This window comes from Melozone crissalis, unplaced genomic scaffold (assembly GCF_028551555.1).
Source record: "Melozone crissalis strain CALT ecotype California unplaced genomic scaffold, PUWL_Pcris_2 ptg000016l_1, whole genome shotgun sequence".
Classification (NCBI taxonomy): domain Eukaryota; kingdom Metazoa; phylum Chordata; class Aves; order Passeriformes; family Passerellidae; genus Melozone; species Melozone crissalis.
In genome coordinates, this window is record NW_026535794.1 from 24,418,368 (window position 1) to 24,527,500 (window position 109,133).

A 109,133-nucleotide genomic window follows, 5' to 3' on the forward strand; every position below is an offset into this window, starting at 1 on the left:
GAGTGACACAAGCTTCTTTTGCCCACGCAAAACTCCATCCATCACCCGTGATCAGGCCAGACACGGTCTGTGCATAACGCCCGAAAGAACCCGAGACAGCCCGGAAATTCTCGCCTATTTGTACGCTGTAGCTTGTCTCTACACACAGAATCGCGTTTTATCTCCTGAGCTAAGCACGTCCGAATGTACCCACCCGAGCCCCAATACACAAACACCACAGCTCCTGGACCCTGGACCCGCCCTGCCGCCCGCGCTGCTGGGACTTGTAGTCGTGGCGGCCGCTCGGGAACTACCGCTCCCAGGGAGCCGCGGGCGGGCGCGGTCAGGTGGCGCCCAACATGGCTGCGCCGTGCCCCGGCGCCTTGCACGGCCGCTGAGCGCAGTCGGGGCGGCGGCGGTGGGGCCATCATGCAGAAGATCAAGTCGCTGATGACCCGCCAGGTGAGCGGCTCTTCTCGGGGGGCGGCGGGGTACCGGGCTCTCCTCGGGGCCGCCGTGCCTGCCCGGGCACTCCGGAGAGCCGCCGGTGCGCGGGCATCGCCCTCTGCCCTGCCGGGGAGGGCTCGGGGCGTGCGGGCTCCTGCTGCTCGCGCATCCGCCTTGTTTCTCTGCTCCGAGAAATGGAAGCGTGCTCAGGTGCCACGGCGTGGCTCTTGTCACAACAGAGACATCGTTGTTGAAGATGACAGGGCGGGCCCGTGTCAGTTTGCTTTTTTGACATATAATTCTGAGCGCTGGGCTGTGGTTCTGTAACATGGCTTTGTCTGGCAGCAAATGCTTTTGGTCCAAAGGAAGGCGAGGCTGAGAAGGTGCCAGGGACAGATTTGGGTGGGCACACAGGGAGTGTGTGCCAGAGCACTCGGTGTGTGTCTGTCACCTCACTGCTGTCTGCTACTTGTACCGGTTGTCTCCAGGATTATGTAGATCTAAGCCTACTTTTGGACCAATATTTCTAAGATTGAGAAGTGTATCAGCAGAACATTCCAGTTATTCGCATATATAAGATACCCTTGAAAAGAAGCCTCTTCATTTGTGTCTAATTGGAGAACTTAAAAAAAAAATCACTTGTGTTGCCCACATCAGATATTCTAGATAGTTACAGAAAATCATGGGAAAGTCAGAAGCTTTTTTTCCCCTAGAACTATGCCCTCGGAGTTGTGATCCTTATGCAGGAGGCAGGGCTCAAAAATGAATACTTGTGTGAAAGTGGAATTGCCAGAATAGTGTTCTGTTCTGCTTCAGTAGAGGGTTACATGATTCGTTTTCAGCTTGACAGGAGGAGTGCTGGGAAGCCTGCCCAGTGTGGAGATGATGTTTTCTGCAAATGATAACAACTTAGGCAATTTTCAGTCATTTGAAAGGATTAGGTTCCGTTTACCATTTGATAAGTGAAACATTTAATTTCTTCTGGAGGTAAGTCACTAGAACTGCATATTTTTGAGAGGACTTGGGGAAGATTTTGTGTGAAGTATGAGAAATGCAGCAGTTGCTTTGCTTATTTCTTGCTTTGAATTTCTGATGCGTAGAGGTGAGTCATCTTTGATGGTGGCAACTGCAGAGGGAGGATGTTTTGAAGTGATGTGTGACAAAATCTGAGAACCAAAACCAAAATGGAGAGGTTCTGCATCTAGGGAGGATGAAACAATTGTAAAATGTAGTAGTTAGCACTGAAATTGTGTACAATGCTTTGTCAGTTTCAAAGAATAAATACAAACTTTCTCACCATAAACTGATATAGTAGGTCCTTTTAGAAATATGGGTACCCAGGACCAGAAAGGGGCTTGGAAAAAATACTGTTAACATTGATCACAGGAGAAGGAAGAAAGCCCACCTGAAACTTTTGACTCACAGGAACACACTGAAGTCTCAAGGGAAGCTGGAGTCAGAACCATATCTGAAACTTGAATGTGTAGATTCATTTCTGCCTCTGCCTAGGGAGCTGGCAGAAAATATACTAAGCAGCCTGTTCTGTGGTATTGCTGCTTGAAATGGTGAGATGCTGTTTCAGGTTGTCAGGAGAAGTGGGTGCCCCATCCCTGGAAGTGTTCAAGGCCAGGTTGGATGGGGCCCTGAGCAACCTGATGTAGTGGAAGGTGTCCCTTGGAACTGCATGATCTTTAGTTTCCTTCTAACCCAAACCTTTCTATGAAAATTGTAAATATGTTTGATATTCAACAAACACACGTGCTATTTATGTGGCTATACGTGTTTTAAGGAGTAATAATTCTATAAAGCAGCTAGTGTGGATTATGCAACCTTTTCAGTTCAGTTACACATAGGGAAAGCCAGTTCTAGTTGTGGAATATGTTAAGTATAAAAAATATGCCATCAAGCAGAAATAATCTTGCAATAGAGTAGCTGGCACCTAACTTGAATTCAGCTATTTGATTCCATTAAATCATAAAGTTAGTGATACAAAGTATGCTATGTTTTTTGGACACGTGCTCATTCTAAAATTTAAGATAACATCTGGACATTGACAGGAGGATGTGAGTTTGCTAAAGAAAATGTTAGTGAGCTGTTCTGAAAAGGTACATATTGCAGCATAAAACTGGAAATGCTTAGATGTTTGTGGAACATAATTTATATACCGATGGTCTTGCTGAAATGTTTCTCGAATGAGGTCTTAGCCTTCCTGCTACATGTCAGAATATTTATTAACAGACCTGTAGAGACCTATTCAACATCAGGTAAGACTTGATTGCAAGATATATAAAGGAATCAAACTTAACTGATTATTAAAATTCTTTTAAAGGGTCTAAGAAGTCCTCAGGAGAGTGTTAATGACCTCAGTCCTATTGAAAACTTACGGATTCCTACTAAGGTATGATACAACATCCCTCTCCTCCCACTCTCTATTAGTTTTTCATTTTATAGTTAAATGACACTTAGTTGTGTCTTCGTTTTTTCCTTAACACCAGGTTCACTGTTGTTCTTTTTTCAGTTTTATTTCTTGCTGAATGTCTTTTTAGAGTGTTTTTATGAAAGAATTAAGAGCTGTGAGACAAATCAGTTCACCAACTCCAAATGAATTTGCATGAAAATTTTTTTCTTGAAACTTTTCAGTTGTCTCTGGATGCTGATCTTAATATTATTTAGGTTTCTTACTGGAGCGAATTAAAAAAAAAAAGCAGAAAAAAGAAAAATGCCTTTTTGAGTTTTACTTTGGAAAGTAGATGCTGTGTGGATGGCCTGTATAGTACTAGTTTCTTCATGATTTTGGTGCTCTAAGTATATTTTGTAATTTCATAGTTTTAATCTTCAGCATGTATAATTAGCTTCATGTTCTACTTCAAAAGTTAGATCTTTATAATAGCAGTAGTTTTTGGTATTTTTTTAGGTCTCACTGTTTAAATGAAGCCACCTCACTGTCATCTCACAAGTCATGATGAGTAATCTGTGTGTGAGGGTACAATTGTCACAATAATTGGCTGTTCCTTATTCCCTGTTGATCTGAGGGGAGGATTCACAAGACTTCTGTGGTTGTTGTCTATTATTTTCTGTTAATTTGGTCTTTGCCTTTAACCAATAAGATACTTAAATTACTCACTTGAATTTAGATGATCTATTTTACAATAGTTAAAAAATCAAACTGAAAGACCCCTTGTGTTTCTCTGTGTAAGTAGTCTGTAATATATTGCCTGTGCTGAGGCAGATCAGAAAATTAGTGTTGCTGTATATTTCAAAAATCAGGTAAGAGTCTCTGAATTGGTACATTATACTTTGTGAAACAGTGGCCAATATATTGATATCAAAGAGCAAAAGTATTCAGTTGCAGCAATGTTGAAAAACCTGTCACATCTCCATTGCTTCAATTTCACAATTGCAGATTCCTGCCATTCCCTGAGCACCATTTTTTTGCCAAGTTGGCTCTCCAGGTAAAAGCAGATGTAGGGTATCTTGGCTGGATTTCCATTCTGTAATGGTTTGATGTTATTTGTCTGACAAGTCTACACTGTGTAGCAATGACTGTTTTTATTTAACTCTTGAATCATTAAAGTCTCAAGCTGTTTTGATGACAGAATGGTTATGGTGCTGCACTTTCATCATCACACTTCCACATTCAAGTTGGTATCTCCAGACTGATTTAGGGCAAATGTTACTGAAAACTTCAAAAGCTGCATTAAAGCTATACAGATATATACAGAAGGAAAGGCTGCAGGGTCAGCATTAATTAGGGCCAGTTTGAATTACTGGTAAAATGACAAGCCATTGGTTAGACAACCCTAGGTACAAACCCTTGGTTTTTGAGATGAGGAACTATCGCGCTAGTTTGGAGGTCAAATGGGAAACAGGGAGGACAGGAAGAAGAATCTGCTGACATTTCATCCCCTGAGAGCAAAACCAGCAAAATTCTTTTGGGTCTTGATATCTGAAAGTTGTTGATTTGCTGACTGTTTGCTGACTGTGGCCAGCATGATGAAGTGATGACTGGACTAAGTTTTTATTTTCAGGCAATGAAATTGTTAGGCATTTGGACATTTTCGTGAGTACCTGAGTGTATTCACTCACTTTAACTGGTACTCCAATAAGTTCTGCAACTATTTTGAAAAAGTTCAGTTTTTTATCATATGAAGGCAAATCACCAGCAAACTTGCTTAACTTGTTAATACAGTCTTATGCAGCCAACTCACTCACATAGGGAAGTATCTCAGTAGGAAGTAAGTGTATAATAGTTTGAGTCTTATAAAGTCTCATAAAGTAGAGAAGCCAAATCTGAACTGCAAGGCTGGATATGACAGTTTGCCCAGAGAAGCTGTGGATGCCCCATCCCTGGCAGCGTTCAAGGACAGCTTGGATGGAGCTCTGAGCAGCCTGGTCTAGTGAAAGGTGTCCATGACAGGAGAGCTGGAGCTAGATAATCTTCAAGATCCCTTCCATCATTCTCTGATGATTCTATGATATCTAGAAGAGAAAATTGTTTGTAGAAGGACATAGCATCTATTTTGACTGGAATACCTTACTTCATTGGCATACCTTGATTACCCAGGGAAACTAATTCTTTTTGAACCATTCTGTTGTTGTTGTTTCCCAAGCTGATAACAGTTTTGTTAGCAGATTCTGTCACAAAAGGTTGAGGTAGATATTTTGCATGCTTGAATTCAAGTGTGTTGGATTAATGGTGAATTGACTTTGAATTAGGTTATGTTTATTTTGATGATAATCAGCTCATATGCAATATATAATGGTAAGTAACAGTGAGACTATTTAAAAAATGTTTTTCCTATAGATAAAGGAATGTGGGTTTTTATTTCCCAAGCAGTAGCTGAGTGCTTTTCCGGAGTGCATTAAGTAGCAGTGTGGCTAATATGTGTTCTATGGATAGAACATATCCAACTTTGTTGTTCTCTCCATTAAGAGAGTTGTTTTCAAAGTATAATGTTTGTTTTGGTAGAGTGTGAGCTTTTTAGTAGGTACTCTCTACACATATTGAATAAGGGAAGATCAAAAGGAGGTTCTGAGCATTTTCTATGAAAGATAGGGAATACCACAAACTTCTCTGTGGTACTGCCTTCCGTGGCTGGGGGAGGGAGGGGCAGGGAGGAAGAGCAAAGTAAGTTTATTGATATAGTTATGCATTGTATTTTATGATATTATAGACATTAATTGTTATATAAAACATACAGGGAAATGTTACATTGATATATATATATATATATAACTCTCTCTCTCTCTATATATATATAGTTATATATGTATATTGTTATATTGAATATATACTGTTATACTATAATATAATATATATACATTAGGTTAGATTCTAGATAAAGGTTCTTCACTCAAGGGTGGTTGAGCACTGGAACAGCTCTCCAGAGAAGTGGTCACAGCACCAAGCCTGTCAGAGTTCAAGAAGCATTTGGACAGTGCTCTCAGGCACATGATGTGACTTTTGGGGATGGTCCTGTGCACGGCCAGGAGCTGGACTTGATGATCCTTGTGGGTCCCTTCAAACTCAGTGGATTCTGTGATTATAAGACAGATATAATCTCTAAATATATCTTTGTATATAGATAGAATTCAAAGATTGTGTTTGCATGTGTGTATACAGATACATATATAGATGCTTTATTACTTTTATTTCACAGTGGTGCATTGTTGCAGCATAGCTGCTGATTGAACCTGTTGAGCACAGCCCTTATCCTTGGATTTTGGATTGGATTTTAGCAGAGGTGTTATTCATGCTCAGAATGGAGGGATATAAATCAGCAGCATATTCATTGGTGTGTTTTTGGTTCATAACAGAAAGGGAGGCTGTGTCCAAATCAGTATAGGGCAGACTTGACCCCTGGTAAACTCCAGATAAGAGTGCATAGGCTGTTGCTGAGCTTCAGCTTTTAACTAGATTAGAAACTGTTTAGAATTTTTTTTCTCTAGGTAATATCAGTTAACTTTTTTCAATGTCTTCACTTCCTAGTCTTTTAGGTGATAGTGACTGGAGTGCAGAGAGTGTTTGCTTCTACTCCTTACAAGTAATGCTTCATTCAACAGGGAAATATTGGTTTTGCTGCTACAGGCAACACAGCATACAAGGAGAGTGTGATGCACTGGGAAATAGCTGGGTAGACATCTAAAACTTGCTGAACTGCATTTCAGATGAGTTTGCAATGAGATGACTCTTCTGAAATACATTTCAAGGAATTGCCACAGGCTTCTAGACTGTAAACTCCTATTTCCGTAGAACAGGAACACAAAACGATGCGAGATGTATGTGGATGTAAGCACTGTGTTTTATTTTTTATCAATGGCTTCTTCGAGCACACAAAGCTGTCAGACTTCTTTTTCCTTCTTTCTTTTCCTTCCCAGCTGCTGTCTTTCACTGATCTGTTTAGGTGACATAATGAGAGAGGCCTGCTGCTGAAGGTTGCACTAGTGGTAACCTGACAGGATAAATTGTTTTTCTGTGAAAGTATGATCCCAAAGTACTGGGGAAAAAAGATGCAGTTGGCACCACAAGTCACACGATTTTTAGGTAGGAGGTGAGGCCTCTTGCTGAATAAAACTTTGGAAAAATGAGTAGCCTGTGAAACAGTATCTTACCAGGCTGTGTTGGCCCATTATTGATTGAAGACTTCCTACTGCTGAATGCATATGTTAGCCTGGACAGGTGGATTGAAGTGCATATTGTGGTGTCCACTCTGCCAATATGCTGCTTTTCCTGACCTCCTGTGTATCTATTAATTCTGTTTAGCAATGGCAAAGTTCTCTGCAAGGGTATTATCATGAGATTCCTGCTGTCACAATTTTTGACAGGCTTTTCTGTTCAGAATAGCAATCGGAATTGCTGAATTAACATAAAACGTAAGATGTTAAATTTAAGATGTTAACTGCTGACTTTTTTTCTTTTTAAGGAAGATACTTATAGGGCAACAGCTAGACGAGTTTTAGGGTGGAAAAATACTTTGAGGGATTTAATAGAGCTTCTCTCTTTTCTTCTACTAAGTGCGTGAGTACCAAAACCACAGAGCTAAACTGGCCCTTTGCCAAGACCCCTGAAACTATGGGCTTATTTCTACATAGTAAAAGGGCTTATTTCTACATAGTAAAATTGTTTTTGTGTATGTAATTGAAAGGATGAGGAAAATAGAATATCAGCAAATAAACTTTAGCTAGGGAGAGTTTACTCCTTTAGTGGTGAGTGAATAAATTTGCCTTCACTATGATGGTTATTTCAAACTACTGGAGTGTGATGTGCTGAAAGCTGCAGGTTATCATGGCAGAAAGTCTGGTGTCAGATAATGTAATTTATGGGGGAGCTAAAATTTATCCTGGAAAGTTATAACTAGACTGCTTTTCTAGAAAAAAATGAGCAAGAAAAAACTTGTAATTTAATAAATATTTTCCTGAGTAGTGTTTTGGCAAGAAACACTCAGATGAGTGTTTCTGAGACAGAATAAAATGGTTTCTTAGCAATTTTCCTAGGCACTCCAACATCAAATCCAGAATATGTGTCCATAAGAGCTTTCTTAATATATCTTTAGCAAATGTGAATCACCACTGACCTATGGTATTGAAATACTTTTTCACCAACATGACAAGGTATCGCTAGCCAGAATTTCAAATGATCCTAAGCATTTCTTCTTTGATTAGTTTTTCATCTTTTTTTTTCTTTTAGGAAACAGCCACACAGGAACTTGTAGGCAAAGATTAGATGATAAATTCAGTTATTCTATTTGCAGTGGTTCAGTGTGTGAAAAACACCAATCACTTGTTTTTAAAAGTTTAATAGTAATAAAATGGTTGTAAAAATACTAATACAATTAGAGTAATAATAATTTGGACAATTCAAATTAGGACAATATGAGACAATAGAAACAAAGAATTACAGACATCCGGGTACCTTTGTCTGGGCAGCATAAGCCCGAAAAAGGACACGTTAACAAAGGATTAACCCTTAAAACTAATAGCCTGTTGAATATTCATAATCTCATACATGATGCATAAATTCCATTCAAAAAAGGATTCGGTCTGGTCATCGTCAGCTTCTTCCTCCTAATCCTAAGGCGCCTTCGATCCTTAGCCAGGCAGGAGGAAGTCAATTTCTTCTGATAAGAGAACAATAAATTCCTTTTCTCTGAGAGATTTAGGTGTCCTGTGGCTGCTATCTGGTGCGAGTACCTCATTCCTTTCTTAAAAAAATATCCCACTTACGTAGTTCTTATTTTAACTACAAAAGTTACATTTTAACTACAAGACTACATTTATCATATTATTAAAATATTAATACGGCACTACTAATTAATACAACAAAATACATAGAGTAAATATCTGGGTAGAGCCATATAATATGTACTTTTCACAAGTGGACCCCGTTGCCTGTCTTGGATAATTTTTAATTTTAGTTTCATATAACTAAAACTCAATGTACTGTAAGATGCGAAACTGATTTACAGTGAGGTGTACATTATGGAGCTACCATTACAGCTATATAACGATATTATTTCCTTGTTTCTCTCCGTGTGTCGGTGCAGTCCATGTCCTTTGTTGGCTGGCTGTGGTTTGCTGCGTGCACCTGCTTTGGTGGCAGTGACTGCATCAAGCGTTTCAGGGGGAGATCGGAGGCGCCTGGGCGGGAGAAGGTGGCTGCTGGAGAGCTTTTCTCCGGTTCCCCGCTGCCTCCTCGGTGTTTTTTCTCCCGTTCCCCGCGGCCCCATCACGGCTCGGAGCCTCCCGGCTGCGGTCTGGCCCGCGGCCCGACGGGGGCGCCCGAGCACCGCGGGCGGCAGCAGCTGGGGCCTCCCTCGGCCTCGCACGCGGCCGCTCGGGGAAGCCAGATACGCTTGGAACCCGGTTATCTCTGTCATTACATTTTATTTCCCCACTTTCGCCTTCCTTTCGCCTTCCTTTCGCCTTCCTTTCCCCTTCCTTTCCCCTTCTTTTCCCCTTCACTTCATTTTTCTTTCATTTTTCTTTCATTTTCCCTTCTCTTCCCTTCCTTTCCCACTCTTTTTTTTCTTGTGAGAAGTATTTCAGAGGAGCAGCTGTTCTCTGATGCTCTTCCAAACCGGCCACTTGTGAGCCCTTGGCCGCCTCTTGGTGCGTAGAGAAGCAGCGCCTTGCTGTGTGCTGTAAGGGTCACTTTGCCTCAGAACGTCTGCACATTGACCTTATCTCAGCTGACGTGCAAAATAAGCAAATGAATGGCTGTTCAGTCATTTAATCTAAAATTAGATGCCACACTGGTGAAATAAACCTTTGAACTCTTTGTGATGAAAGTACCAGCACCTTGCCCCACAGGAACAGCTCAGCATTGCTGGGAGGCTCAGGGCCATTATGGGACTCTTCAGTCTGTTACATTGCTTCACCAGAGTTTAGTTTCATTATCAAGCAATTTTATCCATATTATCTTTACTTTTGATGGAAGAATATTCTAGCACTTCTCCCTTTTGAGTCTCTGATAAAGGATTTTTCATTCTTTTTGTGTGAACGACATCCAGGAGAGGGCCAGTGTTAGTTGCCATGTCCAGTGCAGCAGAGGAAGAGGAGGGTCAGGCTGAGTCCTTGCTTTGTTTCATCCACTGGAAGCATCTGGGTTGTTGGGGAGGCCTTCCAGAGGAGATCGTGACAGCAAGGAGGGGGATGCTTATCTCTGCAATATTGGCTTTCAGAAGGCTGACAGCACATCTCTGCTTAGACCACTGTGCTAAAATCTCAGAGCTGTTAATCTTGTGCAAAGAAGGCAGATCTGTTCTGGTTTTACCTGTAGAAATCAAGTGTTTAATGGCGTATCTTTTATTTCAGTGAATGTGTGGGCTGAACTGAAAAGTTATGCATTTGCAATGACACTGTCTACCTGTCATTTACAAAGAGGGTTCTTCTGTTTTAAATAATTCAGGTTTTATTTGTTTTGGTTTTGTGCAATTTTTTTTTTCTCCTTCTGGAGAAATAGTTTGCCAGTTTATTTTTAGTTTATTATGAGAATTTCTAAAGGTGAGGAGGAAAAAACTGGACTCAACATGCAGTTGGTGCCATAAATCAATGAAGAAGCGTTTAAGTGGCTGCAACGTTGAAGCCTACACTCTTTTTTGAGAAGTTTTAAATGTCTTACTCTCCCTAATGGGAAATGCAAGCCACAGTGTACTGTACTTTCTGTATTTTGCCATTGCTTCTTGTGTTAATGTTAGAAGTTGCTTTTGGAAGATGTTAGTTTTGTTAAAAAGTCGTTCTTCCTAGGATGTGTTATTACATGATGGAAATTCTGTTTTGTTTCGTGCAGGAGGAGCTCAGAGAACTACATGAAGAACCACCTGATCCTCAGGCACAACAGGAAATAATTAACAGCATTGAAGAAGTTTATTTTTCCAATGACTCCTTTGATATTGTGAAGTATGAGTTAGAGGTAAGCTGTCATCTTGAAAGAAAAAATGGTAACATAACAAAAAATGAAGACCAAAAGTATGCTTATTTCAATGAGCTTTTTTTGTTTCTTAGATCTTGTATGAATACAACACTGAACTCCCCTAAGTTATCTTGCAGTTGTGTGCAGCTTCTAGCGTAGAGTATTGGTGCATGTATATATAAATATAAAGTCTCTTCTTTTAATGTAGTAGAATATGCTTACAGGCATTTTGTAATTTAAACTGAAGTGAAAAAGTCAAGATAGCTGAGGAAACAAATCTGTTCTATATTTTGTGTATTTTTTTACCAAACTGAGAGAGACATTTTCTGTGATTGGGTGGTTGTGTGTATACATATATGACGTAATGTGAAGTAACTTTGAGGTAATTATAATACTACATGAGGCAATTATGATCATATGTTGCATATTTTAACACTAATTGATTTCAGTGTCCATCATTTGAAACAATGGATTAATTCTGCAAATTAGATTACAGAAGCCACAAGAATATTTCTTTAATGAAACTGATTGCCTAGCTAATGTTGTGTGTGAGTTAAAAACCTTTAATTTCTTACTGATTTTAATTTATTATTTAAATGCAGAGGCTTCCTCCAGTACTTAGTCTTCAAGAACTGGAAGAGTACAGAGACAAACTAAAACAACAGCAAGCTGCTGTAAGTAAAGTTTTTTCCTCTGTACCATTACACAATTTGTTGTCTTGTCTGTAAGTCTAGCAAGAAGTGTAACTGAAAAAAATTGATTTCTTAACACATTAGATACTAAGTATTTCTTTTAACATCATGTTGTGTGCCTTTATAGTGGAAAATCATCACTAAATCATATAATCATATGAAATCATGGAAGTAAATCTTAGTGTTAAGTATTGTAACAAAGAGCAAATGTGCTAACTATTTCTTTAGAAACGTGACTTTTTGAATGTTTATCTTGTAATGTTCAACACAGTGCTGAATAGTGGAGTAGTATCTCTTTGAGGGATTTCTAGCAATGTAAGACTTAAAATGTTTTAAAAACTCTCTCCTTGAAGATGCTATTTTGTCTTACTTTTCATTTGCCAATATATTAATTGTTCACAAAAGTATTTAGTGAACACTGATAGAGAGTTATTATGTAATAAACCAAATGAAATTTAATGAGTAGTAAGTATGAGGCAAAATTGGAGTTGCAGCATTTGAAAGGTGCTTGTTATGTTGCAGACTTTAAAATTTTCTATTAATGTATTAGTTGTTGTTCCATTACCCTTTTGAGGTGTATAACATGGTGGCATTTGGAGAATATCTGCAAGTAAAATAGAGGTAGTAATCCTAATTCATGTCTTCAAATAAATGAAATATATAGGAGAATCTTGCTTTGTTAACAATACATAAAGCAAAGGCAGAAGCCTTAAGCTGCTTTCCCCATAATACACCTATGAAGTTTTGTGAAAGATTAGTGAGGACTTGAGGAAATGAATATTCCATATTTCTCACCAAGATTTATAAGGAAAGAAGTTGGAAGTGAGTGAGAAGTAGTAATTTTTTTGGTGTGTTTGTTTGTGTGGTGGTGGTGTTTTTTTTTAATTTTAAGAGGACATCTGATGGCGACATTGTTTTGCAAGGAAGTGCTCTCAAGACTGAGACAACTTCAGTGAGATATGCTGCTAATCCTGATACGTGTTATCAATGTCTTGGCCATTTCTTGCTTGCAGGATGGGAACTGGCTGCAGATGAGGGAGTAATTTCAGGGCGTGGCTGCTGCCAAAACATTTGAACCAGAAAGTACATGCAGCTAATGAATAATAGGGGAGAGAACTGAGCACAAGGCTTCCAGTAAATATGGCCAGATGTGGCTTTTAGAATATAAACAGGTAAAAAATCTCAAGGCCAAAACCTTTGACAAGAAACATGTGCCCAGTTCTTTCCTCACCAACTTCCCCCAGTCAGGATTGGTCCTTGCTTGTTTTTTTCTTTATTTCGTCAAAATGTTTTTCTGATATAGGAAGGAATTTCCTCCTTAAGCATGTGCCAAAGTGCTAAAATGTCTTATATATTGTGTTTCATGTCCTTATGTCATATTTTCAGGTAGAGTGTGAGAGACTGTTGCAGGTTTGCTTCTTGTGTCTCAGTTGTTATCCATTTATCTTGTGATAGGTCATTTAGACCTACCTGCCATAAAACACGTTGGTGGGTTTCATGGAAGACAAAACTGTAGAATGTTGTATGTTGTTAGTTCAGTCCTAAAAATATTTTAATGGTGAACAGATTATTAGATAGAGGATTCAAGAAGCCTGTTGACATATTACACAATGGCTCTGCTTTTGCAAAAAACTAAATACTGCCTTTTTCACTTCAATGTCTGTACCTAGAGCTGGCAGAGAAATTTTTAATAATAGTTTGGAGATAATACCAAATTCTGAATTTCTCTAATGCAAAGCACTTATATGAGTGTGAATTACAGGCACTAGAGGTCTGATTTTCACTGACTTACTGATTTTGCGCAGCTGATCTTGGTCATCCTGTTGTTTTTAGGGTCACTATAGACTTCTGGAGTTTTCTCAATAGTTTTCCATTCCACTGAAAGGATCCCAACTTGCTCAAACATTTTCTAATGTGTGTATCATAATAACTTTAATTTGTAATTGTCTTGTTACAGGCAGTTTGAATTAGAAGGGCGTTTTAGTTGTATGTCTGCTAGACTTCATTTTAATTAGCAGTCTAATATCCTTAGCTATGTTGTTTTTTCTTCAGGAGATGAAATATTTTTTTACTGATTAAGAAAGAGAAAATTGTTTGTCCCTTCAGCAAATGTTGTTGGCAGGCATTGATAACCATGGTCACATTCAGTGCTAGCAGCTGCAGTTCAGGATTCCAAGACTTAGCACAGCACAATTGTATGGAAGATGCCAAAAGGGGTGTGACAGTTTGGAAATAAATGAAGTAACTGGGGATAGTATTGCTCATCTGAAAAAGTATCTGAGAGTTTGGAACCTCAGAAAGAAAATTAGTACCACTAAGTACTGGAAAAGAAAAAAAAGTGCCTGTGGCAGGTGCCTGTCAATGTTGAGATCGTTATTAGCCAAGGGTAACTGAGGACTTGCAAAACAAAAGGTGTAAAAACTGAAAAGAAATGTATCTTTTATTCCTGTGTGCTGCTTAACAGTACTAGGGCATTGAATAACTAGCAGGTATATCCATGTTCTAAAGTTTTTTTACAAGTACAGGACTAGTATGAAGAATATGTTGGAAAAAGAAGGTGAAAATTTCACAGTGCATAGACTGTGGAGTGAACAAAATTTCTTAAGAGCCCCAGGGTCATGTAGGCTTGTGTAGCATTCAGCTTGATATTATCCTGTCCTGACCCCACTTCGCTCTGGAGTGGTTCTTCTGCTGTCCTGCAGAGGAAGGAGTTATTAGTTATGGAACAGCTAAAAGCTTAGGAACAACTGAACAGTTTTAAAATTGCTCTGTGGTTCTGGCCTGCTTTTGATATGGAAGGAGGAAAGCATAGCTGTGTATATGCCCTTGTCCATTGCCCCCTGATGACATTGGAATACTTCAAAGACCATTTATGTGCAAGTGCTGTTCCAGAGGATGGGAATTGAGCTCGTGGAGCCAATATAAGATTGCTGCAGGAGTGTTGATTGAAGAGCTCAAATCTGTGCTATGTTTAGGCAAACATAGCAGTCAAGCAGTCAAGTTTACAAAAATCTTTATTTCTCTTTACCAGTAGTGCATTGTGTACTGACTGTCATCACCAGCTTTATTTTATTTCCATTTCTGGGAGCATTATTCTCCCAAAAGAATATAGAGCAATACCAATATTTTCTTTGTCATGTATGAAACCATTTCTTTAAATATTTTTAGTCCCTGATGAAAACCAAAACTAAAGACACTATTCTAAAGCTGGCATTTATAAGACTGTTGCTGTTGGATTTCTTTTGAAGTGTTTGTGGACAAGAGATTGATTAAGGTAGCAATGCCTGGTTTTTAAATTCAATGCAGACAGCAGTTCTCAGGAGCGTTCTACTTAGAATTATACTCAGATCAATTGAGAAAATTTTAAAATATACATATTCTGTGTTCTAAAGGAAGGGGATAATATGTAGAGGATGCATATTCATTTTGACATAGTTTTACTTTAATGCAGTATCAGTCTCAACGGTAGGTGTCCTTATGTTAAATGTGTTGTGGTTTAACTCTAGATGGCAATGAAGTATCACACAGCCTCTCACTGACGTCTCCAGGGGGGAGAATGGGAGGAGTAAAAGTGAAAAAGCTCAGGGGTTGAGATAAAGGTAGATAATGCAGAAGAAATAGCTAAAAAATAGGTAAAGCAAAAGCAAGTGAAGCAAAACAGGGAATTCATTTATTGCTTTTCATGGGCAGGCAGCTATTCAGCCTTCTCCAGGAAAGCAGGGCTCTATCATGTGTGGCATTTATTTGTGAAGACAAATGCCATCACTCTGAGCAGCCTTCCCTTCTTTCTTTTCCCCAAACTGTATATGCTGATCATGACACTGTACATTTAGGATATCCCATGGGTCAGTTGGGGTCAGCTGCCTCAGCTTTGTCCCCTCTCAAAGGTTTGTGCACCCCCAGCCCGCTTGCTGGTGAGGTGGTTCGAGGAGTAGAAAAGGCCTTGATTCTCTGCAGGCACTGCTCAACTGAAACACCTCTGGGTTACCAAAACTGGTTTCAGCCCAAGTCCAGAACAGCCCCATGCCAGGTACTTTGGAGAAAATTGAGTACCTCAGCCCAAGCCAGCACACTGTGCTATATCATTGACTTAAATTTGAACTCTAGCAATAGCATGAGCAAAATGTAAACACTTGCAGTGCCCCAAATTATTTCTGTTTGCTTTTCTAGCTTGTTCCTTAACAAGCAGAGTTAAGTGAGTAGTCTAAAAATGCCCACTAGTTGCTAGATGGACTTGTGAATATTTCTCTTATCTTGGTTCTAAGGAAAGCTGATCATAATTTTTACAATTTTTTATATGTTGTTGTGGAGTATTTATGAATAAATTTGAAAAATGCGGAACTTAATGGTAGAGAATCATAAGCTTGTCGAATTTTAGTATGGGCATGGTCTACTTAATTGATTTTGCTATGTGTCACATGGAGTGTTCTTCTTTTTCAGGTATCTAAGAAAGTTGCAGATTTAATCCTTGAAAAACAGCCTGCATATGTTGAGGTAAGACAACTAACAGTTTTCAAGAATAAACTGCTCAATTTTGTGCTGCTATAATGCTGCAGTTGTGTTGTTACAGTGATTTGTAGTAGGGGTGCTAGTGCCTGGTTGGTAACCAGCTATTTTTGTATGCTAAAGCTCTGTCTCTGTAGTGAAAGCCAACGGTGTATTGAGTTGAAAGTCCTTAAGATGATAAAGGTTTTGTAATATGATCATTTTACAAGACCTTCTGAAGAATTCAGAATTCAGGAATTCACAGGCTTGGTAATACCTGTCATGAACTTGGAGCAGGGCTGCTTTATTGCCCTTGTTTAGGAGTGGTGTCACATCTTATTCCATAAGAGAAAGCAGTAGTGATCTTTGTTAAGATCACTTATCTGCCACTAATCTCAGGCAGTTTTGAGAATCACAGAGTCACAATATGTTGTGTTGGAAGGGACCCACTAGGATCATCAAGTTCAACTCCTGTCCCTGCAGAGAACCATCCCCAAAAGTCTCACCATGTGCCTGGGAGTAATGTCCAAACAATTCTGCAAAGTGAAAATGGTGATTTTTATTAAGTTAGCCTGAGAATGATCCTGTGGTGAATACTTCTGTTTGTGTACAGCACCTTACATCACCATTGCTGTACTGGTGATTATGGCAATTCTTTGGGCAAGAAGCTGGAGAGAATATGGAAAAGCAAAGATGGCTTCCTGGCTGTTAACCTGTGGTAGATGTCATGGAGCTGCAATCATTTTCCTCTTATCCAGAGGACACAACATCCTTTTTGTTCTCTTGTTCTTATGGCCAGTGCATCCAGCCTCAGTGAAGTTGCCATCTGTGTTCTGCCATCATTGCCTGGGGAAAGGAGTGCTGCTGTTTTAAGAACAATGTGGGGGGGAGAAATGACCATTGCTTGCGTCATCTCCTGCAATAGCAGGTGGAAGAAAAAGGCTGTGACAGTCAAGTTGTTTCAGTTTTAGTTGAAGGGGTGATGAGGTGGGAGGCTATTGCAGAAGGAAGCTGGTAAGTGCTACTGGTTGAGTCTTCACAAGATAGTGTAGAAGGGGGAGAAAGGGTGATTGTGTGGTATAAATGTATTCTGATATTATTTCACTGTTACGTGGGTTTGAAATTGATAGTTTTGAGTGAGTACTGCTTTTCCTGAATCCAACAGCTTCACTTTGAAAACCTCTCACTGCATAATGGAACTGCAGCAAATGTTCTTGAATTTTGCTGTGTAATGCTAATGTTCCTTTTGCAGACATCTTAGTGAAGTGAACTTGTTTAATACCTAGAAGTGCTTTCAGATATTCCAAAAGGACAGTTAAAAATCTATTGTGCCAGTAAAAATCTTTAAAAAACTTTCCTTAAATGCTTTTCTGCCTGATTAAGTCGATAATCCTTCAGTGTTACTTATGGTCACAGAGTTATTCTTGTCAGTAGACTTATTGGAGATTTCTGGTGGGCATTATGGGTCTCACTTTCCCACTGATACATGAAATGAACGTCCTGCTGTGCTGTGTGAACTTGTAATGGCAGCTCCAGTTCAGTGCTAAACTACAGTAACAATTCATTACAAGAACCACAAATGCAGTTGAACACATGTCCTGGACACATTTTCACTGTGCTAGGTGTAGTTTAAGGGTATCATGGTCTGAAGCCCATGTCTAGTGTGAAGTTCTGGTCTGACAGGCACTCCTGTGGCCACAAGACACATGGCATAGACACAGGGTAAGGAATTTACAGTTTTCTGCTCTTGGAAGAAAGACATGCTTCAGGAGCAACCAGTGGGTAAAAGACTGTTTCTGAGAAGAGAAAAATTGTATTCAGCCCTCATTGGTGGGCAGAAGACTCCCTCTTTGGCAATATTTAGGCTGCTCTCTCTCCCCATTCCTCTCCATCCAGTTGTGTTCAAAGGAAAGATTTTACAGAGTCTTTGCAAGAAGCAGGACTGGAGTGGAGTAGCTCCTTATTGTATGTGTTTCCTCTTGAACAAGGGAACAATGGCTTTTTGAATAGCTCTGGTATTTGCACAGTATGTTTTTAGAGAGAAGTAGAGGTAGGTATTGAGGAAAGTAATCTTCGAGTTTGGTTTCTTAAGATATTTTGCATATCAGCAACTAGGCTGTCATTTATAAAAAAGCAACACTGGTAACATAAAGGAGGAGGCTGTGGTGGAAGATGCAGCTTAGTAGTTTGGAGCTGATCTAAAATTGAACTGAACTTTGAACTAATTTTTGCTTGTCATATTATTAGAGTTAGATGAGTTTTCAAAGTGAAAATCTCCCTTTTCATGGAAAGCACTTGATACATTTTGAAATGATGAGCAGAATTAAAAAATAAGAAAAACCTCCCCCACCAAAAAAAAAAAACAACCCCAAAAGAACAAAAAACCCTCAAACAAACAAACAAAACTTTTTCTGTAGCCTGAGGAAAGAATGCACTTTTCTGCAGAGCTGTTTTTTTCACAAAAGCAATCCTAATCATTATATTAAAACATTTATTTTTTTCAAGGAGTTGAGATTTCTAGGCACTTCACTCAGTCAAAATCAAGCTAAATTCAGGTCACCTCTGCTGAAGAGTTTTCAGCTGAAAGTCAACAGGATACAATTAACATTCATTATGATGTGACATCTATTAAATTGGTAGAACACAAGTGCTTCTAAGCAAGAAAATGCTGTGTGAAACATAATTTGTATTTTTTGTTTTGCTGCTCTCTGGCATATTAGTGCAAATTAAGCCCTGTGCTTCTATCCCTGAAGCTTTGATCATTCTGTTGTATGCATTAATGATATAGAAATTCTGAGGCTAAATGTGCAATATATAAATGTAGAGGGTCTCACTGCCATGAAAACAGATTTCAACTATTTTATCTTCAAAAGAGAATTGTATTGCAAAATATAGTTTATGTTAATGTTGCATTGCAGTACTTCGTGTATATAAAATGATGAAACAAATAATATATGATGTAACTCCACAAAGTCATTATAACATCTCAAAAGGAATGTATTAATCAGTAGTCTTCACTGGCGTGTAACTTGTATATTTGTTTAATTTGTATATTTCTTTAACCTGTTGTCTCTCTGTAGGAGCTTGAACGTGTTACATCATTGCAGAGTGGCCTTCAGCTGGCAGCAGTTATTTGCACAAATGGAAGAAGGTATTTGCTTAAGGAACTGCAGAGATTGAAAGTGGGGAATGTTTACAGGAAATCTGTAAACCCAGGAAGTTTGCTTGCTGATGATATTTCCTGTTCATGTGCTCAATGCTATTAGCAGTAATAGTTAGAGATAGTGAAACAGTTGCAAACTCTTGCAGCTCTCACTTTTGCAATTAGTAATTCTCTTTGAAACAGAAAGCTTTGGAGATATACCTCTGATCCACAGACAAGTGCAGAAGGGAGGATGTACCTTCTTAGCTGTCTCTTGGTACAATCTCATTTTCTGAGTTCCCCTAACAATGCTGATAATCCTATTTTCTACCATGTATTTTGTTGAACTTGTTAGAATTGATTAGAAGTAAGTTTTATTTTGTTAATTGTTGAAGATTATGTTAATTTTTACCTTGCAGACACCTGAATATAGCAAAGGAAGGGTTCACACAAACTAGTTTGGGGCTCCTTGCAAATCAGAGGAAACGACAGCTGCTTATTGGACTGCTAAAATCTCTGAGAACAATAAAAACACTGGTATGTACAGTTGTTTTTGTTCAGTGACAAATATGTTTCTTAATTTCTGCGTAGTAATGACTGGATTTTTTTGGTTTTTTTTTTTAGCAAAGAACTGATGTGCGTTTGAGTGAGATGTTGGAGGTGGGTCCCTACCATACTGGTAAAATTTGAAGCTGTTCTAAGCCTACATTTGTCAGTCATCCTAATTTTTGTCTTGCAAACAGGGTGTGTGCATGGGATGAAATTATATTTTTGTTCTTCTTTTAAATTGAGAAAAGCTTCATATCAAATTAGATAGCCCTGCTGCCAGGGGAGAGTATTTTCTATCAAAAACTCATTCCTGCCTTTACATCTGGGCACTGAAGCTTGAGTTAGTTCAGTAAAAATGTTGTGGGGTCTTCACTTAGCCCTGCTCTCAACTTATACCTATTTTCTTTATCCTGATATTTGGGGAAAAACAAAAAACAATGTGAGATTTAGCTGATTGTTGATAATCTGGGTCTGGGTAAAGAATTTCTATTGATATATTACTACACAAATTTATGGATGGGCTCCCTGCTTAGTATTTAATTTGTAAATGTAGTAGGCTTTTGTCCTTATTAATTGCATTGGCTTTTTAATTCAATTGTAGAAAAGATTGCAGCATGAAAATTCATGTTGCATGACACTGAAAATTCAGATGCTGTTATGTATACTGGCTAAAAATGCAGTAGATACTGCACAGAGCAAAATAGGATCTTGTCTTAAAGTGATGAATTGTATGAAAGAAAGCCTCAGGATTTTATTGACAGCTATAGTACTTGTAGTGTAACAATTTCAACTTGCAATTTTGCCAAATATTTACAGCTAATACTGGATGGAATGTCATGATGGCAGTCTCCAGTTATTAAATTTGGAAATTGAGTCTTAATAGTTTCAGCTTTCAAGATTCTATGAATTTAATTCTATCTTGAGTAAGTCATCTTGTATCAGCAAACTTTCTTGCTCTTTACCAAGCAAAACTGCACTCGTTTTCAGGTGGCATAAATGCTTTCTGCTCAGTAAGCCCTGTACAATGATTAGCTTTTAATTTCTGTGCTGTGTTTTGCTACCCAGGAAATTAACTCTTCACTGCCCACTGGCAGGAATTGTCCTGAGGAGGTGTAGTTGTTGCATCCACACACAGACCCTAATGTCTGATTACCATAATTGGTCAGTGATTTTTAAGGGCTGGAACTGCTGTTTTGGCATTGTGCAGTTGTAGAGCTGTGCTCAGTGTCTGCTCCCAATAAGTTATCCCAGCTACTGGCCCATTTATTTTCTGTACTCCTAGAAGTTAGTAAGTTGGAATATGCATGAGAGCTATTAGTAGCCACTCAGAGAAGAGAATTTTGAAAGGGTTCCCAATTAAAAAAAGACCTGGAATGAATTTATGGTAGCTTACAGGGCTGAGCTGCATCTGGAATGTATTAGTAATATATCTTATGCAAGCAGGCTTTCTGATTTGAGCTCTGTTAGACTTACTGGAACAAGTACGAGGTTTCCAGTGGAGAGAGATATAAAGAGCTAATAATGCTCTTTAGACCAGTGTGCTGTTCTGTTTTCGTCTAATGGATTATGTATTTGGGGTTTTTTGTGTTTTTTAGTTGAATTGGATCTGCATTAGAATATTGCTGTTAAAACCAATTTCATTTCAGAACCTCCTCTATGATAATAGCTGAATATAAATTACCCTTGCGTTTTTGCTCTTCAGTCAATGACTGAAATTCCAGTAACAGCTTTGCATTTGAGCTCTCTAAAGCATGTAATATAACAGATGTAATTATGACATAAACCAGAAGCTCTTAGCTATTCAAGAGAGTTTCTCTTCTTCCAAGAATCCTTCTGGTCTCCTGTCTAATAGAATACCGAAACAGTAGGTGTATCCAAGGCAATGCCCATGTCTTGTTGGTAGGATCCTTGGGTTTTACATTTTTGTGTGTATGTTTTTGTTTTGTCCTGTCATCCTCATAATACTTCCTGATTGAGCTGTCTACTTATTGGATATTCTTCTTAAATATTAGGACAAGGCATCCATAGTGTGTTCTTTGTTTCCTGAGGCCTTCTGTGAGTCAGTTGTGTTGAAGCTAATTTCTCATGAGCTGGATGTGTCAATTTAAATAGTGTTTATTTGGGCATAATGTTGGGAGTGTCTTCCTTGTCTCCTTTATATTTCATAAACTATGGGAATAGCCTGCCTGTGCCTGAATTAAACTCTTTCCATGCTCATGAATAGATTACTGGGAAGCTGCTAGTTGTTCTGTAATAAAAAACTTTTTGATGTATTTTTTATGTATGGATAAGGAAACAATACAGGAAGTTGTTTGCATGAGGTAATGTAATACCTAGTGCTTTCACATGTTGCTAATTCTAAATTACCTGCACATTAAGTGCCACAGTAGACCCTCACTCTTTAACTTTACTGTAGAGACAGGAGAGGCAAAATATTTATTCCTAATGTTTATACATAAGCATGCAAGAAAAATGGGTATTGCACTGTTACTTCAGATGAGCTTTCAATTGTATTTTTTCCTAAGGAGGAGGATTATCCAGGAGCTATTCAACTATGCTTGGAATGCCAGAAAGCTGCCAGCACTTTCAAACACTACAGTTGTATAAGGTAGGGTGACATTGTGCAGATGTCTGCTTTTGTATGATTTTATTTGTGATCGTTGATTCTCATTCTCTAAAGAAAGTTAAATTGAAGAGCAATTTTCAGCTGAGAAAAGTAAAATTGAGGCAGTTGTAAAAGCTTAAATATCCTTTGTATTTTTCCACCTCTCTCTACCATGACTAACCAATCTTCAGTAATAAGAGCACATAATGAACGTTTAGACTATATAATTGTTTTGTAACTTAAAGTGAATTATAACTGTGCTACAACCTCCCGCCTAGAGATACCTGAGCTGAGTTTTTAATGAGAAGTTTCTATTCTGGAATTAATTTGCCTGTAGCAAGATGGCTTCTGCAGGATAACTAATGAAATTAGCAAGTGCAGAGTTTCATGCTGACATGAAGAAATTGCTTTCAGAACCTAAACTAATACAAATATCTGCAGTTTCTAACTTAGAAAGACTCAATGTTTCCATTGCTTTAAAAAAAAAAAAGAAATAGCAGGAAATACTCATAAATTCCAGCAGGAGATGTAGTAACATCAGATTATTATGGAGGTCCATAATAAAGACCTCCATAAGAGAAAGAATAAAGAAACACTGGCTACTCTCTTGAGTGTTTAATGGCAGTTGTTTTTGATGCCTTTTTTTTCTATTTAAACTTTTTTTTGCAGGGTGTTGTACCAAATTTATCCAATGGAAACAAAAAAGGAGGGTGATGGGTGTATCATTTAAATTTAGAGAACTAAGCAGAGATGCTAGAATCTGTCTTTTGATAATTAATGTAGGCCCCTAAGGAGAAGATTCACAGCACAGAGGGAAGTTGTCTAAAATGAGATATGGTGATTATTTAATGAAAACTGTGATTTCTATGCAAGGAAGAGTATCCTGCCTATTTCTTTGTTGCTTTGACCCTTCCAAACAAAAACATAGTAGTCTTTTTGTTCTTTTTTTTATTGCTGCTGAGATTTTTAAGAGATTTTTAAAGATATTTAAAGATATTTTAAAGATATCTTTAAATATAAAGATTTTTAAAGATATTTTCTGAGATTTTTAAAGCTGGTTGTTGCAAAGGTGCAGTGGTGTCTTTCTTTGTCCTAAATAGTTTCTCTTATGGTAGCTGTTTTTGTTATTTTTTTTATACCAAATTTTACATTTTTTTCTGAAGAAGCTTAAATTCTCTTTTTCTGATAGCGTTTCTGTAAGGGGTTCCTGAGTAACAAATAAAAATTACTCTAGTTTGGAAAGATTTGACAGCCTGACCCTTCTGGGTATGTTCTGGTGTAGATCACAGTGCCAAACCAAAACACTTAAATCCAGTTTCTTGGGGGTTGGGAATGTCTTTGAATTTTTGGTTAAATCCTAGCAGGATGGAGTCTTGTCTAGACCCTCTTAACTGTTATATAACTGTTGCATTATAAGCCTAGAATAATCTGCCTTTCAACATAGCAGTGGTGTGATGGTGCTAGTCTGACACAGCAACAGCAGCTTAATGGTTATGATGAATTGCTATGTTGTGACTCAGCAATAGGGTTTTTGGAAGTAAGAAATGGTCTGAAATGTTTATATAATCAGTAATTTTATTCTAAACATTTTTTTCCTTCATCAATAGTGAGTTAAATTCAAAACTGCAAGACACCTTGGAACAAATAGAGGTAAGAATTATTATACTGATGTTCAGTATATGCTAATATTTGACCTCTAAGTGTGTGATACTATTTAATCTCTAAGCACTAGAGCTTTCTAGTTAAATGTTGTTGGCAATTATAGAATGTGTGCATTTCTTTCAAATACTCTCTTTGGATGCTGTAGCCACTGCTTTTCATGTAGACTTTAGTGCTGTAATCAATCTAAATGCTCTACAATATGTTGTGGCCCAGTCCACTAGTTGTGCTCACTGTAAGTGGTAGAGCAGTCAAATGAAAGAAGTACATAACATTTGAAGTATTGAACTTCTAAACAGTTGTGAAAAGTAAATTAATAGCAAGCCAGTAGGTTTGGATAAGCTGTACAAGAGATCAGTTTCACAGGAAATTTTAGAGGTTAGCAAACTGGAAACTGCTGGATAGGACTGTGCTAAGCTGCTGGAAATAAGATTTGAATAGCTGTGAAGGATGAGACTAAGGTTGGTTTAAGTTGGTAGATAGTATCACAAAAGCAAAGGAATATAAAATGTTAAGTGTCTTCCCAGAAACTGGTGGAAGAAAAAGGGAATGCTTTGAACTCCACTACTAGGTAATTTTGAGCTGGAACTTGGCAAGCTTTTTGTAGGAAGTCTAGCAATGTAGGTATGTATAATGTGTATGTGATGCATACACATGTAATGTTTAGCAGGAACCTGAATCAGCTATTTGAGCAGCTGTCTACACCCGTTGTCACATGCTCTTCAGAAAGTCAGACTAGCACCTGTTTTATCATACCTTGTTATTTAATTCACCGTAAAATTAAAATTTTGTCAATTTCCTTCAGTTGTGTCTTTGTACTTCAGCTTTTATGCAAAGCTTTTTTTTGTTCCTTTAGTCTTTCTCTGACAGTGCTTTATTCAGAGCATGTCTGGTTCACAAAAGCTGGTGGAATGACTGTTTTCTTACCACTCCAACACAGGCTGTGTGAGAGTGAGCACTCTTTTTTCCCTCGTGAGCAAATACTGATGTTCCTTAAAAGGAAAAATGCATTTTTACTTCCTTCCAGTAACAGCTTTGAAGAGCAAATTCTGATCTTATCAAAATATGATAAAATGTGCCATATTGGTTGGTGAAAGCAATTCACAGCTAACTAAATAATCACATTCAAGATTTTTATTTATTACTTGTGAATTTATAAAAATATCTTACTTCCTCCCCATGAAAGTATCTTACTTTTTACTGGAGTTATGCCTGTGCATATGGAAGAAACATCATGGGGTCATGAAACATGAAGTCATCCTGGGGTCCATGGAGTATTGCTGAAAAATACATGGTCTAATTAATATACAATAATATTCTGCTAGTTAGGAATTCCATAACGAGTCTTTTCAATAGTTGAGTGCCTCTACTTAAGTGCATTCCTTTTTCCTTTTTTAAATATATTTTTTAATTTAGTTTTTAATATAGATCTTACTTCTATACTAATTTACATATAATGATGGTTTTTGCAAATGCAAGATGGCTTTAGTGAAAGGAACTATTGAAAAATGTAACAGAAAAAAAATAATGTTCTCTGTTTAATAGCTTTGTTCATGAGCAGTTTGATATCTCAGTTTTTTCTTTGTACAAGTGTTCTGCAAGAAACAAGAGAAAGAATTTTTAAAATAACCTATATATGTCTGAAAATCAAATTGCTGAGTAATGTTTTAGAGAAGTTCTGAATCATTAGGTTACTTGTCCTTTTGCCATTTAGCTTAGGGAAGAAGGTAAAATGAACAACCACCACCAAATCTCTAGGATTAGCACCAAAAATATTTTGTGGCTAATGATGTAATTCATGAAAATTTTCCAATGGGTTAATAACAGGCTGAACACCCATCTACTGTGGTTTCTATTTTTAAGAGCAAGACTGTATTGCAAGATCATTAAATAATAAGAATTGAAATGGTTTTAATATTTAGCAAGGAGAGAAAATATTTTTTAATTGTGTATGTTTATGTTATTGATTCATTCTGTTTTTATTTATTGTTGGTTGAAAAAAACTAGGATTAGGTTGTGTATCTGAATATATTGCAGTGTCTACATGAGAATTATGTTACTAAGCTATGTAGTCAAATTCTTGAAAGCTTTATTAGTCATAAAATACGTGATCCTATTCAAGCTTTTTTTTCACTTAGTAGATGAACTTCATTTTCTGCAGAGCTGTTCAGTATGCTCAGACACAGCTCTGCTGCCAGAACCTGTATTTGTGTGTCTCCTTTCTTTTTTGATTCTCTCAGGTGCTGATTGTGCTGATATAGTATTCTATAAATGGCTGTCTTGTCAATGAACTTTAAATTCAGGCAGTGTTAGTTCCATTTAAGAGATGCAGTCAGAGGGTTAAGAAGTCTCTAATGGAATTGAGTGAGCTGAAATCCCCAGATCTGGTTTTTCTTAGGGGTGGAAGTAGACCAGCTTAGAAATCCCAGCTCTGCCATATTGATGTTCCTGGCCTTCTCAAAGTAAACATCACTTTAATTTGACTGCAGAGTTCTTGCTTGTTCTTGGGAGTGGTGGAACTCTTTGGCTGACACTGAAGTACTTACACTGTGAGAAATGACACTTAAGCACCTCAGAAAAGTCCAGTCACACACAGTCTTGGTTACTTTACAACCATAATTATCACACTGTTTAAATAAACATCTTCCTCACTTGTTGTTTAAGTAATGTATTACTTGACCTGTTTTTTTTTTTTAGTGTTTAATGCATTTTTTCTTCCATTTTTATAGGAACAATTGGACGTAGCACTTTCCAAAATATGCAAGAATTTTGATATCAATCATTATACAAAGGTTCAGCAGGCTTACAGGCTACTTGGAAAAACACAGGTTAGTACTGTTAAAAACACAGGTTAGTACTTATCTTCTGAGGAGCTCACGAAGAATAGTCATGTCACAGCATGAAGCTTTGAGTCCTGTGATGGGAATTTATTTTCCTAGTTGTTGTGGTTTAATCCCAGGTAGCAGCTAAGCCCCACACAGCTGCTCACTTCCTCCTTGGTGCAGTGGCAAAGTCAGAGGCAGGCAGGTGTTCAGTCATGGCCAGGACAGCAGGACTCCATCGTGTGTAACAGTGACTTGTGAAGATAAACTTCATCACTCCAAACATCCCCCTGTTCTTTCTTCTTGCCCCAGCTTTTATTACTAAGCATGACACCACATGTTGTGGAATATCCCTGTGCTCAGTTGGGGTCAGCTGTCCTGGCTGTGTCTCCTCCCAACTCCTTGTGCACCCCCAGCCCCCTCCGGAGGGTTGGGGTGAGAAGGGTCGAAAGAACTTGACCCTGTGTAAGCCGTGCTCAGCAATGGCTAAAACATCCCTGAATTATCAACACTGTTTGCAGTACAAATCAAAAACACAGCCCCATGCCCCATACCAGCTACTGTGAAGAAAATTAACTCTATGCCAGCCAAAACCAGCACACTAATGCTGATGTATCTTGCCAAATATATGTATACAAAGGTTTTTATAATGCTCATGTAATTTAACAGTACTTGCTAAAGGTAAGCTCTGTGTTATTGCAACCTGTAGTTTTTTGGACAGATCATAACAGTAAAAGTTGCATATTTCAGCTCTGTTTATACTGCTGTTTGCACTATTCATTCTATTTGGTGATGTGAATACTATTTTTTTATTGCTAGATCTGTTTTTCTGGGTTGTGCACTACCTCTGCCTTGAGTATTTCCATTTTATATTGTACTGTTATCATGACAACAGTGGAACATGTGAGGAGATCGATTTTTGCAGTAATGTACATCCCATGGCATGTCAAACACATTCTGTGAACATGTCCTGAAAGTTACATCTGTGTGTGCCTGGAGCCCTTTCTGTGTATATAAGAGTAGACCTAGGTTCTCCCATAGGATGGAGTTCTCTTCTGTTTGGTGCACTGTCTTGAGGCTTCATTGTCCTTCATATTCCAGGGCATCCAGAATATTTCTCTGTCTGCTCTAGGGTGTCCTGACCCCCAGGGCAGCACTGACTTTGACCCTCATTCATGGAGAAAGTTTCCTAGAATTCAAGATAGACCAGAATCCACAAAAGTGTGAAATAGATTATAGAGAGTAGTGTAAGTGTGTCACTTGGTAAGAAATTTAGGTCTGAGGATTTTTAGTGTGTTGTGGATGGAAGCAAGATGGAGGGTATAGGGTGTCATCCTGAGTTTCTTCTTCATGCTTTCCTTCTTCTTCTTGGGTTTGGGTGGCACTGTAATTGGGCAGAGAAGTATTGCAGGCTCTGTGGGATCATTATTGGGTAAAAAGGGAAAATAATCTAGGTGTCAGTTCTTAATTGGTTAATTTAGTATTAGAAGACCTTGTAACAAGAGTTTGTTGGCCATTTTGTGCCTTCTAATGAAAAGCTGCTGAACTCACAGTAATGAGACTGTTTTACTGATAAGAAATAATAAACATATGAGTCTGAACATGAACTACTGTCTCAAGTGCTTTCAATCCAGACCCAGAGAAACCAATACTTCATACTGATTTGTTTCTCTGAGAAGGAAATTCAGTTTACTTAAGAAGGTATGAAGTATGGCAGCTAATATCAAGATCCTGTGGAGTAAGGAGGATAAGGAGACAGGAAAGTCCTGGAGACATGTTTTGTCAGTGATCAGTGCTCATAGTACAGGCTGAACGTGGTGGTGCCAGGGATTATTTTACTTAGGGAAGATATTCCCCCAGAAAGCTTTAGTTGCTAAAGATCAAGTCAAAGCACATGCCCCTGGTCAAGACAGGACAAGAACCCCAATCATTTTTTATTATGCTTGGCTTTTTTAATGCTCTTTCCAGATTTCAGGAGCATATCTGATATAAGATTGCCTTTCTTGGTTTTTTTTTAAAGTTTTGTTTGTTTTTTTTGCATTTTTCTAATTAGAACCTTTCTAGCAAAGTTGGGTTCTTTTTTTCCTGGCTTGGCTGTAAAACCAGTGCTGCTCTGCAATAGGATAGAAGTGAATTCATCTTCCCATACTTTGTTAATGTGCAGAACTATTGGAATGCCTAAAGACTGCAACTTAAAATCAGGGGAGAAGATTTTTTTAGTGCACTGTATTCAGTTTCTTAGTTACTGAAGAAAAATAGGTACAATGCATTCACTGCACGTGGCATGTTGAGAAAGGCAGATATTTGTTGGAGAGGAATGAAGTTTCTGACAAAACAAAAGTGTTATTTGTTACTGCCTGCTTTTGCTTGCTTTTTTCCACTATAGAGTGACTTGGTTTTGGCATTTTTTTTATTACTAGTAAAGTACGTATTTTGAACTTGTCCTAAAATATTTTAGTTGCATATTTATTCAAATCTCTCCCATATTGACCTCTTCTCAGTAAACAAAATGTCAAGGTCCTTCAGTGTCTCAAGTACTTTTCTTTATTTCATTTATCATTCTGTTTTCTTTAGCTAATTCAGGTTAAGACCAACTATAGGAAATCATCTGTTTTTCAATAGGGTTTAAGCAGAATTGCTTCTTCATTTCTTGTGGTGTAATTGAGTACTCAGCTCTTGTTGGTAGCTAAAAATGGCAAATAGGAAGTAGTTAAACTGAACACTTACAAATCTGCTGATTACATATATGTGAAAACAATGAGAAAATTCAGTTTCTGAAATGGAATAATGTTATGTATAATTTATTAAGAACGGGGACACTTGGTAAATATCCTGACCTGAAACTCAGACATGATTGTGGCAAAACTAATATGTTACATAATCATTAGTCCTTAGTACATATTTCTTTTTCCTGGAAAAGGTAGTCATTTTTAAAAAAAAACAGATGTTGATTTTTCTACCAAAAAGAGGAATTTTATAGGAAATTTATTTATATGATGTGCATGCCTTTCTGTAATGTTTAATTGTACTTTGGGTTCTTCACTCTGGCAAGTGGATGAAGACTTTGTGCTTTTAATTTTAATGATTGCAAAGGAAATATTTTTTATTTACTTGGCAGTGTTTCTAGTGTTCTTCCAGGGAGAAAGAGCATGAATCTCAACTCATGTTATCAATGATTGGGAGGAGGGTAAATGAGTGAGTAAATTCTATAATTAGCTATATTATATTAATATTTGCTAGTGACAGTGTACCAAAAAAGGTAAAGAGGGAAGATGGCAGAGGGAACTGACTTTGCTTGCAATACCTGAACTCTTTTATGTGACCATATTCTAATAATGCCAAGTTCTGTATTTGGTATTTTTGAGACAGAGATTGGAGGACAGGCTTACAAGTGTTCAGTACTGAAAAAGATGTATGTTAAAAGATGATGGCTAAAAGATAATGGCAGATGAAAAATTGAATTTTACTGTTTGGTTTTATGTTACTCCATTTCTTTCAGACAGCAATGGACCAGTTACATATGCACTTCACCCAAGCCATTCACAACACTGTGTTTCAAGTAGTACTTGGATATGTGGAGCTGTGTGCAGGAAACACAGACACCAAGTTCCAGAAGTTACAGTACAAAGACCTCTGTACAGTATGTAATTCTTGCATATATGTATTTTTTTAATCTGATTTTTTTCACTTTTATAGGTGTACGTTTTGTCAGTAGGGAGTAATTTGTTAACCCTATGGCTACTCTAGTTTCTTAATACAGCTTATGACTATTTGAGCTATTTGTTAGTTGTAACTTAATGGTAATTTTGAGTGCACTAAATGTTAGCACCTTGGAGATTTTGTGCACTCCATCTAACAAACAAAGACCAGCATTTCAAAATGTGTCTTCAGTATGATATACTAGTTATTGGAATAACTATTATCTTTGAACTTCATTCCAGTGCCTTTAGGTAGTATTCACAATTTCTCTGATAATGCATTTCAGTAAGAATTCTTGTAAAGATTCTAATTTAATTGGTGTCTTCCCATTATTCCTGACTTTGTATCATTCCCTTTTCATTCTCACATCTAATTTTGCACTTTTGATACCAGGATAAGGGACAGCTATAATATTGAGATGAGAAAGCCTGATGATAGGCAGATCATGGGCTGGGAATATACATATATTTTCCTGTACTGCAAATTTTAAATGCAGTTTCTTGCATATTTTGTAATGTTTTTAGAATGAACGTACACATTTTTAATTCACTCTCTTAATTTTTTCACTTGGGATTTTACTTTTACACCCTGAGAAATTTTCTGAAATTTCAGTGATGGGGAAGAAGTATGTGAGTTATTTTAGGTGGTTCTAATGTAGAATTACCATTTGAAATTATGTTTCTATCTTGAATGTTCTTTAGGATATTTTATTCAGTCACAGATGAAGCCCTCATCATACTTCATCAACTTAAGGACCCACCCCATCAGTTGCAATTTATTAAATTGAAATACAGTCACAAGGAGATTAAAGTTCATATTCTGATCCATTTTCTGTTCTTTCACTTCTCTTATCTCCTGGGATCATGTAGCTGCCACTAGTAATCAACACATCTGCATTGTAAACCATTTTGTTTTAAAGAGGTGCCTCTTTGACTTAAAAAGTTTACATTATCTAAGAGACTTCATATAAATAAAAGTGAGATAAACAAAATCAATTTAGTAGGAATAATTGAATTAAGTATTCATTATTATAATGAGTAAGTTTTTGGATAGTTGGTATTTCCACTTCACTTAAATGAATTCCAGTTGCAGAAAGCCAGCAAACCCTGATCTTTGTTCTCCAGACTGCAGTCCTTTCATCTTTCTGCTATAAGCCTTCAGAGTGTGATTTTATTTTTGTTTCTTAGTTTCTGATGAATTTTTCTTCCAGGTTTTTCTTTTTTTATTTTTTTGCTTTATACTTCTGTATGTCCTTCAGTTTATTTCTCATTCCTTGCTAATACTAATGATACTAAGCCTACTTATTTACACTTACAAACTACTATTGAGCTGCTTCTGACCAGTTCTAAAATCCAGGTTTAGTGTTGCTGTTTATCCTTACACTTGAGTGTGTGGAAGAATCTTTCAGGTACTTGGTACATTTTGTAATACACAGAAGGAGGGTGGCTTTAACTGCATGGTTACAAAATTGTTACCTCATTATTTCTGTTAGTCTTTACTTATACAAAGTTTTAATGACATGATGCTTGAGTTAATGTGACCCTGCAATAGCTGGCATTTTGTATAAATGAAGGTACTCAGATTTTAGGACTTTATTCTACTGAGAATATTGCTGCAATTGCATTGAAATTTATTTTTTAAATTTTTCATTACTATCTTGGTAACCATTAGATATTTAGGAACAGGCTGCAGATGGGAAATTTTTGTCTCTTACTATGCTGTTCAGTGTTGGTTGTTGCCTGTTGTAATGCATTTGTGAAAACAGAGTGCTAAATAAGATGAGCTATCATAGCAATTCAATTTCTAACTTCCTGTAGAAAAAACAGCAGGTTTTCTTCTCATGCACTCAGTTGTTGAGGAATAAATTGTTCAAGACTGAAATATGAGCCCTCTTTGTTTAGTTCAGGTGAGAACCTTCTTCAGGCAGCCAATGCTGTTAACCCAGGATGCCCTTAACATGTAAAGGGTTATGGAGTACTTACTCTAATTAAGCAAGGGAAATAATATAAAATTGAAGTATTCCTTTTGAGGCAGGTATGCTGCTGTGTGCTTCTGAAAATCTGTCAAACTGAACTCATCTAGCTTATTTCCACTGCACATGAGTAGTGGGGGACTACAGTAGCTTTTTTCTTTGGTATGTTTGCATCTATTTCGATGCCAGATACTGAATATTATGATAACGTGAATCTTTTAAAAAAAGAGTAATATTTTCAGAAATTCTTAAGCATTTATGAAAGTTACTCCCTCTCTACTCAGGGTCACTGATTCTTTGTTGAGTCTTTCTTTTCTTAGCAATATGCCATGCTTTTTGAATATTTCTGGAGCAGGGCAAAGCTTTGCTGCTTCAGTCTCAAGTTTTGATTTTCTTTATTCTAGTATAAGCTCAAAGAAATTCAGTTGTTTCCTTAGTTTAAATTGAATTATCTTGGTATTTAGTAAGTAATCCTTTCTTCCTGTCCACCTGAAAGTCAGTATGTCTTCAAGTGTAGTGATTTGCAAAAGAACTTTAGATTTTAGATACTAAAAGCTCTGAAATACAGGAAGAATAACATGAGTTAATAGAGAAAATTGCTGAATTTGGAAGTTGCTTTTTTTTTACTACTACTTTAGATCTCATTCAACCCAGTGGAGTATTTGCCAGGAAGCTTCTCTGTAGCACTGCAGTACAAAAGTCTGTGTCCTTGAACTGACACATAGGGTGGTTGCATCCCTCTGGTAGTGAGATGGTCTTACTTCTGCATCTGTGTCACTGTGAAGTAAATGTAAAAGTAGTTAACATACAGGCCAATTGAGGAAATTGAAAAAGGATGCTAACAAAAACACTTTGTACTTTTGGACAGCATTTGATTAGTTGACCAAAATCAGGAATCTGTCACTTCTTAAAATACATTGAAAATGAAACTGCTGTGTGTCAGCTCCTCTATATAAATTTGAAGAGTTTCTTATGGTTTGTGTTGCTGCAGCAAAAAATGAACACCATTTTGAAGTTTCCCAATGCTGTTTGTTGTTCTGTAGCACATCACATCAGACAGCTACATTCCATGCCTTGCTGATCTCTGCAAAGCCCTCTGGGAAGTCATGCTCAGTTACTACCGAACGATGCAGTGGCATGAGAACCATGACCAAGATGAGGCAGCGGTTGTATCTTCTGGTAAGAAACCTCGGGAACAAAACTTCTGATATTTGGAAATAACTTAAGCTTAAGTTATTAATTTATGTGTTGGTGTCTTTGTGGTCTTGCCCCAGTGCCTTCAGCATTTTTGTTGATAGTGTGCAGTAAGGGCTAAAGCACTTACTGGATTTTTGTAGTCTCCAGTATAAGATTAATTTTTTAATGAATGTTTGTATGTGCCAGTCTTGCAGATATAAATAATTTTATTTTAAACAGTGCTCAGGGAAATGTCCTTCCCTTTTGTGTTGAATCTTAAAAAAAAAGATCATAAAGATAGTTACATTTTCTTCTCTTGTGTCCATCTTGCTGTGATTTTTGCAGATGTAAAATCATGCAGGTACCATAAAGAACTTACTTAATGGAAAAATGGTCACAGTAGACTCCTAATTCAGCCACATATGCACTTACAAAACTAGCTCCCCTTAGAGTCGTTACTTGTGACATCCTGAGGAAAGAAAACAATCTGCACTCTAAAGCCTTCTGCAGGAGCCATTAAGCCTAATAAAGTTATCTATACAGTCAGATGCATAATTTTAGACACACTGCTTTTAAATGCATGCCAGAGTGTTTTGGTATGTTTACTACTAGCTTTCTGTCACTCAGTTTTTAATTTTCTGGAGTTACAGCTTAGCTGTAATGTACAACTGAAATGTAGTGATCTGCTGAATCACTTTTTCAAATACTTCAGCAATGATAAAGCACACAGAAGGGAATTTTAGAAGTACAGTTTAATTTCAGAGGGACTGTAAATATCTACTGGTTGTTGTTTTTCTAAAACTCATTGCTTATTCTATAGTAATTATTGAAACTGTACTGGGAATTCTCATTTCATACTTATTGATTTGATGGCTGTGATATGTGGTAAAGTCAAAGAGTAAAATTCCTGTAGATTGGGCATGTATGTCAGAGGGAACCAGGGAGCCACTTCAGGAGATTATGTTGAAGTTGTTCTTCATATAAGCCCCCAGACTGGAGCAGTAGATGTACCCCTGTATCTGGCTTTTATAGTTTTGGGAACTCATGGCTGTCCCAGTATTGTCCCAGTTAATCTCAATACTCTTAGAAAGTGCCTTAAATGTGTTAAGGGACTCTTGATCTTAAGGCACAAGTACAACTGTAGAAGTGAGAAGCTGGACTTGAAAGACATTATAAATAAAGCTCTTTGTATTTTAGTAGTGAAACTTATACAAAAGAAGTCCTTGGAAAGACAGAATTAAGTATATGTAGAACTTGTTTAATCAAACTGAACATAAAATTAGTGAAATAAAATTATCAACATAATGTGAAATTAATGTCATATTTGTCTATATCTGTGTCATATTTAATGAGCCACTACTTAGTCTATGATTTTGTTGTTTGTATGCTAAACAGCAAATTGCTGTAATATGGGGTTTCATCCCTCAAAATAAGCTACTTACTGGAAAATTTTCCATTACACTATTTGTTGTGGTTAGAGCATTGTTTATGTTTTTAGTAAAGAATCAAACAGAAAATGAATTTTAAAGGGATCTATGCAGATAATTTTTGTTTTCCCTGCTCAAAGCAAAGTGATCTTTGAAGTCACACTACTTTGTGTGAAGGCTTGCCTGGTTTCATAGCATGAAATTTACTGTGATGTTGATGTAATTTACATGTGTTTGTGAGACAATGACTTAACAGAAGACCTGAAAGTGAGTGGTAAAATGATCACTATAGCATTTAAACTTCTGATTTCACATGTGTAATCCTAGGAATAAAGGTTGGTAACAGCTCTAGTATCTGTAAAAGATTCAAAGAAAAATGACAAGAAAATTATGTAGGATGTAAATTCAAATGGAACCATTTTAATTTTTAAAATGTTTCCTTTATAGTACTGTGTAAATTCTGGGCAAGACCTGCTTAGTATTCAAAGAGTGAAGCTAGAAGACAGAGATTTGATTGAGTCCTTTTTTTTGCTTTCCTCTATCATGCAGGGATTAAACAAAAACCTTTTGTTATTACTGCAAGCTGCCTTTTTGAAATTTGAGAAATACTGAAAAACCTGAAGAATCACTGTATTTAAATCAGACATCTAGAATAATGACTCCTGGATGGTTTTGGTCCTTCTTTTTATGTGTAGTTATGAATATATGTGTTCTCTGCCTGTTTCAAATTCCTCAATGCAAAATGTGTAAACGCTTGTGCAGTCCTTGATTTTTCAAGGAAATCAACCTAAATTAATGTGTTTGCATGTGTGAAATTAGCTGCAGTGCAGTTCATTAAAGGACTGGAAGCAAGACCTCTTAGCATGACTGCCCATAAACCAAGACCATTGGGAGACTGACAGAGAGAGAATGTTCCATTGATTATTTTAGTGAACAATAACATCTATATTGCAGTGTCTGTCCAACCATTCCTTCCAGAATGGCAATTTGGGAGTACAGGGACTATGGTCTTGATCTAGAGACCAACAGGTAAAAGATACTGCCTTGTTGAGCATTGCCTTCAGTCTGCAGAAGTACAAAGAGAGGAGGCTGCAGAAACACACAAAGAGTGTGCTCTGGCTGAGATTGCTGGTTTTGTTTCCTTGATAGTCCAGGAAAGGTTAAATCCACTTAAAGGTTTTCTCTTCATAGAAAAGGTTTTCTGTTCATTAGATTCTTAGATTGTTTCTGTTTGTGTTTCATTTAATCTTCCATGGAAGATCAGGAAAATGAATTTGTCAGAATTATTACTTTCAGAAGATGAGCATATTTAGGTACAGTTAGTAAATTATGATTTATGTAGACAGTGGGTAATATTTGTTTTATTATTTTTCTTTCCTAAGGAACATTTTTTGCATGCCCTGCAACAGTAGATATAGTATAGAATTAAGTTTAGGTCTTGTTTGCATATAAAACAGCCTCTTATCATCTCATTTTGAGTTATTAGGGTAGATTCTCAGTTAACCTGCAAAAACAGTCTCACTGTCTTAACACAAGAAAAAGTTGAATGCAGATTTGCAACCTTGAAAAATGAATATCCCTAATATAAACCCAAATTCTGTACTGTATTTTATTATGTTTTTTAATTTTGACGAGGAGTTATTCGATTCACAGTACTGGAACTTTTACGTTCTGGCTGGTTACTGTGCTGGTTCTATGTTCTTGAGTTCCAGCCTTGTGGGCACACTAGCTTAACTAGATTGCCAGTAGTTCTTGGTAGTGTTTGCATGTTCACTGCTGTAATCCCTAGTTTACAAGTAAAGCTTTCTCAGTGTTAAATAAAGTTCATAATTTAATAACATCCAGCCACGCCTTATGACTCCATCTGAAAGAAATCAAGCAAGACCAGCATCCTTCTCAGTATTCAAAATCTGTTTTTTGAATTTAAATGGAGGTACACATGTAGAAGATATAATGTTTTTGTTGCTCCTGTTAAGTTTATATAAATATTTTTTATAATAGGCAATAGTTCTTGTTCTGAGAAACATACTCTGGAAAGGTTCAAATCAGAAACCAGATGGTTGATCAGGAGAAGGATGGTGTACATGATGCTGTTCTACTTAGAAGAACCTGGCCTAGGACTGGGAGAATGAGGCACTGCTGAGTGCTATTTATAATTGGTGATTGTTACAGAAGGAAACTGCTCACTTGACAGTGAGCACTGGATTATCTGAAGGAGATAAAATCAAAACAAGGCCAGACTGCTGTGCTCTATTGTTGTTTTGGTTTAATTGAATTGTCAGTGTCTGATACAAGTCATAACAATTCCTATTAGTGGATGTTTTTGCTTTCATTCTCTTAAGCATGTGGTAGTCCAGACAATGCTGCAGGGTCTGTTCTTCATACCTGAAAAGGCTGATAAAAATCTTGTACCCAGCCTCCCATTCCTTACTGGCCTCTTTAGTAAGGTGCTCACAATATTTACATGATATTCATCTAGACTGCAAGGTCTGGATTCAGGACAAGGCATGACAAGGAAAGAACACTTACATTGTTGATAAAAATTTCACGTTGCTGACAAATGGAGGACATATGTTCATTGTTTATGTTTCCGGGCTCTTCTTCAGTAGACAACAAAATTAAGACATGAAAAATTGCTCTTTTCTCTAAGGAAGGTGAAGCTAAACCAGGAGTTTGTCTGGAAAAAGCTGTGAAGCCTAGTAATGAAGCACTGCAAGGGTCAGTTAGGATGAGCTCTCACTGTGATCCTTGCAGTACATTACTACCCAAGGAGCACTATGGGGACAGGTGTTTGATATGCAGGTGATGGAGCTCTCCTGGTCTGCATTTGCATGTAATGCTTATATGCTTATATGTGCATTATTCATTTCTGTTCAAAAGTTTAGAGCAAAATAGTTCTGGAGTTAGGATAATCAATAATATGGCAATAGCTAAGGAAGTGTAATTCTGTGTAGGATAACTTTCAAAGCTTTTGGAAATACTTAAAATGCCTTTGACCTGAAGTTTCAGATGGCAACAATGTGATTGGAACTGAAGAGAACAGTTTTGATCGCAACTATGTAAAAAAGAAATTGGAGCATGGGCTTTCACGAATATGGCAGGTATGGGGTTTGAATTTTGTTTCCCTCTAAGTATTTATTCCCCCCCCCTTCCACCTCTCCAGTATTAATTATGGTTATATTTATACTAATGTTCTTAAAGAAACGTCTCCAGATTTTTTTTAAAGGGACTTTTTTAAAGTGACCACAGAAATACAATTTCTATGACTCAGTGATTGTAATGCTTCCAAATTCAGTCAGATACCAAAACATAGTAATAGGACTTTTTGTCTGATCCCATTTATTTCAACTTGTGTGCTGCCACACAATCTCTTTTCTTCTCATGTGCTTTTCTCTGTATACTGCTTTATATTTCTGGTTTAACCATAGCTCTGGAGAACCTGGAGCTTTGTGAACCTGACTGGTTTCATGGTATTCCTGGTGTGATTGCTGGATCAGTTTGGTGTGCAGTGTCACCCAAAATGTATAATGTAAAAGCTGAGTTCCGTTTTTGCATTGACAATAAAGCATCTAGGATTGACTCTATCTGTTTTACAAAGTGCTAAAGAAACTGATTATAATATTGTTTTAGAGAAATTACCCATGTTACAGAAAATGGAATTCTACTCTAAATCTCAAAAAAAGAATTTTTAAATGCAGGCAACCAACAAGTGTTAATGAACTAGGCATCCAAGCCTTCACTTTTTGTTTTCAGTGTATTAACTATTCAAAAACTTGATTGTGTTTTGTAGGATGTTCAATTGAAAGTGAAAACATATCTTCTGGGAACAGATTTGTCTAACTTCAAATATGATGACTTCATATTTGTACTTGATGTTATCAGCAGGTATGCTGGTGTGGTTGTAAGACCTTTAAGTACGTGTCCACAAATGAGCTCTGATAAGATAGCACTGTTGATTAAGGCTGACATTCGCATTTTGATGCTAATTTCATTCCAATGTGCTGATAGCTTGAAGACCAATTCTTCTATATGTGAGAGTTTATGAGGATCTATTTAGGAGAGGTAGCATGAACCACTTCGCTGCTTAAGTGTGATATGATTTCAGTATTGTCTGCTTTTAAGATAAGGTATGTGCAGGTCTAGCCATTTTTTTCTAAGAGCTTTTAAAGGGGATCTGAGTCAAGCAGAAAAAATGATGTGATACTGCCAACCTGTACAATATTATATCCTTCTTTTTTGGTAATAAAATGATGGATTGAGACTGTGAACTGACAGCTTGCCCTGTGTAGCAGGCTCTCAAAAATACATTTATTTTGCTTATGGCTCTTTGTCTCTATGTGTATGGCACACAGTGATAGCATTTGAAGGAAAATGAGACATAGGACTTTAGTGGAATGCAACCTTAACATTGCAATGCAACGCTGGTACTCTGTGTTTATGAAGATACATCTACACTCACAGTTGGAACAGCAGTATTAAGAAATCAATAAAAATGTCTAAACTTTGTTTTATTACTCTAGGCTGATGCAGGTTGGAGAAGAATTTTGTGGCAGTAAGTCTGAAGTTTTGCAAGAATCTATCAGAAAACAAAGTGTTAACTATTTCAAAACATACCACAGGTGAGGCTATTATATGTGTAGTAGATGATTCTAAAGACATTTATTATTGTTGGGTAAATGCTTTCCAGAGGAATTCCGCTGCATAATGTTCCTGCATTGAGGTTGACTGTAGAGTATGTTTTCTGATGACAATAAGGCTCTGAACCGTGGAGAAGGGGAGAGGATAGAGAAGCCTTTGCTTCCATTGTGTTTGTGGAAAGCTGTAGTTCTGCAGCAGGCAAGTCAGATAAAGATGAACAACTTTTTAATGTAGAATTTCAGTAGTTTTTTAGGTTGCTTCTTTTCTGGTGGCGTCCTGAGAAGGAATGCCTCTGAAGTCCATACTTTGTAGCAAAATTGTGTCTTCTTATTCTATGCTATTGTTTAAGAAGACTCATCATGATTATGACATCATGAGAAGACTTATGACTATGAAGTGTTTTCCAATGTGCAATTCTGACTTGAATCAAGTAAGATATTTAGAACTGAGTCCAACCTTTTGAGCCTTCACGTGTCTTCACGGCTTGTTCGTTGACAGGGTATAATTACATTTCAGTCAGCTCTGTTGTCATATCACTTGAGGCCAGTCATGTGTTGTCGTGGACAAGCATTCTCTGGACTCAGATATGATATATGGTTATAACAGCATTGAGACTTATCTTTCTGTTTGTTTGTTTTTGTTGTCTTGATTTTAGAAATGTTTTGATTTGGGTGATGGACAACTTTGTAATTCTAGTTGTCTAGCATTATGTTCTTTCTGTGTGTAAAAACTAGGAAGATGTGAGAAGATATACAGCCTTCCATGTTCTAGGAAATGCTTACTTTCCTAGTCTTGATCTGTTGCCCTCTTGTTTGGGAGCTGTCATACAACTAATACATCCAGAGCCATTTGAGAAGTCTTAGGCTTTCTGCCTAAAATCCATGAAGTATGAAAATTAGTGCAAGGAGGACATGAAACAGTGTCTAAATTCAGAAGATGAGAATGTGGTTTGGAATTTCTTCCAGCTTTGGTAGTTTTGCTGCTAGGAATTCTTTCTCGTCATTTGATAAAGGCATCATTTCCAGTTGTCTGAAAAACTTGAGCCTTAATTAGATCCACGTTGTCAGAAGATGCCACTTATTTTTATTTCTTGAAATTTTTCCTAATCCTAGGCAGAATTTCATGAACTGATTTTGGTCTACCTAACCATATTTTAACACTGACTTATCACATAGTGCCTTTTTGGGTTAAGTAAATATAATTTTGACTGTTACAGTCCTGTGTATGTTTAACAGTTTAAGTAATCATAGGCTAATTTTCTGAATTATCTTTGAGTAAATAAAGGTTAAGGAACACTGCTGGAATGTGTATAGAAATAGCAATTTTTTTGTAATAACTTGTTTTTTAAGATAATGTAATTCTTGTGAAAATAAATATTTATTGACATGAATTAAATTATATGAAACTTTTTAATACTTTCTACGTGTTTTGTGCTGCAAGGGTATTGTGAAGATTAATTGGCTGATGTTTTCATTATCAGAAGGAAAACCATAAAAACCCTGTCTCACAGCTATATCCCCTAGGTTGTTTTATATAAAGCTTTAAGCATCTTACCTTTTCAGATCAAGCTAATGTGGCTTTCACTTCTCTTGGGTATTTAATTGGAGGGGGAAAAAAAAGTAGGAGTGCTTTTAAGGATTCATTAGTACATGAAAGCTACACAGAACTGAAATGCTCAGAGTCCAGGAGTAATCAGTTCTTTGTGTAGTTTGACATATCTGGCCTCCTGGGCAATATGGTGTTATGGAGAACTGCCAACATAGAGAAAATATTGAAAGGAATTGGCTGTGTGATTCAAAAAACATAGAAGAGAACATACTACTAGAGCATACAGGAAGCCTTTTTTTTGAGTGCAAGCTGATTGTTCTGATAAATCAGAATGGGCTTTTGGCAAAGAGCATCAATAAGATGATTTTTGAAATGCAATTTACTTTGCACTGATACACTTGTAAAAAGATGTGTCTGATCACTTAAGCTTTTCAGAGAATGAATGCATCAGGTCTTCATGCATTCCCCTTTCTAAATGTAAGGTAAAAATTAAGAACATTTGTTTAAGTACTCTGTCAGAGCCTTGGTTTCAGATTCTAGATGCTACAAAACCTGTTGTGTGGCTTTTGAATGTTTGCTTTTCTATGACTCTCACCTCAGTCTCCCTCACAAAGATTTTTAATCTCTAATGCTGGTTTTCACAGTATCTCTGTCTGTTGTTTCTGTTGACTTTACTGTGAGAAGATCTGCAAGCTATGGGTGCTCAATGGCCTGAAAATAGCACTTAAAGTCTATTTGTGTTTAACTTGGGAATTTAAATAAACACTGCAAACTGTAGTCGCAATTCAACACATTGCTTATCTCATTGTGGCAAGCAAATCTTAATTTTAGTGGTGGTTGTAGTTCATTATTGAAGTTGTGGTATTCCTAGAATATTTTATTGCCTAATTAGAAACCCAGTGCATAATTTACCAACTGTTACTTGTTAAACAAAACCATATGCCCTATATTAAGAGGAAAAGATAGAGCAGTGTGATCCCAAAAAGCATTCATTGCTGTCTTTTCCTATATGTTCCATTTATGTGGCAAATTTTTTTTCTTTATCAAAGATATTTCTGCTTATGACAGAGTGAAGGTTTTTCTAGTGATTAAAAACAACAGAAGAAATACAGAGATGTAATGGCTTGATTACTTTTCCTTATTACTGTATTACTGATACCAAAGTAAAATTAAGCTATGAAGAAAATTAGAGACTAATAGCCATTTCAGTTTTTTCTTTGAAAGGTTGGTATGTCTGTAGAATATTATTTCTTTCCACTTCCCTTTACTATCTGTTGGCTTCAGTGTGTTTGAAAGAAATACCTGTCTTATGTGGGCTCTCAGAAGCTGTTGTGCTTCTGGAGTGTTTGTATATATTATATTGCTTTCTACAGTTTACAGAGGAAAAAGATCCAGTATTTCTGCATAATTGTAGCTGTCCCTCTATAATTTGTAATGATTTTGACTAAAAAAATCAGTTTACAAATTTTGGAGATAGTCTCAAAGAATATCATTCTCTGGAGGTGTCATAAAAAATATTCTGCTTTGGTAGCCACAGCTTTTGAGTGGTTTGTCAGTTGGAAGAGTTGCCTAAATACTTGTTTTAAAGTGTAACTTATTGTACAGTTCTGGAAGGAGTTTTTCACTGCAGAAGTGACGTAATGGCCAATTTTGTGATTTACTCTTTCTGCCAATTAAGAGTATTCATTTGTGTTTCAGAACCCGTCTTGAGGAACTAAGAATGTTTTTGGAGAATGAGACCTGGGAACTTTGTCCTGTTAAATCAAGCTTTAGTATTTTGCAGCTTCACGTACGTTCTATGCATAAAATTTACAAATGTATTAATATTTAATAACTGAGTCACAGTGTTCTAAGAAGTAGTAAGATCCATTAACTACTGTACAAATGTTTTTAATTGCTTCTAAAAACTCCTCAGTTTTACTTTATGATATTAGAAACTTAGGAGTCAAATGGTTTCGAAACAGTAGTGTTTCTGTTTCAGGCAGGCAGTGGTTTTTATGGAAGATGCTAGAGTTGTAAGCATAATGTTAGCCTCAATGTAATGTTAATTTCAATGTATTGTTAATATGTCTGTTTTTAATTTCTAAAATATTTATCTGACAGTAAGATGCTAAAACATGAGTGCCTGCAAGTAGTTACATGAGCACTCACTAGCTTGTACCAACTTGGCATCTGTTTCTGGAAACATAGGTCATACAGCCTCATTTGGACAGGAAAAAAAATATTCTTCTGTGGTGAAGTCCAACTGAAAGCAAGTAATCACTGTACTTACCTTCTAATCATCTGAAGTGATTTTTTTTATTTTTAGCATGTGGTGGATGAAATTAACTTGTTTTGCCAAATAAAACATGGTGCCTGTGATTAAAGCTATAAGTGAAGTTCAGAAATGTCTTAGCACAGCAATGTTAAGCAAGATCATTTTGCAGCCTCTGTGGAGTTAACTGTAGAAGTAAGCAATGGGCTACAGGGTCATTGAAAGTATGGAGGGAAAGGGAGGGAAGACCCTCAGCAGCATCCAGCAGCAAAGGAAATAATATTTTTAATAAAGAAATGGGATTATAAATCTGTACATACTGCTCAAGGGACTGGAGCAGCAGAAAATGGCAGAAAGTTACTGATTTGTTTAAGGAAACTGAAATCTAACATTGCAGTCCTTTTAGCTGCATGTGTTTTAACCTTTGAACCTTTAGTTAAATGAAAATGTACATTTTACTGTTATGAATATCAATAGCTAGACTTCAGTAGATAAAAATGGTATGTCATCGGAGATAAGTTGTGTTTTCTTAGGGAAAAAAAGTAAAAAAAAAATCATGCCTTCTGGATCCTGCTTGGTCCATACACTTGCAAAAGTTTGTGTACTCACATAGTGCTCAGAAACTCTGCTATGGGTTTGAGAAGTAAAAAATCTTGACAACTTTTAAAAAATAAAATATCAGCAAGAAAATTTCAGCTTTAGTAAATTACTAGGTAACTTGTGTAAAGAAAACTGCATTTTTGGATATGGATATGGATATGGATAGAATTTAAGTCTCCTTATTTCTGTGAAATAAAAAACACAATTTCTTTTCACCTAGTTTTAGACAGTAAATACTTTCAGAATACAGATATATTGCATGTTGTAGCAGAAAACTTCTAAAAGTACAAAGACAAGCAGCATAAGGTTGTCACTTTTGAGGTTAACTTGAGCCAGCGTGAAAAGCATGCTTAAATAAGCAGCAAACTTTGGCTAAAAGTTAATTGTCCACAAGTTTGTTGTTATCCTTTGTTTTTATGGAACTGGAGTCATAATAATATTGAAAATGCCTGATGAGAACATGGTGTATTTCTGTTGGTAGGAATTTAAGTTCCTGGAGCAGTCGCGTTCCCCGTCGGTGTCGCCGAGCAAGCAGCCTGCCTCTGCGGCTTCATCGGCCGTGACACTGTTCGAGCAGTACTGCGCCACGGGAAACCCCTTCGAAATCCAGGCCGACAGCAAGGATGATGAGACAGAGGATGTGCTAGCTTCCAATGGGGTATGGAGTGTTCCAGGAAAAAAAAGCAAATAGTGCTTTCAGTAAATGATGGTTTATTTTGTGAGGCAATGATGGTAAAGCGCCTTAGTACAAGAATCTGTTGGCTGCAGTACTTTGCTGTTTTGCTTTTAAAATGGATGCCAGAAAGTCAGGCATCCTGTTTAAAGTTCAGTTTGCTTTGCACTGAATCAGTACTTTTTTCCACTGAAGTCAAGCATTCCTGAAGGTTAGCAAGACATTTTCCACCTAAATTAGTATTTTTCCAGAGGTTAGCTTTCTTTGTGGAGGTGGTTTTATCATTTTAGGACTTGCTTTCTGGCTTCATAGGAAGGAATCATTGTGGGTTGCTCCTTTTGTTGTATTTGTTCGCTCAAATATGATTTGCTGTGATTTTCTGATGTTTGTTACATCACTTTTAGTTGTAATTGAAGTGCTCAGGACACTCTCTTTATTGTGAGTTCTTCTATAAAACTGAACAATAACTGTGTGGAGTTTTTTTAGAAGTCTGTCAAAAATCAGTGATCAAATGTGTTTCAATATAAAACTTTGTACCATTTTCTTAAATGCTACATTATAATGTTTTTGTTATTGTTTATTCCTTTGAGGACTGATGTTTTCTTGGGCTTAACTTGTGCTACTGAGGCTGGATAACATCTTAAGAACAAAAAAGAATAATTGCTGCTTTAGTGATTTCAAACTCCTTTGATACCTTGCGGATTGCTGCTAGTGAATGAGAGCCTGCATTGTTCCCATATTTTTTGTTTAGTGACTTGTAAGCAGCATATTGTAAGCAGCAAACTTGTAGAAAGGGTTTGTAGAATTGTCTTCATTTCTTAGCTATGGATAGGCTGAGGTGTTTTTATTTCTCTCTGCACATTTGTATGAGATGTGAAAACTCTGAATACAAGTTAGGACAGGCCTTCTTTGGTGTTTCCATTTCTAACATTTTAGCCTTCAGAATCTATTTCTCCTTGCTCAAAGAAAAATTTAGAAGACATTGAAGAAGACATTTACTCTGTGCTAAGCTTTTGCAAGCATTAAATCATTTGATGAAAAACTAGGTAGCAAATGCTGATGAACATATTGTAGACACTGTTTTGTGGGCTTTGCCAGCATGAAGTGTCACACTGCTGCCTTATGTCAGTAAGACAGAATCACTGAATTGTTATTGTTGGAAGGGACCTCTGTCACAGAGACTGCAGGCTCATGAGAGAAGTAGTGGTCCTGCAGGTCTTACTGGCACTCTGAAACCTGCATGAGTTACAAAACACAAGTGTAAAACAGACAGAAATTTGTCTCTCTGAATGGAGGCACAGAGCAAGTTAGTTAACTTGTGTACAGAATATCTCCCTGGGCTGGTACTGGAACGAAGGTATTTTATGACTGAGGTGACTGTACTCTACAGATAACTGTCCTACTTTCCCTTTTGACATTTTTAGTCTCCTCTCTGCATTTCTGTCCCCGAGGCAGGGTAAGTGAGGTACTTGTTAATAGATCCTTTGGGATGGATTAGAGTGAAACAACACTGAATGATTGGTGTTTATACATACATATAAATGGCAGGTTTATTGTAGAACAATTTGGTTTCAGTGGAAATGAGATATGTAGCCATTTTATTTGGCATGTTGTTAGCTACAGTAATAGAACAATATAAAAGTATCAAGATATAACTTAACAAAACATACAAAAAAAAAAAGAAGGAAAGGGTAAGAGTAGATAGTGGAAAGATAACACAGCTCTTGGATCTAACTGGGACTTGGTTTTTACAATTTCAGTGTCCACTGGTCAAACTGATGGCCACAATCGTGATCTGTTGGGGCTGAGGGAAACCACCAAACATGGAAGTTCATTGGGTTAAAAGACATTCATGTTCAGGGGAGAGCAGCCAGGATACCTCCACTGCAGGGGTGTTTTTGACTGCTGCAACACTGTGGATTGTGTGCAGTCCTCTGGTGGAAGGCTGCAGAAATGAATCTGGGGGCATTTTGGGGGTCTTTGATGGTTTGTGGCCCCTTCTAAATAACTTGACTGCTGTTTGACCTGGCTTAGTTGAGCAAATTGTGCATTATCAGAAGGGGTGAATACCTTAAGGCTTATGTGATACCTTCTCGTGGGAAGGACATTGTCATGATAAAAAGCATTATCCTGTCTCGCAGGATCTGTTTATTTCTTACCTTTTTCCCTTATCTGTGTCATGAAATGGCTTGTTGCTAAACACAGGCTGGTTTTTCATGGTCATCCTCTGGTGGTGGGTGTGCACCTCCTCTGTCTTATGAAGATCAGAGGTTTTGCCAGCCCACAGTTGGCTGTGCAAACCTGACCTCAGCAGAGCACCTGCTGCTCTTGCAAATTGCCAATTGCTTGAGCCATTAACCTTTAATGTTTCAGTCTCACAACTGTCTATTCCAAAGTGCTGACACAGAGAGAACTCCTGTTTAAAATGTAGAAGGTACACCTATTTTGTTATTCTTTACATAGAAAGATAAACAACGTGCTTAAATAACGCAGGATAAAATTTTTACTAAGGTTTTGTGTTTCAGTGACTGACCAGTTTAGCTGGAGGCACATTTTAGCACTGAAAATTGGGATTATTTCAGATGGAGATTGCAAAATTTTGCTTCCAGAGAATATAGGCATGTTGCCAAATATAGAAAGAAGTAGCACGATAAGGACATAAACATTTAATTTACTTGTCAGTTTATCTGTAGGGTGGGAAGACCTGTCAGGATTTCTTTTGAGAATTTTAGAATCTTTAAGTGCTTAGATGTTGCAAAATGGGGCCCCTGGACCCAATTAACTCAGCTCTGTATCTTGAGCTTTGGTAAGATGCTTTATGTCCCTTTTCTGTGGCTTCTTAAAATGTGTCTGTTGTGATACAGTTAACTTCCAGTATTGTAACACTATTCAACTTTGATGAATCTTACAGCTTCCTGGAGGTTGATTTGAGTGGATTTCCTTAACACTTCACCTCATTACTGCTACAAGATACCTGAATTCATTTTAGCACTTCAAAGCTTTGCTGCAGACTGTGTATATTCAAAGTAGATTTATAAGGTCTCTTCAGATTGAGGTCACTGTTTAATAGTTACATACTTTAAAATACAAATGCATTTATTTCATTAAAAAAAGCTGTTCAAGATCATTAATAGCATTAGATTGAGGGGACTTAATAAAAGTATTTTGCCATGTTAAAAAAAAATACATCTCAAAATCCTTCTAATTCTATGATGTTAAGACAGTTCATTAATGTCAACTGACAGATTCTTACATCAATATGAACTGTAGTTAAAATTTGTGGTCAGTTTATCATTTTACTGTCACTGGATTTTAATTGAATCAGCACATCATTTATTATATGTTAATGCATAATAAGTGGTGGTAATTCTCTGTGCTACTGTTCCAGTCAAGTTAGATAAAGTGTTTCTTTTTGTGCTTCGTCAAGGCTGACCTCAGCTCATTTTTGAAATAAACTGAGCTGCTTTCTTCACAACTTTCCTTTGTCTAAAATGTTCATGATGCAGATATTTTGCCTGGGAATTCTATTGGTCTGAACATTTCTTTCGAGTGTCTTATACTACATTCTCTTTTTTCCACCTGAGCTGTTTTTGTGTTGAATTTGTTTGTACTGTGGGGCTCTTGCTTTTGTACATAGTGCTTTCATACTGCTAGCCTTGAAAACTCTCAGCAACTGGGGACCAAGGCATGTGTGACTGAAAAAATACATGTCCTAGTGTGTTTTGGCTGCCATTTCTTAAGGATCCTGGAACCAGAGTATGTTACCTGTGTATTGACTGTGTGGATAAAGTGGCTTCAAAGCAGTGTATGAGTTAAGGAAAAGTGTCTCTCTTCGAGTGCAGGTGCATTCTGCATAACTGCAAGTTATTTTTTGATATTGGGTTATTTTCTTAATTAAATGTGTGCAGTTGTGCAGTATAAAGAAGTATTTTGTGAAGCAATAGTTTAGTTCTTCTTGCAGTAATAATTAACTATTATACAGTGCCAGGAGTTTTTTCTTTTCTTTTTTTTTTTTTTTTTTTACTGCCATTGTATGGATGAATTTTGAGGATTTATTACTGTTTTTTTCAGATTGTAAGAAAATAACAAAAGCTCAAATATGTTTATAAACTAACTAGAAAAGAACACAAATTATTGGTAGCTGAAATAGAATGATAGAGGTATTTACCTAATCACCATAATATAATTTGCCTGCTGCATTTTTAAAGAGTGTTGTCAGCAGCCTTTCAACAGCAAAGTTGTTTGTATCCCAATCAAGGTAAAAGCCAAAAAGCGACCAAAGTGCAACATTAAATGAGTGATAATGTTATAAGAAAAATAATTGTCATCAATTTCTTATTTTTTTTTTTTTACCAGTATGAATCAGATGAACAAGAAAAAAGTGCATATCAAGAGTATGACAGTGACAGTGATGTTCCTGAAGAGTTGAAAAGAGATTATGTGGATGAGCAGACAGGAGATGCCCCAATTAAAAGGTAAGTTGGCTGTGTGGGTCCTTGGTCTAATTCAAATGGTTTTCATCTCAGTATTCTAATTAGTTCAGTTTCTGTAATCTACAACAGTGGAATAATAATCAAATAAACACTATGCTGCCTGCACAGTTAGAAGGCTCAGCACTTAGATCTCCAGAGCAGGGAGGAACATTAAACCACTCATCATTATTGCAGAGAAAACCTGAATAAAGGAACCTTTTGACAGCAGGTGAAGGATCTCTGAAGCAGGTAGTGGAAAACTGGTTAATAAGCACTATATGTTAACTAAAGGTCCTTCTATAGCAGCTCTTGTGCATATATGTAATTTCTGTTTTGTCAAAAGTGGTTGTTTGCAGACAAATGCTTTGAGATTTGGGCTTCTGCAGAACAATCAACTTCTACAGGTTAAGGGAAAAAAAAGATTCCATAGCTTGAAGACAGTACTTTTCAATTTTAAGTTCCCTTTTTCTTTAATATACCATATATGTATATAAATAAATATACATGTTCTATTTTGATGTATATAAAAAGTATTTTATTTATATATATTCATATTTAAAAAGCCAACTTTTTATCCTCTAAAAGGATTTGAAAACAAGTTTCTGTCTAGGACACTGTACAACTTAGATGTACATTGGGACTCTGTGAAGCAGGCTAACATTTTTTTTATGTAGGGTTTGCAGGACAAACAGAATGCCATCACTTGGATCAAAGCAGAATAGCAGAATAGTTACGAGATAACTCTTTAGGATAAAATATTGTTAGCATGATTCTTTCTATAAGGTTTACAATGTAAACTCTCTCCTTTCAAAGGAGTGATGGAGATATAGTCAAAAATCATTTAATTGGAACAAGCAGGAGGTGCTGTCCATAGGTTTGTGCTGTGAAATTCAAATTTTTGGAAGAATATAATTTTGAGGTATGGCAACTGGCAGAGGGTTTCTCTTAAAGAAAATTAAAATGTGTCTTGTTGGATAAATATCGAGTCCAACTTCCTGCCTCTTTCAGGACCAAAATTTGTGAAAAAGTTAATGACTTTTTAGTTTCACCTTCCTCAAAATTGCTTCTATTTCTAGGTAGTAACTTTCAGCTGTAGCTGACAAATCTGCCTGTTTTGTTGTGACTTGTGTTGTTTTTATTCTATTTGTGAATTATGAATTTGATTCAGAGCGAGAGACTAAAATGACTGTTTGGGCAAGACAGAGGCCTGCAGAACTCCAGCATTAGAATAAAAGTAAAAAATTCCTTCTGTAGCACAATTCTGTGTAAATTACATCAGGCTTCTTTCTTAAATATTAGAATCCTAACCCTGTTGTGCTTTGGCATAAGTAAAATTCTGCACTGGAAGACATACTGTCATGTGAAAGAAGGGGGAAGGAATAATGCATTTTCCACTGAATTTCATTTGTATGTCTTTGAATGTTTTCACATTTGCTGTATTTTGTTTTGTTTTTTTTTAAAGTGTTTCTCGAGAAACTCTGAGGAGCAGAAAGAGATCAGATTATAACCTCAATAAAGTGAATGCACCTATTCTAACCAACACTACACTGAATGTAATAAGGCTTGTTGGTATGTAGAATAATTGTTGTTTTTTTGTGAATGTTTTTTATTTTTGTACAAATGTATGGATTATAGCAAATATGTTAAATGATATTTAAGGCCCTGAAAAATATACTTAGTAGGGCTCTATTTCTGCTCTTTGAAAATGTTAATAAAATAGAAATAAAGCACTAAACAAATTCCTTAATTAAATAGACAAAGTTGCTTATATCTTGTGCATTATTTTTACCTGGAAAATTAATCTGCATGCATGTATTGGTTTTAACCTATAGTGCTAGCTTATTTGTCTGAAATATTGAATGTGTTAGAAGAGTAGATATAGGAAGCAAGATTTATTTTAAAGTAAAATAGTTGCAAAAGTAAGAACTTTATGACTAGTTTTTTTTTTTTCCATTTCATTATTCAAATTCTCACACTCAGAGTAACTGTTTTTACTACATAGTAATGAACTAGAAGAAAAGAGCTCTCATACATCCTAGTAATCTCTGGGGAGTTTAGGGAATCTGTATCCCTGCAGGTCATTAAGATGTGACTGGACAGGCTGCTGAGCAGCCTTGTGGCTTTAGGCCTGCTCTGAGCAGGAGGTTGCACTGGGCCATTTCTTGAGGGCTTTTCTTGCCAAACTTTTCTATGAAAACACTTGCCTCCAATTCTAGGTGTGATGGGATTGATTTTTTGTGATCATGCCTTCTGTGTGATGATCTAGATAATTGTATGATAGCAATTTTCTGCTACTGACTTCTGGTTTATTTATAGAGAAGGGAAAGTAATTGTCTAAATATATCTGAGTAGGCAGGAGAGAGAGGAATTCTGTATGTGTTGCATTAATGAGGTTTGCCTCCAAAGTTAGAAAATGATTGTTGCACTTCAGACTAAGTGCTTTTCAAAAAGGTTACTCTGATACCTGGTTATAGCACCTTTTGCTCTCTTTGAAGGCAGCATGAAAGTCAGGAATTAATTTTCTAAATCATCTTTGCAGATTTGCTAAAACCTTTTTTTTCCCTTGAGAATTTATCATATAGACCTGAAATGAGAGTTCATTCTGTTGTGATTTTTCTGTGATTGTTCTGTGACTTAGGTTGGAGAGATTTGTTTGCTCTTTCTGCTATAAGGTTTTGCTCTGAGAAAATTGAGGATTGAGTATAGAAACCACTCATGGCACTTTCATGCAAACATCAGCCTCTGTCCCTGCCATAAAACACTGTACCAGTAGGTGAAGCAGTAGTTCTGGTTTTCTGATTTTACATAAGGAAAACTACTTGTAGATTATATTGATAACCCCAAAATCAAACATTATTTTAAAAGCTCGTATATATGCTTTTTTCTCCTTCTGGAATTATTATTGATTTTCAAATTTTCTGCTGTTTGAGGTGTTTTATATAGTTTTGGTAATGAGTATTTGTGATATTTTGTATTATAGTGATGTTATTTAAAGCATGGACTTGGAAAGGACCTCCTGCAGGGGGAAGATGTCATTTAGTACTGCCTGTAAATATGCTTGTTTTGAGCTCCAGCTTAAAAATACTTCTATTCCCAGCACTCATTCTAAAAGGAATTCTATTTCAGAAGCCTTTTTCAGCCTAAAGAATTAAAAAAAAAATATTCTCCTATTTTCTGCTGACTTGATCTTATGACAAAAGAAATTTTGAGGTTTAACAGATAATTTTGTTTTTCAATGCATACTGTTCTGCTGTTTTTACAGGAAGTGATCCTATTCCTTCTCAGTCTGATTTGCTAAACAATGTGCCAAGATTTCTAGTGTCCCCTGTATTTATCCACCAGAAATTTACATTTTCTGCTCTTGTTAGAATCTTACCAAAATCATGCAATACTTTGGTTGAGATCTTCCTGAATTTTCCAATTCTTTTATCATTGCATCATGGTCCCAAGTTCCTTCTGTTTTGCACCTCTTTTGATTTCTTACAGCTTCCTTGTACTGGCAGTGTGTAATGACCTTGTACAGCCAGCAGATTCTTCACTTTCCCAGTTTTTTTCAAGAGATAAGCTGCTAGTTTATAGTAGAAAGATGCATGTTTTTTAATTAATTGTCCCCTAAATGCATGGATTTACAATTTGTGCTACTGAATTTCATCCAATTCTTATTATAACAGTCATCAAGCACTTCTGTACATTATGTCAGTCCTTTTTCTGTTTTGATGGTGCCTCTTTATTTTTTTCTATTATCACTCTCATTTTTTTGTACCAGAGTAATTCATGACAATGTTAATGAGATGGCTGATTGCTGGGAACTCCACCAGTAGCTTTTTTAGTTACTTCCCTTTCCCACACATTCTAGCTTCATTTATTTACTGTGCAATGTTGTTATATTAATACTTTTACCAAATCCCAGATAGATGATATATACTGTGTCCTTTGTGTGGAAAATCAGGTACTTTAGTCTGGTACAGTTCACTTCTTTTAGATCCACGATTTATCTTAATTTTGCCTCCATATTTCTCTTTTGGTCATTTCCATCATTTCTTCAAAACAATCTGAAATTGTCCATCCTTAAAGTTAAAACAGTGGGTCAGTTGTTAATTTGGATTACTTTTTTCCTTCTTTTATGTTTTCCTTTGCTGTTTTTCAATCATAGTGATGAAGATGCAGATTTAAGTTGCCCAATCAAGTAACAGAAATAATTGTCTTACTTTTTAGGAGAGCAGTAGTGTCCATTGTGTCATACTGAATGAGTATGACAGTGTTTGTTGTAACCATTTTGAAGTATTTCTATGCGCTGTATGCTTTGTATGGAGGGTAAATGAATAATTTAGAAAGTAGTTTTATATTTATAAACTACATAAATGAGTTGCTAATGTATGATTGAAGTGGGAGCAGCTACAATTTTATTTGAATTTCAGATTAACAGTTCATTTTCCATATTTCTCTCACATTAATTAACTAAGGTAATTAGTTATCTTTCTAGTATGAAGTAGCCTTAGACTACTTTATAAGGTTAATATTTCCTATCAAGCCATTGCCTGTTGACTTAAAATGTAAAGGAAGAATAAACCTGTGTTAAATTTGTATGGAATAGTTTAAGCACTGTATATCAGCAAGAATAATTAATGATTATGTCATTATATATATTGATTCAGTGATCTCTTAATTAATGTTATTCTGACCTAAGAAATAGTTTAGTGCGTATTTCTTATATTAATGGGTTTTAGTGCTTTTTTTGGCCTTATTTTTGCTTGTGTGAAGAATGGGGTTTGAGGACAAATTCTTAGATTTTGCTTGCTTTAAACCCCATTATCTTGCAAGAAAATAATAATAGTGATGACAAACCTCAAAGCAGAAGTTGTTAGCTGAAGTGAGTGAATGGTAACATAACAGAACCTCTTGCGACTTAACCTTAAATCACACAGTCTTTAACAGACTTTGCACTTCTTCCTTCAAAGCCATGTTTTAGCTCTTAATGTGTGACTTCCTTCCACCATTTCATTTTCCCAGTCACCTGGGTCAGGGATTCCCAAGGTCTTGTCAATGGAATCAGATGCACAGAAGGCATTTGGTATATCAGCCTTTCCTGTGTCCCCTCACCAGGGTTCCTTCTCCATTTAGTAGCAGGCCTTTTGTTATTAATGTATTGGAAGAAGTCTTTCTTGACCATATTTAATTCCAGGTGGGCCTTAGCTTTTTCTGTCTTTATGTCTGCTCACTCCAACAACATCTCTATATTCATTCCAAGTGGCCTGTCCCTGCTTCAGCCTCCTGTATATGTCCTGCTTTACTGAGTTTTGACAGATGTTCCTTGTTCATCCATGCTGGTCTCTTGCCCCCTTTGCCCAATTTCTTGGTCATCAGGATGCACCATTCTTGAGCCTGGAGGAAGTGGTGCTTGAATATTGACCATCTCTCTTGGACCCTTTTTCCTGCAGAGCCCATCCTCATGGGATTCTTCCAAGAACATCCCCAGAGATGCTGAAGTTAGCTCTTGAGAAGCCCAGAGTTGTAATTTGGCTTGCTGCCTTGCTTCCTTCATGCAGGATACTGAACTCCGCAATCTCATGGTCACTGTAGCCAAGGCTGTCCCCAACCTTCACACTTCTAATAAGGCCTTCCTTGTTCATTTGTATAAGGCTGAGCAACACACCATTCCTCATTGGTATCTTCCACCATCTCTGTCAGGAAGTTATTGTCAATGCTTTATTGTTTGTGCTTTGCTGTTTTGTTCTTCTAGCAGATGTCAGGATGACTGAAGTTCCCTATGAGAACCAGGGCCTGTGACCATGAGGCTGCTTCTACTTCTCTGTTAAAAGACTTCATCCACTTCCTTCTTCTCATCAGGTGGCCTGTAGCAGACACCCCTGACAGTGTCACCCTTGCTAGTCTGCTCTGTTATCCTAACACTTGAACTCTGGACTGACTCATCATCCACCCCAAGACAGAGCTCAGTACATTCCAGGTGTTGCCTCACATACAGCACCACTCCACCATTGTGCTTTCCAGGTCTGTCTTTCCTAAGCAGCATGTAGCCCTTCATGACAATATTCCAGTCACACGAGCTATCCCAACATAGCTCCATAGCTGCAATGGGATCAAAGCTCTGTAACTGCCTACACATCTCTAATTCCTCCTGTTTGTTCCTACTGTGTGCATTGGTGTACAGGCACTTCATAGAGGTATTTCAGTGTGTCAATATCCCAGTGGGAGTGCAAGGGGATGTCCCATAGTCCTGTCTTATGTCTTTGGCTGCTTGTACCTGCTGGAGGTATCCCACTTAAACCTTATTTTTCTGCATGCATGGTCACTGTAACTTTCCCCTTACTCCACCTTTCCTAGTTTAAAGCTCACTCTACCAGGTTGGCCTGATAAAGATTTATTGGCAAGAATTTGTTTGTGCTAATTTGTGAGGTGCATCAGTTTTGTATAGATTATTCTGATAAAGAATGCTCTCTACTTGCTATCCTGAAGGACAGAAGGAGTTCTGCAAACAATACTTCAAAAGAAACCTGGCAAATGTTAGCAGTTTAAACTATCTAGAGCCTCTAGAAATTCAAGCTACTTCCAGTTGCTGAAACTTTAGGTGTTTTTTTCAAGTATTTCTGGAAATTTCTATTTTGATATGGCTTTGGACTGTGTTTATGCTGTTTGGAAGTATTCGTATATATCCCTTTTTAACCCAAAACAATAATTTCAGCCCAAGTATAGGTAACAATGTGTATACATTAAAAACTGGTGTCCTGTTAGAGAGAGCAATGAGGAGGAAATGTTCTTGGAACACTTGTGAAAGATGCTGAGTGATGTAGTAATAGAGAAATGTTCTTGGCACTGGAAGATTTTTATAGGTACAGTACTTGGGCAGTGTGTAGTGCATAGCCCTTTGGAAAAGCATGAGACACTGCCCAAGAGATTACCTTCAGTATTGATGCCAGCTGCACAGATACTTGGAAGTCTTAACTGTCCAGATTGTGACTCATCACTCATATTGGATTGCAGGCAAATTGAAAAATATGTTTATCACAGAGTAAGTGGAAAAAGGCAGACTATCCAATACAGAATATTCAGTTAGTACGGATGAAGGTGACACTTTAATTAGAGTACCAGTACCATCCTTTCACAAACATCCAAAAATTTCCACATTGGACTGTGCATTGGATATTCCCTTTTAGAAGACAAATAGAATTTTTAAGTCCACTTTTCAGTTTGTTCATAATACTATGGGTCAAAACATTAATAATTAAGTAGTACAGAGTTAACAAAAGGGCTAAAGTGACAAATATTAATTATTACAACCTTTATCAAATCTCTAAAAATAACAAAACATATGCTTGCATGTCTCAGCAAACAGGGGCGTAGTCATTCAATAAGGAGTCTAAATTAGATGGAAACCTGCAAGGTAGCAATGCCAGGCTATTGCTTAGTTCTTACTCTAGTGCTCTACCATTTTATCAGGTATGTAGCTGTATCATGCCCGTTTCAAGTTAGTTATCTTGCTGACCTGCACAATTACTTGCTTGAAAAATTCAAATAAGTCCCCCTTTATTAAAAGCTAGCTTTTGTTTCTTTGCCCCCCAGTTTTCTGATTCAACCAATATTTTCTCTATCTATTAGTAGATTACTTCTCTGGGCAGAGTATTAACTTGAAGATGAGTGTTGTTGACTACAGGAAAAAGAAATTGTTTTAGCACCTTCATGTAATTTTTCTAACTTGTCACATCTATACATGTCTGGAATATGACAATTTGTGAAATGACCTGCTGTATCATACATGCTGGGGTGGACTGTATTTGTGTTTTGGTTAAAAAATTGCTGTCTGTCTCTTACTGTAATAACCAAACAGTTTGTTGGTAACAAAATAACATCTGTTATATGTTATGTTTTTAGAACAGTAAAAGGGCCACCAGGATGTCATTTTTGAGGTATCTAGCAGGAAATGCGGAGTCTCTGCCATATCAGGGTTTTCATTAAATGTGCTTCTTTTATGACCCAATGAAGAGCCATGTCCCATGCTGGAAACAAAAATACGTGAAAACTATAGCCCCTGTGAACTAGGCTTGTAAGGAGAAATCCCTTTTGGACTCCAAGTCCTATGGTCAGTTTGATTCAGATAACATATAGATGAAGATCCTGAGGCCGAGGTTTTTTTATTATTTTTAAAAAAGTTATTTTCTGAAGTCCCAATATGTTACAACAGAGAATAGTAAGGAAGAGAAGGATTTCTTCTTCTCCCTGGATGTTCCAGGGTACTGACATCCTCCTTCACTCTTAATCTCTCCCCCTGGAAACATTTCAAACTTAAAACTAGAGATTCTTACCACAGGATAGAAAGGAAGGAGAGCAGAAAATGCTGTATCACTGATGTGAAGCACATAACTCCTACAGTTGTTGGGTAAAATCCAATCTTGGGCATATCATTTTTATACTGTGTTTTTCTATTGCTTGAAAAATAGCCATATATGCATATATAAACACACTAAAGCATAAAATCTTCAGTGGCTCTGTATAGCATTTGCCAGACACTGCTTTAGCAGATTATTATTTTGTACCTAAATGAAGCTGAAACTTGTAGAGGATCCAGACAGTTGTGTGTTGAATTTGGTACCAGAAAGTTGAGAATGGTTGAGTACATTTTGATATGGATTAACATCTATATTTTGAGAAGTATTGGTGTCTTAAGCCATCATTTTTGCTTTGTTTTCAAACCTTTCCAATCTGTAAACTATTATTTATTTGTTGTTAATAAACGATGAAGGGTACATAATACACTTGATAAAATTGGCTTTGAGTTTGTCTGAACTGTCGTTGTAGCACTTGTGCTGAGGAAACTGATCTTCTGTATTTGATTTTTAAGGGAAATACATGCAGATGATGAATATTCTGAAGCCTATTGCATTTGATGTGATCCACTTCATGTCCCAGCTCTTTGATTACTATCTGTATGCAGTCTATACATTTTTTGGCCGAAATGATATGGTAGGTAGAAGCATTTTTCATTTTCAAATATCACTGTACACAGAGAATGAAAATACAGAGGAGATCTCTTTGCTTAAAATGCTACCTAATATGTAATTCCCAGAAAAATTAAATGGTAATAAAATGGATTTGAATGTAGGAGTAAGACAAGGCTGATAAGATCAGCAATAAGGGAAGGAGGTACTGGGAACATTATTGTCAGCGAGACACTAATCATATTATGTTTTGAATAGATAGATTCTCTATACTTTTTTCCAGCACTATTGAAAAGGAGGAAAGACAATGTGAAATACCTAGAAGTAGTAGTAGAACGGGAGATTGCAGAAGGGTGGTTTGAGCCTAGACAGTATAAGGTGATTGAATTTTTCTATATGTATTTCTCTAGTTTACATGAGAATAGCAAATGTAGGAAAAGGGGGCCATGAAAGTTAAGTAGGTACTTTAGTTTAAGAAATTTGAAAGACACCTTTTCATATCTAGTATTTTTCTGCCAAACTACTTGAATTAATGAAAACAATGTTTTTTTGAGTGATCTTGTAGTTGAAAAAAATGCTTGTTGGCAATGTCTTTATATAATATAGATCAGCTGTCAATAGAATTGTCTTAATAGCTGCATGTGAAAACAACTTTCTCCTATCTTGGCCCCTAAATTACTCCACAAGTAACAGTGTCGAGGGGTGCCAAATCCATCATCATTTGTTGGCAAATTGTAATGAATTTTCAGACTCAACATATGGTTCTAAAAGGTTTTGAACTGTTTGGCAGGACAAATGTATTTTCAAGTTGTGTTTACAAGATGGGTGGAGGGTGTTTTCCTTTTGTTGGTTTTTTGTTTGTTTGAGATTTGGTTTGGGGCTTCTTGGTTTGTTTTTTAAGATAATTGATTTCCATTGACTTAGTTGCTCTGCTATTCACATTGTGTTGCATTTATTGTTATTTTTTTGCACCTCCTGTTTTGTGTTTCTAAAGCCCATACCAGCTTCCTCACTTTGTGCTTTTAACAGAGAACAGCACAGTGCTAGGCAGGTAAATGTTCTAGCAGATGGGTGGTAAAATTGTGATGTTTTTGTACTGTGCCTAGTATTTGTTTTGACAGATTGTTTTCCATGGGAAACACAATGCTTGCAAGGGTTTGTGGTTGTAATAAACCCTTTTGTAATGCTGCTTAAATGTCCTCCCTCCCCATAGTGTTTCTAAACCTTTAGAAATTAGAGATGGGTGATGGTATGTGATTTAGACCACTCAGAGAGTTCTGGTTGTATTTTTATTCAGAAAATAATGTCAAGTGGGATTCTTAGAGTATGCTGGTATAACTTCCTTAAATGTTTAAAATTATTTGTGAATATTATGGTTATTTTGTATATGTGAGTTAGTACACACATAAGGAGAGTGATTGGTTATACAGAGTTCATTGCCAGCTTAGTGAAAACCAGGGATTTAAAATATATATGTTGAGTTCTATGTCTGTTCATGATGCTGTCATTGCTTTTTCCTGACCTTGTTCAAATCATTATCCTATGTAATCAGTATTAGCTTTCTTCATTTCCAAAAATTAAACACTGTTGCAACCAGAATTGCTTTCAAAACTTTTTTACTTGTGGGCTGCAAATTAAGCCGGCCTTATCTCAAATTATGGAGCAAGAAAAAATTAAAAGGATTGCCTGTATTTAACATCTACTGACTAAAATTTAAAACATTCATGAACATGCCACAAAATAGTTTTCCTTAGCAGAAACAAATTGAGGCGATTTTTCTTTTTTTTTTTTTTTTTTTGACAGGGCATTGCACTAATTTGTAAACTTACTTTTTAAAATAACTATAGGAGATTATTATAAGAGGTAATTACTGTAAGAGGTTAATGACAAGAGGTAAAATTGGTGATGAACAGAATTATTCTGCACATTGTTTAATGCTCTGCTTACTAGCCTTACTAGGTCATCAATTTATGGAATTTAAAAATCTATAGTTCTGCAAATAGAAATAGCAAGAACTTGTATGAATTGAGTCAGCTGTACTGAAGAGTGAAATGTTCATGGTGAAGCCATGAGGTTCTGTTCTTGTGGATGTGTCTCCTAGATGAGGTTATAGATTTCATCAGAGTGTACTTTCAGTGGAAATTCAACGCAGATGTAAATTGTCATTTAATATATAGGAGGATTGGGGCAGATGGACATTTTAAATTAGAAACTTTGGATGCAGTAAATGGTGACCTAAATTATACTTGTCTTTATTCACACAGCAGGGAGGAGGTCACATAAACTCAAATACTTCCTTTCCTGGTTCAGCCCACTGAAAGGAAGTCCAATAATTCAGCATACAGCAGTGCCCTAAATAATGTTCAGCGAATTGCCTTTTGGTGTGAATCACATACCAGAACTGTATTCAAATCCTTCCAGGTTGTTGACTTAAGTTTGTGTTTGTTGCGCATCCTGTTTCCACTTTCTTTGTTGTGTTAGTTTGTTGGGGGATTTTATTAACAGTAGAAGAGAAGAAGTTACAATAATTATGCATGTCAAATCAGACCCTCCACTGGTATAATCCATTGCACTTAGCAGGAAGTTAGTGTAGCTATATATATGTGTGTGTGTATATATATATACATAAAACAAATACATATATATAGCGTATATATATATATATATCTATATTTATCTATATATCCCAGCTGAGCATCAGCCCCATACACTCCTGAGCCATGAGCATGAAGATGGCATATTTCTGAGGTAGATCTTCGTAGGCATTAAGTAATAAGGACTGTTTATAAAGATCAGTGGTTATAATTTTTACTTATGCAAGATATATATTTGATGATTACAAGGGATTGTATAGCTAGAAAGAAGAGTGAAAACAATTTGACTTGGATGTGGTGTGAATGCAAGGCTCAGAGGTGATGTTGGGGGAACCATTCTAGGCTCATCACCCAAGTGAGAAAATCTAGAGTCCTGAAGTTAAGTACAGAATTATAACAATAAAAGATACTGGATGTTTTATTGGTGTGAATGATATTTTGTCATCTTCTTGGAAGATACTTGGGTCATTCTTCATACCAGTGCAGTGTTGAGTGCTGTGACCTCTGTTGATTTTCTTTTCATTTTGTGTGATTGTGATTTTGTGCTAAAATTTTAATGCGAGCAAGTTGTAGATAGTCTTTGCAAGCTCAAGTTTTGCTGTATAACTTTAAAGTTTAAACCAAAGAGATTTCCTTTCCCAACTTAAGTAGAATGCATTTCTTCCAGTTTGAATCAACAGGACTGGGCCTCAGCAGCAGCAGATTACGCACCACACTGAACAGAATCCAGGAGAGTCTGATTGATCTGGTAAGTACCTGGATGTTGTTAATGCTCAGTGGGAGAGAGGACTGTATATGACATTCAGGAATTATATTTCATCATGGCTTTTTGATTTTTTTCCTCTTTTCACATTCAGTGTGAATGTATCTAATAAGCCTTTGTTATTAGACAATGGTTGATTTCATGATATAGAGGTCATTATTGTATTAAATCACTTGTTTCCAATGCACAGCAAAACTAATTAAATAGATTTTGCTAGATGTGACAGTGAAATTCGATATTTAAATCTTCTATTACGATTCATGTAATAGAGACAATTCAGTATTATCTTTACTAAGAGACATTTTATAAAAAGAAATAGATGACTCATTTTTCTTCAGTAAAAGAATAGCAAAACTGTAAGCTCTCCTGAAGATTGTTCACCTTTCAGGATAACAGAGGTTGTATACTAAGACCTTCCTTAATTTTGAGGAACTTTCCCTGATGTATTTTTTTGGATTATATCCCATTGGTCATTTTGTGTTTTATTTTGAAAGTGTGAAAACTAAATATGGTGCTCATGTCACACTGGCAGTAGACTACTGTCCTGCACAGGAGGATGGTAAAGGAGACTGTAGGTAGGTTTTGTGGATTCAGCTGAACAGCAGAGTTTATAAAGAAATATTGCTAAAAACTACACCAGAAATGGAAGTTTGAAGTTTTCATATTCCACGTAAATATAAAACCCTTGAAACGTTTTGAAGAAATTTCCCCAGGGTATCATAAATGGGTTATGTAGTAGTTAATACCCTGGATGCTACAGAAAGGTTTTATTTTCTGAGGCTTCTATCTTAGAAAGAAGAAAAATATGTTTTACTCTGACTTGCACAAGGATTTGACACTCCAAGAAATGTACTTCATGCTTTTGAAATTCCTTGAAGCATTATATCAAATCCTAAACTGTTCTCTCAGAGAAGCATCTTAAAAGGCTTGGAGGTAATTTCTTATACAGTCAGTAGAGGGAGCATAAGATAACTAATAACCCTAGGCCTCTGAAAAGGAGAAAAAGGCTTCTTGATATTCTTCTCAAAGGCAGTGTATGCAGTAAGAAAAATTAATTATAGGAAGTACTTCCAAATCAGTTAAAGATTATCGAAAAATGGCAAGTTATGGAATTAATTTTTTAAATTTCTCTGTAGTGATGGTTCCTGACAGTGCTTTACAGACTTCATTTTTTTAGCAGTTAAAATAATTGAAAAAAATTCTAGGAGTGAAATGGATAAGTAACAGCAGTTTGTTTTCTTCCTCAGTCATTAATAGTACTGTAATAGATAATGTTATTGCCAGTTGAAATTAATTGCTATGTTCAATGTAAGATTTGAAAGAAGAAAGAAATCTCAGCTAACTGCTGTTAGCTTAAAGACATTCCATAAGGTTTATTAATATCTTATGAACTTAAGCCAGTCTTATAGTATGAATGGTAATTTTTCACTTTTTAATATATGAGGAAGTTAAAGTATTCTGGGTATTTTTGTTTATTGTTTGCTTATTTTTAAAAATTTTTGAAAGTCAAGTTTCATTTTCATTGTGTCATAAAAAGCGTATTTCTTGAGACTGCATGGATGGTTCTAACTTGCTCAAGGAATTCTCCTATCTTATTTTAAATTTTTGTAAATTACTTTTTGAAATGTTCATGTTTGTGTTGTGGCATTCAGTCTCATGGCCTCTTGGGAATTTACGGTTGTTGCCTTGTCTTCTACCCATGGTAACTTTATTAAGGGCTTAATTTCTGTCACATTTCAGTTCCCGATGACAGCAACAATATTTTATTTCCATAAAGATGGTCTGAATCTGACAATTCTGAGTCTGTGACCAAAACTTGGCCAGAGTTGCATAGAGATGAGAATAATTTCGCAAATCTGTCAGTGTCTGTGAAGGTTGAGCTACATGGTCTATATCAAGATGCTTCAGTAAGTTAGATTGGATAATTTCTAGCTTTCCTCTTGGACTTTATCAATTACTTTTTTTGAGATATGTGTGAATGAAGGCCTCTTTACTCAAATTTATTGTCAGGATTTAGAGGAATAATTGGAGGATTGAGTGGCCTCCCCCTCCAGCTTTGTGTGGAAGTCTGGTAATTTCTATTTAGGATTGAATTAATGCTATCTAGTTTGTACCATATGCCTTTTTTTAAAAATAATATTAATTTTATTGTTGTTCAGCTGAATTTTAAGTTTCCTTTGGGAAGGAAAAAGTGATGTGGAATGGGAGTTCCACTTATGGCAAGTTAAAGCACTAAGTGTTCTTTCTTGCATTTTTGTAGCATGTTCAGTATGAAGAGTATGGAGGTCGATTGGAGGCATTCCCTGTAACTCCTTATGGAGCTGCTCTATTTTCCCATTATTACAGTGCAAGAAGTTTCTGTCCTTTAATACATACTGTGCTTACAGTATACTAACCATACTTGGAAAAGAAGTATTTTCCTGGATTTTATTTGGACCACTGAGTGACTGGGTCAGATTCCTGCCTTGTGGCCAGTGTGCAGAGGGCTGCAGCATTTGAAGCACTTCCTCTACTCTTTCCTCCATCCCTTCTCATGCATCACGTGCCTCCTGCTCCTGTCCCCCTCTGAGCAGGATTCAGCTGTAGCTGAATCACTTCTCCACTGCTTTGTGCAGTCTAATACTTCATAGCAAAACCAACTGTGCTTTATAAACTGCAGCAAGCAAGTCCTCCTGCAGTTTAGATTAATGTTTTACACAGAGAACAGGAAATAGCTGAAATGTGAACAAGTATTTAGTCCTGCTAACTTCTTTGTAAGGCAGTAATGTGACCTCAGCTGTGATACATATTATTCAGTGTCGCTATGTTTTCCTACACTGATAAATGATAAACCACATTATAGGAAACAAAACCTCCCAAACAATAAGCAATGACCAAATGGCTTCAGTTGGTAGTAAATGAGCTCATGCTGGTCATAATTGGGATACAAAAACATTTTTAATTTGAGCTTTTCCGAAAATTTGGATGTTCTGTATGATGTAATCAAAATGACAGTAATAAAAGTCTTCATTATGACGATGATTAGAGGACTTTAAGGACTCTTTACAATTGAGCAAGCATGTTCTTAAAACACTAGTGCTTTAGATATGTTTCCAATCTCAAACTGTTACAAATTTAATAATAATGGAATCCAATTATGGCTTTTTAAAAAATACTGTACTGCTAATACAAATACTGATTTAAGTATGATATGAACTTTTTTTTGGTAAATAAATAGACTTAGTTAAAAAATAAATAAAAAGGGTCTACCAAATCTTTATTTGCTTTCTTATAGTAATTTATGTGGAAGTGTGCTGACAGCTTACAGTGATTGAGTAAGCTGTTTTCTATATGTAACCTCCTTGTCTTAGCCTTAAAGCAATACCTTTAGGCTAAATCAAAAGTATAAGAAACAAAAGCACTGTGAGTATTTGTTTTAAAGTAGTTTAGGGTTCATTTTCATTTGAGAGTTAAGAGAACAGTATGACTTTCAGAGATTTATTTGGCCACACTGTATTGAACTTCATATGTGTATCTGAACGTCATAGTCAGGTATTGAAGTGAAGGGAGAAGCGACCATCCGATTGATGCATCAAACTCCCAATTTATTGATCAATCAGCCACTTTATATAACTGTTTATTAACTTCATGCATATTGCAAAATCCAAGCTCACAATAGGTTAACAGAGAAAACTCTAACCCCTCCTTTTGTTTTACAATACCTATGATTTATTTATTGAAAACAGGACAGTGTTCTCACTGTGATATGAAAGGTTCCCAAAACCTCCATATCTGTTCCCAGAGTAGCTAAAGAGCCCAAGGACAGAGTGTTTTGCCTGTTATGGGAAGACTGTCTGAGAATCTTATTGTTTAGGAAGTGGTGCTTGAGAGAGCCTAATTGTTTATAGAATCAAGCCTGGGAATTGCTTTACAACTACCTTTTACTTTTCCCTCAGCTGTATACCTTCATGGCTCTCCACAGTCAGGTCTTTGCACATCTAGCACAGAATAGCTTTCATGCAGATTTCTGCTATGCAGCAGCTTCAGAGTTAGTAATTTAATAATTACTTCTGGATCCTCCAGAAGTAGCACTCTACACCTTCATATTTACTCTACAAATATCTACACTCTACAGATTTGTGTACACTCTGCAAACACTCTACTCATTCATATAAGCAGATTGTATTAAAAAGAAAACACAGAAAGAGAATGCTGAAAAGGGGATGAAGAAGTGCTGTTCTTTTATCCTCACTCAGATGTGGCTTAGATTAGGCTAAATACATCAAAGAAAGCCTGTTTTTGAGTTGCTTGTATCTCCTCACTGGCAGTTTCCAAGTCGGTATGTAGAGGTACCTGCACACATTGTCCTTGTGTCTGTAATTTCTAACAGAAATGTATTTTTACACAGTAATGATGTCTATGTTAGTTCACTGTGAGCTTTAAGTCTGTAAGTACAAGGCATCAATCAGTTTCTTGGGTGCTTTGGTGGGAATAATTAGTGCTTTGGAAGGAAAATACTTCTGATTCCTTGCTCTTTCTGTTTTTGAGCAGCTTCCTTATATTCAAAAAACGTAAATGTAATTGTGATACTGTCATTGCCTAGATCTTGTTTGTGAATGTCCTGTGTATGTAAATAGCTGCTTTGAGTGATATTGCTGCAAAAAGAGATTTGGGGACCAAATAACCATGGAATACTCATAAATAATTCATTGTAAACAGATTTGCTCAAGCAAAAACTGAAATTTAGAATGAAGTTTCTTAAAGTTACTTACAGCAGTAGATAATCACTGTAGTAAAGTATCTAAGTATTGCAATGCAACGTATAGAAGAGTAGATGGAAGGAATTACTGATATAAATGAGTATGGGTCAACGTATTTTAGAATCTGTCTTTACTTTGGCCTTTGGACTCCTTCCCCAGAAACTATATGTCTTTTGGCAGAGTCAGGTTAGAGATTGATGGTGCAGAGATGGAAAATGTAGATTTTTCAGATGTACAAATAAGATAAAGATTGGTAGGAATAATTTTTTTTCTTCATGTCTGACTTCTCATCCCATTTTGGCTTTGACTCTTTTATCCTGTGGAATGGTGCAATTCAGTTACATTAGTCCCAGCGCTGGAAACAAATAGTTTGGTTTTCCTTAAAATGTCACATCACAGGTCTACATTTTGTAGTGCGGATGGGTTCCCTTCTACATATAGTTTGGCAAAATACTAGTGGCAAACTCTGGAGACTCTTGGCTGTGCCTAGCACAGGATGCAGCTCCTAAAGGACGCAGCTAAGGTCCTCAGTGAAATGGTAGCTGTGATTCTTGGTGAGGTTTTATTTAGCTGAAGAGTGCAACATTTCTAATCCATGCTTGGTCTCCTGCTGCTTGAAAGGAAAAAAACCTGAAGAAAAAAAGAAGAAAACACAGTTTGTGGGTTTTCTCTTTTCCCTCTTTAAAAGAGATTTTTAAGTGTACATAATAACAATTTTTAGGGCGTTGTATGAATTGCTTGTGAAGTGAAGAGTACTGTGTGCATACAGGTTTCAGATGTGACAAGCACTTTGAAATTATGCTAGGACTTCAGCAGCTGTTTTATTTCCTCACATTATTCATTTAGAGTTCTTCATACAGCTTTTTTTTCTTTACTTGACTCTATTACCAAGTGAACGGGAATAATTTACTGAATTTTTTGAGCTTATTTAATTAGATACATTTTCTGGGGTTTGGCAACTGCTTGGTCTCACTTTAAGCAGTCTCTGGGACATCTCATTTTTGTCACTTCTGACTCTTGCTGGGCACTAAGACTGGGCTGTTTCCAGAGGGGTGCAGGTGTCCACAGAGTCACAGCTGAGCCCTTGGGAACCAGCAGCAGCTCTTCTTGCAAAAATTTCTTTGTACAAGAAAGTGGTGCAGTAAAAATGTGTATGAGCAGACCAGACCAGCTTATGTGGTTTTTTTGCAAGGTAGTGGTTCAGGTTCTAATGATGCCTGTGTGTGTGGTTTTCTGTGGAGTCTCATTTGACATTAATTTTCTTAGGACATAGTTCCTATGACTCATTTTCTCAGTTATCTGTCAGCACACAGTGATTCCTCACAGAGAGATTGTTGCATTGGTTGAGACAACCAGTAGCAAATAAACCTTCCAAATTCTTGTAATTTTTTAATGCAAAAATCTGCCATTTACCTTTGAAAAAAAAAGTCAAAGATCCCAGAAGTGATGCAAACTTAATTGAACTGTTTACTGAGTCAGTGGGACTGACCCAAATGAGTTTTGCGACATGCTTGTTTTGTGACAAAGAGCATGGAGCATCCCCAGTCTTGAAACCAGAACCTCATGCCGGCTGTGAGGCAATGCTGATCGATTCAACCCTGAGGACAGTGTGAAATGTGTGCACTGTAAATGTTGGGAAGTTTGGGGATCGCTTTTATGTCTCTTCAATAATGCTATAAAGACACCATTTGCATGAAAAGGACTGTAAATAATAGAAAATTATTAGCATGGTTTCTCAAGATGGTTTGTAGTTTGGTTTTTAAAGATATGGTTTCTTAAAGCCTGTAGAGTGGTGATTACATTGTTTATGTTTGATTTACTTTCTTGCAAGTTGAGGCAAGATTACCTGCTTGGTAAGTTTTGTGCCCCTCAGCAAGAAAAGACTAATCTTGCAATTTAAAACCTAGTAGGAGTATTATAAAATACCATTTAAAACCTTAACGCATTTACAACATATTGAGGAAATACTTTTACCTTGAAAGCAATGTGCTTTTGCAATTGGCCCTACCTATAATTTTCAGCATTTAGATCTGCAAGCTCAAAGGGGAGAAAAAAAAAAGCCTGATTGGTTGCTTTCAGTACATTTCATGTGATCAAAAATTCTTGTATGTTTAACATCTACTTGGATTTAGTTGAACTATTTTCTGTCAGCTTTTGAATACAATAAGAAGTTATGCTTTCTTTGATCAGTTTGTTTTCTTGTAATTGATGCTCGTGATATTACAGGAACTATTAATTACAGTTTTTAAACAGAGATGATGGAGCTGTTTTATGTAAACATCCTGTTTTATGTAAACATTTGGGGTTAGTCTGGTTTTCCTTGTCCATCAGCACACATCAAGTTCTTGGCAGTAGTGTTGTTATGTTGCAGCTGCTGTAGACTGTTCTTCTGCCAGAACCTTTTCAGATAGTACAGTTTTGTCCATGCTTTTTGAACACCACTTACTCCTTTAAGATTGGGATTCTTCAGTAACATTTAGAGTTATTGCAAAATCAAACCTAACATTTTTGCTATTGTGTATGTGTATTAAATCAAAACAATTCTGAAACTGAAATCTTACGCAAAAAGTATTAGGCCAGAAGAAGAGCAGTTTTAAGAGATTATTGGTTATGAGTGTGATCTGCAGAACTTCATGTGCTGGGGACAGGTTGTAGAGTTTACTGGTTTTTGTTTAAAGTTAGTGGAGGTGGGTGGTTGTAATTAACTGTCAACTATTTCACCATAATTGGCAGATAATCAGTTGCTTCAGTCAAAAGTTCTTTTGGATAACTGAAATAAAAGTGTTTTTGCTCCCATGAAATCAGCCCTGTAAAAATGTCTCTCTTGCAAATTAAATGTCAGTTTTTAAACTTAGATAATTATCTTATATAGTTTATACTTCCATTTAGCTAATTAGTTTATAGTCTCCTCTTCCCATTGAGATGGAAGGCTTAACAAAGTCTTGCCACTGGGTTCAGCCAAACTTGAAATGAAAACGTTCTCTTGTTACAGATGCCATTTTTAAAAGAGATTGAAGGAGGGGCTTGTTCCTTACACAGATAGATTTTATTTTTCTACCTGTTCATTAAAAATTTTCTTCTTGGGTGTAAACAATTAAATGATGAAGTGAAGTACCCAAAAATTAAACAATGTCACACTCCCATTTATCTAATACCTATTATTTGCTAATATATACCTTTTGGTTGTAAAAACATGTTCCAGATGAGTTTTAATTCAACTGTAGGTGTCTTGCAAAGATACTTCCCAAAGCATACACTGTAGCTCATACTACTGTTATTAGCAACCCTTAAATAGGTGAAACAGCCATAAGCCTGCTTTAACACTTCATCCTGATATTTTCAGGTCTTCATAGCAAAGCAGCTTGTAAAAATAATTGCCATTTGGGCATGCCTATCATGTATAGCATTAGAACACGCAGTTCTTTTCCTGTGACAGTATGAAGAAATTAAACTAAGACTAGAGAAAATTTAATAGGTAATACCTGCTGTAAGGTGTCTGCAGGCAGTACTGGTTAACCTGTCCTGCTCTGCCTACTGCAGTTCATTTGGTTATTGTTCAGATCAGTGTGGTGCTTTTAATATTTTTAAAATTTTTTTTAACACTTTGAGTTTTTTCTTTTTTGGCAAGGAAGGAGAAGAGCATCTTGTAGTTTGCATCAGTTCCATGTATACCTTGAAGTTATTTTATCAAATCTATTTTGTGCAGTTTTCTTACATGGATATTGTGTGGGCTGTGATACGTCTTTGACATTTCCCAGTTCTGCTGGATCAGCAGGACCTGCTACTCTGATGCAGGGAGGAGCTAAGCAAGTTTATTCTGCTTTAGTATTGCTCGCTGCATGCTTAATCCTGGGTGCTACAATATGTTCTCAGTGTAACTTGACATTTCTTGAAATTAAAGTTCAACTGGCTGCTATTTAATTTTCTGGCTTCTACTGCCTTCCTCTTCCTCTTGAGGCTGGCAGTTTTACAGGACCCTGCTTGTTTGCTGTGGTACACAGAGGGAATCACTGGCAACAGACATTTTCTTGCAGAATTTCTTCATTACTGGAAGGGTTAACTTTAACAAGTCCAGTACACTGAAAAACATCTGATTTCTTCAAATAGTCTGTAGCCTTTTTTCCTGTTCCAGCCTGTGTGTTTTGCCCCTTTATTTTCCTCTTTCAGTCATTTGATCATTTCTGTTAATGAAGGCAGGAAGAAAAAACACATGCATCACTGAGACCCTTTCAGAGTGATCCTGTGCTTCTTTGGGGTATTGGCACACTGGCTGTTTGCTTTTTGCTTTCAACATGCTTTTGCAGTGCCTGCCTTTCAGAACAAATTAGGAGAATGAAATGCTCATGCTGTTTGGCCACGATATTTGAACCAGAGTTTGACTCCCTAGTTGAAAGGAGCATTATCTCTGACTTGGCCAGTTCTCATTTACCTTTTGGGTTCTTCGGATGCAACACATTTTTGGCATTTAAGGGTTGTTACTTACCTTCATGGGAAGCAAAAAGGAACAAAAAAAAGTTTAAAATGTGTTTGAAGTGCCAAGCAACTTTGAAGTGAGATAAATACAAAATGAAGTCTTCATAATATTAGGCTTTTACATAATTTGTAATTAGTATTTGAAAGAAAGAAAGCTTCTTAAATGTTTACTACTGATACTCTTCCCCCAGCTCTGTCACTCATTGTCTCTCCTAAGTATATAGCATTGCTTGGTGAGCTGTGGGTTTGGCTGTTTTTGTCATGTGTAAACACTTCAAAATTGATTTATTTCAAAAATTTTTTGTTTGTTGGGTTTTTTGTGGTTTTTTTTTCCGTTGCTTTGGGTGGGTTTGTTTTTTTTGTTTTTTTTTTTTTTTTTTAATCTGGGTTTTTGAGAATAGAATGAAGTGAAAAAAGTAAAAGAGTGGACAGATAAAGAGGGAATTTTAATAATTAATCAATATTGTCTTTGCCTTAGTTAATGTTTTTAAAGAATTGATTGTTGTGGCTAGATGGTTAGATGTCATTGCCTGTCTGCAGCAAACATGTGGATGTGCTCAGGAAGTATCTTAGAACTCTCTGAAAGAGGTCACAGGATCTTCAGCAAATATCCAGGCCCTTTGGCTTGCTTCTCCATTCTGTTAAACTCAGCAGAATGCAAACTTCATGGTATTGTGAAGCATCTAGTAATTTTAATTCCAGATTTATCTGGCTGAGTGTGAACACAGATCAGAGCAAAGAAAATAAATTTTTCAAATAATATAACATTGTAGCCAGCCTTTATAATTGTTCTTAGGCTCATTGCAACTGTATCTGATCACATTTGCCATGAGCTTCTTTTAGAAGTTTTATCTTCTGCTTACTGATGTATTTCTGTGAGTTCTTTTAGTGCTACAAATGATGTGTTGATGGAATTTCTCAGTCAGCAGTCCTTGTTTTTAGTGTCAGAATTTGTGTGGGGAACCAAGGTTCCCTGCTTTGTTGGCTTTTTATATCTGTAATCTAAGTAGAATATTTTTTTAATAAGTCTGAAGGTACTTCCTCACCCTTGGTAGTGAGAGCTCTGCTTTCCCAGACTGTGCATTGTTCCATCTGCTGTAGCCCATTTTTATGTTTGTGTTTGATGTCTCTGGAGATGCAGAACTGAAAGAGCCTTTCTGATATAGCAAATCCACCTCCTATTGCCTTGGGCTGTGACACCACAGGAGGAAACTGCCAAATAAAATCTGAGAGAGTTAAAGTGGAACTTGTGAATTTTTGTTCCTCCACACCTCAAACCACTTTTAACAGCTTGGCCGCTATTATCTTCTCAGTTGTCTTATATTCTTAATGTCACTTTTGGTTTGGCATTCATCCAGGCAGTAAACACATTCTGGTGCTGCTTTGTCTATAGCAGCAAAGTTTTGATCTTTCTGCTCATCCTGTATCACTTAAATTCTCACCAGGTCCTTACACATTTTGACATAATCAATTTTCACCTGCCCTACCTTTAGTTGCTGCAACACTACCCCAATGGGTCTGTCAGATATTTGCTATCTGAATAACTGCCCTGTTGATTTTCCAGTTTTCAACTGATTGTATGTGCAATACTTCTTCTCTTGGTGTTTCAAGGTCTGCAATGAAATATTCCTTTTTGTCTGAATCCTGACATCTAGAGTGAGTGACACCAATAATTTCCATCACTGTTTCAGGTGCTCACTGCTCTCCTCCTTAAGCAAAAGTGTCCAAACAAAATCTGCTTGAATAGCAAGTATTCTATTTCAGGTCGCTTCTCACTGTTGTTCTCTGCTGTGGACCCCAGAAGAAATTCATGGCTACTGTTGCAGTTAGCTTGAGTCTTTCTCCCTCTTTCTGTAGTTACTTCAATGCAATTTCTTCTGGTTTTATTTCTATCTCTAGTTGAAACAAACAATTCACAAACCTGAAAGCTGTTTTTTTTCATTACATTGTTTTTGTTATTATCATTTTTCCTTGTTTAACTGCATTTTCAGAATTACATTAATTTGTATTTTTGAGTCCAAACATAAATGTTATGTTTAAGCATTATTATTGTCATATTGATTGGTTGTTCCTATGCTGTTTACAGCAGCCATGTTGAGCCACTGATTTTACTTTTGTGAAAGTTATTTTTTCCACTACTTTGTCACTGTTACTGTTATTTGTTTTCATTCCATATTAACAAGCTGGTATGTTGTAGCATCCATAGACTGTAGACTCTGGCCAGGGTTTCTGTCCCCAGGGTCTTGAAAGGCTCTTATTAAAATCAGTGCCATATCCTGCCTGTCTTCTTACCTGTTCTGGGTGCTGTGCCTTTCCTTTGTAAATTTCTCATCTTCCTGTGGCCTGTGTATAAGCATAGTATGAATAATAAATTCAAGCCAGCCAGAACTACCTTTATGATTTCATGCCCTGAAACCCTCTGAAGACTGGGAAATAGCCAGGCTTCAGAGGGTGTCCCTTTGTACACCTTCTCTGGGAATTTCTTCCTTCTATGATTCCTCTTCTAGCTGTACCCTATGGTTAGATTCCTTAAATGTGGGGATAGAATTTTTTCTCTATTTTCTTCCTTTAATTTTGGAACAAGGCACTGGTATAACCTGTTTCTCACTACAGATTCTACTCAATTCTACTCAATCCAATATTTCCTTGCTTTCTATCATCAGGAATTTTTCAGGATAGAAGTTGTCATGGAATGGATTAGTTGAGGTGTTAGGGCATGGGTTGGTCTTGATGATCTTAAAGGTCTCTTCCAACCTAGTGATTATGTGATTGAGAAGATTGGCTGTTTTTTACCTAAGTTAGCCACTGCTCCTATAAGAGTGAAGCCCATGCAGAAGTAACATTTCTTTGATATGCCTCTTAATTTGGTTGCTGTCAGATTGAAGATACTTTCTCCAAGGATGAGAAGTCAGTCTCCCAAAAGGGATTTGGGCTAAAGCCTGTTCGAGGATTAAGGCATAGTGAGAAGATTTTTTGCTGCCTTTTTCTTTTAACTTATTTTTTCCTTGGCTACTGATTTACATGATCTGATTTTTTTCACCCTTTCACTATACTGTTTAAATAAAAATAGGCTTGATTTAAATTACATCCTAAAATTGGAAACATTCCTTCATTTTATCTGGCATCTGAAACTGTTCAGCTGGAGCCAGCCATCCTTGCTGGTTTTGTGGAGTGTAATTTGTTTAATTCTTTGTTTCAGGAGGTGTCTGCTGATCCTTCAGGGACTCTCACAGGTGCTGAAGAGAGAAAAGAGAAGGTGCCAAGCCCACATCTCAGTCATCTTGTAGTTTTGACATCTGGCAATTCACTGTATGGCTTGGCAGAGAGAGTGGTGGCCACAGAATCCTTGTAGGTTGTTTACTGTACACACTGTATTTGTGATCACTGAAAGCTATTGATAGTTTAAAAAATTGTGGTTACATTTCAAAACCTTCTTGACAGGTCAAGAATTCCTACCTCTCAATGTGATTTTAAGTATGAGTGATAAAGGTGATTTTTGTAATTGAAGGTACTGGAGTCTAATTCTTAGGTCTAGCAACATGCAAACACAAGAAATGAAATTTTACTGCAGATGAGCCAGTAATTTCTGACAATACATGGCCAAATGTATAATGAAAAAAGTTTAATTTCAAAGAGGCTAGTGGGAATATTTAATCTGTATGATTCTTTTTCACCTTATATTAAATACTTGACTCAGAACTGCTTAGTTTGTATCAGTTTGGCTTGAATCACCGTGTTCTTTGCAATGGGTGGAAGTGTACCTATGTCACACCTCAGGAGAAGAAGACATTGTAAAGAATTAATGCAAATGTAACAAAGTGATTTTTATTTGATAAGAATAATAGTAAGAGTCAGCTAGGAATGATTTTTTCTTCACATGAGATGACACTTAAAGATTAAGAGTTAATTTTTTTTTATTTATGCTTAGTTAGAAATATATTTCCCAGGAATATGAGATCAAGTTCTGTTTCATAGATCCACTAGCACAAAATTTATTGGAAATGTTCTTTTGAAATTCTAAGATGGATTTATTAATATTGATGTTGACTGTCCTGTGGTGGAAATTGTGTGACTCTTGGTCACTGACTTTACTAGACCTTGGCACGGACTTTTGCAGTGTATCCTCAGAAAAACAGAAATACGGATTTTTGATGTTCAAGCCTTAGTCTCTTTATTAAAATATTTTCTTGTTTGCAAATACATTTTAAAATTGCCAGAATTGAGACTGCTAGTTGATATACTAGCACGCAATTGATACGGTTCTTTTCGGGACTAAACTTTCCAAGGTTGCATATTGTTATTGCCAGATACGTCAGCTGTAGAGTAAAAATTGTTAAAAGACATGCCAAACGTTGCACTTAGTTCACAGTAAATTTTCTTTGCTTTCAAAGGGTATTTCTGGCTGAGCAGTTTGAATTTCTTCAGCCTCATCTTGATGCAGTGATGCCAGCTGCCAAGAAGCCTTTTCTTCAGCAGTTCTATTCTCAGGTCAGAATGGTGTAATTCACAGCTGATTTTCATACAGAAGATTTGAAACTTACACATTATGGTGAAAATACTTCTGTATCATAGTTATATGTTGCTCCTACTGAAGTGAATTTTATTTATTTTCTGTTTCAGACAGTGTCAACTGCCAGTGAACTACGTAAACCGGTTTATTGGATTGTTGCTGCTAAAGCCATTGATTATGAACAAATGCTTCTTCTCATGGCTAATGTGAAATGGGATGTGAAGGAAATCATGTCACAGCACAATGTATATGTAGATGCCCTTTTGAAGGTGAATAGTTTATGGGAAGTGGTGTGCTAGAGTTTATATAAACACTGAATTGCTGTAATGCTTCACTATAACTGTTAAAGTGGCATGGCTAGGACAATATATCATCCTTACAAATGGAAAATTACTATGAGATCTGTCCAGAAGTGTCATTATTCTTGCTTCTAAAGCATTGTTCTCAGTGATGATTTTTTGACTACATGGTGTCTGAAAGTGACCAAAGAAGTTTAATGAGTCTCACATCAAAGTTTTGAATGGTAGAGAAGTGTGTAGTAAACAGAGTAACACTGAGGGAAATTCAGTGGCCAGAGATAGCATTTAAAAAAAAACCCAAAACACACTATTTGCTGTTCTGAATAATTTTGCTGATTGTCTTTGAGATGTATCATGGGAGCTGTAGGTCAAATCAGCACCAATATTGATCATGCAGTATCTAATTGAAGTTGCTATATTTAGAAGTTAATATTTGAAAAGGAAGCTAAAGAGAAGTTATTCACCCAACTTGTCGATTGCATTCAGTAGATGTCATACAATTGCCATGTGTTAGGGCATACAGAACCAGTTTTTGGGACAATCCCTTTCTCATCTTTTTGTATATGCCTAATAAATGTTTCTAAAGGTCTTCAGAGAGAAGTTCTGGCAGTGGAAGGATTATGCTAATTAATTATACTATATTAATTACTAGTTCTTTTCAGAGAAACTGAAAATTTTATTTTAAAGATGTGTGAAGTGTGAATCACAGAAAAAGCTACACATCTGTGTGTAAAAACAGTTTGGATAACACCTTCATACTTTGTAGCTCTTCTCTGCTATAAAGAAAAATCAAGCCAAAGAAGGAAGAATTTGACAGAGGATGTATCATTGCACTGAAATTGATGGAATCTTTGTGATTATCCTATTTTATGCTGCTGTTACCAGTTTGTGCTTAAAATACTTGATCTCAGGGTAAAGCTTTTTTTCTTCTGTGAGTTTGCAACTGCTGATGAACTTGCTTCAGGACATTCAGAGCTAATACCATTTAAAACCAGTTTTGGTTTCTCTATTCTATAGCTAGTACTAGTTGCTACAAAAGCTTTTAAATAACTGCTAAGTAATGAGGGATTTTCAGGGTACACTGGGACTCCAGGAACATCAGATGTGAGCAGAGATTGAAGGAATAGTCAACTACTTTCAGTCGTGTGCACACATACACAAAGTTCTACATTCAGTCATAGTGTGTTGGAAGCAGATAAAATGGGGGAAGGAGATGGTTGAAGAAATAGGTTATGGAGCATTAGACATCTTCATCTTCAGAAGAATGAATTGTATACCAGTTAAAGCATGACATTGTGTTGCCTGCATTTTGTTGCCAAATTAATCTTTCAGAAAATTTGTGTTAAATGCCAGTTGGTAACTGTAGTTCTCTTCTGACTTTCTTCACTTACTGAATTTTTGAGAGTCTGTAAGAAGAAAAGGAAAAAACCCTAGATTAACAGCCTTGGAAATAAAATCTCTGTTGGGCAAGTATAATCTTAAAAGACTGCGCTGCAAATTACTTTTGCTGGTTATACAGAGGAGCTCATTACCATTCTGCTTGACATTGAAGTAATTTGATACTTTTTTATATTATAAAGGCTTTAATCATTGGCAGAGGACTTCTGTTTCACTTTAAGTCACAAAAATCTTTGTAGCAGTAATTGCATCCAGCTATGACTAGTTTCTCACTCAAAATATAATCTGAAATCCATCCAGGCCATTAATTATTTGTGTGGAAACAGGTGCCTTCTTTTAACCTGAACTGTTACCTAGTGCTGCTGTGTGGTCCTAAACTGTTGGATTTGGCCTCTTTCAGTGGCTTCTCAGCTCCTTCTGAAGCACTGAGGAATTACCTAATGTGAGAGGTTGAAGAATGAAAAGGGGTTACAATGTTTCTGAGCTTCTCTTTGAAAGCCGGTGGGGTGGGTATTTAGGGGGATAAAGAGATCATCACTGAATTTCCTTCAATGGCTGAATTTTGACTTAAAGAAGTTAAATATGAATTTAGGGAGTAAGGCAATGAAAATGGCATTTGAAGGATAAACTGCTTGGTTCATTTTCAGAAGTGTCAGTTTCACAGAGAACTGTTGTTCTGGGGAACAGAGCAACAGTTCCTTTAAAAAAAATCACTGAGGTAATGTTGTGAGTGATATACTAGAAAGTGAAATGTTTTCTGCTTTACACTTTGAGCTGTCTACAGTCTGTGCTTCTTAAGCCTCTCTTCTTTGCTCTTCCTTTTCAGTATTCTCTTTCATGTGCATTTCTAATTAGTTGTTGCTGTTGTTGGATGTACAGAGTATGATCTGCTTTTACCCTAAGGAATAAACATCTTTTATGTTCTATTAGGAATTTGAAGAATTTAACAGGAGGTTGAATGATGTGTCTAAGAGAGTCCGTATTCCATTGCCAGTCTCCAACATCCTTTGGGAGCACTGCATACGCTTGGCCAATAGAACTCTTGTGGAAGGGTAAGTATTTATGAAGGTCTTGCTTTGGGGTAAGTATGTCTATAATGATAATGTTTATTTTATAGAGTTAAAAGTTCTAATTTTGTAGTGTCCTTGTGAGTTCATGTGCTTTTGGGGACCCTAAAAACTATTGGTGCTTAACATACTCCTTAGCAGATATTTCACAATCTGGTGCAGCATTAAGCCTAAAGAAGGTGGTCTTGATCCTAAATACTGCTGAAGAATGACATTGAGTGTTTTACTGATGCATTTGAAAATACAGCACTCCTTCAAAGAAACTTCTATATGAAAACTATTATTTCCCAGCAGACCAAAGAAGGAAGTTGCAATATAATAGTCATTACTTCCATGGTGATGCCATTTATCCTTGACAGGAAGGAAGATGGAGTTATCAGCCCTATAAGTTTTCTTAAAGGAGCTGTGGAACATGATTTTTCCAAATTCATCAAGAACAGAGAGATGTCTTAGTTGGCTTGCACAAGCACCTTAGTCAGGAACCTACGCCTTGCTCATCCCTTGCTCTTGTGATCAGTGTCCCATTCTTTTTGGATTCAGTTTTGTAGCCTGAGTACTGTAGACTTTTCATTCTCTGAATTTATTTTGATGGTTTTGTCCCATATGATTGTGCTACATATGATTGGGCTCTTACCAGAATTAGTTCTGCATCATAGAATATGTGCTGTCTTCCACTCCCTCTACATGTTTCCATACTTCTTTCCTGGTTATCTTTAGCCTATTCACTCCCTACTACCTATTTTACTTCTTTCCATCCCACTCTCCTGCTGTCTGCTCTAAATTAGGACCTCAACAAAACACCCTTCTTCTCCAAGTGTTAGCTACCTGTTGAGAATCATCAGCTTCTACTGCTTCCATAAAGCCATCGTTTTTTAATCTCCTGCTCATTTTTTTCATGCCATCATCCTTTTGCAGTCTCTAGCAGTCTCACAATTTCATGTTCAGGGTAACTAAATCTATGCATGACCTGTCTCTGACTTCTCAATTCCTATTCATATAATATGTGGCCTATACAACTAGCTCTTCTTTTTAAAATTTTATTTTCTACTTTCAAATAAAAGAAAGTGTATCAAAGGCCTGTCTCTTCTCCTCTCAGTTCCCCTTGCCTTTCAAGTCGATAACACTGTCAATCACTATTAACCTCCTCTACCTCAGCCTTTGTGTTTGTTTTCAACCTGTTTCCTTTTCTTACATCACATCTCATTCATCTTTTGTGGCTTCAGTGTTGATGAACCATTTAATCCTTATCTGTGAAGATCATCACTCATATGTCTTGTTCCATGCCACAGTTTAGGTTAATATTTGTGACTTTCCATGAAACTTTGACTTTTACTTTTGCCTAAGCAGGTTGGACTAGGAATACTTTCCTGATATAATTTGTACTGTACCATTTCTGAGAGTGTAAAAAGTACTCATTATCATCTTCTCCCAAATATGTGCCTGTAATTTCTTATTCTTGGCCAGTTCTGTTATTTTTATGTATCTTGTAGGTTCTTTTCCCACTGTGAAAAGGGAAGGAAGGTGTTCTGAATAGCTGACTCTCTGAATGTGTAACTTCTTTTATCTCTGCATTCAATGAATGTATGGAGTTAAAAGCCATGAAGGCTTTTTAAGACTCATCCAGTTAACTGAAATTATTTTCATCAGGCTCTTCACTGAATGAAGAATTACCTCCACTGCAGTCAGCTATGTCTTTCTTTAAATTTAGTCCTTTCCTATCTCCTAGTTCTGTGTTCTCTCCTGTTTCCCTGCTGGCTTCTTAAGTCAACTGAAAATCATCTGCTAGTCTTCTATGAAGCTCCAGAGGACTTTTGCCTTGGCCCTCTTTCTTTTTGCCTCTGTTACTTTTGTATTCTGCAAGTTCTTTCTGTGTACCAGCTCTAAGTGTGACATTTCTTCATATTCTTAACCTGACCTTGCTGTGCGTCCAGCTTCCAGCTACATGTTTCTGCTGCCTCTTTTGCATCAAACCTAATCATCTAGGGAGTGTATAATAATTAGGATCAACTTTGTGAAACAGTGAAAAACTGAGCTTATTTTGGATTTGGTACATGGGAAGAGTGAGACACGGTTCTCACTTGTGGGAGCAGCTGGTGGATGAGCTGGTTTAAGTCTCTCAGGTTACTGTGCCCCTGTACACAGTTGACATTGGTGTTCTTAAGGGCATTGCAGTGTCAGTTCCTTTGATCTTGACAAATGCAGTTCCTTATCTATTTGAAGAACTGCAAAAATTGTTTTCCTTGTTTGTTGCCTGTCACTCCACTGTGATCATTGCTAGTGTTACCCTGCCCTTAAACTCATCTACTGTCTCCTCTAACCTGTCACTAATTTCCTGTCAACCTGTTCTCATTAAATCCTCTACTTCTCGCAGAGATGAGCCAGTGCTGCCACCCTTCATCCTCTGGTTGCTGTGGCTTTTTTTGAACAAGTAGCTTTGTGTCTTTGCTGCTCCCACTTGGTTCAGGAAGCTCCTGGTGACCATTCCTAAAGCTGCTCTGGTACCTTTCAGACTCCAGTGGTTGTGATCACTTGAAACCAGTGTCCAGTGTGCTAATTAGCATTGGTTTAATTTGCTCTAACTTATAGTAAATTGTTCAATGTGGGATTTTTTGTGGCTTTTGGGAGAGGAGGGTGTGATTTTTCTAAGTATCACTGGGTACAATGGGGTTCTGTTCAATAACTGGGCTAAAATGTGTTGTACTAACGCAAATAAATCTCTGCAGCAGACATCCTAAGAGAAGTTCTTGTCTGCTTTTGACTTAAAACCATAGTTTTGCTCCTCCTCAAGGTTGAAAATACTAAGTTAATTAATTACTAATTAATTTTGAGGAGCAAAATTAATTTTTATTTCCTTCTGAATTCTGCTTTTCACTGTTTCTCTTTTTAGTTACGCCAATGTAAAGAAGTGCAGTAATGAAGGACGTGCCTTGATGCAACTGGATTTTCAACAATTCTTAATGAAACTAGAAAAGTTAACAGACATTAGGCCCATTCCAGATAAAGAATTTGTGGAAACCTACATTAAAGCATACTACCTGACAGAAAATGACATGGAATCCTGGATAAAAGAACATAGGGTAAGACTTAAATTTGCATTCTTTTCCTCTCTATTGAGAAAATTCACCCTGATGATAAAAACATGCTAACAACTATAAATAATCAATCCTTTTATGTGTTAAAAATGAATATAGGCATATATGAAAATATGTACATTTTCATTTATTATAATGAAACTTACAGAAAGTTTCATTATAATAAATATTATTATAATAATGTTTATTATAATGGAAGCAGTATAAATATAAGTGTATGTGTGCATGGATATGTTCAACTTTATGATATGAATGATATGATATAATGCTTAATCAGAATTTCTTGCTGAGATAAGTCAATATTTGTGTTTTGAAAACATTCAGATGCTTTCACTCTAGCATGGACTAACAATTTTAACAGATCTTTGTAAGTAATGTCACATGCTATTGGGGATACCCATCTTTGAAGTAAAAAGTCTTTTAAAGTGAAGCACTTGAAATCTGTATTTTGGGATTAAATCCCACTAGAAATGGAGGAAAGAAATAAGTCTTTGAGTGAATTTTCCTTGTATTGCCTGGAGACCCAAGAGAGATTGTGAGTTATGGGGTTTGATGACCTACAGGGAAAAACTCTTTTTTAAAACACATTGGTGGAAGCTATGTTTTGGATAGTGTTAAGACATAAAGGTATTACTGGCAAATACGATATTTTCTCAGGTGTTAAGAATTGTTTTCTTCACATTTTTGACACTTTTTCCTCCTTTATCATACACTGAAATCAAAATTGTTTGGAGACTGCAGACAGAAGCATTTAGAAGCTTATTGGAAATGGGAAGTCAAAATAAAAAAGATCACCAACATTTATCACAGTTTGTAAAAAAAAAAAAAAAAGATTTTGTGTTGAAAGCTTAATCATTTGCATATGTTTTCCCACCAAGCCTCCCAAAGAATGGAAAACACATTAAAAATTGATTTATGTGCATGTTCACAGACTTACTTTATATGAACTCTTTCCAGTACTTTTAAAGTCATAAGCATTTTCCATTATAAGCCACCTTGTACAAAATACAGTTTTGTCCTCTGCCTCAACTATGAAAACTATCCAGACATGACTGCACTACAGCTTTAAATCTTCCCTGTGTACTGATGCTTCTATCAGTTGTGAAATCCACACTGAGTATGTCTGTGTATTTTAAATTTTTCTGTCTTTGTCTGATATTTTATTCTGCCCTAACTGATCTGTTTTTGTTTGCCAGGAATATTCCACTAAGCAGCTGACCAATCTGGTGAATATTTGTCTGGGCACCTACATCAACAAAAAGGCAAGACAGAAGCTGTTAGCTACCATTGATGAAACAGACAGGCCTAAGAGATAACTGGAGAAAGCTGCTTTCTTTCTGACGTGTGAAGCATGCAGACATTTCTCTCATGGACTAATGACAACATTAGAAATGTTGTGCATGACCTTTCCTAGCAACATTGGAGACACTCTGAAGTGAAATTGGTCTAAAATATGACTTTTCTAATCTGTAGAATTATTTTCTGTTGTTTTTCTTTTTTTTTTCTTTTTTTTTTTTTGATTACTTGCCCTTAGTGAAGGGCCACTGTGTATCATTGATGAGCTATATGTTTTACAAAAGTGTATACTGTAAGTAAAATCAAAATCAGAAACACAATGGTTTAATATATCATTGATGCTCTTTTTAAATAAAAGGGCTACTTGAAAATATGATTTCTTTCCTCCCTGCTTTCACCTCCAGAAATTGTGCTGTATTATAGTTCAGTGTAAAGTGAAAGGATATGTATAATAATTTGATCTATGTATCCTGCATGTGGATTAAGAGTGCAGACCAACTAAGTACTGTCATGTTGGAGCCCATCATCTTCATATGTATTTAAAAATGTCTGTTTATTTCAGAATTAATTTAGTCATATCAAAATGATTGACTTCAGATTAATAGAAGATAATAAACATTGTATGCTAATACAATTTGTTTGTGAGACTTTGTTTTTCCAATTCAGCAATGCAAAATGCCCGCAATAATGCCAGGGAATCAGAGTAATGTTTTTCTGACCGAAGTTTTGGATTGATACTAAGATAGTCTTCCTGTTTCCTGCTTTGCTGTAGCATCCTGAGTGATCTTGAGCAAAGTAAAATGGCTTTAACTGCATATGTGCCCTGGAAATCAATTTGTCAGAGCATCACTGACTTCACTGAAATTTTCTGTTTTACCTTTGGTTTTCAGTATGTAAAGTTTCAGGAATTTTATTTTTTATTACACAGACGACTTTCTGGAGTGCTCTCTGACCATTTTAAAGGAAACTGAGCTAATAGTTAAAGGTAATTGCAGGGGCTGCAATACACTGGTGTGTGCAACATGCTGAATTCTCAGTTTGGGATTCATACTTGCCATTGTTCATTAATTCAGACACGAGGGAACCAGGAGTTAGTGAATATCAGCTGTACTGCAGTGACAGAAAGTTGCCTCATGGAGTCATCATGATTGATCTTTTCTGTGGCCTGATTTCCTCTTCAGAAGTGTACTGAGCATCATTGTGTGAGTTTAGAGAAAGCCTGTATACAATTTTAGAATAATAATAGAGTTTACATTTTAAACATTGACCCTGTGGTATTCAGCTTCCTTGTTTATCTGTATTTCAAAGGAAATAAGATTTAAAACAAAATTTACACTGTTCTTTATTGACCACGCTGTCTTGCCTAGTTCTGTTTAAATCTTGCTTAGAGGTTTGTCACCATATATGTTGAAGCTGAATCACTTTAATCCTAGTTAAAAAGGTGGGACAGATGAAAGTGTGCACTTCTGTGTCAGCCTGTCTGCCCTGGAGTCAAATCCTGAGCGAGAGCTCTTGGAAGAAACAGAAACATATTGGAGACTATTAGTGTAAAATATCTTTCCATTTTCTTCCCTTAGATGAAATAAGAAATTCAAATTTCTTTACCAGAGATTTGGTGAGCTGAACACATTTAATTTCTCCTGAGCTGCTTAGGTCACTGTAATTTTAGTGCTTACCAAAAGGTAGAAGTATAATCATTGGAATGCAGGGTCAAGGTGAGCAATTGCATAAGCCACAATCAGGAGTGATTTTTTTGTAGTATATCTATAGTTTGACTTGTTATTTTTAAGTAAGCTCCCAAACAAATCCTTGCTGCCAAGGATTGATGCCAAGCAAGAAGCTACATAGCTAAATGGCCTACATACACTCTTAGATACATGTTTTTAGGTTGCCCTGTGTGAAATCAGGTGTTGGACTCATTGATCCTTGTGGGTCTGTTCTAACTCAGAATATTCTATATATTGCTTGGTTCTGACTGACTAATGAAGCTAAGTTTTCACTGAGTGCTGAATTGTTATCTCACTAAGGATATGTTTGGTAGTTGTCATCCTCTGATATGAGAGTTTTTTATAAAATTGATTTTTGAGCATCTCTGTGCACCTTTGTTCTCCTCTGCAATAAGCCTCATACTGCTTTTTCTGCAGTAGAGAATATAACAAATATCCTTTATGTTTTAGAGGAATATTTTGCAAAACTTTGATAATAGAAGAAAATTGGCTTCAGTCTCCAAGAAGACTAACCAGTAGTGCAGAAGTGGGCATCTGCATTCCTTCTTTAGCCTGATGAAGACTAAATCCTGGTGTCCAGGTCCTCTGATATTTGTCACACTCACCTGGAACACAGATGAGCAGTTTTCAAGTCTGGTTAGGCAAAGTCTCTGCCTGCACTACACTGACAGCACACAACTGGCTTTCCTACTGTCAGCTTCTCTCAGCTATATCTCATGGTGACACTGTCCTTCCAAAAAGCAAGGAACTGGGATGAAAATAGCAGGAAGCCAGCTGATTGCTTGTATGGCCCTGATGTACAATTGAGGTCCTTGCTTTGGTATAGGTTTAATTATTCAAAGCATATGGAAAAGACCTTCTTGGATCAGCTGGTGGGACAGTACACAGAGCAGCCCCTGGAGGTGTGAATTCTGCTGCTCATCAGGGTGGAACATGGATGTGTCACGATTTCAGGCAAGTAGCTACATTTTCAGGTAATTGACTGTTCCATATTCCATTTTTCCCACATGGCTAAGAGTCTTCCATGTGTACAATAAAAACTTGGCTTGCTTCTGATCTTCAGTGGGGAAAACCAGGCTCTGTCCAGATCTGCTTATCAAGCTCTGGATGTGGTGTGTAGATTACAGCTTGTGTTCACTGAAAGAACAGGCTCCCTTCTTTGCCCTTATCCCCTTAGGGGACAAAAGAGGATGAGTGATCAATGGCTGCCTCAAAGCTTCTGTGAAAGGTTTGCCTCCCTCTGAATTTTTTTCAGATGTGAATGATAAAGGTATGTTTTGTGATAGATACCAAATGCAAAACTGCAGATGTGAGTTGTGCTGTTATTGTGTCACAGAATGCAAAAACTCTAAGGATCCCCTCTTCTTGCTGTGAAAGTGATCTATTTGGGGTCTTTTCCTGTTTAAGACCTGTGTAAATGACACAAATGGAGATGGTCAAAAAAAATGCAGATTTATTGTATTTTTGATGGTATCTTTTTTATTTTTAACCACTGTTTAAAACGGTGTAGCATAAAGGCTAAACATTGCACTGACAGTAGGATTATGGTACAAATATGGAAATAATGCAATTCACAAGCAGCAAGGTTTCTGTGCTTGATGGCTATTTAAGGATATTTGTGAGTGTTGTTTTTGCACTGCCAGAGCTGGTTTTCATCACAGCAGAGAGTTGGTTTTTAAGGATCTCCTGTTCATCCATGAGATCATGAAGTGTTATGTGGAACAGCATCTTTAGCTAATACTCAGGGCTTCACAAACACGTGTTTTAGTTTTTTTAAAATAGGCATAAATCAATAGCATGCCATATGATAAAACACATGTCTGAGAAAAAAATGATGACATTAGTAACCTTAGGTTTTGTGTTGTGGATCCAATGCTTAATTTTGTGGAGTATTCTGTCCAGTCCCAGAGACTTTGTATGTATAAGCTAAATTAAAAATGGTTGTATGTGAACTAAACTTGAGTCTGCTTGGCTCTTCTTCTCTACAGTAAACCTCAGCTGTGCTGGCTTGGTCTGGAGCTCTGGATACACGTGTGAAAAGAAAATCTACTTTGAGAGCAGAGATGTACAGATTTGTGTTACAGAGATGTACAGATTTGTGGATTATCTTGCACAGATTTCAATATTGTGAGATTTAAAGTTGTCAAGTATCTGTCTAAATCTGTTGATCTTTGAAAAGCAAAATATCCAAGCGAGCTGAGGATCTAGGGGAAGAGATGCAGGGAGGTACCTCTTGTCACTAAGAACAAAATGAATGATCAGATGTGCAAAATGACTGCAGGTTTTTCTGAAGATCTTTCTTACAAATAAACCCAGAGTTTGTACCTGTATATATTTCCTGCCCTATATCACTAGTAATTTTATTCATACATAGAAAGTCATCCCATTCATTGTATTTCAATAAACAATAAAAAGGAAATGTCACTTCAGCCTTAAAATAAAAACGATCCTTATATAGGAAAATTATCCTGGGGTTGCTATCTGAGAGCTGCAGGGATGGCGTTTGGAATATGCACCACGAATATGTGTTCCTTGAAATTCATCCTTATATTATTATGGAAATATATACACACACAGAGCTTTGTGTGCAATGTAAGGGACTACAAGAGAAGAATGGTAAAATTGAACAAAAAGCCACATTCTCCTGGTTTCTCTGCTATCCCTGTCACTGACCCTGCAGCCTGGGTAAGTGGTGTGGAGGTGTTTGCTTGTGGGAGTAACGAGTGTCCATTGAGGACAAGGTCACATTCTGAGCTCGAGGCACACCTGAGTTACTGCTCTGCTCCCTCTGCCACTGCCTGTGTGTGCTGCTCACGTCTGGTCTGCAGGAAGCACCACACCTGAGCCTGCTGGAGAGGAGCTCCAGCACAGCCCAGAACACTGAAAGCTGCAGGTTGGACACTTGGTGGAGCATGTTGCTCATGCCCTTAAGGGAAGGCTCATGGATAGTCATGCTTGCTGCCCTGGCTGCTGGGGAGCATACCTGTTTTGGATGTACAGCACTCCTGGGTCAGGGCATGGGTGGATCAAGCTAAAATGCAGGGGAAGGGCACCCTGGTGAAAATGTAGCTTGCTCTGGGAGAGCTTGCTGTCCTCTTCAAACCTTGGACCGCAAGAAATGCAGGAATTCAAATGCCTGATGCAGTTTTTAGCAGAGTACTAAGCATCTGTGAATTTTCAGGACCATTTATTTCCAGAAGTGTAGGAAAATGTCATTTATGTAAATGAGTTTGACCTGGGGGTAATTCCTGGCCCTGAGCTGCTAGTTCAGCTGTCTCCTCCAGCACAGTTAGAATATATAAGCAGCCAAATGTTCCAACCAGCTGAGTGGTCATGGGTGGTTTATAATGTGCTACATTTCACTAGAGAAAATATTTGCCATGAATAGTAGTGGTGTGTCATGGCTGTAATGCCATTAGCCCTTCCTTCCCCCCTTGCAGATGCATCCCAGTGCTGTGCTGGTGTATCTGCTGTTCAAAAATGCCTTTCCTTCTCAGACTTTTATGCTGAGTTCTGTTTATTTTTAGTGAGGTGTTTACTTCTGCCTTCAATTGATGAAAATGCCTGCAGTGAGATGCAGGGCTCTGGTGATGCACGAGTTCTTTTGCCTTGTGTGCCAGGAGAGCTCTTGGTGTTTGTGGCTACCCTGGCTGGGAGAAAGGCTGCCCCAGTGGGAACACCTTGGAACTACTGCATACCACAGCAGCCAGGTCACAGAGTCATCCTGAGCTTTGATTTGGGTTCTGCTCTGTCTCAGTGCCTGATGCAGAGAAGTTTGTTATATCTTCCTGTTCTTAACTCCCTTAGGTATAAAAGAAATGGCATTATCTATAACATCCTGTGAGGTGCTGTTAGGCCATAGGCACAAGCTGTACTTTCAGCCAGCTTTTGGTGACTTAGCCCTGGGGAAGCTGAAACATGAACTGTTTCTTTTCACAGGATAACAACAGGCAAACAGCCAATGTGGATCACATTTTTATTTTCCTTGAAGCTCAAGTTATATTTTTTAAGGTACTGAGTTAAGACCTAAATACCAGAATTAATGTGGAAAAAAAGCTAGACTAGGAGGTTCAAGGAGAGTGTAGATGAGATTTAAAATCTTGCTTGCTCACAAGAAAATTAGGACATAAAATTCTTGGACATTTATTTTTTTCTACAAATATTACTTTTTGATAAAGCTTATATCTGAAACTCTTGCAAATGAATTAATCAGGTAAAGAGGTTGGGGAAATTTTTTTCTACACCTATCCTTGCTTTTTAAGATCTATGTCTTCAATAATGGGAAATGATGGGATAATATCTCTAGAGACTTTTTTTTTGAGGCAGTAAATTGATTAGCTTTGGTTGCCTGGGTGAGTGTGCAGACTCTAAGCTGGTAGGCTCTGTTGAGATTCTGTATTATTAGTTCCCATGAGCTTGGGTGCTCTTATCTCATGTCTTTAGGTTGACAGCCATTTCCGTATTAAATTTCAGTTTTCTGCATTTGAGAGAAGGGAATTGTATGAGTAATTAAAACATATTCATTAACCGCTAATGAATGGTCAGTGAAGCTGGAAATTGGACTGAGTGACATGCATGTGGGATATTTTGAACTGTGTTCTTTGTAGGAATGAGAAAAAAAAATCTTGAAGTAGATAAAAATTTTTCTGGGGATCAGTATGTGCCTGTATCACAACCTAGAAAATAGAAGTATAATATTCTCTGGGGTTATCTGGTATTTCGTGATGAACCTTTCTGCTCTCACTATTTCATGAGGTCAGTGAAGGATTTTCAGACTGGGCTCTTCTACTCTGTACTCTCAAATGTTTTCCTGAAAATGGGATAGTGTTCATATTTGCTGTTTTATAAACATTGATTTCTTAGGAAAAGAAAATGACAAAAAATGCAGAACACTGGACTTCTTTAAATGTTTTATTAATATGTTTACCTTGCTTTACTTATACAGTGTGGAGGAGAATAGAGATTAAAGTGTTAACTTCTTTTTGCACATAATTGACAGGGTAATTTTTGGCAATTTTTTTCTTTTGCATTCTACTGTGCACTGCAAGACCAAAAAGAGCCCAGTAAAAGTCAGTGGTAGTCTGGGGGGGCTCTTTCCATGAGCATCACTTCCAGTCTTGCCAACAGCACTCAGGAGCTCCCGTCATGGACACCATCATCACCCTGCTGGGGTTTCAGTTAAAACGTGGAATTAATGATTTCTGTTGCCTCAGGGGGGTTGGAATCCAAGAATGACATAGGTTTCAGCCAAGTCTGGTAATCTCTGTTGGCTTATGTGTGCCCACAGCACAGAATCCCCCTCATCCCTCCTCCCAAAGGGCTGCCACCCCTTGTCACCCATCGGAGATGTCTCCCTCCCCTTTCCCCAGAGATTAACCCCTACAGCACCTTCCTTTGAGATGGCCTCGTTAGCACTGGTGCCAGCGAGGCTGGAGACAGCAGCCCTTGGAGTGGAAAGCAGAATCCAACCCTGAAATTGTTGAGGTGTTGAGCCACGCCTTCATGGGACACCTGTGACCTGCATTGTGCCCATCCTGGCTGTGTGGATCCTCCAAGAGGAGGGCTGGAAGTGGCAGAGCAGCCAGCTAAAGAAAGGTTGTGAGAAACTGGCCAAAAACTCCAGGCTGGATGACAAGGATCCAGGGCTGGTGACCAGAGGACACCTGACAGCCAAGAGAAAATAATCTGGTTTGTTGTACTGCCTTCCACATGCTGTTGAAGCAGGGGAGCAGCCTGGGGCACCACACAGAGGGCTGCCTCTCTCTCATGGGGTCACAAGCTCTCTGTCACAGTGCACAGTGCATTAGTTCCTCCTAATGAAGTCACCAGCCAGTCTCTGCTCCCTGCCCTTTGTGTTAGTGGAGTTTGAATTAGAGCATCCCTCTGAAACAACAGCCTTTGTTTGGTAGGGACAAATGAGGAGATGCAAGTACAATCACAGGAGGAAATTAATCAAATCTGATATTGGTTTTAATGGAATGCTCCAAGGAGGAAATAGGGACTTGCCTTTCAGCATGTGCTGGATCATGGGCTCAGGCTACAGAAGCATTTCCATGCCAGCTCTGGAGCAAGGCTGATGGAAGGTTCTAGGAGGGTCTAGGATGTAGAGTGAGAAGAGTAGCCAGGCTGCAGGCTGAACAGAGTCAACGCCTTGCAGAGACCATATTTCCAATATGTTCCTGGGTTGAAGTGAGGAAAAAATGGTAAAAATCCCACAACAAAATGGATGACTTTTTATATAGGTTTTGTGGTGATCAGATTCAGGACTAAAGCAATGAGGGACCAGAGAAATGCAAAATGCTCTACTCGTTTGACACAATCTCCCATTATCTACCCCAATATATGGAGAGGAATGGGAGGGCAACTGAGCAAAGTGGCCTCTCTGTCACCTGCCATGGAGAGGGAACAATAACCCTTCTAGTTCCTCCCCTCTGATCTGTTAAGTCAGCCTAATATCTAGTTTTTCACGTTCATCTCTAATCATTATTTTGTATTCAAACTGATTGAACCAAAATGAAGAATATGTTGAACAGTTTGTTCTAGAAGGTACAGAAAACATTGTGCTTATGTAAGCAGCCATTCTTCATTGTGCGTTAAATACCTGCCTGGGTATCAGTGAAAAATCATTTGCAGACTTGGTGCACGTGTATTATCTCTTTAGAATAGCTATTTTGTGAAAATTAAGCTGGTCCAAATAATTGGGTGTAAGGAAGAGGAATATTTGTGAGCACAATATTTGTGCTATGAAAAGGCTGAATGCACTTTGGAAGAAGAGTTAGAATTTCTTTCTCCCATTGCAGTCTCTAAGAGTAAGATAATCTGAAAAGGAAAGGGACTACTCTGACAAACTGCTTTTATTTTTGCTTATCACAATAGCTCACAGACAAAAGACAGACCAGTTTTTTTATGCATTGTGTCAGATCATTCTCTTTTCTGACTCAGCCACCCTCCCCCAACCTTCATTTTACCCAAATGTCAATTTGGTTGTACGTGTATGCATCCCACCATCTTCCTAAAGGTGGCCTCGAGGTTTACCTGAAGCACCATGGCCTGTATATTCCCTGAGAAATTTAAAGGTCCCAAACAGCTCCATGTGCACAGGAGGAGAGGTGGGATCAAGTCCCTGGTGTTGCCCTTGCAGCCAGCAGCCATCCCTGCCAGTGTCCCCTCGTGGTTCAATCGTGTGCACTCACCTGGAAAAGCTGAGGAAGAAACCTGAGCAAGGAATAAAGTGTCTGAAAATGGGATGTTTTTAGAACATTGGGGTATTTAGTCCAATATAGAAATGCACAATGTCAGCCAGAAGCTACATAATTCTGTCAGCCAGCTTGGAAGATCGTTTCCCATTCCCAAGGGATAGGATGACCCACAAATGTGGAGGGGACCAGAGGAAATGGCAAGGGTGCCTGTTTCCTGCAATCTTGCAAACAAGGTCATTGGGTTTTCTTCACACAGCTTTCCTGTGAAGTTAACCATCTGCTGTGCTACCATACAGCCTCAGTGTCACTGTGCTGCGACTAGAAAGGAATGACTGAAGCTTTCACAGTTTCTCAAAGGTAGGAAGGAATAAATCGCAAAATACGGAGGACGCTGTCATGACCGAGATAAAGGGAAGAGGACTGAAGCAATGGAAACTCAGAATTGTTTCTCCATAATACCAGTGGGTCACAGAAGGAACAGGAAGGTTTCAGAGCCTGGCTTCAGTCACCAAAAAGGCAGTGAGGAAAAAACTGACAGTGCAAGGATGGATTGGCAAGAAACACCCTGAAACAAAATGTTGAAATACAGCCTTCTGTAAAAATATGCTTTGAAATAGTAAATCAAACACTGAATTCCAATTAGATGCAAAAAAACTCTGAAATAAGCTTTTGAGATGAAATCCACCAGTAAAGTGAGAAGGAAATGGTTTCTTCCATAGAAAGTCAGATGTACTTTTTATTCCACAGAGACATGTATGTGCTCAGGGCCATTGCTATATGTGAACTTTGTCAGAAATACATTTTTCTCCATTTGCAAATTGAGTCAGTGAAGTACCAATTACCCTTAGGTCAATAATTTTAAATACACTATCTGTTTTCTTTCTTTTTTTCCTTGCTTTTTCTTTTTTAAACTTATGTAAAGATCTGTGGGGAGTCTTGGGTCCTTAGCCTATAAAAATATCTTTTTTTTAATGCACCAATATCAGGGCTCAGATTACCATTATCCTTGGTGTTAGAGCTGCTGAAGACATTTCTATACCTTTAGTGTTGGTCTTCATCCTCTACTTCCCTGGGTAGGGTGTTGTGTGAAGGGTAGGAATTAGTTCCAGCCCTTTTCTTGGTTGAGAATGTAAGTCAATTTTGGGTTTTTTGGGTGACACAGAAGGAGAAAGAGTTCAGCATCTATAAAAACAAATCCCTGCTTTTGTTTCTTTAGTTTTATTATTTATTTTATCATTTTAAAGTCACTTCCATATTGTAGGTTTTATACTTCACTTTTACTTTCAGATTTTTAAAAATTTTAATTGAAGGCTCAGAAGAATAGAATGTGTTGTCATTTATAATTTGCCAAGAGATCCTCTGCTGAGAGGTTCTTAAGCAGATTTGGAGGATTTGGCCATGGCCAAGTTTGCCCTAGGAGGGGCTTAGTGAGGTTGACTTGACTGTTCTGCCTTTGTTAAGCCCTGCTTTAGCAGTGCTTTCAGTAGTGCTGATAGAGGAATTGCTGAGTATTGTGGGAAGTGACACAATCCTTTGATTAGGCAGGAGCTCTATTTATTACCTTCAGGAGACCCATCCACTGGGTTTCTAACCACACAGCTGTATGCATGTCCAACACCACGAGGAGCTTCTCTGTGCAGGTCCTGAGCACAGCCAAACAGAGACTCTCTGACCAAAGGGCTGCCCTGGAATGGATCCTTCTGCTTGTGAAAGAAGAATGATGCCCACCTCATTTTACTCATTTTCTTATCAGCTATTTTAAAAGCCCAGGTGTTTGATCTTAAAAATTGACAACACCAAAATCTGGAAAAATACTACAATCCCAAGACTCTTCCAAAATAGATAAAATCCATACATTAATTCTGAACTTTTACCTGCATTCAATTTAGTAAAACAAATCTCATTCATGGAACAATATAATAGGAATTAAAACATATTATGTCTAGAAAGGTGGGGCTAAAATTATTAAATTGACTATACCAAGCGGAGTTGGGGGTCCCAAGCTTCTGGAAGGTGCTGGACTTAGCATGCACAAGATTTCCAATATATACATGTCTGCATGGGGGCTTTGGCCACCCTGTGCAAATCAGAATTACTCCCTATTATCTAAAGTACATGTTCACCTTCACTGACTTCCACGGCTGTGAAAGAGAGCTGGCTCTGACCTTGCATACACATTTCCTGAAACTATCAGCAAAACTTCTGGGTGATCAAGAATGTGTTGTTGTTTCAAAATGAATTTATGTTAGCAGAAACAACATATGAAATGGATATGCCATTTGATTTAGGAGCTTGCAAGGCTGTTTCTCAGAAATGTATCTTAGAACTGCTAGGGTCTTTTTACCTGCCATAGGAAGGAGTTCTACGTGCAATATTGAATTACAGCTTGTTTAATTCCAGACTTACATTAGGAACTGTAGCATGTTGTCTCAGTCAAAAACTGTTGAAACAGTTCTGAATAAAAATAGTCCATCAATACTTTGAAATAAGGCAGCACTTAAAAAAAATCCGAAATCACTCCATTTATGCATATTTCTTTGCTTCCTCTTTATAGTTTAAACCCCGAAGTTTTATGTTAGAATTTTTGCATTTTTATTAATATTAATTTTTATTACAGTTCCCAGTTGCTTGGTAACTGGTAACAGGCTTATGCTTGTCATATTCATGAAGGATGTAGGAGAATATATAATAAAGCATGAGTCAATTGGACTGCCGTCTACTCAAAATGTGCTATCCAGGGCAATTCTTCAAACTGCTCAAAAGATTATTTCTCTGTTGTCTTGATCCTACCCCCTTTTCTGCATTCTACTTGCACGCTCCTGCTCCTCTTATCTTTCTCCTTTTCTCTCCACTTTGTTTACCAGGAGTAAAACTCCTGAAAAGGCCGATGGCACTCAGGTCCTGTGTGGGGTGTGAGTAACTCAGCTCTGACTTTGAGTGCAGTGTGACAAAAGATCACTTGCCCAGTGGCTGCCAACAAGCACCTTTGGCTTTTTCAGACACATTTGCTGTGCAGTGCAAATGAGTCATTCTCTGCAACACTGTGGCGTTTGAGAGTTTGAGACAACACAAAATAGATCCAATAACAATCTAATAACAGATTACTATTCATAAGACATGCTGTATAATTTGTCTAGTTGGGAGATCAGCTGGGGAAGCAACTCAGTGGCCAGGATGGAAATATTTAGGATTATTTTACTCTTATACTCAAATTCCTTTTATAAGTAAAAAGGAGAACAAATGTATATGAAAAAATAAATGAAAAGTTTTTAGAGTCTAACCATAATAGCATGATTAGTCTAGTTGCAATATTATATATTTGTATTCTATATACTTAATTCAAATCAATACTGGAGATCCTTGATAATAAAGTTGAAATGTGATAAAATGAAATTTCCTTCTTAGTATATCTCTTATGTCCACCCTTGCAATGCTCCTCCAGTTGACAGGCTGTGAGTTTCAGTGTGTGTACCTGTGGGTGGGTTATGAAGAGCTGTCAGTAACCCTGCAGCATTCACCAGGGAAGAGAAAGGTGTCCTGTGCCCCTCCTCTTTGCCAGGACAAACACAGTGGTAATTTTTCATACTCCTTTCTCTTGTGTTCCACTTGGGTTTATTTTGTTTGCTTTTTGTAGCAGTTTGTTTCAATGCTATTCGCTGCTTTCCATTTACTTAGTTTTTTCTATTATTTTTCTTACTGCTAGAACTATTTTTCCAGAGCAATGCAAATTGCACTCCTGTAGGGACTGCTGACTTTATCAACATGATTTGTTTTATAACCTGTGACCTCCAGTATGATCCTGAACCTACCATCCTCCACACCAATTCCATTCAAGGCAATTCAGAGGCACTTTGGTCCACACAACATAAGTATTCATTAAATTATAAACTGTAAGTCAACCAAAATAAGCTTAGGCAACAAGTACCAGACATTCGACTGAATTTAGCTGTTTAACTGTGTCACAGTTAAACAGCTAAATTCAGGCCTGTCCAAGTCAGGGCACCAAGTTATGCAACTTCAGGCCAATATAGAGCCTGTAAGTCGTATTGGAAAAATCTCATTTACTGCCCTACGTTATCTGGATTCTTGTTCATTCTTAGCACAATACCTTGACTTTGTTAGAATCTACGTTGGAAGGCTTAGACATAGCCAACTGTGGCTTTCAGGCAGGCCATAATAAATAGACTGACTAGTTTTTAATGACGTTTGAGGGGCTTTTTAATTGTGCATGATATATTGTGCGGCACAATTAGTAGTCAGATGGATAAGAATGGCATGCTCTGGAATCTTGTGCAACATCCTCATACTCACACAACAGACACAGCAAGCAAAAACAATTAGCTTTTTGTATTTGAGCCCTTCTTCTCATAACAACAGCAAGTTTTTATAGGAAATGAAATTTGAGGGTAAATTTGTATGTGCCTAATGGATTGCATCATTCTGTGGGCTACTGTTGCATCTCCTCCAAAGGTGGTTGTTTATGTGTGCAAGCTGAACAGTAGCTATTGAAACAGGAGGCCCAGTCCCTTGAGCACATAATACCATTAATTCTGCATTTTAGATAATCACTGCTGGGGTTAATCCAAAATGGAGTCAATGGACATCAAATCTTGACTCCTCAAAGTCTTTGCCTTTGCCTGTGGCAGTGAGGTTCTGTGTACTGTTTGGGTAAAACAGAACGTTCATATGAAGGAAGAGCAATGCACCCAGAGCAAGCTCTTGTGAGCACTGCTACTGTCTACAGCTGATTCCTGTTTTCCTCTCTGCAATCCCAGTTGCTGCTGGTGAAGCACTTAGATTGATTCATTTCCTTCAGTAAAGGGATGCTTACTCTTCTGGGTCCATTTCCCTGGCAAGTTGTTTGGGTGTTTCGTGTGTTTACTGAGAGTAAGCAAGTTGGGACCAGACAGACCAAAAGATGTTTTATGTTTCTGCTAGAACCCTTGTTGGGTTTCGAACTGGAACCTCCTGTGGAGCCCCAGAGAGAGAAACTAACCCTGGGAGCTCAGGCATGGCAAAGGCATCAAGCAAAACAACCAAACCACAAAGCAGCATATTTGTGGGAAAAAGCCTTCCCAGAAACCTTCCTTATGTAAAAGTCAACATATTGCTTATTTCTCAAATAGAAAAATAGTTCCTTTTAAGACAAAAATTCAGAAGTATAAATTAGTTCCAAATTGCTTTTTGATGCTTTGTGCACAAATGGTTCAAGTACATGCATTTGTATAAAATTCAAATGTTTCATATCATACTATTTTCCTCATTATAGGAGTATATTCTGTCTCTGTTTCCAATTTATGTAAAGAAGGAGTAGCTCTGATGGCCACTGGCAGAAAAGCGGCTTTTGCTATTCATTTGCACTTAGCCATGAAGTTCTGCAGTGTGTGTTTCCAAATCTGACTTTGTGCTGAAAGAGATGGGATCATTCAAGCAAGTGAATGTTTCTTTAGATGCTTTGGTGAATCAGTGTATGGTTTGAATGAGGAAATGTTATATAATGATTGAGCTTCAGAAGACTTTGTTGCAAAATACGCAGGCAATATAAACCACTGCTCTATCAAACACAGGTAACCAGTGACCAGGGCTGAATCAGGAGGCAAAACTGAGGGAGGGCAGTGGCAGCAGCCCAGGTCTTAGGCACTGCTGGGCAGAGCAGCTTCCCTAGTCCTCTACTATGAGTCTTATCTGTATAATGCTACATGCATACAGGATGCCTTAGAGCCCCATAGTGTCACCGACATCTTTTCATAAAAATCCTTTCTTTAGGATTTTTCCTTCTGGGAAGCTGAGGCCCCAGAAAAAGAATGTAAACAATGCTTATCTGCTGCTGTGAAATGCAACAGGTGCACCTGTGATTGGCCCATGTTGGACGTTTACAATTAAGGGCCAATCAAGAACTGAGTTCTCTCTGGGACAGAATCAGAGAGAGCTCCTATGTATATTCATTCCTTTTCTATTCTTAGCATAGTAAGCTTCTGAGAACTTTTCTCTCTATTCCTTTTAGTGTAGTCTTAATGTAATATATATCATAAAATAATAAATCAAGCCTTCTGAACATGAAGTCAACATTCTCTCTCTCTTCACCCTGAAAGACCCTTGCAAGCCCGGTAACACCATAGGGCTAAGCCAGGCAGGAGTAACACGTCCTGGAAGTGAGCTGGCCTTAGATGGTAAGTTCTAGGCCGAGTCTTTGCTGTCCTTTTTCTCATTGCTGTGCTCCTCTCCTGATTGTTATGCACCTAATCCAAATTTTTCCATTTATGAAAGACAAATGCAGAGTGTACTGCATGAAAGGACTCAAATATCAACATGCATTGTATACAAAAGCCTACAATGATTTATCAGAGAAAACCCTGCAGAACAGAGAGCAGCTCCTTGTTCAGGTAAGAGCAGGTGCCTTCAACCTGCTTCAGCCCAAGGACTTAGAGGTGCTGCTGCCAGCCTCTGCTGTCAAGCAAGATTTCAGATGCAGTTGTAGCAGGTAACATAAGGGAAAGGCCTGGCTGAAGTAATTGTGCAAAAATTGGGTGTAGATAGATCCTGTGAAACACAGTGAGAGCACCATGAAGTAACACAAGAGCCCTCCAATAGTGCTCCTATTGGAATGTTTACCATGGGGGATGGACTTACATGCTGCATTTTGATAACAATTTTCTAAGGTAATTTCTCAGATATAGAAATGTGACACTTCAATTTTGCTAGGAGTCAGAGAGATAATTTCTTCAAAACATGGCCATTTTTTCACCTCATCCCGCACATCCAGTGCATCCTTCCTCTAATGTTGTTTGTTGTCATTCACAGATGCCATTTAAATGTTTTCATTTCCTGTCTGGAAGTTGTGGGTGTCTTAAAACTGTCCTTATCTATTTTATCAGTCAGCAGGAGAAATGAGGCCCTGGGGTCTTGAAGTGTAAGTATGGGTGAGATTAGCCCAGCAAACGAAAAACCTGCACATGCCTTCTTTAAACAGGCACTGCTTTTCTGTGGCAACTTGGATCTTAATTGCAAAAATGAACCTCCTGTCATCTAACCAGAGTTTGGTTTGCTGCATGGTGCATTTCATCTCTTTATTTTCAAGATTTTAAAATGATGGTTTGTTGGTGTCTCTAAGACCAAGTTGAGCATTTTTCATTCATTTCATTTTGCTCAGTAGCAGCTGTTAAAGACCAAAATAAAGAGACTTTCACTACATCTAATATATAACTGACAGTAAATGATATCTGAAATAAATTACTCTGAACAATCTAAATAATGGTAAAATCCATCAGGTTCTGAAGTACTAACACAGACTTGCTAAACTGAACTTGTCCAAAAGAGTCAGACGCAGCCCACAACCCATGTTCAGAAATTAGTGAAAGTGAATAAATAAGGACCAGGTCCAAATCCTTTGAACAAGTCAAGAGCAGTTTTTCCTTGATGTGCTTTGAGGCCAGAATTTTGATTTTCTTTTGGCCCTCCTAAAATCTGCACCAGAAATCCTTCTTAGTCAGTGACTCAGAAACTGGTGGCAGAGGTCCTGTTCAAAAATTAAACACAAACTCTTGGCTTTTAATTTGGAATAAGATATCCAGAAGTAGATGGACAATGAGGAGGTAAGATCATGACCATAGCCTTTAGCTTTGAGCAGTTCCTCTGCTCTGTTTAATTCACAGCCCTGAAGCGTTGGAAAGGTTTGCTGTTTTGACTCCTGGGTTACTGTGCACATAAATACTTGAAGAAATGTAAGCTTTTAAAGTCATTCACTGCCAACAATTCAGTGTGTAGTCATGACAAATCTGCAGGAGCAGATGGGTTTTCAGGTTCTGCACTTTGAACTTGGGTGCTTAAAGTGGAGCTTGAAGAACTGTAGCAAGTTTTATAATTGATGTTTTCCTTTCTTACTGACAGCGATAATAATATATTCCTTCATTATTTCATATTTTATTATGCCTGAAGAAATGCTAATGTATTGTCATTCAAAGAATTACAGGATATGTTTATGTAGAACACTAAGCCGCATAGTTTTGCACATCCTGAGATTCATATTGTAAATATAAATGCTTTTGTCATTGTATCAAACCCATTAAAATTTAAACCTACTGCAGTAAATATAATCAACAATTTTTATGAGTCATAACATTCATAGTTGTTACAAATGTTAATGAAAAAATGGAATGAAGAAACTGCATGAGTGATAAAATTCATAACTTTTAATGGATTTAATTCCTGCATTGACTATAAACTCATCCTTTTATAGATCCACCAGTTCTGTCTGCTCAGTTCTGAAAAACTTTTTCCAATGCTGGCAGTATTGCAGTACTGCTGATCCAAACACTGCTGCTGCCATTGTGGGGCCATTCTCTGTGGGCATAAATTAGTTTGGCTTAGACCTGAAGCTGTTAGCAACTGATTAACAAAATTAGAAATCAAAGGGCTTATGCTATTGGAACTGAGAATTCCCTGGGGATAAAAGCTGCCCGGAAATTTGTGTGTTTTTGAAGACTGTCTCGTGCTATGACTCTGAAACATGAACTAGTGAAAGCTGGAAGAAACATCTTGAGGATTTAGCCCAATTTTGATCAAATGACTGGTAAAAGCTCTTTGAGAACACCATCAGGCTCAGATTTTTCTTGTCATGGAGTTGAGAATGAAGGAGACACCTAAGGATGCTTCTGGGTGAACCTGCCAAAGGTGTGTCTGCTGTTTTCTGGAGCACTTCCAGGGAAACTTCAGAGTTGCTTTACATGTTCAGAAGCTTTAGAAGGAAAAACATCTCCAAATCAAGAAAAAATGTCACAGTGTGTGAAGTGAAATGGAAACACAGGCAATGTTTTTGTGATGTAGAATAAAAGGCATTCATCCAGAATCATACAGTAAAATTCACACATACCCTGTTTCTGAGAGGTGTGAGTGCCACATCCTCTCATGGAGGAAGAGAAGTTTCCCTATGTAAATTGAAGAAACATTCAGAGATTTATTTTTAATTTGAAAGGACTTCGCACTAACTACCAAATCTCTGATATTTTACAATGACCATCATTTTGGGGGTGCAGAGGGAGTCCACTGATGGATTAGAAACACCAGCTCAAAGAAGGCGTGGAGAACTTCTCTTTGCTACCTTGCCAGTCAAATGAAAATTTCATGCCAGATTTGTAGCTTCAGTGGAAGGTCTAATATTTGTGATTTTGATATTTTATTATGTTCTCTCTATTTACAGAACTGTGTGCTGAAAAGTAAGGTGGTAGGGGACAGTCTGGGTTGAAAGCAAATCTCTCCCAGCTCAAAAATGGAGTATTTTCTAGTTCAAATACATTTGTATGTTTTATTGTTATAAACTGGTGAGAACAAAAGTGACTAGACATTAAGTTAACAAAGTTACATAAGCTGTTATTTCAAGAGCTAAAGCATATCTTGCCTCTTGCATATTAAGCCTATTAACACCTTAAGAACTACCAATTACCCACTACTCTAGGAAATTGCTCTTGAGGTAGTAGATTTGAAAGTCTGATAGGTATTTAGCTACTATAAGTGCTGTTTCCAGGAGTTTTGAATGCTTTTGAAACCTCCAGGCTACTTTATGATTAAATATTGGGGAAAAATACTTTTAAAAAACTTCTCCATAAATCACTGTGATGTGAGATCTGGCAAGGACTGCTGGCTCTGGCACTGGGTGATTTCATGGCTCTCCAGCTTACCCACCACGGTGCTGAGCTCACCCTGGTTTGACACAGTGTTTCCATAGGTCATTGCTCTGTTTCTCTGGCAGTAAGACATCTCAGTGAGCACCAGCCTCGTGTGAGAGCTGGTGCATGCAGAAATGTCCAAGAGAGTACTTATCACTACATGCAGCCCACCACTGCCCTGCCAATGCAGTCTGTAGCCACGCTAACCTGTATAAAAACACATCAGCAGTGGCTTTTTAAAAATGAAATCCCTTTATCTTGTCAGCAGTATCCTCCTTTCAGAGTTCATTCAGTGTGGCTGTGTGGCTCAGGACAAGTATGTGTAAAATGAGACCCCCACAGCTCTGTCCTAGACCTTGCCTCTGGTCATTTTGCATTTACATATGCAAAGGTCTGCAAGGAGGGTCTGCAGTGAATGGGCAACTTCTCTCTCTCCATCCTCTAAAACATCAAATCTGAATAGTCTGTCTTCACTTTAAGGCCAAGGAGCTCACCCTGGCCACAGTGCCAGCTTTCCTACTCATATTGACAGAATTTCAAATGACAGTCATTGTGCATTCTCCTGCTCTGTGCCTCATGTCTGGGGAAAATGACTTACCAATAATACCCTCCTGGTGACCATGCTGCTCTTCTGCGAACTGTTCCTTAAAATTCTTTCCTTCACTTTGACATTTTCAAAACATAAGAAAACTGACAAAGTTCTTTATATGCTGGGAATAGTGCCTGTCATGGTGTCCAGCACTGTCTTTCTGGTTTTCTGAACCCCTGTCTCTCTGTACTTGCCTTTCTGTAGTGTTGAGAAGAGTGAATTCTTGTGACACCTACAAAACACAACAAGACAGAAACAATAACAATTGTAAAATCTAGTAATTCACAACAACATTATAAAATAATGAAGAACAGTTAAGGTAAAAACATTTATTTAGGTAGTTAAGGGAAAAAAAGGGAAGAGATTAGTTGTTGGGCTTGATTAAATAGCAAGTGGATAGTACACTTGAGCGGAGGACAAACATAACCTGGAAATATTTATGAAAGGATGACTGTGTGATGCAGATTAAGGTCTGTACTTTGCTGGGAAAATTGTCACCACCCAGATTCTTCTGGAGGAAGGCAGGTTCTTAAGAATGTTGGGAGTCTCTTTGAGTAAGTTCCTTCTTTGTATACCATCCTTTTGCTACAGCTTAGCCTCCATTTCTGACTGTAAGTATCACAGTTGAGCACCTTGTGGAAACCATTTTCCAGGCAGACACTGCTATGAGCCCACCTGTGTGCCAGGGGTGTAATTGTGCCCTGTGGTCCCTTCACCATGGGGACAGGGTGTAGAGATAAAATGGAGGGGCTTCATGTCAAGGAATGCAGTTGAAAGCTGAGCTCAATCTGTAAAAAGGAAATTGCAGATAGAAAAGAAAGAAACCCATATAGCCGAAAAGACATGAATGAAATGCATCATCAGAGAGATTTGTGGTACCCCTGCAAAACTTGGACATGTGACAGGGTGTGGCAGGGGCAACAGGGAATCTACAGAAAATCCATGCCCTACTGGAGGGGCAGCCCCTGACCCCAGCATACCAGCTTAGTATCTAACTGAGTATCTAGAATTGTGCAAGGTACAATACACTTGCTTCTTTTTACTAGACCTCAGCTTTGGGTTTTAAGCAAACAGGAAGTTTTAGAGAAAAAACTCAATTTTCCTTAGTAGTAAGGTTTTCAATCCACCAATATCTGTATGGTATTGTCATCTTTGATGAACGCTGTTCTCAAGTGCTAATCATTAAAAGGCAGTTTAAGGATTTTTTGCTGAACAAAATATGTATGATACTGAACGCAGCTTCCTATGCCCAGTTAAAAATGCTTTCTGTCACTTTTTGAATCCTTCTATATTCTCCTAGGGTTTTTTAAAATGTCTTTTAAATACTTTTTTAATATTGTATAATTATTTAAACCACTTCACTGAAGCTGCTGAATGTGATAAATGACTTCCAGGACAAATCATAGTACTATTAAATGGCTGGTTAAGCAATAACTGTAATAAAGGGAAGCTGAGCTTCATGCAGGTTTAGCCAGGGCTTAGGCAACTGATTGAATAGATTCCTCTAGGACACTGACACAGAATATTAAGGCAATTTACATTTAAGTTTTTTTGTTTTTTTTTTTTTTACTCTGTGTGTATCAGTGTGCACAGAAGTCGCAGAAGAAGCAGAGAAAGGACAAGAAGATATACAGAGCAGAGGCATTGATGGCAACCTGGTAGCAGATAAAAGACTCAGAAAGAGTAAGTGACTAAATTTTTGTGATAAGATGTTGCTGAAGAAGGCACAGAATTAAGCAGAAAGGATCTACTTTGCCAGGTCCATAAAAAAAGGGTGGGTGCATAGTTAATCAACTTGCTTTATGATAATGAATAGAAATTCTTCCTAAACCACATAAGCTGAGGTTGATCCTTTCTAAAGGGAGTGAGGGAAGGAGTTCTGATCCCCTGGTAATATAGGAAAAAAAAAAAAAAAAAGAAGCAAAATCAATGTCCTCTAACTTCAGCCATGTGAAGTTAGGGGCTGTGAGTAACCTCCAGAAATCTCTCTTCACTCACTGTGGATGAAAGCTAGGAGGTTAATTTAGATTAGGTACAAAACAAAGTGAACAGGGAGCTGATGTGAGGTGAAAATAGATCTCACATAGGCCTCTTGCATGTCTGAAAGGATGATGTAAATCAGTAAGATCCTCTGAGTGGAGGAGTTTTATTCTCTCCCATGAGTGATGGGTTATTTTAACTGATGGGTTATTTTTCTGTGTAAAGAAACATAATTTTGAATATTTTTTTTTATTTTCAAGTTTCACTGTTGTGTTTGCAAGGTAAATATATATATGATGAAGTCTATCAGACTAGGCACTGTTTGCTCTGCATTGCCACACTTAGTTTGTTCCTGAGGGGAGGGAAAACTGAGCCATGACGGTACATCCTAAGGCTGTTCTCAACATTTGTGAAAATGCGCTTACAAAATGAATTTTAAAGAGCTGGTGGCCATCAGACTGCATACACTGCAGCATGATAAAGTGAGGCAACAACTTGCCACTGTCTGTATGCTGTGTGTGGTGCTCTGGCAGCTGTGGTAAATTCATCTGCAGAAAAGGGAGGATGTGCTCGCCAGGAGCAATGGGGGACTGACCAAGGTGGGCCAGAGACATTCCCTGGCTGCCACTTTTTCTGCCATGAAAGACATCCCTGGGTTGCATGTTGGTGTAAGCAAGGTCTGGCTCTGGGGAATTTTCAAGTGAACATTTTTCTTTGAATATGCATTCAAACACTGATAAATGTCCAGTCATGTGTGCAAGCCATGATTCTGTATGACACTAACAACCATTTTTGTGCACAGGAATCACTCACAAATGGTGCAATTTGTTTCTAAGAGGAAAATACATTGCTTTCCCAGGTTTTACAGGTACATGCTCAGCAGCCTGTGCCCTGTGATGTGCTGCTTAATTGCACAGAGGAAGGTGACCAAATAAATGTCAGACCTGTTGGCAAGGAGGACGCAGCACCTGCATGACCAGGTGGAGTCACACCCTACTCCCAAACTGTTTCTGCCTTTGTAAAGGGTCAGGCATGGCTACTGTGAACAAGAGAAAAAAAATTAATTTCATATTTGAGGCAGTGATGTAGTAAGGGTGTCTTCTATCAGCCTATCCTCTGAGAGGCAGGGAAGAGTTTAGGCAGCTTCTTACTTTCTTCTGGGCACTTGTGCACAGAAATGAACTCCCTGCATTAGATAAATCCCAACTAGAGTGGCTCTCCTGTTGAATGGCAGACCTCTGGAGGAAGGAGTTACAAGCAAATAATTATAAATTATAATTTTTAGGATATTCCTAGTTTAAGTGTTGGGACCAATGAGAGGAAGGCAGATTTAATGGAAAATTAGAAAATGCACAATTTTTCTCTGAGATAAAAGGAATGGTAAAAGATTTCTCTTAACAAGCTAGAGGCACCTGAGATTTCTTTCCCCCCACATATAAAAGTAATTATTCTTTCCAAGCCTTTCAACATATGGTGAAAGAATGAAATTAGTAAATATTGCTTTTCACATCAAATTTCTTCATTTCAGTCTACTTTAATAGGAAAAATATTTGCTAGAGTAAGCAGTTCTGGAAGACAGGTGCATGATTTATATTTCCTTATTTTTATCTAGCATTTCTGCTCTGCAGATATCTGATAGATGAATTGAATTTTTTTCTCATTTCAGCAAATAACTTGTGACAAGAGGATGATGAAGAAAAAAGCCCACGGGAGCAATATCACTGCAAAAAGCTCCATAGTTTTAGTGGAGTCCCTGTAGATTTTCTGGATGAGTCTTTGGATAATTTCTGAGGTGTTGACTCTGCCTGTTTATTAAATCTTTTTTTTTGTTTGTTAATTTTGGTAACATTTTTTGTGAGCCACGTGGGCTGTACCCCACACCCAAAGGCCACAAAAGGCCACTGGTGAAGTCAAGGAGGATTTACTCCCTCTTGGAACTAGGTAAAGATTTTAGGACATGAGTAACAGCAATTTCTTTCACTTTCCTCTAGGTAGGAAAAGTTAACACATTTTACAGAACATGACCATATTTTGAAATATAATAATTATGGCCTCACTTCATTGAAGCACTTGGAAAAATGCTTAGCTAAGTTTTAAACAGAAAAAAAAAAAGTGTTTAAAGTCCACTACATTTTAAATCTGAACCAAACTATTAAATTAGCACCTTCTTTGAGTGGCAGGGTTACTTTTCAAACCTGTGGCTTCAGATATATTGAATGAAGATATTATAATATAGATATATGAGATATATCTGTGGCTTCAGATATACTGAATGAAGAACCAAACAGGGTGGGTGTTAAAAGGAACAATTCAGATTATGGAAGACTTTTTCAGAGACTATTTTTTAAGATAAATAAGTGTTATTTAGCTTAAGAATTGTAGGTCTATAATTTTTCCTTACAGCCTTGCTGCACCAAGGGAACAGCCTTCCCAGGGTATATCAGCCCTGGAAGCTGCCCCCTTGTGCTGTTTGTTTCTAGAGCCATCAATCTTTATCAGAGCTGGCAAACATACCAGGCCTTTGTGCCACTGCCTGAAATAATATTCTGAACTGATTCACTAACAGAGTCATTAGGGAAATTTCTTGGGGACAAAATCAACAGCTTTGTCTCTTCGCCCCATTAATTAATATTGTTACATTCTGCCTGTTAGGATGTTCTTTGAAGGCAATGGACAAATGGAAAGCTGATTTTTGCCTAAGGATGTATTAGATCCAAAAGAAATGTATTTCTGCACTTGCAGAGTGTTTCAGTCCTAAGGGTCTGTCCATTTGGCTGATTTTAGAGTCAGGAAATGGAAATATTTTTCCTACACCTTGTCACTGAGTTTACCTATAAATGATCCAAAGAGAGTAAACTTCCCCTATTTCTGGTAACTTTTGTGAAGCATATCAAATTTGCAAAGTTTCAAGGAAAGCCATAACTTGTCCTTAAAATGCCCTTCTGTTTTCATTTATCCTGCTGGTTATGGAATAGTTATTAAGGCTGTTTGTCCTGGTGTGATGTGCTTTTTACATAGGCACCAGAAGATATATTATCCCCTCATGCAGGCAATAAAACAAAAGCAATAAAATAAGCAATTGGATAAAAAGCTGATGTAAAATGGGTTTTTTTCCCTTTTCACTGGTATCATTCCCACTTGCTGCTTTATTCCACTCCACTTTGGTGCCTGTGTTCCTGCACCCCTTTGCTTTGGGGAAACCTGTGCTCCTGACTACAGGTGAGGGTGAGCATGGACATCTGGTCAGAAGGAAACCACAGGGAATGTTATCATAGAAGCAGCTGTAGCAGGGACTGCTCATGTGTCTGGTGTTTTAGTTACAGTCACTGTTTTGGGAATAAATTGGCACAGCAAGAGCTTCTCTGAACTATTTAGACAACTCTCATTGTCATTGCTTTTTCCCTAACACTAATGAGCACTAATATATGCTGCTGAATCTGGTGGATTTTTGAAGACAAGTGTGTTGCAAGGAGCAGAGCTAATTCTGAGTGCTAAGACTCCTGTGTTTGGCCCCCCTAGTGTTTGGCCAAATAAAACCTCCAAAGTGTATGTTTCTCTCTGCCTAGATATCTGCTTTCTTTCTGTCTTTCTTGAGGGATAACATGTTTGTTCCTCTTAAAGATGGGAAAAGACTATAAGGTTTTCTTAAGAATAATTGAGCTCTTGAAGTAATGTTAAATGGCCTCTGAAATTTTTTTTGCAGATATAAATGTTCTGCTTCTCTTTGATAAAAAGAAAATCAGACAACTGTAAGAGCAGATTTAAATCTGTTCTGCTGAAAATAAGTGTAGTGTAGGTTCTTGCCATGTCTGCAACAGAAACCTGTGCTGGCAGTCTGATCATCTCATCTATCTGGTTTTCTGCTCACACTGCTGCACCAAATTCCCTCTGTGTCTCTGGCTCCTGAGACCTTGTCAGGTTTATGAGGAGATATTTGCTCAAGGTGCATCCAAGAGCTTTCTGGAGATTCTGAGAAAAGCTACTGGGATCCTATGGGGACATCATGCTGAAAGGATCTCTCTTACCTGCTTTCAGACAACAGATGGAATGTGTTTTTCAACTTAAATAAAGCTGCAAAGACCTGAAACAGCAGGGTGAGATTTTAAACAGTAAGAACTGTGAATCCAGAGAGCCCATCACTTTTATTACTTTCACCTGGAAACCTTAGATGAAAGCAACTGTGCTGAGGTGGCACAATGGGCTCCTGGACTTCACTAACTTGCAGGCAGGGATCTCTTTGCTCTGGACAGATTTTCAGCCCACTGGGAAAAAGATCACATGTTTTCTTCCTTTTCTGTGAGCCCCATTTCCAAAGCAGGAGACGCTACCACGGCTCCTATGTGCCCGTGTGACACTGTGTGTCCCTCCTGCAGGAGTAAGGGCTCTGACTCTCAGCAAAGATAACTTTCTGTCTTTTTCCTGCCCCTTCCTCTCCTTCACATCAGCTTTTAGAGGCCCTTACTTTTGCCATGGACTAGCTGGCACAATGTATGGGTCAGCAGGGATGGGAGCAAGTGCTGTCAGTAAAAGATGAACTGACTTGTTCATAAATCACAGCGAGCTGGCCAGAGTGCCCTGTGACCATCAAACAGTTTTGGAGGGTTGTGCAGCATTGCAGGCAAGCTGCTTTGCCTTGTCCCCTGATGGGATGTGTTTCCAGTTCCATACCTAGCCTGGAGTCAGTCCAGCCATCCTCCAGCCAGCTGTGCTCCCTAGTCTTACATACATTGGAATGAGTCAGGGATCTGCTTGCTCTGCTTTGTTGCAATGAAGCTTTGAGTTCCTGTGAGCTGTGACTTTCATCTCAGGTGCAGTGCTGCTATCCAAGTCTCTTTTTTTCCTCTCTTACTGAACTCCAGGCATTGCAGTGCAGCTGTAGATATTGGATCCTAATCTAAGAATCTCCTCTCAAGCATGTGGAATATTCACACTCTATCCTTTCTCAGGCTGTTGGAAAACAGGAGTCCAAGCGAGGAAGTTCATCTTCAAAGGCCTAGGTGGGTACAGGCAAAGGGAAAGTGGCTTGGACAAAACACTCCTTTTCATGTGTTTGAAGTGGATTTCTTTCCTAAGACCAATTTTTCCCAGATTATTTTACAACACTTCTGCTTCCTGTTCTTGCGACTCGACACTTTGAGGCCATGCCCGTGAAATAAAATACTCTAATTTTTATGTGTGTTTTCATTTCCCCATAAAAACTGCACTACAGATTTACAGTCTTTTTCCTTCCCAATCTCATTTGTGATACTTTTCCCTGATGGTAGCCAGAAACCTTACACAAGGCAGTAAAACCCTCCTGGGTTCAGCAACCAAGTAAAGTGCTGGTGCTTATTGCCACCTGCTCAGGAACAGCACAGAATTGCTCATGGATACACTTGTCCCACATGCAGGATTTGAGCAGGGAGCTGCTGAGAGTGCTGCCAGCTTGCTGAGAGAGCTGCTGGGGCAGTGAGGCTTGGGGGACTGTGGCAAGGCTGGATGGGGCACTGAGCAACCTGGTCTAGTGAGAGGGAAGTGGGAACTGGATGATCTTTGAAGTCCCTT

The 109,133-nt window shown here is 37.5% G+C and overlaps 1 protein-coding gene across 1 annotated transcript; it reads left to right on the top strand.

The window, feature by feature from the left end:
* Positions 1–332: 332 nt before the first annotated feature.
* On the top strand, positions 333–83,325 carry VPS50 (VPS50 subunit of EARP/GARPII complex). The gene is made up of 28 exons (XM_054273473.1): positions 333–441; positions 2,756–2,824; positions 10,715–10,837; positions 11,440–11,511; positions 15,970–16,023; positions 19,095–19,165; positions 19,576–19,693; positions 19,781–19,816; positions 22,231–22,313; positions 23,918–23,960; positions 26,699–26,797; positions 30,291–30,431; positions 33,506–33,641; positions 38,069–38,166; positions 38,856–38,950; positions 39,586–39,684; positions 42,950–43,040; positions 44,587–44,763; positions 49,135–49,253; positions 50,713–50,819; positions 58,105–58,226; positions 61,463–61,543; positions 73,970–74,118; positions 75,162–75,258; positions 75,391–75,549; positions 77,908–78,029; positions 80,932–81,121; positions 82,333–83,325. Exons 1-28 carry the CDS (start codon positions 409–411, stop codon positions 82,450–82,452), a joined length of 2,904 nt encoding a protein of 967 aa, XP_054129448.1. The 5' UTR covers positions 333–408; the 3' UTR covers positions 82,453–83,325.
* Positions 83,326–109,133: the final 25,808 nt, after the last annotated feature.

Bases quoted from the DNA above. Each gene is read 5' to 3' on its own strand.
- VPS50 (XM_054273473.1), top strand. From the start codon at position 409: ATGCAGAAGATCAAGTCGCTGATGACCCGCCAG. The intron at 2,825-10,714 runs GTATGATACAAC...TGTTTCGTGCAG, and splicing joins ACTTACGGATTCCTACTAAG to GAGGAGCTCAGAGAACTACA. The intron at 74,119-75,161 runs GTAGGTTGTTTA...TTGCTTTCAAAG, and splicing joins GTGGTGGCCACAGAATCCTT to GGTATTTCTGGCTGAGCAGT.